Source organism: Staurois parvus, unplaced genomic scaffold (assembly GCF_062004578.1).
Source record: "Staurois parvus isolate SC_StPar_1 unplaced genomic scaffold, SC_StPar_1.0 ptg000618l, whole genome shotgun sequence".
Lineage (NCBI taxonomy): Eukaryota > Metazoa > Chordata > Amphibia > Anura > Ranidae > Staurois > Staurois parvus.
This window is the reverse complement of record NW_028318414.1, coordinates 2,416,001-2,560,179: the sequence shown is the minus strand read 5'-3', so window position 1 is coordinate 2,560,179 and position 144,179 is coordinate 2,416,001. Positions and strand designations below refer to the sequence as shown.

Here is a 144,179-nt window from a genome sequence, read left to right as displayed (position 1 = left end):
TGGGGTAATATTTGGATATGTATTTGAGATCCCATTAATACAAAAATTAAATATAGTGGTTTCTAGCTGTGAGTGCCGAATCCTTTATAGATGTCACACATTATGGCCTTAGCAGGTATAGGCTTTCACCAATGGTCAATGCCTTAACCGGTTCCCGCCCGGCCTATGGCCGAATGGCGGCCGGCAAAAACCCTCACCGTTCCGGGTGGATGCCATATGGCGTCCTTTCAGGCATGCGCAGTTTGTGCGCCTGCAGAGCTGCACAGCGGCGCGATCTGTAACTGGCTGTGTACCTCGGACATGGCCGATGACAGATCTGAGTACCGGCCCCGTTGCCTGTGACCAATCAAAGCAGGTCACATGACAGTTGTATACAATGGATGGCTTCATTCATGCCATCCATTGTATACTAGTGTGTCTAGCTGTGAATGGTCACAGCGATCAAATGCATAAGCTGGGCCAATCACAGCCCAGCTGTGTCATGTGATTAGCTGTGGCCAAATCACAGCTAAGCAAAAAAAAAAAAAACCCTGAATGAATCAATGTCATTCAAGTAAATGCTTGCTTATAGCAAAGTAAAAAAAAAAATACTGATTAATTCCGCAAAGTAGTACAATGTTACTGTGGTAACATTGTACTACTTTGGTCATAGTGAAATATGAAAAAAAAATCTTAAAAAAAAAAAAAAGTTATAAAAAATTAAAAATAATAAAAAAATTAAAAAAAAAGTATATATATTTTTTTCATACTGTCACCAGTCAGTGTCCCTGATCACCGCCATGCCAGTTATATTATGATGCTGTACTGCACTGGTGACAGTATGTAAAAAAAAATTGTGAAAATAATTTTTTTAATTTTTTCACTTTCCGAAAAATTATGACAAAAAAATACAACTTCAAAAAACTCGCCATGCCTCTTATGAAATACGTCGGACTGTCTACTTTGCAAAAAGGGGTCATTTGGGGGATATCTGTACTGTTCTGACATTCTTGGACCTCAAGAAATGAGATTGACTGTCACTACTTCAGGATTGATCAATATTCAGATATATCCCATAGTTTGTGAACTCTATAACTTTCCTACAAACTAAAAAATACATCCTAATTTGGGTTATTTTCACCAAAGACATGTAGCAGAATACATCTTGGCCTAAATTTATGAAGAACAATTATTTATTTGCAAACTTTTATAACAGAAACAAAGAAAAACATGGGGTTTTTTTTTCAAAATTTTCGGTCTTTTTTTGTTAATTTAGCAAAAAATAAAAACCCCACAGGTGATTAAATACCACCAAAAGAAAGCTCTAGTTGTGTGAATGATAACATTTTAGTTTGGGTACAATGTTGTATGACCTCGCAATTGTCATTCAAAGTGTGAGAGCGCTGAAACCTGAAAAATGTCCTGGGCAGGAAGGGGGTAAAAGTGCCCTGTATTGAAGTAGTTAAAAGTGCCCATTCTCCACAGTGACCCCCTGGAAAATTGGGCTGCATGTCAGCTCCTAGGCTGTGGTCCTTAGCACTGCCCCACCAATGACATATTAGGGGCAGATAAGCAATCATTAAATGGAACAGCCCTATTCAAATATAACCCAGAGGTTGGGATAGATGGCAGACAGGTCCAATCAATGTACTAGGAAGGTTTCCCCAGATGGCAGACAAGTGACAGAAACTAGGATCCAAGCTACATTGCAACCAGAACCAACAGTTCTGGTGTGGGTATTAGAAGACAAAGAAGAGTTGTAACCAGAGTTTCAGTACACTGGTCTAAGCGATGTGCAAACTGAAATGAATTTAATTTAAATCTGTCTAAGGAAGACATCAGCAGTATGTTGAAGTTTACTGACACTGCCATTTTGCCATTTTGGATATCACTAAGGGTGCAACTATAGGCAAAGCAGACCACATTAGGGAAGTTGTCAAGGCAAATAAACTACAGTCTAGAAGACTCACTTGAGGAGTCATGAGTATTGATAGTCACAGTTCCCCTTTGCTGAAAAAGAGTGGGGAGCTGCTAAGTACTGACCTTGTAATTTACTGGGAAATTAGGTTAAACGTGAATTTCCTGCACTATTGCTCTTCCCATACAACTTCTGCCCACAACACTGGACCCTAGTAATGTACTGACTACGCTAACAGTACTCCTGCTACCTGTCCTTGATGGCATACTTTATGTTAGTATCGGTATTTTCACAGCTAAATCTTCCGATGCCATAGAGCTATGTCACAGAGGAGCTTATAAAAAGCTTGCTATGAGGCCCCATGATCTGTAGTTGTTACAATCATGCATCCAATAATGCGATATCCACATGTTGTAGTTCGCACTACATATTTTAGCAAAATTATTTTCCCCCGTTTTTGTCCCTTTAGTTTTACATTTTCATACTTTTAGGATAGAAATAAATTATGAAAGTTCTCTGCCTAACATTAATGCTGACAGGAGAATGCTGACAGCTAAAGGTCCTCCAGTGGTGTCTCTGACTTATAATCACCAGAAAAGACTGATCTGGGACTTACCGTATATTTGTTAGAGGAGAATGATGTAATCGCTATTCCAACATTTGTATTTGATAAGGTAAGTTTCTTGGCTGTCATGCTGATTCTAATGTGTCATTGCTTTCTGAATCACTGACGCAGAAAAATACACGGATTAAACAAATTCTGGCACTTCTCTGACCCTCATTTATAGCTTGCTTGTTGGGGTATGTGACTCAAATGTATTGAAGCTAGATAGCTAAGAAGCATTTTCCGAGGAGGCCACCAATGGCTGCCCCTATACTTCTTTCATGGCTGATGTACCAAAGAAATGGAATGTGAAAAAATACTACAAAATACAGTATGTCTTTTAATATAATTTTTGTGTTCAAAAACAAACTTCCTAGCAGATTACTCTGTCCCTCACACTTCTGCTTATTCTTTCTGTAGTTCCTGAAATTCCAGTGCCATCTTTGCTTGGCATCTGCTTCCTGGACCACACAGTGGTCCACATATGATATGAACCAATTCTGCATATGTGTACGTATAAACTGTGTACTAAATGGAGTACAGAGAAAAGCAGTGCTTGATCACAAACCTGCCCCTTGCCAAGTGCAACTTTTGTGGTTGGCTTAGGGTAAAGGTTGGGTTTAGATATAGACGGTTAGGGTTAATGAGATAATTCAATATTACGTAATGTTACATTTTATATAATGCAACTTACCAGTCCTTAGATGTGGTGACTGTATTTGTTCCCTTTTTATTCAGGCTTTTTTCCCTTTGTTTTTAACTGGTGATCCTGCTAGTTACACACTACCTCTTGAAAAGGAAGAATGTATTGTTCCAAGTCCACTTACTGCTCAGCCACAACACAGGGTGCAGGTGTGATTTGTGCTGGATATACTGTCTATAACAGTGGTTCTCAACCTTCCTAATGCCGCGACCCTTTAATACAGTTCCTCATGTTGTGGTGACCCCCCAATCATAAAATTATTTTCATTGCTACTTCATAACTGTCAGTGTGGGGGGTGGAATAGTGCCCCATATTAGTGTCAGTGGGGGGGGAGAATAGTGCCCCATCATTGGTGTCAGTGGGGGAATAATGCCCCACCATTGGTGTCAGTAGGGGGAGGAATAGTGCCCCATCGTTGGTGTCAGTGAGGGGAGGAATAGTGCCCCATCATTGGTGTCAGTGGGGGAGGAATAGTGCCTCATTGTTGGTGTCAGTGGGGGGAGGAATAGTGCCCCATCGTTGGTGTCAGTGGAGGGAGGAATAGTGCCCCATTGTTGGTGTCAGTGGGGGGAGGAATAGTGCCCCGTTGTTGGTGCCAGTGGGGGGGGAATAGTGCCCCATTGTTGGTGTCAGTGGGAGGAAATAGTGCCCCATCATTGGTATTAGTGACACCAATGATGGGGCACTATTCCTCCCACTGACGCCAATGATACTTACCTTGCTGACCCCTGATCCAGCCTGGGCTCGCTCCCTCTCCCATGTACAGCCAGCATACCTGGCTGCAGCAGCACCATCTGCACGGTACAGACACTTACCAGTCAGCTGTCTTCTCTGGCCGCTCTCCTCCTCTTCACTCGCTCCGGCAGCTCCCTCATTCGATCTTCTTTGATCTTCGCACTGCCGCTCAGCTCCTCCTCTCCAAGCTCCACCTCCTCGCGGTGATTGGCCACCTGTGTGCCTCTCCTGAGCTATAGTTCGGGCGGCCAATTACCGGTGAGGAGGCGGAGCTATTGAGTGATCCCGGGGGTGTTGCCAGATGACAGGGGTGGCATGTCATCCCGCCCACACATCGCAGTCCAGGGAAATGAAGACCCTGGACCTGCTGACTGGACAACCTCTCTACCCCTCCTCCAGCAGCGTGTGTTTTCTGATGGTCTTAGGCACCCCTGTAAAAGGGTCATTCGACCCTCAAAGGGGTCGCGACCCACAGGTTGAGAACCGCTGGTCTATAACAAAGGGGAAATTGTTCTGTAGTTCACAGAGATAGCTGAGAACAATGCTAACTGATAAGAATTCAGCACATGCAAAAAACAAAGGAAGTTATCAGCTGACAAGATATCTGGCAGAATCAATGTGTATTTTTGCACTTATCAAACAGATATAGCAAAATCTTGTTAGAGTTTATGAACACTTTAAGACAGGCTCAACCTTTTGAAGAACACAAGCAACTTAAGTAATTTGCTAACTGCCCAGAGGCCACAATGAAGTGAAATAGTTCTAAATTTCTAATTTTGTATTTTGAATAGCATAATGAAGATTTTAAACAACAATTGGATCATCATTTTCTGTAGGACCAAACCCCATTCAATGTTTAACCACTCTGTAATCACAATCACAAAAATCCACTTTTTTTATTAACTAAATTACCATTACTCTCACTCTCGCACTCAGGTGTGACCAGCCAAAAAAGCTCCAAACCAGTGTTACAGCCTTCACTATATCAGGGTCTTTTGCAGCCATCCCTTAAATTGACAAAAAAAGGACTGTGGACAATATAAACAAAAAGCAATAGACCAGGGAAGTGCATGCCCTAGTAGTGCAGTAAACTTCTTTATTAACCTGTTCCCACCAGCCGTACACATACAGTATATGCGGCCTCTCGGCGGGTGGGCTTCAACCCTGAGAGGACGCATATATGCTTCCCTATATAAACATTTTCTGTGCCAAGTGTGCGCACCCTGCACACTCCCAGCACAGTTACCATCTCAACGTTCCCGTTGTATACTTGCAATCGTGAGCTTTCTGGTCATGTGACTGCTGTGACAGCCAATCACAGTGGTCACATGATCGGAATGTCCACCTCTGCCTCTCGCCATTTAGAACCTATGGCTGGGTGACAGCAGCAGGACAAATAATACAGTGAAAAGCTCCCGAAATTACACCAAGCTCATCCCACAACTGTGGGAATCCAACTTCAGAACTCCTGTATGGATGCCACTAGATGTAATCTACTCAGGATTATGGAGGACCGGCAATCATTTGGTGTGCACCTGAAGGAAGCTGTGTGGGTTGCCACAGGTTTGAGGTCACAGGCCACATCAGACAGCTCCGCTGGCCACATTTTGCTCACAGGGCACGTGCTGAGTATGCCTGCATTAAGACATCTTGTACTTTAGTGGGTATTTCATATTTGGAGAGTTACTCACACATGTAAAGGGATGACAGGGAGTACATTATTTTTTTTACAACTCTGAAACTGATAATGTGCACACAATAAGAGCAGAAATTCCCACTGAGCATTTATCTTTTACCATGCTCTGGTTTTTCTTTTCCTCAGTAACTACAGGGCTGAAACAGGTAAGGGAGTGCAATAAAATTTGCTGAATTACTTATTTTCACTGGATAAGACTGGTGAAATGTAAGCAGGGCTGTACACTAAAGCCGCCTCAGCCCCCCATGCTCTCACATGATAGCACCTCTGCCTTTTTACTGGCCAATGAGTGCTGTACCAAGCCCAGGGAAAGTGTCACTTGTTCCCCCATACCCAGAAGTACTAAATCTTTTTACTGGGCCCTGAGGGTTCATAATGGGAAACACTAGAAAGGTGAATGCAGGACAATTACTCTGTCGTCTGATATAAAGTGAAACTGTTTATCAACAATGGGTGAAATACAAATTTACTTTCATTATTATTGGATTATTACAGGTTTAACTACATGTGTACATGTAGTTACAACAGGGCTGGAACAAGCCGGTTTGATTTGGGGATGTAGTAAAAAATGTCAGAGGGGCAGAGGATAGGAGGTCAGCTGAACAGAGGACAGGGGGCAGCAAGGGAGTGTACAGAGGTCAGTATGGAAGTGTACAGGGGTCAGTATGGAAGTGTACAGGGGGTCAGCAGGGAAAATTACTATAATATGTTCCTAAAGACAAACTTAGGCTTTAAACAGTATAAGCAATATGTAAGGAATAACAGTACTCATAACAAGCAATCTGCCTGGCTTTACAATTGAAAAGTCAAGACAGCATGACAAAATGTGAGAGACTAGGATTGTGAAAGACATGGAGCACCATGGGACAGAACAGAGAAGTTTTGGGGCTAGCTAGTGGGGGGTCTTAAAGGGGGATTGAACAGAATTTGCGCCTGCTGTATACAATGCACACATATACCACAAAATACTAGTTACTGTGCCACAACTGTCTCATAGACACAAATAAACCTCAGGACAAAGGATCTTTTTTTTTAATTATACGTTTTTTAATTATTGTTGTCTTTGATGGCCAAATGTGGATCAAAATTTGCCCGGTTCAGCAGGGACCAGATGAGTTTTGATCCATGTATTGTATGGACAGACTGGCTGTACAGTAGTCAACCTACCGACCAACTTCTGTACAACCAGTCTGTAGGAAAATTTCTGCTTGATTGGTGCCAATGTCTGTGGCCGGCAGCACTGGTCAGTGTATTCTGATGGTGGGGAAGACTCATCACTGTCAGAACACAATATCCCAGCAGTAGTGATTCCCCCATCCACCTTGAAAGTATGAATGGGGGAATCAGATAATTTTTTTGGTTCAATCTGCTGGTTGAATGAAAAATATGACTAATATATGGATTGCCTTACTGAGCCGACCTTAAAGGAGAATTTATTTAAAAACAGCAACTGTTAAGTCAATGAACATCTTGGTCAGGTCTATATATAGCATAATGTAGAGCGTACAAGGGTCAGGAGTAAGTAAAAAACAAAACAACATATGCAGCACTCAGGATGAGTGCTGTGTTCATATCAGAGTCCTCCCTTACATCAAGGTCCCCAGCATTCCCCCTATACATCAGCATCCAGCAGTGTCCCCCCTTACATCAGACCCTGGCAGAATCTGGCTGAGGGCCCCTTACATCAGAGTCTGGCAAAGTGCCCCCTTACGTCAGAATCTGGCGGAGTTTCCCTTTACATCAGAATCTGGTGGAACGTCCTCTTACATCAGAATCTGGTCGAATGCCCCATTATATCAGAATCCAGTAAATTGCCCCCTTACATCAGAATCCAGCAGAGTTCCCCCTACATCAGAGTTCTGCTGTAAACTGGACATGAAACAAACTGGTTAAGTGTGTGAAGTTCCTGGAAGAAAAAGGAAGGGGAAGGAGACAGATGGGGGAAAGAAGGGAGAGAGATGGGGAAAACTCAGTAGTAGTGTAGAGATTACTCACCTCAGGTTGCTCTCTGCAGGCTCAGACCGTGGCACCAATCATACAGCCAGATGGAACTGCTGGCTGTACTACTTCAAATGTCCCGCCAGACACAGAAGAGAGGGGCGGGGGGAGAGGGCAAAAAATGATAAACCTATTAACAAGACAATTTTATGGTACAGTTCATAGAGGTCCGGACTAGGAATGATGCTCTGATGGACCTGATAATCTCAAACCATGCAGATCTTATTACTAATGTTCATATAAAAGAACATCTGGGCAGCAGTGACCATAACATGATCTCAATTAATGTTAGCTGTAAACAACAAGCACATACGGAAAATATAAATACACTCAACTTTACGAGAGCAAATTTTCCAAGGATGAGGGCTGCTCTCCAAGACTTATACTGGAAGGGAATATTGGCATTAAACACTGAACAGAAATGGGAGTTCTTCAAAAAGACTGTATGTGAACACACTGAAAAAGATATTCCTATGAGCAATAAATATAAAAGACTAAAAATAAAACCTATGTGGCTCAAGTCCAAAGTTTTAAAAGCTATAAATAATTTAAAAAATAATAAATAATAAATAAAATAAATATATAAAAATAGGAACGCTATCATCGTTTAAGTGTTACAAAGAATATAACAGAATATGTAAAATGGAAATCGGAACGCAAAAATTCAAATTGAACGAAAAAGAAAGTAGAACAATCCCCCAACATTTTTTCAAGTATAATAATAGTACAAAAGTCAGGTCTGAGCATGTGGGCCCTTTACAAAATAATCTAGAGTGGGTGACTGGGGACAAAGAGAAGGCACATTTATTCAATACCTTCTTCAGTGTATACAAAGGAGCAGGGGCGGACTGACAACTCATGGGGCCCCCGGGCAATAGGGGATCATGGGGCCCCTGTGTCCTTGCCCACACTCAAAGCACACCCAAAAAAGCCTATAAAAGGTACCAGGGGCATTTCATGGGGCCCCCTACTGACCCCGGGCCCTCGGGCAGTGCCCGAGTGCTCGAATGATCAGTCCGCCCCTGCAAAGGAGCATGGGGGAGCTCATGTCCACAATAGGGATAATATTGGCACAGCCCCAAATGATCCACAATGGCTCAAAATTTATATGGTTCAGAAATATTTAGACAGCATAAGGGTGAATAAAGCACCTGGACTGGATGGCATAAACCCACTGATCCTAAAAGAATTGAGCTCTGTCATTTCAAAGCCATTGTTTCTAATTTTTAGGGACTCTTTAATGACTGGCTTAGAACCGCTGGATTGGCGTAAGGCCAATACGGTGCCTATATTTAAAAAGGGTTCAAAATTTTTACCAAGTAATTATAGACCTGTTAGTTTAACTTCTATAGTTTGGAAGATACTGGAGAGTTTCTTAAAAAACCACATAGATGAGTTCTTGCTAGAAAAAAAAATATTTTAGCAACAGACAGCATGGATTCATGAAAGACAGAAGTTATCAAACAAATCTGATTTCTTTTTATGAGGAGGTAAGCAAAACCTTAGGCAAAGGAGTGGCTGTGGATATAATATACTTGGATTTTGCAAAAGCATTTGACACAGTTCCCCACACATGGCTAATGTGTGAGGTAAACTCTGCAGGCTTGGAAAAATCAGTTTGTAAATGGATAGAACACTGGCTAAAAGAACTATTCAGAGAGTAGTGGTTGATGATTCATACTCTGAATGGTCTAGGGCAGTTTTTCACAACCTTTTTCAAGTCAAGGCACCCTTTAGAATTCTGCACAATCTCAAGGCACCCAGTTCTAAAATGTAAAATGCTATTCCACACACATACACATATATAGTACACCCAAAGATAGAGGTGATTTATTCTTCCAAAGCAAATATACCGTTGCACACTGGTACTGACTAGTATTCCAGTGTGTCTCTGTCAGGGCAGGAGCTGTGGAACGGACAGGCAGGCCTAATGGCAGGGTCACGCACCGACTGACGACAACCACCACCCACAGACCGGAGTCCCTCAGGGCGCGGAGTCTAAGCCCCAGGCTGCCCTTCACCAGGGCCCCTGATGGTGGGGATGGACTTGACACAGCCAGGGACCAGGTCGCGGCCCCCGAGTAACGCCAGCTGTGGTAATGGCCGCTGCCAATGGCATATAGCTGGTAGGAACCAGATAAGAACGATAGCGTAGTCGGACAGGCCGGGTCGATAACAGCAGGACAGACAGTACAGAACGGTAGACAAGAATACACAGGTCACAAGCCGGGTTCAGCAACGGGAGGTCAGATAAAGGGATAAGGCTGAGAATAGTCTTAGACAAAGCCGAGTCAGTTTCCAGGAGAGCCACGAGAGTAGAACAAGAGCTTGCTGCAACACAACCATACAAGACACGAATGAAAAGAGCAAGTGCAGACAGCAGGCTTAAAGGTGATCAACCACACCCCTCTGGGGGATGGACTGCAGTGGCCTGAAAGCATAAAAGGCTCCCACCATGCTTTGCAGAAACCCAAGATGGATGCCAGCACATGGAGCAGCATAACCTCTGGGAAAAGGTAGGACCTTGACAGTCTCTCTCAATTTCTCTCCCTCACTCTGCTACATGCTGATAGAAAGGGGCCGGGGAGGGACAAACAAGGATGATGTGCATGCACCCCGACATCTTCCTTATCAACTGATGATGTCATTGGTTGTTGGGATGCCAGCAGCTAGAAGGTCATAAAAGTGCATAATGCACACTTGTGGCTTTGTGTACTAAAAGGCAGGATTGATCCACCTGCTGGCCTGTATACAATGTTTGGGCATTTTTTAGGCATTTTTCCAAGGTACCCCTGCAGGAGCCTGAAGGCACCCCAGGATGTCTGGGCACCCTGGATGAAAATAGCTGGGACATTAGTGGTGTAGCCCAAAGTTTAGTATTGGGACCGTTACTTTTTAATATATTTCTAAATTATATAGGGTCTGGGATTAAAAACCCCATTTCAGTCTTTGCAGATGACACAAAGCTGTGCAGTGGAATAATGTCCTTACAGGATGTCTCCAACTTACAAGCCGACCTCAATTCACTGTGTAATTGGGCAACTATGTGGCAAATGAGGTTTAATGTTGATAAATGTAAGGTTATGCACTTGGGGCCTAAAAATATGCATGCGTCATACATACTAAGGGGGATACAACTGGGGGAATCAATGGTGGAGAAGGATCTGGGGGTTCTAGTAGATCATAGGCTTAATAATGACATGCAATGCCAAGCTGCTGTTTTCAAAGTGAGCAAAATCCTCTCTTGTATTAAGAGAAATATAGACTCCAGAGAGAGAAATATCTTATCGTTTACCCCTGTACAAATCATTAGTAAGACCTCATCTGGAATACACAGTTCAGTTTTGGGCACCAATTCACAAAAAGGATATCGGGGAACTGGAGAAAGTACAGAGAAGGGCAACCAAACTAATAAGAGATGGAGGAGTTCAGCTATTAGAGGAACTGAGTTTATTCTCTCTTAATAAAGAGGAGCTTAAGGGGGATATAAATGTGTATAAATACATAGGTGGCCCATATAGTGAACTCGATGTAAAGCTATTCACTTTAACCACTTGCCCTCCAAAGGATATACCCCCCTTCCTGACCAGGACATTTTTTGCGATATGGCGCTGTGTTACTTTAACTGGCAATGGCGTGGTCACGCAATGCTGTAGATAAATTAAATTTATTTCATTTTTTTCAAAAAAATAGAGCTTTCTTTTGGTTGTATTTGATCATTTCGGCACTTTTTATTTTGTGCGCTATAAACAAAAAAATGACTGTCAATTTTGAAAAGAAAACAATATTTTTGACGTTTTGCTATAAAACATATCCAATAAAAAAATTGAAAAAACAAAATGAATTCATAAATTTAGGCCAAAATGTATTCTGCCACGTCTTTGCTAAAAGAATATCCCAATACATGCAAATTAATTGAAGCCCCCTTCTCCTCAGCTCGGATGTTTTCCTATACACAGACAGGAGGAGGAGGGGGAGGAGGATGGACACAGCTTTACATGTCCCACACTGATCTGAAGTCTGTACTGAATCTGAATACAACATGACACTTGCAGGGGAAGGAGACACAGAGAAGGGGACTCAGAGGGCTTGTGCTGGAGGGGGGGGAGTGGATTTTATATTTAACTCCCCCCCCAGCACAAATCCTCTCCCAAAGTGCCCCCTAGCACATACAGCATCTTCTTATCCCAGCAAATCACTGCAAATATTCTTCTTGACAACTTGCCCCTCTTCCCTTCTTCTTCAAGAGCTGCTGGCTGATACAGAGGGGACAATCATGGTGTCTGGGATCCCTGGCACCTGGGTAGAGATTCAGGGCAATTTCCCTAGGTGCCAACACTAGTGCCCCCCTCTCAGGCACGTTAGTGGAGCCGAGTGTCGGAACTTTTTTCAGCACTGGACTCAGGATCCATTCACTCCATGAATCACATAGGAACACGCTGTGCATTCCTATGTGATTCCTGTGTGATTCACATGCCTTCCAGGTGCTGTGCTCATTTGAATGGGCTGAAATTGTTCCATTGCGCATCAAGAGCTGTGCATGCTCCACTTTACAAAATGCTCAGCAACTGGAGCGCATGGTACTTCCGTACTGCGTTTGCGACCTGCATTTGGGAAGTCATTAAGTAGATTGCATTTTGAATGCAGTGTGAGAAATGCACACGAAACATGGGTTTACCTCATGGTGTTCTCATGTGAACAGGCTCTCATTCCATATGCAAGATCTCATTTGTATCTCAGGAAAGTCCCTCCAAAACCAGGACAGTTGGGAAGTATGGATTTGTATTAGAAGGGAAGAGGATTTGTGTTGTTTTTTTCTTTGTTTTGTTTTTTTGGAGGGGGGGGGTTGTACTGGGAAGGGGGATTTGGGTAGTAGGATATGTGACAGAACTGGGGAGAGTACGTATGCTGGCATGGGGGATTTGGGGGAAAGAGGATTTGTGCTGCAAAGGATGGGGGTGAGAGGATTTGACCCAGGATAGGGGGAGGGGGTTGTGCTGGAAGGTAGGACCTGGGATTGATCATCTGTACTAGAACTGGGAAGAGGATTTTTGCTGAGAGGGAGATTTGGGGGGGGGATTTGTCTTGGGGGAATTTGAAGAGAAATCCTTCATGCTACACCCCATCACAAATACAGGCGCAACGTGAAGGAGGTCCCAGCGCAGATGTAGATGGTGGGTGAAACTACCAGGGTCACAACGGTTGTACATGTGACTGGACCCTGGCATTCCACCATCGTGGGGGAACCCCAAGATGGCAGAAAGGGAGCCATTGTGGGACTGTAATAAAGGCCCCACAACAGGAGTAAAGGGCCCCCCGAACCAAAGGTAAGGGGATCCTTCAAGGTTTCTTGCACCGGGGCCCTGAAGGTTGTAGTTACGCCTTCTATACTGACTTTGTGTGACAGTGTGGGATACGATGTTGAATGTTAGTTCCTTTGGCTGTGACTGTCACCAGCGCCACCAAGCAATTCAGGCTACCTACTCTTGGGCATTCATATACAGTGTTGAATTTGTTTGTTGTCTGTCTGGTAGGTGTGTTGCCAATTAGCACCACTGATTCCTGAGACACACTTGAAAGTCCTCAGCTGTCGTTGTGCTGTGCCGAGCTTCTACTGTATGTCTGAACCATTCTCTCACTTTCTGTGGTATCTGTAGGACAGGAAATAAAGTCAAATCCCCCCAATGGGCACAACCAGCAACAAACATAACAGCGATTTTAACCACCCCCTACTCTTTCCAAAATTTAAAAAAGAGTTTTGGTATTAGATATACTGTAAGTTTCAGGGAGAAATAGGGAGTAGAGTTTGTTTATTTTTATGTTCAGCATGTGTTGTATGTTACACAGTTGTTTATATGTTGTTTTATGAATTAATCTACAAATGAGCTGTTGCACACTGCAGGTACCCTAAAATCCATTTTAGAAATATAGATGCTGTTTTTTTGGAAGTCTATTTTAGTATGTTGAAGCAGGTTTATGATGATCTTGGGAGCTATTAGATTTTATGCTGCTTGGATATCCTTAGGAAGTTATCATCTATTACAGAGAACAATTTTGTTGTATGATGGGCATACTGGGGCATTTTTCTACGCATAAAGTTGTAAAAAAATTTGGCTCAAACTTGCTAGTTTTCTAAATAACCATCAGAAGATATTTAATTGTCTGGCATGCCATACTGCATCTTTTTTCTTTCTTTTTTGCTTTCACGCATAAAGTGCTGGCCTGTTGACCCTACAATACACATGACAATTAACACTATTCATATGCTATAAATATCACATCACTTTATCACCTTCAGACCAGAATTGGGCTATGCAGCATTGCCCTGTAGGGTGATTACAGCAATACCAACCATTGGTAGTGCTTGTTACTTGATATTCCAACAATCAGGAGAGCACAAGGTTTTCCAGGTTGTGCAATAGACCTCATGTACTTTTCAGTGATCTCCTGTTAACAAGTAACATATTTGTGTCTTCCCCTCCTAAAATGTAAGGTTTAACCACTCTTTTAGTCTAGGAGTTAACAAATAGTTCTAGGGGTTAATAAATACTTACCTTGATTGTTGCTCCCCCAACAGCCATCACTCTTCTCTGCTCTCTCAAGCGGTCCCTAGAATTCCTCATGCACAGTGCATGGTCGCTGTTCCTGCACTGTATGTGATGACATCAGCAGGGGGGGGCTGCACAAGTATTATATATAGTATATTTCAGTGTTCATTTTGATGTCAAATTTCAGTTTAGTTTTAGTCATAGTCTTTTGACTAAAATACTATTTTAGTTTTAGTCGTATTTTAGTCATCTGAATCATTTTAGTTTTAGTTGTATTTTAGTCGATCTAAAATCTCCAGTACATTTTAGTCTACTAAAATCTAATGGGTTTAGTTAAATTGTAATGCATTATTTAAGCATTTCTATAGAATTTCCAAACTCATTATATACTTCTGGAGTAAAAATCTAATAACATGTCATTATTTATGGTATTAAGGTTTGAACATGCACTAAAGTTGATCTGGCAAGAATGGTTGTTCATGTGGGGCAGCACAGTGGCTAAATGGTTAGCACTTCCACCTGGCAGCACTAGGGTCATTGGTTCGAATCTCAGCCATGGCACCTCCTGTCTGGAGTTTGCATGTTCTCCCTGTGCCTGCATGGGTTTCCTCTGGGTACTCCAGTTTCCTCCCACACTCCAAAGACATGCTGGTAGGTTAATTGGATTCTGTCTAAATTGCCCTAGTATATGAATGTGAGCTAAGGACTTTAGATTGAGGGTTAGGGACTGATATGAATGTACAATATATATGTAAAGCGCTACATAAATTGACAGTGCTATATAAGTACCTGAAATTAAAAAAATTGTCTTATTTTAGTCATCTGAATTGTTTTAGTCGTATTTTAGTCGAGTAGAATAGTGTTAATTTCATAGACAAAAATATTTCAGTTGATGAAATTAACACTGGTAGCTTTGGAGGATCAGTCGACCAGCAGGGAGGAAGTCCTCAGGAGAAAGAAATAAGGTAAGTATTTCCTCCTTTCACACATTAACCCTTATAACCTATAGGGGGGGGGGGGAATCTATTTATAACACCTGCTGATCAGAGATCAGCCTAGATACTTCTTTAGTATTTATGATTATCATAAGTATGAAATGTTTACTTTTTCTTTCATATAACGAAAAAAAATCTAAACAGTAATAACATAAAAGAAGATACTCTTAAAATAGGAGTATTTAAAAGTATCAAGTCAACACATTTTGTGCAGTGAATATCTGTTGCATTAGTCCTAAAAATTGGTCCACAAGATAGAAAAGTCATAGAAGTATAAAACATATATACTGTATATATAAATAATAGTGGACCAGATTTTGAGGATGATTTCACTGTAAGGCTCAGTTCACACAATTTTGTCAGCAGGCGTCAGACAGGCGTTTGGGAAGCGTTTTTAATGCTTCTCAAATGCCTATGAAAATTCTGCACATGGCAGCACACAGTGCTGTTCACACTGAAGCATTAGCGTCACATCACGTTGCGTCACGGCAAAACTGACGCCTCTTGTCGAGTCAGGAGGAGTCGAAGCCTCCCATTTAAGTCTATGGTGCCGCTCCTCAAACGTCTGGCAGGTGTTTGCAGCGCGGTTCTGAGGCGTTTGCAAGCGTTTGCGAGGCGTTTGTGAAGCGTTAATACCATTTAACTTCATTATAGGCATTTGTGGTGTGGTTTTAACGCTTGGCAAACACCTATCAACCACCTCAAAACCGCGCATAGGGCATTTGGGGAGCGTTTGAGGAGAGTTAAAAACGTTTCCCAAATGCCTGTCAAACGCTATAGGGGCATTTGACAAGAGTTAGAAATAAAGTCAAGTGTGAATGAGCCCTAAAAGACTAACATCATACAAAAATATGTTCACCCAGAAAATCTAGGTTGGCTTTGATTTTGGAAGATTTGCATTGTCCAAGTTGAGAGCACCTACTAGCTATTTTCTCCATATAGAGAGCATTTGAACAGGGAATTTCATGACCAAAATGGCCCCCATTTCACCCACGGAAAGAGATATTGGAGAACAAAGTGTGATGACGTTTCATGGAATTCACCCAGTAACAGAACTGTAAGTTTAACATCTGTCGTAAAGAAGATACTGTGTTCTATCATAAGCAACAAACTAAGGAAACACAAGAAACTATGACAAAGGAGTGTTTGGTGATGTATTACAGTATATTTAGATTTGGACTGGATCCAATATATACATATACATACATATTTATTATTATCTGGTTACAATGCAGCAAATGCAGGTAGCAAATTTAGGGGGAGATTTACTAAAGATGGAGGATGCAAAATCTGGTGCAGATTTACATAGAAACCAATTAGCTTCTATCTTTAGCTTGGTCAGTTAGACTTTAGTAATAAAACCTGGAAGCTGATTAGTTTCTATGCAGAACTGCACCAGATTTTGCACCCTACAGTTTTAGTAAATAACTTCCATAGAACACTTATAGAACACATACAGTATTACACAGTATACACAACACTTTCAATAGTAAGATCAACAGACCAAAAGGTAGAGCTCACCTCAGTGTACATTCTGGACATGCTTAGCTAAAGGAACCTTTATACAAATGCATGGTACTTATGTCATCCTGGCCCAGCCAATCAAGATAGCTGAAGACCCCAAACCCAAAAAGATGTCAGCACTTCCAAGGGAGTTGTGCTACTGGAGGAGAGGTTAAAGCTGAACTCCAGGAATTCAGCTCCTTTGTAAAAATTGAAGGAACACTATGAGTTTCATGCATGAAACATGAGGTGCATGCAACCTTATCTCTACATATTTACATCTGACAGGTGTATAGAACTCTCGGAAGACAGCTATGTAGTTCTGGGAGTCTGACGCTGGACTTTCTGGTCTTTGCATCTTCAATAGTAGAGGCTCTGAAGCAACTATGCCCATCCATCACCTCCTCCTGCCCAATCACAGAAACCTTTGCATTTTATTAACATATTTACAAAATACACAGGCTTCTGTGAATGAGCAGAAGAGGGGAGGAACAGGCATAGCTGCTCTGTGTGCTTCTCCCCTCTCATAGCCCCACGTTTTAAAGAAACCCCATGGCCATGGCTTCCCATAAGGTTATATGTGCATTTAGCTTATTTTTTGCATACTGTAAAAGCCTGCCTTTGGAATACATTAAAAAACCGTGGTTGTAAGATAAAAAAACGCATAATCTATGGCTTAGCTAAGACTGCTGTAAAAGAGGGCAAATTTTATAACTGTAGGAGCATTTTGAAACGGATCTTCAATAATGAGATGGGAAGATGTGCATTGTCTTCCTCTGGATCACCAGTGGTTGTCTTTTTTCAACCAGACTAAACATGTAATTATGCTTTTCTCACAGTGATGCCAGTTCATGTGTACTCCTGTGCAAGCACTTTAATCTCTTGGCTGTGTCTCTTTTCATTTTTGCTGACTCTCCAGCAAGGACGCACTTTATTGTCAGATAAAAAATAATAAGCTATCAACATACAATACACAGTGCTGTTCATATTTTACTGTGAAAAATACTTAATTGGTATCTAGACTTTTTTTTTAATACTTCTGGATGGTATTTGTTTCCAAATGTTACACTGACATTTAGGCTTGTATAATAAAATAAAGCTCTTTCAATTATTGGTGCATTGCAATGATTACTCATAGCTTTGTCTTCTTCTTCTTTACCATAAAACTGATTAACATGTTTCTATTCAATATTATTTTCACTTATTTCTAAATATGGTGCAATTTACTATTTTATAATATGAGCCTGATTGATGTATGCAATGCAGCATTAAAGGTGTACACCTATCAGATCTGGAAATTAAACCTTGAAAATGCAAAACCTATCTGCTCAGCACTTCTTTATCCATGTATTGTTATATTTCACCCATCAAGCCCAGGTAATCTGCTGAACTGGGAACCCTTATGTGTGATGCAGGACAGATATTCCCAAGCAAACTAATTGCTAATGCAGTCTCTCATCCTTTGCAGTGTTAACATAGCCTAAAGGGTTATTCACACAAGTGTTTTTCATTTGCTGCAATGCAGGATGAAATTCGGCTGGTTCCTGCTGAATTAAAATCCATCTATGGGCAGGCTGGTTGTACTGAAGTTGATCTATCGATCGGCATCAGTACAGCCAGGCTGTTGGGTTTTTTTCTTAGGATCACTGCCATTGGCTATAGCCAGCAACAATGATCATTGTATTCTTACAGCGGGGAAACCTCCCATTGTCAGAATACAATAGCGCAGCGGGAGGGATTCCCCCATCAATGTAGTCAGTCAGTCAGTGTTGTAAACCCATGGTTGAAGGAAAGAAAATTGCATAATGTATGGCCAACCTTGGTTCTGTACAGAATTATGTATCCATAAGCTTAGTAATGTGCTAAAAAAAAACCTCTGGCTCTGAGCTAAGCTTCTTGAAAGCAAACAACTACTGTATATTATTTTAGGGCCAGTGCCCCAGCACTGGGAAAAGTGTGTAAAGATTGGACACATGGTACAGGTCTATGATGATAACATACGAATTAAGTGATATATAGTATACATATATGTTAAAGGTGTTAGGGAGGAGTGATATACAGTTAAATGTTGGGAGGATTAAACTTTATTTCAGGGGTTAAGTGCAAGATTAGGACAATAGTAGGGACTATGTGGTGGAAAGATATTAGAAGTTAGGTCAATAGTCTACAGTTGCTGACTTGGCGACTAAAGCTGCATGCTCTGGAGCCACTTACCTCATTAACTAGTGAGTGGCTGATTCTCTACATCAGCCTCTGTCAACTTTTTTAACATGGAGAAATCCTGAAAATAACTTTACGGTGTCGGGGATTCCCTACTAATAAATATGCTATCAAAGAATAAAGAATAAATTAAAGAAAAGGGAATGTGGTGTGCTAAGTATACTTGATTTCCAGGACTGCTCTATAAGACAAAATTATTTCCAGTAATTATAATGAATAGAACAAACAATAATGATAATAGCCAGGAAAGAAACACGGAGTGAAAATTGTAGTGTCCCCTCACATTTGAGGTCTGTGGAGAACATTTACATTGATGGTTAGTCGAAAAGTGCCCCCCACACTGGTGGACAGCCTTTAACAACCTTTTTAACATGGAGAAACCCTGGAAATAACTTTAATGTATTATTATTATTATAATACAGGATTTATATAGCACCAATAGTTTGCACAGCACTTTATAAAATGAAGGTAGACATTACAGTTACAATACAATTTGGTACAAGAGAAAACAGAGGGCCCTGCTCATTAGAGCTTACAATCTATGTATCAGGGAATCCTTACTAATAAACACTATATCAAAGAATGAAGATTAAAATATAGACATGGCAATGTGGAATACTAAGTGTACTTGACATCTAGGCTTGCTCTATAAGATAAAATGATTTCCAATCATTATAATAGAATGAAACAAATAATACCATTAATGGCAAGAAAAAAAAGACAGGGACAGTGAAAATTATGTTTGCTTACAGATGTGGTCAATGGAGAAAGTTTATATTGATGGTTAGTCAAAAGGTGCCTCTTACACTACTGGTCATTGAAGTGCCCTCTCATGGCCATTGAAGTGCGTTCTTACAATGGTGGTCATTGAAGTGCCCCCTTACAATGGTGGTTAGCAGAGATGAGTGAAGTATTCAAAAATTCGATTCGGCTGATTCGGCGAATTCGAGGAATAAATTCGATTCGATGCGAATATATTCGCTGCGATTTTAACTTATAAAAGGGTGTTTCTAGGCTTCAGAGAGCCTTAATATTAGTGCAGAACACTGTACCTTTAATTTAAATGCACTTGGAGTCTGCTGGGGAAGAGAAATAATACTGTCAGTCAGTATGACATGCAGATGAGTGCCGTCGATCTTAGAATCACCGCACACTTCACTCATTTGGGCAGTCACGGGGCCAAAACCAGAGTGTGGAGCCACAGTGCGGCGGTGGAGGTAGCAGCAATGGGAGGCCATACAGCACCCTATGACAAAAACGGAACCCACCAGCAGTGTGAGGAGACCTGAAAGTGGCACATGGCAGAGTGTGGCGATGGAGACAGCAGCAATGGGAGGCCGTACAGGGACCCATGACACACTCTGGACCTGGCAGCAGCATTAGGAGGCGGTACAGGGGCCCATGGCAGATTACGGGCCTGGCAGCAGCAATGGGAGGCCCGTAATCTGCCAGCACCCTATGACAAAAAATGGAACACACCAGCAGTGTGAGGAGACCTGAAAGTGGCACATGGCAGAGTGTGGCGATGGAGACAGCAGCAATGGGAGGCCGTACAGGGACCCATGAGAAACTCTGGACCTGGCAACAGCATGAGGAGGCGGTACAGGGGCCCATGGCAGATTACGGGCCTGGCAGCAGCAATGGGAGGCCCATAATCTACCAGCACCCTATGACAAAATGGAACCCACCAGTAGTGTGAGGAGACCTGAAAGTGGCACATGGCAGAGTGTGGCGATGGAGACAGCAGCAATGGGAGGCCGTACAGGGACCCATGAGAGACTCTGGACCTGGCAGCAGCATGAGGAGGCAGTACAGGGGCCCATGGCAGATTACGGGCCTGGCAGCAGCAATGAGAGGCCCGTAATCTGCCAGCACCCTATGACAAAAAATGTAACACACCAGCAGTGTGAGGAGACCTGAAAGTGGCACATGGAAGAGTGTGGGGATGGAGACAGCAGCAATGGGAGGCCGTACAGGGACCCATGAGAGACTCTGGACCTGGCAGCAGCATGAGGAGGCGGTACAGGGGCCCATGGCAGATTACGGGCCTGGCAGCAGCAATGGGAGGCCCGTAATCTGCCAGCACCCTATGACAAAAAATGGAACCCACCAGCAGTGTGAGGAGACCTGAAAGTGGCACATGGCAGAGTGTGGCGATGGAGACAGCAGCAATGGGAGGCCGTACAGGGACCCATGAGACACTGTGGACCTGGCAGCAGCATGAGGAGGCGGTACAGGGGCCCACGGCAGATTACGGGCCTGGCAGCAGCAATGGGAGGCCCGTAATCTGCCAGCACCCTATGACAAAAAATGGAACACACCAGCAGTGTGAGGAGACCTGAAAGTGGCACATGGCAGAGTGTGGCGATGGAGACAGCAGCAATGGGAGGCCGTACAGGGACCCATGAGAGACTCTGGACCTGGCAGCAGCATGAGGAGGCGGTACAGGGGCCCATGGCAGATTACAGGCCTGGCAGCAGCAATGAGAGGCCCGTAATCTGCCAGCACCCTATGACAAAAAATGTAACACACCAGCAGTGTGAGGAGACCTGAAAGTGGCACATGGCAGAGTGTGGCGATGGAGACAGCAGCAATGGGAGGCCGTACAGGGACCCATGAGAGACTCTGGACCTGGCAGCAGCATGAGGAGGCGGTACAGGGGCCCATGGCAGATTACAGGCCTGGCAGCAGCAATGAGAGGCCCGTAATCTGCCAGCACTCTATGACAAAAAATGGAACCCACCAGCAGTGTGAGGAGACCTGAAAGTGGCACGTGGCAGAGTGTGGCGATGGAGACAGCAGCAATGGGAGGCCGTACAGGGACCCATGAGAGACTCTGGACCTGGCAGCAGCATGAGGAGGCGGTACAGGGGCCCATGGCAGATTACGGGCCTGGCAGCAGCAATGGGAGGCCCGTAATCTGCCAGCACCCTATGACAAAAAATGGAACACACCAGCAGTGTGAGGAGACCTGAAAGTGGCACATGGCAGAGTGTGGCGATGGAGACAGCAGCAATGGGAGGCCGTACAGGGACCCATGAGAGACTCTGGACCTGGCAGCAGCATGAGGAGGCGGTACAGGGGCCCATGGCAGATTATGGGCCTGGCAGCAGCAATGGGAGGCCCGTAATCTGCCAGCACCCTATGACAAAAAATGGAACACACCAGCAGTGTGAGGAGACCTAAAAGTGGCACATGGCAGAGTGTGGCGATGGAGACAGCAGCAATGGGAGGCCGTACAGGGACCCATGAGAGACTCTGGACCTGGCAGCAGCATGAGGAGGCGGTACAGGGGCCCATGGCAGATTACAGGCCTGGCAGCAGCAATGAGAGGCCCGTAATCTGCCAGCACCCTATGACAAAAAATGTAACACACCAGCAGTGTGAGGAGACCGGAAAGTGGCACATGGCAGAGTGTGGCGATGGAGACAGCAGCAATGGGAGGCCGTACAGGGACCCATGAGAGACTCTGGACCTGGCAGCAGCATGAGGAGGCGGTACAGGGGCCCATGGCAGATTACGGGCCTGGCAGCAGCAATGGGAGGCCCGTAATCTGCCAGCACCTTATGACAAAAAATGGAACACACCAGCAGTGTGAGGAGACCTGAAAGTGGCACATGGCAGAGTGTGGCGATGGAGACAGCAGCAATGGGAGGCCGTACAGGGACCCATGAGAGACTCTGGACCTGGCAGCAGCATGAGGAGGCGGTACAGGGGCCCATGGCAGATTACAGGCCTGGCAGCAGCAATGAGAGGCCCGTAATCTGCCAGCACCCTATGACAAAAAATGTAACACACCAGCAGTGTGAGTAGACCTGAAAGTGGCACATGGCAGAGTGTGGCGATGGAGACAGCAGCAATGGGAGGCCGTACAGGGACCCATGAGAGACTCTGGACCTGGCAGCAGCATGAGGAGGCGGTACAGGGGCCCATGGCAGATTACGGGCCTGGCAGCAGCAATGGGAGGCCCGTAATCTGCCAGCACCCTATGACAAAAAATGGAACCCACCAGCAGTGTGAGGAGACCTGAAAGTGGCACATGGCAGAGTGTGGCGATGGAGACAGCAGCAATGGGAGGCCGTACAGGGACCCACCATGAGAGACTCTGGACCTGGCAGCAGCATGAGGAGGCGGTACAGGGGCCCATGGCAGATTACGGGCCTGGCAGCAGCAATGAGAGGCCCGTAATCTGCCAGCACCCTATGACAAAAAATGGAACACACCAGCAGTGTGAGTAGACCTGAAAGTGGCACATGGCAGAGTGTGGCGATGGAGACAGCAGCAATGGGAGGCCGTACAGGGACCCATGAGAGACTCTGGACCTGGCAGCAGCATGAGGAGGCGGTACAGGGGCCCATGGCAGATTACGGGCCTGGCAGCAGCAATGGGAGGCCCATAATCTGCCAGCACCCTATGACAAAAAATGTAACACACCAGCAGTGTGAGTAGACCTGAAAGTGGCACATGGCAGAGTGTGGCGATGGAGACAGCAGCAATGGGAGGCCGTACAGGGACCCATGAGAGACTCTGGACCTGGCAGCAGCATGAGAAGGCGGTACAGGGGCCTATGGCAGATTACGGGCCTGGCAGCAGCAATGGGAGGCCCGTAATCTGCCAGCACCCTATGACAAAAAATGGAACACACCAGCAGTGTGAGGAGACCTGAAAGTGGCACATGGCAGAGTGTGGCGATGGAGACAGCAGCAATGGGAGGCCGTACAGGGACCCATGAGAGACTCTGGACCTGGCAGCAGCATGAGGAGGCGGTACAGGGGCCCATGGCAGATTACGGGCCTGGCAGCAGCAATGGGAGGCCCGTAATCTGCCAGCACCCTATGACAAAAAATGGAACACACCAGCAGTGTGAGGACACCTGAAAGTGGCACATGGCAGAGTGTGGCGATGGAGACAGCAGCAATGGGAGGCCGTACAGGGACCCATGACACACTCTGGACCTGGCAGCAGCATGAGGAGGCGGTACAGGGGCCCACGGCAGATTACGGGCCTGGCAGCAGCAATGAGAGGCCCGTAATCTGCCAGCACCCTATGACAAAAAATGGAACACACCAGCAGTGTGAGGAGACCTGAAAGTGGCACATGGCAGAGTGTGGCGATGGAGACAGCAGCAATGGGAGGCCGTACAGGGACCCATGAGAGACTCTGGACCTGGCAGCAGCATGAGGAGGCGGTACAGGGGCCCATGGCAGATTACGGGCCTGGCAGCAGCAATGGGAGGCCCGTAATCTGCCAGCACCCTATGAAAAAAAATGGAACCCACCAGCAGTGTGAGGAGACCTGAAAGTGGCACATGGCAGAGTGTTGCGATGGAGACAGCAGCAATGGGAGGCCGTACAGGGACCCACCATGAGAGACTCTGGACCTGGCAGCAGCATGAGGAGGCGGTACAGGGGCCCATGGCAGATTACGGGCCTGGCAGCAGCAATGGGAGGCCCGTAATCTGCCAGCACCCTATGACAAAAAATGGAACACACCAGCAGTGTGAGGAGACCTGAAAGTGGCACATGGCAGAGTGTGGCGATGGAGACAGCAGCAATGGGAGGCCGTACAGGGACCCATGAGAGACTCTGGACCTGGCAGCAGCATGAGGAGGCGGTACAGGGGCCAATGGCAGATTACGGGCCTGGCAGCAGCAATGGGAGGCCCGTAATCTGCCAGCACCCTATGACAAAAAATGTAACACACCAGCAGTGTGAGTAGACCTGAAAGTGGCACATGGCAGAGTGTGGCGATGGAGACAGCAGCAATGGGAGGCCGTACAGGGACCCATGAGAGACTCTGGACCTGGCAGCAGCATGAGAAGGCGGTACAGGGGCCCATGGCAGATTACGGGCCTGGCAGCAGCAATGGGAGGCCCGTAATCTGCCAGCACCCTTTGACAAAAAATGGAACACACCAGCAGTGTGAGGAGACCTGAAAGTGGCACATAGCAGAGTGTGGCGATGGAGACAGCAGCAATGGGAGGCCGTACAGGGACCCATGAGAGACTCTGGACCTGGCAGCAGCATGAGGAGGCGGTACAGGGGCCCATTGCAGATTACGGGCCTGGCAGCAGCAATGGGAGACCCGTAATCTGCCAGCACCCTATGAAAAAAAATGGAACACACCAGCAGTGTGAGGAGACCTGAAAGTGGCACATGGCAGAGTGTGGCGATGGAGACAGCAGCAATGGGAGGCCGTACAGGGACCCATGACACACTCTGGACCTGGCAGCAGCATGAGGAGGCAGTACAGGGGCCCACGGCAGATTACGGGCCTGGCAGCAGCAATGGGAGGCCCGTAATCTGCCAGCACCCTATGACAAAAAATGGAACACACCAGCAGTGTGAGGAGACCTGAAAGTGGCACATGGCAGAGTGTGGCGATGGAGACAGCAGCAATGGGAGGCCGTACAGGGACCCATGAGAGACTCTGGACCTGGCAGCAGCATGAGGAGGCGGTACAGGGGCCAATGGCAGATTACGGGCCTGGCAGCAGCAATGGGAGGCCCGTAATCTGCCAGCACCCTATGACAAAAAATGTAACACACCAGCAGTGTGAGTAGACCTGAAAGTGGCACATGGCAGAGTGTGGCGATGGAGACAACAGCAATGGGAGGCCGTACAGGGACCCATGAGAGACTCTGGACCTGGCAGCAGCATGAGAAGGCGGTACAGGGGCCCATGGCAGATTACGGGCCTGGCAGCAGCAATGGGAGGCCCGTAATCTGCCAGCACCCTATGACAAAAAATGGAACACACCAGCAGTGTGAGGAGACCTGAAAGTGGCACATGGCAGAGTGTGGCGATGGAGACAGCAACAATGGGAGGCCGTACAGGGACCCATGAGAGACTCTGGACCTGGCAGCAGCATGAGGAGGCGGTACAGGGGCCCATGGCAGATTACGGGCCTGGCAGCAGCAATGGGAGGCCCGTAATCTGCCAGCACCCTATGAAAAAAAATGGAACACACCAGCAGTGTGAGTAGACCTGAAAGTGGCACATGGCAGAGTGTTGCGATGGAGACAGCAGCAATGGGAGGCCGTACAGGGACCCACCATGAGAGACTCTGGACCTGGCAGCAGCATGAGGAGGCGGTACAGGGGCCCATGGCAGATTACGGGCCTGGCAGCAGCAATGGGAGGCCCGTAATCTGCCAGCACCCTATGACAAAAAATGGAACACACCAGCAGTGTGAGGAGACCTGAAAGTGGCACATGGCAGAGTGTGGCGATGGAGACAGCAGCAATGGGAGGCCGTACAGGGACCCATGACACACTCTGGACCTGGCAGCAGCATGAGGAGGCGGTACAGGGGCCCACGGCAGATTACGGGCCTGGCAGCAGCAATGAGAGGCCCGTAATCTGCCAGCACCCTATGACAAAAAATGGAACACACCAGCAGTGTGAGGAGACCTGAAAGTGGCACATGGCAGAGTGTGGCGATGGAGACAGCAGCAATGGGAGGCCGTACAGGGACCCATGAGAGACTCTGGACCTGGCAGCAGCATGAGGAGGCGGTACAGGGGCCCATGGCAGATTACGGGCCTGGCAGCAGCAATGGGAGACCCGTAATCTGCCAGCACCCTATGAAAAAAAATGGAACACACCAGCAGTGTGAGGAAACCTGAAAGTGGCACATGTTTGGGGCATGATTCATGGCGGATTTAGCCAGTTGTGTCAGGAACTGGTGGTTTGAAATCCAGACTAATCCACGCCTGATTCATTTTCACAAACGTGAGTCTCTCCACCCTTTGGGTGGACAGTCGTGTCCTCCGCGGAGTTACAATACCTCCTGCCGCACTAAACACGCGCTCCGATGCCACGCTACTGGCCGGGCATGACAGCCTTTCAAGGGCAAATTCAGCTAGTTGGGGCCAAAGGTCAAGTTTTGTTGCCCATTAGTCAAGGGGATTGTCTACCTCGGTTGGCAGGGTGCTGTCCAAGTAGGCCCAAGCCTGTTGTTTGAGGTCCTGCTCCAGGTCCACCTGATGCTGCTGCTGCTGCTGCGGCTGGTTAGTAGTTTCCTCACTGCGCTGGTGAAGAAAGCTACTCATCATCGACTGCAGACTGAGGCAGCCGCTGCTGGTGGAGCTGCCACTGCTCATGCCACCCCACCCCTCCCCTGCTGCCATGGCAGCGGAACGCGAGCGCACAGGGCTCACAGTGTCTGAGGTGGTTTTTATAGTACGTTATTTTGGCCTCCCTCTCAGCAGGTGTGAAAAAGGCCACCATTTTTGAACGGTAGCAAGGGTCCAACAAGGTGGACAGCCAAAAGTCATCCCTCAGTCTGATGGTTATTATTCGGCTGTCGCTACGCAAGCAACCGAGCATGCTATGGGCCATTTGTGCCAAGGAATGCGAGGGACTCCCTGCCTCCATCTCCACAGCATACTGCCACGGTGCGTCTGGGTCCTCTGCCTCCTCCTCCTCCTCTACCAGATGCTCCTGCTCCTCCACTCCTGTCCGCTGAGTGGAAAAACCACCCATTTCACTCAATAATTCCTGAGCACAAATGTCCTCCTCTACCTCCTCCTCTTCTTCCTGTCCTGCCCCCACAGGGGTCATGTGGCATTGAGATCTGTGCGCCACGTCTACCGCACCCTGACCAGCCATTGTTAACAGCATTTGTTCCAGGACGTGCAACAGAGGAATGACGTTGTTCATCCCATAGTCCTGCCGACTCACGAATAGCGTGGCCTCCTCAAAGGGCCTGAGCAAGCGGCAGGTGTCACGCATGAGCTGCCAATGGCTGACATCGAAGTTACACAGGGAGTACCTTTATCCGCTTGTAACATCAGGAAATCGGTGATGGCCTTTCGCTGTTCGTAAAGGCGGTCTAACATGTGTAGGGTTGAATTCCACCTTGTTGCAACGTCGCAGATCAGGCGATGCTGTGGAATTCCGTTCTGCCGCTGCAGCTCAAGGAGGGTGTGCTTTGCGGTGTAGGAATGGCTGAAATGCATGCAAAGTTTACGTGACATTTTAAGGATGTCTTGCAGTGGGATGGTGGATTTTAGGAACCGCTTGACAACCAGATTGAACACGTGAGCCATGCATGGCGCATGGCACAACCTTCCTTGACGCAGAGCAGACACCATGTTCTTTCCGTTGTCGGTCAACATGGTTCCGATTTTCAGTTTGCGCGGAGACAGCCATCTGTCGATTTCTCTGTTCATTACACTCAGAAGTTCCTCCCCTGTGTGACTACGTTCGCCAAGGCATACCAGGTGCAGCACAGCGTGACACCGTTGCGCCCTGCACATGTGATATGCCGGTCGGGTAATGGGACTTGGCACGGGGGTGGCGGCTGAGGACACGGCGGAAGAAGAGGTGGTAGAGGTGGACATCTTTTGTGGACCAAGGACGTGCAAACGTGGAGGCAAAAGCGGCGTGACCTGTCCAAGTTGCTGGTGCGGCTGTGCCGGCACCACGTTCACCCAGTGGGCCGTAAATGACATGTACTGTCCCTGACCGTAGTTACAGCTCCACACGTCGGCACTGCCGTGCACTTTGGCAGAGACCGACATGCTCAAAGACTGGCCCACCATCTCTTCTACATGTGAATGCAGGGCTGGCACTGCCTTTTTGGCGAAGAAATGACGGCTTGGCACTCTCCACCACGGCGCGGCACAAGCCATCATTTCTCGGAAAGGTGCTGAGTCCACCACTTGGAAAGGGAGGGACTGCAGCACCAGCAACTTGGAAAGGAGGACGTTCAGCTTTTGCACCGTCGGGTGCGTGCTCGCAAACTGTTGTCTCTTGGAAACGGATTCCAAGAAAGACTGCTGACGGAATCCGTGAAGAGGAGTAGCAGGAGAAGGAGCATCAGAACGAGCGGAAGATGCCAACGAGCGACAACTCCCCTCAGCAGAGGTGTTGGAGCCTTGACTGGCTGATAGAGGGCGAGTGACGTCGGGTGACGGAGCAAGTAACGGAGCGGGTGATGGAGCGGGGGCTGGGGCTGGCAGAACCACCGTATCTTTATCACGGTTTTCCCAGGCCACCAAATGGCGACGCTGCATATGCTGCCGCAACGCTGTAGTCCCAACATGGGCCCCCTGGCCACGCTTGACTTTCTGGCCACATAGTCGACATACGGCTACGTTTACTTCCTCGGGCGGCTTGACAAAAAATTGCCAAACCGCCGAGTAGGAAACTTTGCCCCCGATACTCCTCACTGGCTGACTGCTACTTCCTCCGTGCACACCGGCACCACTACTGGCCGTGGTGGTAGGCTGCAGTGGAGCTGGTGCTCTACTCCGTGGCCGTCTGCCTCCACTGACACTGCTGCGACCCTGCTGCCTCCTGGGCAACCCACCGACTGTTTTGCTCGCTGCCAAGCTGCCACCCTCTTCTCCTGATGATGCGGAAGAAATAGCCTGATGACGACGAGGCTGCCAAGTGCGATCAGCCTCATCATCATCAATTAGGGTCTCCGCCTCACTACTAGCCCCTTCGGCTGCGTGTGGGTCAGGAGACAGACCTGTCTCTAGACCGGCCACCGAGCCACTCTCCTCGCCACTACTTCTTCGCCTGGCTGCTGAAGAGGCGGATGTCTCCCCCTGTTCCTGACCGCCCTCTGTTAGCTCTTCCTCACTGTACAGTGGGGCTGAGCCCACAGCATGCGATACTTCGCTTGGTGAGGGAACACCAAAGGACAGGGGCAGGTAGAGGACACGTGATTTCAGTGGGCTTGCTCCCGGGCCATGCCAACTAACGGTTGTGTCTGACGTACCCACCGACCGTTGGCTGTAGGTGTCAGAGGTGACCTGGGAAGAGGAAGACGACCGAGCCAACCAATCGATGACGGCAGGGTTGTCGGTGGAGACACGACCGCTGGATGACACCGGGAGCAATGGCCTCTGGCTGCGACTAGTGCTGCCTCGACCCCTTCCTCTGCTGCCACATCTGCTCGCTCCTAAAACATTGCCTCCTCTGCCACTCCTCTGCATGTTGTCTGACATACTCTTTAATTCAACGATTATGTGTCCCTGAGTAACAATTCTGTGTCCCTGAGTAACAATTCTGTGTCCCTCAGTAACACTTCTGTGTCCCTCAGTAACAATTCTGTGTCCCTCAGTAACAATTCTGTGTCCGTCAGTAACAATTCTGTGTCTGTCCCTGAGTAACAATTCTGTGTCTGTCCCTGAGTAACAATTCTGTGTCCCTCAGTAACAATTCTGTGTCCCTCAGTAACAATTCTGTGTCTGTCCCTGAGTAACAATTCTGTGTCCCTCAGTAACAATTCTGTGTCCCTCAGTAACAATTCTGTGTCCCTCAGTAACAATTCTGTGTCTGTCCCTGAGTAACAATTCTGTGTCTGTCCCTGAGTAACAATTCTGTGTCCCTCAGTAACAATTCTGTGTCCCTCAGTAACAATTCTGTGTCCCTGAGTAACAATTCTGTGTCTGTCCCTGAGTAACAATTCTGTGTCCCTGAGTAACAATTCTGTGTCCCTGAGTAACAATTCTGTGTCCCTCAGTAACAATTCTGTGTCTGTCCCTGAGTAACAATTCTGTGTCCCTGAGTAACAATTCTGTGTCCCTCAGTAACAATTCCGTGTCCCTCAGTAACAATTCTGTGTCCCTCAGTAACAATTCTGTGTCTGTCCCTGAGTAACAATTCTGTGTCCCTGAGTAACAATTCTGTGTCCCTCAGTAACAATTCTGTGTCTGTCCCTGAGTAACAATTCTGTGTCCCTCAGTAACAATTCTGTGTCCCTCAGTAACAATTCTGTGTCTGTCCCTGAGTAACAATTCTGTGTCCCTGAGTAACAATTCTGTGTCCCTGAGTAACAATTCTGTGTCCCTCAGTAACAATTCTGTGTCCCTCAGTAACAATTCTGTGTCCCTCAGTAACAATTCTGTGTCTGTCCCTGAGTAACAATTCTGTGTCTTTCCCTGAGTAACAATTCTGTGTCCCTGAGTAACAATTCTGTGTCCCTCAGTAACAATTCTGTGTCTGCCCCTGAGTAACAATTCTGTGTCTGTCCCTGAGTAACAATTCTGTGTCCCTCAGTAACAATTCTGTGTCCCTCAGTAACAATTCTGTGTCCCTGAGTAACAATTCTGTGTCTGTCCCTGAGTAACAATTCTGTGTCCCTCAGTAACAATTCTGTGTCTGTCCCTGAGTAACAATTCTGTGTCCCTCAGTAACAATTCTGTGTCCCTCAGTAACAATTCTGTGTCCCTCAGTAACAATTCTGTGTCTGTCCCTGAGTAACAATTCTGTGTCTGTCCCTGAGTAACAATTCTGTATCTGTCCCTGAGTAACAATTCAGTGTCTGTCCCTGAGTAACAATTCAGTGTCTGTCCCTGAGTAACAATTCAGTGTCTGTCCCTGAGTAACAATTCTGTGTCTGTCCCTGAGTAACAATTCTGTGTCTGTCCCTGAGTAACAATTCTGTGTCCCTCAGTAACATATCTGTGTCCCTCAGTAACAATTCTGTGTCCCTCAGTAACATTTCTGTGTCTGTCCCTGAGTAACAATTCTGTGTCTGTCCCTGAGTAACAATTCTGTGTCTGTCCCTGAGTAACAATTCTGTGTCCCTCAGTAACAATTCTGTGTCTGTCCCTGAGTAACAATTCTGTGTCTGTCCCTGAGTAACAATTCTGTGTCTGTCCCTGAGTAACAATTCAGTGTCTGTCCCTGAGTAACAATTCAGTGTCTGTCCCTGAGTAACAATTCTGTGTCTGTCCCTGAGTAACAATTCTGTGTCTGTCCCTGAGGAACAATTCAGTGTCTGTCCCTGAGTAACAATTCAGTGTCTGTCCGAGTAACAATTCTGTGTCTGTCCCTGAGTAACAATTCTGTGTCTGTCCCTGAGTAACAATTCTGTGTCTGTCCCTCAGTAACAATTCTGTGTCCCTCAGTAACAATTCTGTGTCTGTCCCTGAGTAACAATTCTGTGTCTGTCCCTGAGTAACAATTCTGTGTCTGTCCCTCAGTAACAATTCTGTGTTTGTCCCTGAGTAACAATTCTGTGTCCCTCAGTAACAATTCTGTGTCTGTCCCTGAGTAACAATTCTGTGTCTGTCCCTGAGTAACAATTCTGTGTCTGTCCCTGAGTAACAATTCTGTGTCCCTCAGTAACAATTCTGTGTCCCTCAGTAACAATTCTGTGTCTGTCCCTGAGTAACAATTCTGTGTCCCTAAGTAACGTTTCTGTGGCCCTAAGTAACGATTCTGTGGCCCTAAGTAACGTTTCTGTGGCCCTAAGTAACGTTTCTGTGGCCCTAAGTAACGTTTCTGTGGCCCTAAGTAACGATTCTGTGGCCCTAAGTAACGTTTCTGTGGCCCTAAGTAACGTTTCTGTGGCCCTAAGTAACGATTCTGTGGCCCTAAGTAACGTTTCTGTGGCCCTAAGTAACGTTTCTGTGGCCCTAAGTAACGTTTCTGTGTCCCTAAGTAACGATTCTGTGGCCCTAAGTAACGTTTCTGTGGCCCTAAGTAATGTTTCTGTGGCCCTAAGTAACGTTTCTCTGGCCCTAAGTAACATTTCTGTGTCCCTAAGTAACGTTTCTCTGGCCCTAAGTAACGTTTCTCTGGCCCTAAATAACGTTTCTGTGTCCCTAACTCTCTCGCTCAATACAGACAGCTCTGCCTCTCTTGAATGACTGGAGGCAAATGGAGAATTCTAAAATGGCTGCCATTTATAGCTCGACCATTACACAGTGCTGGCTGGCTGGCTGGCTGCTGATTGGCTAATGCGATCACATGTCATGAATGAATGCATTATGGGTCAGCGCGCCTTGTCTCCGCGCCTTCCCAGACATCCCCGCTCCGTCGCCGCACATGTCGCCGCCATTTTAGGAAAAATTTCGATTTGCGCATCCGAAGTCTGCTAATTTTCGGATTCGTCGCGAATCGAAATTTTCCTAATATTCGAAACGAATTCCACTTCGCCGAGTTCGATTCGCTCATCTCTAGTGGTTAGTATGGTGCTCTCTTCCTTACTGTAAGTGAAAGGATGGCTCCTGTAAGCTGGTGGTTAGTGGGAGAAGGGCCCCCTTAGGCTGGTTGTCAGTATAAGAAGGACTCCCATTTTACTGATGGTCATTGGAAAGAGTGCCCCCTTTTCAAGTAGTTACACAATGATTATTGGTGTGGTCTGGACGAACTCTAGGGTTTCATGGAAATATGGGTGAGAAAAGCTCTACTTGGTAGTGAAACCAGGTTTAGAATGAATGATAGATGAGTTGTTCCAGGCAGATCCAGAAGGGAGCTGATATCTGAACAAAGGGTCCTCTGTTGCTGTATCTCTGGGACTGGAGAGAGGACACTATTGTTATTAACCTGTTGCTGCTAGCAGAGACTGACCACATAGGGACTGGCCATTTAAAAATCAACATTATTTACTGCATGCAGACCTTACTGGGACTGTACTCATGTGCACCACTTTAAAAATTGGGCCCCAAGGTAAGCCACTTGAAGCACTAGGGCTAAAGACTGCTCACTTATCGAGCTGCTAAACAAGAACTTTGCCTTTTGTCCATAGTAAAAGGTATCTCATTAGGGAGTTTTAGAGAGTTTTAAATTTCATTGCTGACATTCATATATAGAGTACACTATAAATTGGCTTAATGCCATTACTTATTGCTAATTCTGTGGATTACCAGGTTTACTCTAATCTATCTGCATAGAACTTTCTATGCTGCTATAGACTAATGATCATATTGTCTAGTGAGCTGTGATTAATCTAATCCTTTTTTACTGATTTATATGCATTCTACTATTTACTCCGACCTGTGACAATAAATTGGGTTCATTTACCACTAACCAGCCTGCTGTTTGTGTTGTGATACTGAACCTTAGTTGTGTGCTGTGTATCTATATTTGTGCACCTAATAGCAGTACAGGATTCCAGCCTTTTTCAAGCAGGGTACCTAGGCACCCTGCAGTGCCTTCAGGTTTCTTCCGGGGTGCCTTGGCAAACTGCCTAAAAATTACCCAAAAATTGTATACAAGCCAGTGGGTGGATCAAGCCTGTCTTTTAGCTACATAAAGTCACAGGTTTTCATTATGCACCATTAAAACCTTTCAGCCGCTGGTGTCCTAAAGTCCAATGGTGCCATCAGTTGATAAAGAGAACTTAGGGCCCCTGCACAGCATCCTTGTTTGCCCTTCCCCTGCCCCTCTCCATCAGCACTGGGGTCACATTACCAGTCAGTACCAGTGTGCAAAGGTGTATTTCCTTTGCAAGTGTAAATCACGTTGGATGTGGAAGTGTGTGGGTGTCGCTGCGTTATGTAAAAGTATTTGTTTAGTTTTTACATTTTAGAATGGGGTGCCTAGAGATTGTGCATCATTTTAAAGGGTGCAATGACTGAAGAAAGGTTGAGAAATGCTGCAGTATCCATTTGCTTAACCTGGTGTGTCAAAGCGGCTGATGTTGTTCTTAGAGTTGAGGCAGAAGAACAGAGAATCCAATCTACTGAGTGGCTCTTGCGGGGGTAGCACTACAAGAGCTTTTCTAAACGTAAGCTATGACAGCTATAAGTAGTTGTACTAAAGTAAAACCTTAGTTCATGGCTGTGCTATACCCACGGTTATTCAAAAGAATAATCTTCAACATATGTTTTTCAAGCAGATTGCTTATATTTGAGGTGGTCTTCACACTAAATTCTGTATATCGTTATGTGAGTCGGCTTTCCTTGCTTGTGTTGTTCTTGCTGAGCTCAGGCTATTGCAGTGCAGCACAATGTCACCATTCCTTCACAGGAATTCTCGTTCAGGAGATGTGACCAGACTAGCAACTGTGCTAAGGGAACTCAAACACAGAGTCAATGAGATTATTGTGAAATTATCTATGTACAAGCGATAATGGCACAGCAAGCACAGATGACAAGGTAAGGTGAAATACCGAACTGCACAAAGAATACTCAACAATACAGGGCAATAAACATTACATACAAGGCCCGCTGGATAGAATGAATACAGGTACATAGAATACAAGGCAAGATTGTGAGATCAAAGTATACATAGGAGACTGGGCCATAGCAAAGGATTCAGGAAAAGCCTAAGGGTACTGAATAAGGGAAAGGAAAAGATACAATATAACGCATTGCAGCAGTCAAACACGGGTGATAATCAATGTGGAACCCAAGAGTGTCAGGAGACTCCTGCTTTACCTACTAATGCATATTGAACATTTGCAAGCTCCTCACAGTCAAGTACTTGAAAAAGTGTCCAAATACACATATCCTTACTACCCTATCTACCATTTTGGTATGGGAGGCATTTTTTGTGTATGAATAGCTACAGTAAATAACCTAGGATGACACAAAATCCAAATTGAAATGTTAAGCTACTTCAAAATGGTTCCCCACTGTGAGTGAGAAATAACTGGTTATCCACCTCCATAGAGCTGTTGTAAAATATTAGTTGGCCTATGAATGCCTTCTTCCTACCTCCATTTCTAAATTATGGGTCAAACCTAAGCCAAAAAGGCTGTTATAGTAGAAGAAGTATGAAAAAATGTAATTTCTAAGATTGTTGTAATGTTCTTTCTTGAAAAGATGGGAATGAGTATTTCACAGCGTGTGTGCTGCATTGACTCATTGGCCAAGCTGACGCAGCGGATCCAGGCAAATGAGAACAGTCTTAAATATCAATGTCTGCCTGTCTATGGGCGAATTTTAATAAATAAAATATACTTGCTCCTTTTCTGTTATTTCTTTATTGTTTGGCTAAAACAACATATCCTTACCAGACATTTTTTAAAAGCTTTACCAAATATTGTACATACATTAATCTACATAGCCAATGAACTCTCTACCTTTTATATAATTCAAAGTTAATGCAACATTTTATTTTCATTAACAGACCATATAGCAGTACTATGGCATCACAGTATACTACTAATAACATTATCTGAGAGTGGAGAAAACGCGTCAGTGGATTACAGAACCATATAATCACATCAGGTCACCAATCATGCCTGTTGTCAGCACGAATAATTACTCATGCATGTAATTAATTACAGGCAGCAGTACAGATGAACAGCAGAGGTCATAGCAAGGTAAGTGCTACAGTGACCTTAGTGAGCACTAACTGCTTTGTGCATATGGGCAGTGGCCTATAACCGCCAGCCAGGCAATTTGTTTTCTACCTATACTTTATGATTGCAAGGCTATACTGCCCTTTGATTACTTGTTTCTATGATCATCTATACACAGACTCTTTTTCTGCATACAGTATCTAAGTATCACATAACCCAGCATAGGCTTCTGAAATGCTTATTATTGCATGCATAGATTTTTCAACATAATTGATGCAAAAAATCTCAGCAATAAAAATAACTTTGTACAAAAATAATTGACACAATAATACATTAAATTAAAAAAAAACACTTTATGTGATTATGTGATTAAAGGAGAAGAGACTGTCCATTTAGCAAAATTAATGTTCACTTAGCTTCCTAAATAAGGTAAAGGTTAAAATGGGATTTTTTTTGCACAGCTTCACATAATTTATAAAAGTGACGCTAAAGCTTTGTTTTTTATTTAAATGATAAACATGTCTATATTTACCTGCTCTGTGCAGTGATTTTGCACAGAGCAGCCCCGATCCTCTTCTTTTCAGGTCCAAACTGGTGCTCCTGGCTCCTCCCCCTCAAGCAGTGCCCCAGGGAAACCTGCTCGCCTTGGGGGAATGGCTGCGTGCTCATCCCTGAGCTGCTCTATGCGTCCGTAGGACCCAACCAGTGAGGAGGAAGAGTCCTCAGACAGCTGCTGCACACAGGATTTTTACCTTCATGCACAGAATATGTGAAGGTAAAAAACCTTGAGCCTTTACATCCACTTTAAGTTTAGTGAGTATTTGCATGACAAAGTGAACACCCTCTTTGCTATGTGCACAACCTCTCTTCCTTCAGTAAATGAACCCCAGAATCTTCCAAATGATACACATTGCAAAGATATTGTCTTTGAGAGGATAAAATTCATAGGCATATTTACTCAAAAATGTTCAGATGGTCTTACCAGAGCTCTGTGTTTTCTGCGTCAATAATAGTAACAGTCACACTTCCAATTACAACATATACAAAAATACCCATCAGATCCAGCACTCACCAGAAACACCAGAATCACTTTTCTGGAGGCCTATAAACGCTTGGGTTGCAGCCTCTCAATCATCAGTTCTATAGGTAATCACCTGTGGCAACAGCAATATCCCAGTGCTGTTCTTCCTTCTCCTAGCTCTTTGGTCACTCTCGAGCTCCAAAGCAGCATAGCTAAATACGTGTCACAAAGTTGAAAATAATATAAAACCAGCATAGTGTTACTCCATTTTATTTTAAGCAAAGTGAAAGTAGCACTGCTACTGACATTGTGATGCACCAGGCTTTGTTTATATGAAAGAAAACAAGAAGCTTACAGTGGGGGTGGTTTGGAATATTTCTTCTGCATTACAAAATGTTATTAAAAATCTCTTTTACCTACATAACTGAGTTTTTTTTCTCAATCGCTGCATAGTTGCCAGTCATATTTGTTATATGTGACAAGTGTTAAATATCCAGTTAAAGTTGACCATGAACCTTAATAGCCAGGTCTATTTATTTAGTGTTCCTTCCTCTTCCTTTGTTTTATGGTGTAATAAACTGGCAAAAACCTGTGCGGAATAAAATATAAATAATATACTAAATTTTCCCCCAAGGTCTGCCCATGGTGCCTAGGTGAAGCTGACATCATCATCTTTTTGGCTTGATCCCGGCAAATGCTGAGCAGCCCAGATATGATATTTGGGTTATTCTGAATTTTGTGATCTTATCGGCAGGATGATGACATCACTCTGCACTACGGAAGCCAGGGCACTCCCCACTCGGACAGTTTAATGCAGTGTGTTAGCAAGAGGGGCCACACTAAATAAGTGGACCTTGCCTGGAGTGCAAAGTCCGCTATAAATTATATCTAAAGCCAAAACCTTTTTTTTCAGTTTTGGATAGAGTAGTGAGAGTGTTAAACTCTTTGTCATGGGGTTTTTTTGCTATCTCAGGTCTCATTAGGGAGATTTCCCTTCACTTCCATGTTCTGCAGACTCAACAGGAAGTGAGAGAATATCTTTCCAATGTGAGAGAAATCCTCTCTTAGACAGCTGCCACAGGAATACGTTTCCCCATTTTAAGATTTCCACTCCATTTCTGGTGGCAACTCAAAATATTGGAATTACCCTCACTTTGATTTCTGGTGACATTGATCATCAGCACAATTAGAGAGAGAGTGAATCTCCCTGATAGGAAAACAGATATACAAACCTAAAATTAGTTTGAATCCCTCACCACTCTATTCAAATCTGAAACGTTAGCCTTTAGTTATACTTTAAGTAAAGCAATTGTATTTAGCAGCTATAGGAAGGCCAGCGAATGTGCCAGCTGGAGCTCTCCATAGTGCTGAAACTGTGTTCTATGCAGTGCTGGCACATTTTTTGTATACTTTTTGAACAACGTCTTTATTTTACAATAAACAGTATGTCCTCCATCCCAAAAAGTACTAGCTGGGCACACAAAACATGTACACTAAAAATAGAATAGCAGAGGGATGCACACATGCTTTCCCATTGCCACAATACTACTAATACTAATAATAATCATAGCAATACTAGGCCCAAGCATTGCATCACGGGAGGAGGTCACAAACTCTTCCATATCTAAAATTAGAGTGGCCGCCACAAAAAAAGGAGCAGCAGGGGAGTGCTAGGAGTACAACGTAGTCAGAGAAAGAAAACTTTACACAGACACTAAATGGGCAAAATGACAGTGTCTCTTTAATGAAGTTATGTACATATTTAAAAAAATATGAAATATATTTTAAATGCAGCTTGTATACATGACTGAATTTATATTAGTATCATTTGTCTGTAACGTCTTGCACAGCAGCATTTGTATTTGGAGGGAGAGGGCCAGTCAGGTTTTTCCACAGTGCACACATATTTACACCAAGGAGGAAAAGACAAAGTAAGCAGATGGATGTCCAAATCAATGCATTGATTCTCTTTCACTGTCCAATCAACAAGATGGGGTTGTGGTTTGACCAATGTTTTTGACCACGTTGTGTTGTTGCCATGTGGGTTGAGGATCTGGTTGTGTTGTCTGGCGAGAAAACCTGCATGCTGAGAATGGCTTTACATTATTAAATACACTATATTGCCAAAAGTATTGGGACGCCTGCCGTTACACGCACATGAACGTTATTGGGATCCCAGTCTTACTCCGTAAGGTTCTATATTAGGTTGGCCCACCTTTTATAGCTATAACAGCTTCAACTCTTCTGGGAAGGCTGTCCACAAGGTTTAGAAGTGTGTCTATGGGAATGTTTGACCATTCTTCCAGAAGTGCATTTGTGAGGTCAGGCACTGATGGCAGTCGAGAAGGCCTGGCTTGTAGCCTCTGCTCTAATTCATCCCAAAGATGTTCTATTGGGTTGAGGTCAGGACTCTGTTGAGGCCAGTCAAGTTCCTCCACCCCAAAATCGCTCATCCGTGTCTTTATGGACCTTGCTTTGTGCACTAGTGCACAGTCATATTGGTACAGGAAGGGGTCATCCCCAAACTGTTGCCACAAAGTTGGGAACATGAAATTGTCCAAAATGTCTCGGTATGCTGATGCCTTAAGAGTTCCCTTCACTGGAACTAAGGGGCCAAAGCCCAACTCCTGAAAAACAATCAGCACCATAATCCCCCCCTCCACCAAACTTTACACTTGGTGCAATGTTCGGTCATGGAAAACCATTGTTGTGCTAATCTGAAGGTCACACAAAGTTTGGAGGTCTTTAGCTATTAACTCTGCAGACAGTTGGCAACTTCTCTGCACTGTCTGCTTCAGAATGCGTTGACCTGACCCCGCTCTGTCATTTTACATGGCCTAACACTTCATGGCTGAGTTGCTGTTGTTCCCAGTTGCTTCCACATTGTTATAATACAACTAACAGTTGACTGTGGAATATTTAGTAGCAAGGAAATTTCACAGATGGACTTATTGCACAGGTGGCAACCTATCACAGTACCACGCTTGAATTTACTGAGCTCCTGAGTGCAACCCATTCTTTCAAAAATATGTGTAGAAGCAGTCGGCATGCCCAGGTGCTTGATTTTATACACCTGTGGCCAAGGAGGTGATTGGAACACCTGAATCCAATGATATTGGCAAAATAGTGTATGTGGTTGCTGTACCATGTACTTGTACGAAAGTATCCTGTTCTCTTTGCATTGTTTAATTTGTGTGAAATCCCTGGTATTCCTGTCAGTCCCTCTGCTTTCCTATTAAAAACTGACCAAACTATTCATGAGAGTACAGCATGGTGGAAACTCAGCCTGCTCTCCTCCAGTGATCAAACTTGTGCTGACACCCCCCCCCCCACACTGCCATTCACTTTGAAGACCAGTGTAATGCTGTTTCTCCATCCCCACCTGTCTATGCAGCTGGAAACAGAGGGTATGTGATAACTTATTAAAAAGGGGAAAAAGGTATTTATAATGCTTTTTATATCTATACACAAATGTTTTTCATTTCAGTTTTAAACTATATTGGTTGTTTTAACCACTTGATCTCCAGGCCTTTTTCTTACACTTTTGTTTAAATCAATATTTTTTTGCTAGAAACTTTAGTTAGAATCCTCAAACCTTATTTTTTATTAAAGCAGAGGCCTTAGAGAATAAAATGGTGGGTTTTGCAACTGTTTATGTCACAGGGTATTTGCACAGTGGTGTTTGGGGAAAAAATATAATTGTTTTAATTTTAATGCAAAAAAATACAATACATAACCCAGTTTTTTTGTAAAATATAAAAGATAATGTTACACTGAGTAAATAGAAACCAAACATGTCACACTTTAAAATTGTGCATACCCGTGCAACGGTACCAAACATCGTGAATTTTACTATTCATAGTCGAGGCTTTAAAAGCCTTTACAGGTCACCACTGTAGATTTACAGAAGAGGTCTAGTGCCCATAATCTGGAGTTTGCAGTGATACCTCACATGTGTGGGACAATTGCTGTTTGCGTTTTAAATTATTAATTTGTTTTACTTTTTTATTTTTACACTGTTGCTTTACATTTTTTTTTATGTAAACATCCCTTGTGACAGCAATAGACACTTGACAGGTACTCTTTATGGAGAGATCTGGAGAAGTACTCTTTATGGAGAGATCTATAGGAGCCCAAATTCCTCTTCTGCACTTAAAAGCATTCAAAACACCAAGATTGGTGTTCTTGAATGCTTTCAATTTTTAAAAATGGCGTCATTTAGTACCAAGTAAGTAATGTCAGGTCATCGTTTCCAGGTTACTATAGCAGATAGCCATGCAAAGCCAATCCCAGCTTTGTTTGACTCTCCGGCCAGCCAGCGGATGTGCAGGGTGGTCACTCGGGTCTCCCAGGGGGACGGGAAAGCCCGAAAGAGTGGTGGAAGGCGGCGGGAGGGGGGGAGTCCCCTCCTGCTACTTGTAAAAGGTCCACAAGTGGTTAAAAGGTGAGGTTTACATATACTTTAAAGTGGAGGTCTATGTGTGACACCACATCAGTTGAGAACTTGTCAAGATAAACCGATTTATAGCAAATAAATACAAACAGAAATAACAAACTTGTATTTCATGTAATAAACAACAAATTGGATTTAAACAGAACAGCCATGCACTGGATTATAACAAACTTGAGGAGAAAGGCTTTGCACCATTCCAGCTCTAAAAGCAGTAACCAAGGAAACAATTTGCTCAGCGATATTCCATTCTCTGCTCTAAAGATGGAGCCGCACAAGTAATAATAATCTTCTGCGTCAGGACTTCTATTTGTGAGCCAGGTCAGACAGCCTTCAGCTCTCTCCCTGATGTCACATGCTAAAAACAACCACAAAAAGCAAATGCCTCACATATCAGGACAATAATAGGAAATAGTAAACAAGAATAATCACCGTGCTTGCCTACTCAAACATGTATAGGTGTCCGTTTATGAACCAGCGGTAATAGATCGCTGCTCAGTTCTCCGGAATTCTCGGAGAACACAGTTCTCCTGTGAATGCCTTTTAGGAAGCAGTTCTCCGAACAAAGGGAGAACGGTCTCCAAACGCTGGAGAATGGTCTACAAATGGTGGAAAACGGCTGATTTTACTATAATCTCACGAGATTACAGTAAAAGATCAGTTTACTAAGCAGAGGTAAATTATCGCTGCTTAGTTTGTGGTCCCTCCGATTCTCCAGCTCTGGGCTGGAGAATCTGGAGGGAGAACACAGATCTCCAGTGAAGGGCTGAACAGTTCTCCACTGATCTCCTGAGTGTCATAAACTGTGAATGACCAGAGAATAGCTGCAATCCTCTGAATCGCAGCTATTTTCTGTGTCATAAATGGACACCATAGTTTGATCAATAAAAACTATTATGTGCAGTACCCCATAGCAAGCACAACAAAATGCAATCTGCTAAAGTCAGATCAGCCCAAGGTGGATTTTGATTGGTTCCTTTGGGTTACTGCATTTAAAGGATAAGTTCACCTTTGGGAAATACATGTTCCACCTGTTTTTAGGGTGAAACATGTAACATGTTCCCAGTGCTTCAGCACTGTGATCCCCCCCCACTTCCTGTGACAGAAGTACAAATAGAAGTTCCCCGTACAAGGTGTCACTTTTTAAAAACAGCGTGGCTCCGTCCACAGGGCCGCGCCATTCATTCACAGTGTTCTGTGAATGAATGAACTACAAGTCCAGACAGCATTAACAGCTGTTGGCTTGTAGTTTTCAACGAGCTACCATGGCACTTCACAGCATTGAATCTTCCTGTTAGTACAGTTGCAAGAAAAAGTATGTGAACCCCTTGGGATTACGTGGAGTTTTGCATGAATTGGGCATAAAATGTGCTCTGAACGTCATCTAAGTCACAACAATAGAAGAACACAGTCTGCTGAACATAATACTACACAAACATTAGATGTTGCCATGGTTTAATTGCACATAACATGTAAACATTCGCAAAGCAGCCCCAAACCATGATGCTCCCTCCGCCATGTTTTATATTGGGGATGAGGTTTTGATGTTGGTGTGCTGTGCCTTTTTTTCTCCACACATAGTGTTGTGTGTTCTTCCCAAACAACTCAATCTTGGTTTCATCTGTCCACAGTATATTTTGCCAGTAGTGCTGTGGAACATCCAGGTGCTCGTTTGCAAACTTCAAACGTGCTGCAATATTCTTTTTGGACAGCAATGCATTCCTCCGTGGTGTCTTCCCATGTACTCCATTCTTGTTTAATGTTCTCCTTATTGTAGATGTGTCAACAAAAATGTTAGCATGTGCCAGAGATTTCTGTAGGTCTTTAGCTGACACTCTGGGATTCTTCTTTACCTCATGCAGCATTCTGCGCTGTGCTCTTGCAGTCATTTTTACAGGACGACCACGCCTAGGGAGAGTAGCAACAGTGCTAAACTTTCTCCATTTGTAGACTGTCTTACTGTGGACACATGAACATCAAGGCTTTTGGAGATACTTTTGTAACCCTTTCCAGCTTCATGCAAGTCAACAATTCTTGATCGTAGGTCTTCTGAGAGCTCTTTTCTGTGAGGCATGGTTCACATCAGACACTGCTTCTTAAAACCAGTAAACCCAAAACAGGCGTGTGTTTTTTAAGGGCAGGACAGCTGTCAGCAACACATCCAATATCATCACACTGATTGGAGTCAAGGTTGGCTCATTCCTGGCTCCAATTAGCTCTGGGAGAAGTCATTAAGCTAGGGCCTCACATACTTTTTCCTCCCTGCACTGTGAATGTTTACATGTTATGTCAACATCTAATGTTTGTGTAGTATTATATTCAGCAGACTGTGTTCTTCTATTGTTGTGACTTAGATGACGTTCAGAGCACATTTTATGCCCAATTCATGCAAAACTCCACCTAATCCCAAGGGGTTCACATACTTTTTCTTGCAACTGTATATCTGCTTCCTCATACATCCCGTACGGACAAACAGAGATACTGACAGGTCCCAGGAGACCAGTCTGGCACCAGCGATCTACTGATCGCTGGTGCAATGGTTTCCAGGCTCCTGCAACAAAAAACAATAAATGCACATGTTTTACCTGCAAAAAAATGTGCATTTATTATTTTTTGTAAAACGGTGAACTTATCCTTTAACCACTTCAATACCAGGCACTTTTACCCCATTTCTGCCCAGGCCAATTTTCAGCTTTCATCGTTGTCGCACTTTGAATGACAATTACGCGGTCATGCAACACTGAACCCATATGAAATTTTTATCATTTTCTTCACACACATAGAGCATTCTTTTGGTGATATTTAATCACCACTGAGTTTTTTATTTTTTGCTACATAAAACAAAAAACACCTGAAACTTTTGAAAAACAAAAATGCACTTTTCTTCGTTTCTGTTATAAAATTTTGCAAATAAATAACATTTCTTCATAAATTTAGGTCAAAATGTATTCTGCTACATTTCTTTGGTGAAAATAATAATAATAATTGAATTTGTATTTTTTTTTCAAATGTTTCTATTATTTTTTTTCTTTTTTATTAAATTTTTTCTTTGTTTTTACTATTTTATTTTTCAGCACACTGTGACCAAAGCAATACAATGTTACCATAGTAACACTGAACTAGTCTGGGCAAGTGCTCAGGATTTTTTTTTTTTAACACATGATTGCTAATACCAATGTATTTCATAGATATTTGCAATCATTGTTACTGAATGAAACTGATTCATTCAGTCTTCTGTTGTGATTAGCTGTGATTGGGCAAAGCTGATCACATGATACAGATGGGCTGTGATTGGCCCTGTCTGTATCATGTGACTGCCTTGACCAGTCACAGCTAACAGCATAATTGTATGATGGCATGACAGGAAGCCATCCATTGTATACAATTGACATGTGATATGCTGTGATTGGTCACAGCGGTCACATGACACTGGCAACGGGCCAGTGTAGTGATTTGTCATTGGCTGTGTCTCGTGGACACAGCTGGTGACAGATCGCGTCACTGCGTGGCCCCACGGCCGCGTGAGCGGCTTGTTTTGACAGGACGTCATATGATGCCCAGTGACAGCGGCGAGTGTCCCGCTGTCAATCTGCTATAGGCTGGGCGGGAAGGTGTTAAAGTGTTAGTTCAGCTGGTTAAGCTGGTGCATGATCACTGCCCCAAGTTTCTTGTTTTAAGGTGGCTCCTTTCACTTGCAACATCCTATGGGCCACCCTTCCCAGAAGGAACTAGAGTTGTGTCTGCTTACACTGTGTGCATCAATAGAAACTCACAGCCCCTTCTGCTCCTCCCTCCTCCCCCCTTCTTATCCAAGCTAACAGACTGGCTGGAGACTGCACTGTCCACTGATAACTCTTTCCTGTTTAGATTGGAAGTTCAAGGAAGCAGCACTAAGAGAGTAGCACTGAAAGCTGTAAACTGCAAGTGGTAAAGATTTTAACATATGGTTTATTGGGGAAGGTTTATACTATTGTGTTAAGCTAAAGGCTTAAGAATAACCCTGATCATTTTTTTACTGATATTTTGATTGACATGTAAACAATTGTGAAGTACAGGGCAAAGTCAAAAAATCTAATTATCATCAACAATGAAGAGGGTATTAGCCCAGAGCATATAATAGTGAAATAATTGCAAAACCTTTGAACACAAATACTTAAAGCAGTATTAAACCCAAAATTAAACATTTATTATATTGCAGCTTACCAATTCTTAGGTGTGATGACTACATCATTTTTTTTAGACTTTTTTTCGTTTTCAGGCTCACTTTCCTTTATTTTGACTTGGTGATGCAGCCAGTAAGTTGGTTATTTTTTTAACAGAAGCTCTTCTGCAAAATGTAGCAGTTTAGAGAGTTGAGACCACTAACATTTACCACATAACAGAGATGCTTAAAATGATCAGTTTTCTTTTATTTATGTAAAACCTTTATTCCAACTGGAAAAAACTGATACTGTAACTGCAGTGTGAGCTGGAATTTTGCTTTGATATGTTAATGTTTCTAAATCGGCTAGTACATCTAACACTCTTCACAGACATGATAATGCTGCTGTCCAAAGGTGCCCCTGTGCTCATTCATCCAGAGTGAAGGTACTCTAATACAGGAGGTGTGTTTCTAGACAGATCATCAGGTGAAAGTCTACAAATGTCTAAAAATGCCTTTTTTGTGAAAGTCTGGTCAACCTGGATCAAATCATGTTCCTGAAGACTAAATTCACTTTCCAGAGCGCAGCTGAGCAGTCACTGTCAGGAGTTCAGGAAGCAATCCCGCATGCTGCATCAACTTTCCATGTTTCACATCTGGTGCATGTGCAGCCTCCTCTGGCTGTTGTTTAGCCTTTAGGTGGGCAGCCGGGAGTGGTAAAATCACAGCTCAGCCACCACCCATGTGAAAGAGGTCTATTTCTTCCAGTTGACTTAGTGGAAAAAGTCAATGGGTAGGATTGGCTCCTCCCCCCAGCTGCAAATCATATCTGTATCTCACCTTCTTCTTTCTCTCCTCTCCTTTCTCTATCTCTGCTGCCTCATCTTCTTGCCCACTGCAATGGTATATTTAATTTCTCGACCTCACCAATTCATGACTTAAAGTTATATTAAAGGCAGATATTTTTTCATTTATGAAAAACAAACATGTTATATTTACCAGCTCTGTGCAATGGTTTTGCACAGAGCAGGCCCGATTCTCCTCTTCTCAGGTCCCCCGTCAGAGCTCCTAGCCCCTACTGGAGGGCAGCGGAGAGCATCTGATGTTCTCTGCTGCAGTTTCATTTTCACTTACAGGTCTCCTCCGAATCCTACCCTATGACTGTACAGTAAAAAGAAGAAGGGTGAACTCTGCTTTCAACTCCAATTGCCATGCTTCTTGTCAGTACATGAACTGATTTGTGCGCCTTCTCCATTCATGCTTGAGCCTTGCTGTGAAGATCAAATTACTCACACTGCTTGCATTTAAAACAAATTTAAGGACATATTAAAGATTAGTGAGCTGCATATTTTATATTTCCATAAAGTTCATCTTTACAGGCCTACCTTACTGCAGGCACTGTGGAATAATTTATTCTTATAATTTGCGGTGAAAGCATGTAATACATTTCTCATGGAGCGAAACAGGCTGGATGGAGGGTAGAGGATGGAAATCAGTGTTATAACAGATATCAGTGGAAAAGTGAGTTTTATCCCTGTTCAAGGACTAATAAAAGGGCAAGTGGTGGGGCCAGGGTCAATAAAAATGTGTCTATTATAAAAAAAAAATAGGGAGAGGGAGGCAGGATATAGTAAGAAGCAGACTTGTTTTAAATAAATCCCCACAAACTCAATGTTGCTGACATCTGCATTATTTCTAATTGAGATTGTTCACATCTGGATTGTTCAAGATTACTCAATCAGGAAAATATAGAGGTTTGAAGAAATGGGACAACCCTTGCAGCTGTGGGGTAGGCCTCTGGGGAGTGGAACTAGTCAAGAGCTGATATCCAGAAGCCAACTGAGCCAATTGAGATGCTTCCATGATGTAGTGTCAACCATTTTCTATATAGCAAGCAATAGGAGGAAAACCGAGAAAAGAGCTGAGATTCATAAATTGTCTATTTCAGGTGCTGAATAGCAATATTTGCAGAAAGAAATAGTACATGTAAGGCAGGGTTATATTTTAGGATGATAATCAAATTAATCAGGCAGGCTGCTGGAATATCAATATATTTCTCATGAAGTAAGAGCATTCTTGACATTTGTGAAGATTCCATGGATTTAATTGCTAGAACTGGTCTTTGGATCTGTTACTTGGAGCATTTAGAGATTTTAGGAAAAGTAAGGACTCAGAAAAGAGAATTGGTGAAGTCTGGTCAAAAGGGTGGATGTTGTAATTAGGGTTTAAATTGAAAGTAAAGATTTTGTGATTTGTAAAGGGTCATAGTATTCATATAATTTAGCTGTTTAATAAGATTGGTCCTGGCTTATTCATACAGTTTATTCCAGTTTAGATCTTTTTTGCATTTATTATTTAATACTATCTTTAACTCCACTTTAGTGGGTTCAAGTTGTTGCTTCAAAGAATGCATATGACCGGATTTCCAAGCAGATAACTGACAGAAGAGATCTTTCAATTATATTGGGGATGGCTTCTAGTTTAAAGTGTTACTAAACTCACAACAGTAAAATCAGTCTGTATATGCAGTAAAGCATGCTTGTTATACTCACTGTGGAACCTAAGGGGTTAATCCTCTGCATTGTGTAAAAAAGCTGTTTGATCATTTCTTCTCAGCCCCTCCTCTTGTTGAAATGACCACCTGACAGACTGAACCCGTGGTCACATGCACAGGCTCAGTTTGGTCTGTATTGCTAGAGAGGTTTTTTTTTTCTTGGGAGAGTGCATGTGATCAGCACAGGGCCAATCGACACTGTCCAGACAGAGGGTCAGAGGTTTCACATCCTCCTAGAGCAGAAAGAAAACTCCTCCTACAAGCTTTAACCAGTGCTCCGGTGAAGTCACAAGACTGCCCTAACTGCTGATGAAAAAAGGTATTTAGCAGTTTATATTGACTAAAATAATTGCATTTCCATACTCTGTGTACTGTGGGAGACCAGATATAGTGACTGCAGGGTCCTGGGTTTAGTAGCACTTTAATGTTGTATCACAGACTAATGTTATGGACCTCCCAAAGGGGTACAGGTGCGGAAATGGATAGATGGTTTAAGTAGGTGGTTATGTGTTTCTAAAACTGTAAAAAAAAACTGAGAGAGTTTATAACCCTTCCTTATCCAAAAAAAAAGGTTTGCCTTTAGTTTCTTTTCTACTTTAACTAGGACTGTGACTGTTCATTACCAGGTCATAGATCTGGCTGGCTGCATGACCAGTAATAACCCAAGAAGCTGCTCTCGGGTCAGCTATACTGCAATGATGCTGACCCGTCTTAACGTCACTGAGCAATTCTGGGTCTGCTAGTTGGGTTTCACATGAACCCGAAGTTGCGTAGAGACATCATGGGTCCTTTCTGCCATGTCTTCTTGTAATGATTGTGAATAGCAACTGTGATGAGCAAAAGTAGGAACTTTTGGTTGGTAAATAGACAAGGGTGGGGCAAGAGTAGTGGCCAGTAGCAGTTCACAAAGAACCAAGGCAAATTGCAGTGTTTAATAGTGGTGCAAATAGTGTGTAACAGTGACATAGTTTTAGAGTGACTGGCAGCATATAGCCATAAAAATACACAAATGCTACAACACATGGGCAACAAACTGGCAATCCAGGCATTAAACGGACAACAAATGAGCAATCCTGGCAATATGGCCTGGGGCCTATGTCACAGCTATGGTGGGCAGATGTTTAATTAGTAAGCTGTAGCAAAATGTGGGCATGACATCACGCAAATAGTAAATACCATTATTTTCTTCAAGACCCCTCCATAAGCTTAATAAATTTTAACTGTGTGATTTATAATAAATCCACATATTAACATATACTATTGGGGAAGACCATCCAGAGATGTAAATAAAGCTGTCCCATATCTTGATTTATATGGATTCTCCTGCCTGCTGCAGCTGGAGGGAGGGTGTGTGGGGGAGGGGCAGTATAAAAAGTTCTCTTCTCCTCCCTGCTTTCACGTACAGCAGACCTGTCCATTCTGCTGCCACTGCTACTATCTGAAATATCTGGTATGAATCCAGCAAATTCCATGCAGTGCTTTCTCCTCCCCCCATTAAAAATACTGCACTGTCAGGGTCCTGTCCATGGCACAAGTTCTGGAAGATCTGGCATTTCTGCCAGTACCCTGCATGGCCGCAGAGGCAAGCATCAGCCTCAGTTTGGTGCCAGACGGCCTTTATAAGGAGGCTTATCACTTCCTCAAGTTGCTGGATGATCTCTAGCTCCCAGTGCCTTGTTCCCATTTCCTGTGATTGTGACCTGTGATTTCCTGATATGACTTGGCTTGCTCCTGGACCTGTCTACTCTGCTTTACCCCTGATCTGACCTCGGCTGGGCTTACGGATACTTTCTCTCTCTCCTCTGTGTATGACCTTGGCTATCCCATCTGACTATGTCTGCTCTGATTCCCACCTGGTACCTGACCTTGGCTTGAACCGGCTACCCAGTAAACATCTAAATCCTGGAAGGGCTTGCACACCACTCACAGGCGCCTCCTGTCTGCAGACCTATCTCTGTGCACCAGATGTGCTTCTGAGTGGACCACCAACCAGCACTCCTACAGGTGACCTGTGCAACTTTGGGCCTGACTCCCACTGTCCCACTCTCAGGGGAGTCCGGAACTTAGCCGCAAGGGAAGCCCTCCCTGCACTGGCCTCCATTACCAGGTGCGTGATAGTATCATCCAGAAAGTATGTCCGAGGCCGAGAGAGGCGCTTCCGCACTAGAGGCCCTGTGCCAACAGATGATGTCACTTACCCAAGCAGTGAAGGATCTAGAGCAAGGATACTTCCAGCTAGAAGGGCGTCTTCACTCCCTCTCTACTTCCGCGGACCAGGATCCCTCCGCCAGTTCCAACCCAGTAGCCGCACCTGCTAGTCAGTCTCCTGCCACCACTCCTGCTATAGTGTTACCACCTCCGGAACCCAGAGTTCCTACTCCTGAACATTTTCTCGGGGATCAACGTAAGTTCAGAGCCTTTAAGAGAGAAAACAGGTGGCGCACACACCTAGTGCATTATCCAAGGTTTATTGTAGGAGTGAAAGAATAATAAAAACATACTCACAGAAGAAGCATGTATCTAAAAAGCATAGAAAAATGACAATGGCCACAACGGCAGGCAAGGTGTTCTCACTGTCAGTTTGTTCAAATGGCTGACGCGTTTCGGGGACAAATCCCTTTCCTCAGAGCTGATGACCAACCTCTGATGCAGATGTATGACGAATGGAAAGTAAGAGCCTTGCTGTTGATCCTTTAAGAATGCCTCAGAGCCTTTAAGAATGCCTGTGAATTATATTTTGCTCTGCAACCCAGGACCTTTTCTCTGGAAGCGGTCAAGGTCAGGTTCATCATCTCCCTCTTGTCTGAAGAACCTCAGTCTTAGGCACATAGTCTTCTGGAACAAAAGAGCCCAGCACTCAATTCAGTGAGTGAATTCTTTCATGGCTGCCCTCTACGACAATCCCCAGAGGACCTCCACTGCTGAGTCCGCCCTCCATGCTCTACTACAAGGTCGGCGGCCTGTGGAGGACTACATAGTGGAGTTCCGTAAATGGTCTGCAGACACCGGTTGGAAAGACGCAGCATTGAAGTACCAGTTCCGCCTAGGCCTGTCCGAGTCCCTCAAGGACGAGATAGCTAGGGTGGAAACTCAGTTGGATCGGCGTCCACAGGAAACATGCGCCGAGCGTACTCAGACCTTTCAGCCCACTCGGGTTCTGCCAAAAGTTCCAGGACCAACGGCTCATGCCCTTGCTCCGCAACCCATCAGCACTTCGGAGGTAGAACCTATCCAAATCAGCCTTCTCCGACCTGCCATAACTCTGGAAGAAAGGCTACGCAGACAGCAAGGCAACCTATGTCTTTACTGTGGGGCCACGGGCCACTTCCTGCGTAACTGCCCAGTACGACCAAGTAAGTCCAGCCAGCCCCATCCTTCGTACCTTCAGCTATCCGGGACTTTAACCACCCATGTCATTCTCCCCATGTCATTGCAGGTGGCTGGACGTCAAGTTGCGGGCAGTCGTTGACTCGGGAGCTTGCAGCTGTTTCTTAGACATCCAATTGGCCAAGGACTTACACATCCCTCTTCTGCCTAAGAAACAGAGACTTGACGTCTTACTTGTGGATGGCACTACTCCGAGTTCCGGACCTCTTACCCAGAAAACCATTCTTATTCTTGCAACCACCGACTCCAGCCATCAGGAGTTTATTCGTTTTGACGTGATCAGATCCCCCATGTTTCCAGCTATCCTAGGAATACCCTGGTTGCAAGCCCACAACCCACAGATCAATTGGCCCAAGAAGGAAATCATCTTCTCTTCAGAATATTGTCTACAACACTGTGGTGCCCCTGCTCTCACCAATTCTTCTGTATGTCTCTCAGTCCAACCTCCTTCAGAGGCCAGTCAATCAGTTCCCTCTACCTACCACGACTTCCTTGACATATTTGATAAGAAGAAGGCCGACACATTGCCTTCTCATCGGTCTTACGATTGCCCAGTTGAGTTACTCCCAGGGGCAGAAATACCATTTCGGTGAATATTCCCATTGTCCGAACTTGAACTGGAAACCCTCCGGCACTATCTAGATGAGAATCTCGCTAAAGGATTCATCCGCCCCTCTTCCTCTCCTGCCGGGCTGGTATTTTCTTTGTAGAAAAAAAAAGATCGGTCTCTCAGACCTTGCATTGACTACAGAGAACTTAATAAAATTACCATTAAAAACCGGTATCCTCTTCCTCTGGTGCCCGAGTTGTTTCAGAGATTTCGAACAGCCCAAGTGTTCACTAAATTGGACTTACGGGGGGCCTACAATTTAGTCCGTATAAGAGAGGGTGATGAGTGGAAGACCGCATTCAGAACATGCTTTGGACATTTTGAGTACCTAGTGATGCCGTTTGGGCTATGTAATGCCCCTATTACGTTTCAACACTTTGTGATCGACATCTTTAGAGAGTACCTTGACCTTTTTGTGATTGTCTACCTGGACGATATCCTAATTGTCTCTACCTCACTGGAACTCTATCGTGATCACGTTAGGAAAGTGCTAAACACTCTAAGGATGCATGGCTTGTACACCAAGGCGGAGAAGTGTGAGTTTGACAAGTAGTCCGTTCAGTTCCTGGGGCTCATAATTTCCACTGAGGGTATCTCCATGGACCCTCAGAAAGTATCTGCTATCCTGGATTGGCCTGCACCTTCAGACAGGAAAGGGGTCCAAAGATTCATGGGTTTCACCAACTTCTATCAAAAATGTATTAAGGGCTTTTCCACAATCATTGACCCTATTATTCAACTCACCCACCAGCATACATGTTTTTTCTGGAGCCAGGAAGCTCAAAAAGCGTTTGAGCTATTAAAAGATCAGTTCACCTCCGCTCCTGTGTTTCAGCATCCAGAGCCAACACTCCCCTTCATCTTGGAGGTGAACACATCTGAAGTCGATACAGGAGCCGTACTCTCCCAGCGCCAGGGTCCAAAGGCTCTGCTTCACCCAATAGCCTTTTGTTCTAGAAAACTGAGCCAAGCCGAAAAGAACTATGATGTTGGTGATAGGGAAATTTTAGCGATTAAGATAGCCTTCGAGGAATGGAGATATCTCTTGGAAGGACCCAGCCACCCAATTATGATTTTCACGGATCATAAAAATCTGGAGTATCTAAGGTCCGCCAAGCGCCTAAGACCTCGACAGGCTAGATGGGCTTTATATTTCTCCAGGTTTAACTTCCACATAACCTACCGCTCAGGATCCAAGAACTGGAAGGCAGATGCCCTTTCCCGCATGTTCCCGGACCCAGAGGAGCCTTCTCCCCCAAACACCATTTTGTCGGCCCAAAATGTTTTGCTGCTCCAACCCAGCCTAAAGTCCTCGATCAAGCAAGCCTCTGCACTATGTTCTGAACCCAAACAATATTCACTTAGAAGGCAGGATGGTCTTCTTTGGCACAAGGATAAAATCTTTGTACCCCAAGAAGTGAGGTCTCAAGTTTTCAGGGCTTTCCATGACCATCAACTGGCTGGACACTTTGGAGCCCATAAGACAATGGAACTAATCCAGCAATCCTTTTGGTGGCCCAACTTGAATCATGACTGTAGAGCCTATGTGAAGTTGTATACAGTGTGTCTGCGGAACAAGGGAGACAAAGCCAAGGCCTGGGGGTTGCTGAGGCCCCTGCCCATTCCTGATCGTCCCTGGGAAATGGTCGCAATGGACTTCATTGTGGATTTGCTGCCCTCGGAGGGGTTTACTACCATTCTGGTAGTAGTTGATTCGGCTATCCAAGATGGCCACTTTTTACCAATGGTGGGTACTCCATCCACGCCAGAGACTGCACTGACCTTTATCAAAGAGATTGTCAGGTTACATGGTCTGCCGAGTAATATCGTCTCAGACCGAGGGGTGCAGTTTATGTCCAGGTTCTGGAGAGCCCTCTGCAAGGCCCTGAAGGTGGAATTCTGCTTAACATCCGCCTACCATCCCCAGAGTAATGGGCAAACAGAGCAAACAAACCAGACTTTGGAGCAATATTTACGGTGCTTCTCTGCTTTTTCTCAGGATGATTGGGCATCCCTACTTCCATTGGCAGAATTTGCCTACAACAATTCAGTCCATTCTGCTACAAACCAGTCACCATTTTGGGCCAATTATGGATTCCACCCTTCCTTCATACCTGACACCATTCCTGAAGCTTCGGTACCCGCAGTACAGGACAGACTCTCCATGCTACAGAACAACTGTAAAGTCTTCCGAGAGTCTATACTGAAATCCTAGGCTGACTATAAGAAACACTATGACAGGAAACAGAGAGGAAACCCTCCGCTGAAGATTGGAGACAAAGTTTGGCTATCAACTGCCAATCTAAAACTCCCGTGCCCATCACGTAAGTTGGGTCCAAGGTACATTGGCCCTTTTCGGCTCAAGAGGAAAATCAATCCAGTGGCGTTTGAGCTGTTCGTTCCGGAATCATACAAGATCCACCCAGTTTTCCACGTCTCCCTACTCAAGCCAGCCGTTCCTGATCCTTTTCCAGGGAGAGTAGAGCCACCTCCTCCGCTGATAAGAGTTGGGGAGGCGACGGAATATGAGGTTGAAGCAATTCTGGACTTCAGAAGGCGGGGAAGACCAGTCCAGTACCTGGTCAGATGGAAGGGGTACCCACCTGAAGAAAGTACCTGGGAACCAAAGGGCAATGTACATGCCCCCAGGCTTCCCCAAGAATTTTGTTCCAGGTATCCTGAAAAGATGGCTAATGTGGCATCCGTAGGCTGCCCTTTGGGGGGGGGGGGGGGGCACTGTCAGGGTCCTGTTCACGGCACAAGTTCTGGAAGGGCTGGCATTTCTGCCAGTACCCTGCATGGCCGCTGAAGCACGCATCAGCCTCAGTTTGGTGCCAGATGGCCTTTATAAGGAGGCTCATCACTTCCTCAAGTTGCTGGATGATCTCTAGCTCCCCGTGCCTTGTTCCTGTTTCCTGTGATTGTGACTTGTGATTTCCTGATACCGACTCGGCTTGCTCCTGGACCTGGTTACTCTGCTTTACCCTTGATCTGACCTCGGCTTGGCTTACGGATACTCTCTCTCTCTCGTTCCTCTGTGTATGACCTTGGCTATCCCATTTGACTACGTCTGCTCTGATTCCCACCTGGTACCTGACCTTGGCTTGAACCAACTACCCAGTAAACATCTAAATCCCGGAAGGGCTTGCACACCAGGCGCCTCCTGTCTGCAGACCTATCTCCGTGCACCAGCTGTGCTTCTGAGTGAACCAGCACTCCTACAGGCGACCTATGCAGCTTTGGGCTGGACTCCCGCTGTCCCACTCTCAGGGGAGTCCGGAATTTAGCCGTAAGGGAAGCCCTCCATTGGCCTCCATCACCAGGTACTTGATATGCACCCAGGGCCGCTGTTTCTTCTGTTTTTTATCAAGAAAAGAATCAAGAAAAAAGGGGCAGTGAAGGTTGTTCAAGGATGACCCAATGTCTCTAAATTTATAAAAACATATATTTTATTACAAAGAGTCATCTAAACTATAACACTATACACTGTCATGTAAATTAGAGATCAAAAATGATAACACCATCTATAGATATTTTTTAGATATGGATATAGCAAATGATACTTGTCATATATCTAGAAAGTCAACGCATTTTGCAGTCATTGCCGCTTCTTCAGGACTTCACATTTTCAAATGACAGATGCGTTATTACATGTCATTTCAATCTAAGAATCAAAAATACAAACATAAGTATATTGCATAGGTTGGTGTCTAGAATTTACAACTATCCATCAGTAAGCGTACTTGAAAAACATATAAACATATAGATGCTATCCAGAAAAATAAGGGAAACACAGTTTCAAACTATGTGCAAATCAAGTTCCTTCTGTTTCTCACTCTTGTCCTGGCCCAGTATGGGGGGTGAGGGGTGGTAGGGAAGACTGGCTTGAACACTGTACATCCTTTGCAGGCAGCTTGTGAGAATGTTTAGTGTGGTGAGGCGGCAGGAAAGACACAGAATCTGGTTGAAATAAACGTAGAACTTGCATTGAAGAGAATGCCAAATTACAAACACCCCAGGTGGGAGAGCACAGCTAGGGAAACACAGTTCAGTTCAAATGCAGAGAGGCAACGAGAAGCGGTATACCAACAGCGTCTGTTTCAGAGGGCCAGTGCAGTCCCAACTCCGAGGCTTCCTCAAGGGTGGCAGAGCCCTATTCTGTCCCTTCTTGTCTTGAACCACCCCATGCTGCTATCCACTTTCCCTCACACATGTGGCCTCTCTTCTTACACTACCATTTTGCATAAGCACTTTGTAGGGCAAGGACCTATAAAGGCTCTGCTGACCCAAGATGGCCAACAAGGGTCACCTAAATGCAGTGTAGCCAACCGGAACGCTACTTCCAAGACCCAGGAAACCATAAAGAAACCCTGTTTCCCCTGACTTCTTCTCCACTAGTGTTGAACACTACTTTAAGGGATTAAGGGTGATTAAGGAGGGATATGATCAACATGTATAAATACATCAGTGGTTCATATAGTGAACTCGGTGTAGAGTTATTCACCCTGAGGTCATCACAGAGGACAAGGGGGCACTCTTTATGTCTGGAGGAAAAGAAATGTAATCTCCAAACAAAGAAAGGTTTCTTCACAGTAAGAGCTGTGAAAACGTGGAATAGACTCCCTCAAGAGTTGGTTCTGGCCAGCTCAGTAGATTGCTTTAAAAAAAGGCCTGGATTCTTCCTCGGATACACAGAATATAACTGGTTACTAAAATTTATAGTTAAAGTTGATCCAGGGAATATCCTATCACTTCTCAGGGGATCAGGAACAAATTTTTCCCCTGCAGGAGCAAATTGGATCATGCTTTGCTGGATTTTTTTTTGCTTTCCTCTGGATCAACTGTGGGTATAGGATTATAACTTTTTTTTTTTTAATGGTTGAACTGGATGGACTTTTGTCTTTTTTCAACCAGACTAACTATTTAACTATATGTACCTACAGTGGAGAACACATACCACACCTGCCTGCAAGCTCATTGTAGGAATGTATAGAAGAATGTCCTGTATTTTGATGTGTTTGGATTCCAGGCCCCTTCAGTGCCCTTGTCTTTGTCCTGGCCCTGTGACATTGTTTCATAAATAAACCCTCTTTTTTTACTAATTAAACCTAAAATGACAAGGTGCACCTCTAAAGAGTTTACCATGAGCTGACACCAACCAGCATATGTATTGCTACCCCAGATAGCCATGAATCAAGGAGCTCATTTATGGTAGCTCACTTTTAATTTTTACTGACCAGCAAAAGAAATTTTAATAACTGATCTCAGTGCTATAGATTTGATTCACATTCTCATTATGGCAGAAGTTTTCATGCAAAAAAAGCCCACATTGCAGACATTAAAGAAAAAGAAAGAAAAAACGAACACACAAAACTGTCTTTCGCTAGTTATTCCCAAAGGCTAAGCTTCGGCACCTTTGTATTTTTAGGATGTGTGTGAAACGTTCATTCTTAGCTGGTTCCTGTTCCCTGAGGACTTGGTACAAGTTTGATTTGAAGGGAACAGCATTTGAACCAGTGCTTGGAATGATGTGTCTAGACTGTATCCTGCTTTAGAATAGAGGCAGAGCTGTGCAAACTTTAACGTGACATACACTGGTGAAAATATATTGTAAAGAAGGTATACATTTGTAATGTTGTAAAGTTATAAACTTCCAAAGTATTTAGCTTACCCCTGGTGTTTCATGTGTTATTTTTCTTCTTTAAGTGAATTGTTTCCCAGGATCCTGATTTAATAATGACTTTGCACGTTATGCTCCAAAAAAATTTTTAGCAAAAAAGCCAAGTAGCAAATAATTCTGTCATTGCAAGGATGTTACTGAACTTCATTGCAAAATTCTCACTTTTCTCTACCCTGAACATGTTGACATTGGCCTTTTAGCATCCCTCAAAATGACACTTAAAGTAGTTGTAAACCTCTGAAATATGAACAAAGCATATCCCTCTAGTGTGTCTCAATCCAGAGCACTAAGAGAGGGGATTTACTAAAACTGGAGAGTGCAAAAGCTGGTGCAGCTTCCAGGTTTGGTTGCCAAAGCCTAATTGAACAAGCTGAAGTTAGAAGCTGATAGGCTACCAGGTGTACAGGCGTTCCTAATAAATTAAAGTGGTTGTAAACCTCAGACATGAAATATGAACAAAGCATAGTGGAATTTGTCTCAATCCAGAGCACTAAGTGTAGTTTTTGTCTGCTGCCTTGTTTCTCTGCTATCTGCATGAATCACTTCTGACAAGTTTTCCTGACACCAAGAGAAAAAAGGTCACAGGGGAAGTAGTTCCAGCACACAGCCTTGGATTCACAGCCTCAGCTCTGCTTCTGTGTGCTGCGTGAAAGGGGTATTTCAGCTGTCCGTCCCCTGATTTCCGGATGCTTAGACACAATATATAAATTCTGCACTTTGAAGGGATGTAGAGAATGCTACAGAAAAACAGGTACAACATACAAAAGAGGATTTGTTTAATCTTTGTGTATCACCTGAGGCTAGTCACTTCACTGGGTATACAACCATTCTTATTATAATCACCTAGCCAGTCTTTGTGTTGTTTTAAGCAAGGAGCAACCCTAACACCCCTTTACTCAGTGGCTGTTCTCCTTTATTGAAATCACTTAGTCTAATTTCACTACATGCTGTGAGATTCTCACAGCGTGCATCAGAACCTGCAGCAAGTAATTTCCTGGACAGAAGACATCAATTATCATCTAGCACTTTCCTCCCCAGCCTGACTGTCACTAGCCCACCCTTTCTAGTCATTGGGTTTCAGTCCAACAATCATGGAGGCTCAGCATCACATTATCAAGGCCAGTCTATATACAAGCACAGCTTGCCAAGGAATGCCCACTCCTCCAGACTCATCAAGACATTTTGACATTTTTCCCCTCCCATGAAGATGACTGAAAACAGTATTCAGGCACGATGTTGATGTTTTCAGGAAGCTACTGCAGGGGCTTTGAACTAAACCTGCCAACGAGCAGCTACACATCTACAGCGTGTGTGCACCCTGCTCGTGCGGGCTTTAAAAGGAGCTGCTGCTGGGACAGTAAGGCTGTTGTGCACATCTTCTGCCCCTCCCTCTCTCATAGATACTGCAAGGAGGGAGGGCTGTGCGCACCGCCGGGAGGGAGCACTGTCACCTGAACACAAAGAAGCTGGGCTTCTGTGTGTGGAAGTGACATCAGTGAGCGGCAGGTAAGGGGCTATTGCTGGAGGTAAAAGAACACCCTTCCAGCACGTTCCAGCTGAAAAAAGCCCTTCTTCAGGCTTTAGGCTTGCTTCACACTGTCGCAATTCGATTTTGATCCAATTTTTAGTGTAGTGCAACTTGTATGCAACTTGGATGTGGTAGTCCAGGAATCTTTAAAAAAATCTTGCAGTGCAAATGTTGCAAATGTGAACAGGCACCACTGAAAAAATGTGATTTCTATTGTCACAGGATTCTGTGCAACTCAATTTGCATCTGAAATCACACTAGTGTGAACAGAAGCATATACTGTTTATCCAATGCCATGCATCAGTTTACAGGTTTGGTTATTTTCAGTTTTTTGGATAAACCAATACATTGTCATTTACATCTGCATTGGATGACAGACCTTTTTTTTACACTGAGTGTGTGCTCCCTGATTGGTGAGGCTGGACAGGAATGGGTGGGGTCTTCAGGAGATTGTAGGCAGGAAGGTCCCAGGAAAGCTTAGTCGGAGGACAGTAGACATAGTGGAATCTTTCCACCCTCCTTCTACTGTATTCACCTAATTTTGTTTCCTTCCTGTCGGGGTGGTGTAATCTTGTTGGTGGAGGCATTAGTCAAGGCAGCTGGTGGGGTTCAAGGTCCTGTAAATTAGGTACAGCTCCCCCTAAATTGGTATGTTTATGATAGTACCTGTGAACCTGACAATGTCTCCAAGTCTATATGGTGCAGCTGGAGGCCTATTTTACAGGTCAGAGGTACTAAGTTTAGTTGCCTCCAAGGACCTTGAGACTCCAGTATACATTGATGTTATAGATCCTGTATATAACCCTACAGGACAGACAGTGCACAGTCCACATGTGCTTTTCTGCTTCATTGCAGCAAGGAAACAGGAAACTCTATTTAAAGAAAAGCCAGAGTTTACCATAGATGCAGCTACAAACCTATAAACACTGTAATCTACTGGTTGACGAATATATCTCTGCTGAATACTGATGTAATTGTTGCACAAAATACACAAACACTGTATTCCAACACCCCCACTCAACAACTACTTTTCACATTAGTCCCATTTCAGATCTCAGTTCTATAATCTGTTTCTTGTAAGCGGTTTGGCAATCTCTTTATCAGCAGCTCTGATCCACTTTTGTTTCTCATGGGTTGGAGGTCTTTGCATCTCATCTCATGAATATGGCTCTGGTTTTAATGCTACGTGAGCAACATAGGACAGACGTTTGGCGGGGATGTCTTTATTGCTTTTGATGAATTTCCTGATTGAAGCCTCTTGTGGCCTGTTTTTTTTTTTTACAGTATTCGGATTGTCTGCATTAATTTCTATTTCTGTGTCACTTTGTTGCTTATCTTCATGTGACACTGATGTGGAATTTGCCTCAGATTGAAGCGTTTTTGTTAGTTCATGAAATTTGGAATACAAAGTTTCATTGACAATTACACTTCTACTGATGGTTACCTAGTTTGTATCTTGGTGTAGAAGTACACCCTTCTTTGCGTGAGCATCCCATTTTGTACATTTGCTTCCAAAATATTTTAGATGGTTAAAATTTGGGGACTTTCCATTCCACAATTCATATGGGGTTTTCCCAGTTGATTTTCCTGGTAGTTGATTTTGGAGATAGCATGTGGTCATAATTGCCTCCCCCCAGTATGTAGTTGGCATATCTGCATCAACAGCATGGTTCTTTCACATAGAGTATGATTCGTTCTCTCTCTCACATAGAGTACAGTTCATTTTTTCTCTCATATAGAGTTCATTTTTTCTCTCATATAGAGTACGGTTCATTCTTTCTGCAACCCCACTTTGTTCTGGGTTGCATGGTACAGTAGTTTGATATATTATGCCATGCTTTCTGAGAATTGCCTGTGTGTTATGACCTGTATATTCAGTTCCATTGTCTATGTGCAATACACTCACCATTTTCCCAGTTTTGTTGCTTACTTGAGCCTAATATTGTTCAAGTTTCTCTGGGACTTCACTTTTGTTGTGTAACAGATATAGGGGTTGATTTACTAAATGCAATTAGACTGTGCACTTTGCAAAGTGCAGTTGCTCCAGAGCATAGTAAATTGAGCAAAAGCTCTGCTGAATTCCATCATCCAATCATGTGAAAGCAAAAATGCAGTTTTTTTTATTTTCCTTGCATGTGATTGCATATTCTTGGCAAAGGGAAGCTTTATCTCATTTATTAACCTGTGGAGCTACTGCACTTGCAGAGTGCAAATGCACTTTGCAAAGTGCACAGTCTAATTGCTTTTAGTAAAACAACCCCATAGTATAGTATACCTGGAGTGATCAACTCTAAAAGTGAGAAAATACCTCTTTGTTCCTGGATTCAATTGTTCCATTGGACTGCAAAGATCTGAATGAATTAAGTCCAGATGTTTTTTTTTTAGCTTTGCTGTTGCCTTGCTCTGGAAAGGCTTTTCTTGTAATTTTTCCTTTCACACAGCTGGTGCATGTCATTGTTTGATTACATGGACTAATTTTTATTCCACCTGCAAAGTCATTCTCAGTTAATTTCTTTATTATGTCAGGACTTCTGTGCCCAAGTCGTGAATGCAGTTTGAATGTTTTTCCTCCTTGGCAGTATTAACCGCTATATTGCAGTTCAGCTGATACAATTCATCTGTAACTTTAGCCTTTGCAAGTAAGATATCTCCTTTTGTGATGGCACAACTGTCACCTTGGAAGGTCACTGCATTGCCTTGCTTTGTGAGCTTCTTTACTGACAAAAGATTAGTTTCAAGAACAGGGACATACAGGACATTTTTCACAGGTATCTTTCTGGTGATACTTTGGGAAATAGGACAGTAAAGAAAACCGTCTCTCATTCCTTCTGATTACATTATTTGCCCATTAGCTGTGGTGATTTTTCCTGTTTTATTCCAGTCAAGGTGAATAAAGAAATGTCTATCATTTGTTATGTGACTCTTAACTCCTGAATCAACACACTATGCTTGCAAAGATTAGGTTCAACTTTTGGATTGAAAAACATGTTCATTATCTGTAGAAAATTAGGTTTCTTCCTTCACACATTTGGCCTTTTTCTTTTCACACAGCTGGTGCATGTCATTGTTTGATCACATGGACTAATTTTTATTCCACCTGCATATGCATAGTCATTCTCAGTTAATTTCTTTATTATGCTAAATCGTAGCTGTGCAACAAAAGTGCAACAAAAATGCAATAAAAAATATTTCCCCTTAAATCCTATGGAACTCTTCACATCAGTGAGCTGTGGGTGTGATGTGTTTTGAAAAGTAAAAAAATGCATCAAAAATGCATTGCGATTAGGATCAGATAATGTCAATAGTCATCTTTAGTTGTGGCCTATTGCTTTGTTTTAGCACTTTGATAATACCTTGTAGACCTTTGTGTCAGATTTTAATTTGCTTGATTTTTGTACTTCTTATTTTATTCAATAATGTATAGTTAAAATACTGATACTTTTGTAATTGTACTTTCTCCTTATTTTGCATGGAAGCTGAAAGTGACTGTCACATTTTTAAAAATTAAAAATAGCTACATAAAAAAATTAGGAATGTTTATGTGGAGATGGTGTCAGAAATAAATTCAGCTAAGTGCGAGGACTTTTTTAAACTGAAAGCTCAGGGCTTAAGAAAAATGACATTGTCAGGAAGCATGTTGATCTTAAATAATTAAGCAAAACATTTCAGCATGAGAAAAATGTCCATCCTGGGCTGGAAGCTGTCCTCCCACTCTGAGCAGGATCACAATTATGTTTATTGCTTAACGTTGCAGTTGGATTTTTGGCAGCAGCCTGCACAGTCACTTAGAGCCAAACAAACGGCATTCATCATTCCATTTGGAAAACATTATTTGAATGGACTACCATTTGGCACAATCATGTTGCCTAATATCTTCTAGATGAAAATAACTGGGAGAATATGAACTTGCAGCCACAGGAGCTACACCATTTTATGTCAGCACAGATGAATAATATGAATAGCTGTCACCCTTAGGTCTTCTATATTAAAGATACAATTGGCTGTTTAACTGAATGAACACAAGACTTATGGTACAAATTACAAACAGCAAAAGACGGAAGCAGTGACTGATTTTGAGGCTGGTAGAGTGGAGTAATATATATATTATATTATATATATATATGGATACGTATAATTGTATTTACATAATGGAGAATAATTGCCCCTACAGTGTAACACACACCACAACCGTAGCAGCAGATTTTGGCTGGTGTGAGCTTTATGACTAAGGCCTCATTCACACAGGCACTGAGACCCATAGTCCGTGAATGAGCCATGTTTTTCTTGGCAGGATGGGAAACTGCATGCCATCAAACAAAGTTTTATTTTTGCCTGTATGATGTGTGAGTTAACTCACCCTCCTGGCCATGGATCAGACCACCTCATCAGGCCTCACACCAGAAGAAAACCATCTTTCCACCTGCCAGTGACACCTGTCCTGACATTGACTACACAGTCATTTTGATGGAAATTGTGCAGGACACTGATTATCCTACACCAGTCCTAACAATTTGTTCACCTCTGCCTGAAGGTATGGAGGAAAGCCACCAAAATCTCATAAGGCTTCGCAAATTCGTCATCCAGATCCTGTTCCTGGGAAGCTCCTTTTCACAGTGAGCTCTAAGATAGGGTCTCTACCACTGAGAAGGGCAAACCAAATGGCATGAATCTACCCCTCCAACAGAACTCCGATCACCGGCCACCACAATTCCATCTCCTGAACTGGCTGCTCCTATTTTTTTTGCAGACGTTTTACTCTGTTGCTAATTTTACCAGCTGCAATGCTAATTCCTGTGGTTGGGCAATGGCTGCAGAGCTTTACTGATGCACTCTGTGTGAATATCACTGCAGTGATCCAACACGCCCCTATGATTCTGAATGAAAACTCTCCACACTCCCCAATGATTGGAGGGCACTAGCTCTGACTCAGTGGGAGCATGTCTGAAAGATGCAACAAGATAACCGCCTTATCCAATGAGCCTCTATCTTTTTTTTATTAAATACAGTCAGATCCATAAATATTAGGACATTGAAACAATTCTAACATTTTTGGCTCTATATACCACCACAATGGATTTGAAATGAAACAAACAAGATGTGCTTTAACTGCAGACTGTCAGCTTTAATTTGAGGGTATTTACATCCAAATCAGGTGAACAGTGTAGGAATTACAACAGTTTGCATATGTGCCTCCCACTTGTTAAGGGACCAAAAGTAATGGGACAGAATAATAATCATAAATCAAACTTTCACTTTTTAATACTTGGTTGCAAATCCTTTGCAATCAATTACAGCCTGAAGTCTGAAACGCATAGACATCACCAGACGCTGGGTTTCATCCCTGGTGATGCTCTGCCAGGCCTCTACTGCAACTGTCTTCAGTTCCTGCTTGTTCTTGGGGCATTTTCCCTTCAGTTTTGTCTTCAGCAAGTGAAATGCATGCTCAATCGGATTCAGGTCAGGTGATTGACTTGGCCATTGCATAACATTCCACTTCTTTCCCTTAAAAAACTCTTTGGTTGCTTTTGCAGTATGCTTTGGGTCATTGTCCATATGCACTGTGAAGCGGCGTCAAATGAGTTCTGAAGCATTTGGCTGAATATGAGCAGATAATATTGCCCGAAACACTTCAGAATTCATCCTGCTGCTTTTGTCAGCAGTCACATCATCAATAAATACAAGAGAACCAGTTCCATTGGCAGCCATACATGCCCCCGCCATGACACTACCACCACCATGCTTCACTGATGAGGTGGTATGCTTAGGATCATGAGCAGTTCCTTTCCTTCTCCATACTCTTCTCTTCCTATCACTCTGGTACAAGTTGATCTTGGTCTCATCTGTCCATAGGATGTTGTTCCAGAACTGTGAAGGCTTTTTTAGATGTCGTTTGGCAAATTCTAATCGGCCTTCCTGTTTTTGAGGCTCACCAATGGTTTACATCTTGTGGTGAACCCTCTGTATTCACTCTGGTGAAGTCTTCTCTTGATTGTTGACTTTGACACACATACACCTACCTCCTGGAGAGTGTTCTTAATCTGGCCAACTGTTGTGAAGGTGTTTTCTTCACCAGGGAAAGAATTCTTCGGTCATCCACCACAGTTGTTTTCCGTGGTCTTCCGGGTCTTTTGGTGTTGCTGAGATCACCGGTGCGTTCCTTCATTTTAAGAATGTTCCAAACAGTTGTTTTGGCCACGCCTAATGTTTTTGCTATCTCTCTGTTGGGTTTGTTTTGTTTTTTCAGCCTAATGATGGCTTGCTTCACTGATAGTGACAGCTCTTTGGATCTCATCTTAAGAGTTGACAGCAACAGATTCCAAATGCAAATAGCACACTTGAAATGAACTCTGGACCTTTTATCTGCTCATTGTAATTGGGATAATGAGGGAATAACACACACCTGGCCATGGAACAGCTGAGGAGCCAACTGTCCTATTACTTTTGGTCCCTTAACAAGTGGGAGGCACATATGCAAACTGTTGTAATTCCTACAACGTTCACCTGATTTGGATGTAAATGCCCTCAAATTAAAGCTGACAGTCTGCAGTTAAAGCACATCTTGTTCGTTTCATTTCAAATTCATTGTGGTGGTGTATAGAGCCAAAAATGTTAGAATTGTGTCAATGTCCCAATATTTATGGACCTGACTGTATATGAATTCTACTGGCTAAGAGGATTGTAGTGCAAGAAGGGCACTGATAAAGCTGAAACTCAGGCACACACGCTTTTAATAAAATATATTCCTCCATAGCCACAAAGGACATAATTCATTTCCTGTGCACCAAGTGCCTTTGCAAACCCAGATTTTACCTTGGAAAAATAGCAGTGACATTATCACATTACTGCCTGTGCAGAGAGCAGAGCTGTGGGAGGAACCAAGCAGGCTCCACCCACTACAGGCTGGCTGTAGAAAACTACAGGAGAGTGAGGAGCATCGACCAGTCTCAATACAGGAAGCTCCTGCACAGAAGGAATGTTTCATACTAGATTACTGCTCAGACCTCACAAAGCACACAAAGTAATAATACACATGACTCTTGTATTTAACACCTTCCTGCCTAGCCTATAGCAGATTGACAACCGGGTGGGACACTTGCCGTTGTGACTGGGCGTCATATGACGTCCTGTCAAAAGAGCCGCTCACGCGGCCGCGGGGCCATGCAGCGGCGCGATCTGTCACCGGCTGTGTCCACGGGACACAGCCGATGACATATCACTACACCGGCCCGTTGCCAGTGTCATGTGACCAATCACAACAGATCACATGTCAGTTATACACAATGGGTGGCTTCCTGTCATGCCATCCATTGTATACAATTATGCTGTTAGCTGTGACTGGTCAAGGCAGTCACATGATACAGACAGGGCCAATCATAGCCCATCTGTATCATGTGATCAACTTTGCCCAATCACAGCTAATCACAACAAAAGACTGAATTAATTTGTTTCATTCAGTAACAACGATTGCAAATATCAATGAAATACATTGGTATTAGCAATCATAACGTCTTAAAAAAAAAAATAATTCCTGATCACTTGCCCAGAGTAGTTCAATGTTACTATGGTAACATTGTATTGCTTTGGTCACAGTGTGCTGAAAAATAAAATAGTAAAAAAAAAGAAAATATTTAACAAAAAATAAAACAAATAATAGAAATGTTTGAGAAAAAAAATACAAATGCAATTATTATTATTATTTTCACCAATGAAATATAGCAGAATACATTTTGACCTAAATTTATCAAGAAATGTTATTTATTTGCAAAATGTTATAACAGAAACCAAGAAAAGTGCGTTTTTTCAAATGTTTCAGGTGTTTTTTGTTTTATTTAGCAAAAAATAAAAAATTCAGTGGTGATTAAACACCACAAAAAGAAAGCTCTATTTGTGTGAAAAAAATTATAAAAATTTCATATGGGTACAGTGTTGCATGACCGCGCAATTGTCATTCAAAGTGCTACAGCGCTGAAAGCTGAAAATTGGCATGGGAAGGAATGGGGTATAAGTGTCTGGTATTGAAGTGGTTAAAGGATATTTCCTTCGGGAACTTCAGTTCAGCTTTAAATTACATTAAATTACTATAAAGTACATTATAAAATGTAGAGAGCATGCTAGTGTGTATTGCACTTATTACTGTTGATCAGCCCGATACCTGTATTCTCAACCCTCCACAATATATTTCGGTCTTATTGTACATTCTACAAAGTTTTGTGTAAGATGTTTTCCTTTTTTGAGCTGTTCAACTTAAACTTAGTAGACTGTTCTATCTGATTGCAATGTCTGGCCAGACTTTCTGCATAAGAATTGTACAAAAAATTGTAAACAAGATAAGATTTTATCACAAATCTGTGTAAAGTGTGGGGAACTCAATGGTCTAGAGCAGTTGTCTTTAAACTGTGGTCCTATGCTTGCTTTTATCTGTCCCTTGGGGCACTATTTTCATCAACTGATACCAACAATGGGGCATACTGTAATTCTCCCCATTGACACCAATGAAGGGGCAGAATGCCTCTCAAAGACACCAATGATGAGGCAAAATTCCTCCCTATGACACCAAAGGTGGGACAAAATTCTTCCCAAAGACACCAACAATGGGGCCCAATGACACCAATGATGGGTTACAATTCTTCCCAGTGACACCAACAATGGGGCACAATTCCTCCCACTGGCACCAACAATGGAGACCTATTCCTCCCACTGACACCAAAGATGGGGCATTGTTTATTCCCACTGACGTTGGAATCATTTACTCCCAATGGCCACAGTCCAGCCCCTCTTAAATCTGAAGAGCTGTGAACTGGCCCTTTGATAAGAAAGTTTGGAGACCTCTGGTCTAGAACAGCATTTCTTAAGTTTTTCAGTCAAGGCACCCTTTAAAATTATGCACAATTGCAAGGCACCCCTCTTTAAAATGTAACAACAAAACTAAAAGTTTTACATAATGCAGCGGAATTTACACACATAGGACAACCTGCATTAGAGATGTATTTTCCCTTATAAAGCAACTAAACTTTTTCACACAGGTACTGACTAGTATTTAGAAATTCTCTTCTTTCTCAGTTTCCCTTCCTCACTACCATGACCCCAGTGCTGATAGAGAGGGGCAAAAAAGGATGTCCTCAGGCACCCAATGTCATCTATATAAACCTGTGTTGTCATTGGTTATTAGGATGCCGGCAGCTGGCCTGCATGGTTCCCTAGATTATAACAATAAAAACCCATGACTTTGTGTAACAAAAAAGTCAAGCTTGATCCGACTTGTTGAAAATTTTTGGGCAATTTGTGGCAAATTTTAGACATTTTGCCAAGGCATCCCTGAAGAACCCAGAAGGCATTCCAGGGTGAACCACAGCACCCTGGTTGAAAAAGGCTGGTCTAGAGCCTGGTACCCAACCTGGGACTCAAGGGCCATATGCAGCCCTTTAGTCTTTGAAGTGCGACCCTTGGGCCCCAGCAGTCTGCAGAGGGAACATTTGAGATTTGAAAAGGGTCTCTTAATAGTAAAGTCTAGTGGTTTCATGCAGCATGGCCCTAGTCTATGACGGTCTCCTATATCATGACTTCAGTCTCCAACCACTCCAGTAGAACAATCCTTGACCATTTCCTCTAGTAAGCCTTCAGTCTGTGACAGTTTTCTAGAGCATTACATGCAATAAATATTATATGCAGACCTTGGGAGCCATTAGGGGCTGCATTTGATGTTGCTTTACCTTGCAAGTTGAAAATCACTGAAAAACACAGTGGCGCAGGGAGTTGCAGCCATAGCAACATGTACGATACCAGGCAGGGGTACCAAACCCCCAGCAAGTTATTTTTATCAGCAAGCCTTCACAATATTACCAGGGTAAACTTCTCCTTGGGCTGACATCTCTGACACACATCACAAACAGCTATGAAAAGATTACAGAGGTTCTTACCCTTCATCACTATATCCAAAATTAAAAAAATATATATTTTGCCTGGAGTTGGGCATTAAAGGACATGTATATTTAAATATTAAGAAATAATTAGCAGTACTATATTAGGGACACATTGTTATATAATAAATATTTTAAAACGGACATTTTTCGTAAAGCCCAAAAGAAAAGGAGGCCTTCCTACAGGCAATAGATGGCTGTAAGATTGTACGGGGGCTGGTATCTCCCGCTCCTGGTACATGAGGACACCCAAAAATCCTATGTATTAAATTAACAAGGTATTATCCTATAACAAGGATCCTAATCCTTAGACAAACTTTGGTAAAAAAATATATATATATAAATAACAATGTTGAACCAAACTATGTTCAATTCTACTTATAGCCTATTTTCTTTTACAAAGTTTCACAAGGCTGTAATATACTATGTCCCTACCCCTCAAAAAGAAGCTTTTTTTGAGAGTTTGTATCTTTTATACATGTGGCAGGTTTTTAGAGGGGACAGAGGCAGATCAGTGAGACGATCACATGACTGGACTGAAAATAGGTAAATATATACAAGGAGATATTTCTTAGAGCTCATGTACACGGGGCATTTGGAAAACATTTCTGAAAGATGGAAACTGACTGCTGGAATACGTAGGTTAAAAAAAGTCAGTTTAGCCACATTTCATACAGCGTTTATGCATGTTTAGAAGCATTTGTAAAAGATAACCTCTGGATACCTTCCCAGAAGCCCAGAATGCACTGAAAGATAGTAAAAAATGAACAATTTCAGATATTTTGAGAGGAATAGAGAGAGCAGAAGCAGAGAGAGCAGTATGTGTTGAGATGACCTGTCTTTTCTGGCTGTATTCACTATACCCCATCATGAGCATAATTCAGCACGTTCTACCATCTTTTCCTTCACGTGAAACCTGGAACTGACTGCACTGGGGTACTAGGTCCATTTGAATACCTGGAAAATGCTTTGCATGCATTTCTGATGATGAAAAAAGGCTCTGGACAGCATCTGGACATAGAACAGTTAAAAAATGCTTCTAAACGCAAACGCTTATAAACGCTGTTAACCGCATTTACATGCATTTACAAGAGTCGGACGTTTGAAACGCTGGTAAAATCTACTCCTGAACGCAAGTTTGGTGCGTTCAAAAATACGACTGTGAACTCAACTGCCTGTAAGCGACTATGTGTACATGGACACACAGGAAAACATTAGAGAGAGTTCAGGGGCTGCTGAAAAAAATGCTGAACGGCTCCTGAACGTTAGTTTAGGAGCTGAAGTGTACATGAGCCGTTACACAGGTTAGTCAGAATAGATGTTAAGAGGGTGGAGGGATCATTTTTAAGAGTAGTTAGGTGGTAGTCTGGAATTCTACTACTTCTGGTGTGGTGGCTGCTAGAGATGAGCGAATCGAACTAGGCGAAGTGGAATTCGTTTCGAATATTAGGAAAATTTCGATTTGCGTCGAATCCGAAAAAAAGCAGACTTCGGATGCGCGAATCAAAATTTTTCCTAAAATGGCGGCGACATGTGCGGCGACGGAGCGGGGATGTCTGGGAAGGCGCGCAGACAAGGCGCGCTGACCCATAATGCATTCATTCATGACATGTGATCGCATTAGCCAATCAGCAGCCAGCCAGCCAGCACAGTGTAATGGTCGAGCTATAAATGGCGGCCATTTTAGAATTCTCCATTTGCCTCCAGTCATTCAACAGAGGCAGACCTGGCTGTATGCAGGGAGAGAGTTAGGGACACAGAAACGTTACTTAGGGACACAGAAACGTTAGTTAGGGCCACAGAATCGTTACTTAGGGCCATAGAAACGTTACATAGGGCCACAGAAACGTTACTTAGGGCCACAGAATCGTTAGTTAGGGCCACAGAAACGTTACTTAGGGACACAGAATTGTTACTCAGGGACAGACAGAATTGTTACTGAGGGATACAGAATTGTTACTGAGGGCCACAGAATCGTTACTTAGGGCCACAGAAACGTTACTTAGGGCCACAGAATTGTTACTTAGGGACAGACACAGAATTGTTACTGAGGGACACAGATTTGTTACTGAGGGCCACAGAATCGTTACTTAGGGCCACAGAATTGTTACTTAGGGACAGACACAGAATTGTTAGTGAGGGACACAGATTTGTTACTGAGGGCCACAGAATAGTTACTTAGGGCCACAGAAACGTTACTTAGGGCCACAGAATTGTTACTTAGGGACAGACACAGAATTGTTATTGAGGGACACAGAATTGTTACAAAGGGCCACAGAAACGTTACTTAGGGCCACAGAATCGTTACTTAGGGCCACAGAAACGTTACTTAGGGACACAGAATTGTTACTCAGGGACAGACAGAATTGTTACTGAGGGATACAGAATTGTTACTGAGGGCCACAGAATCGTTACTTAGGGCCACAGAAAAGTTACTTAGGGCCACAGAATTGTTACTTAGGGACAGACACAGAATTGTTACTGAGGGACACAGATTTGTTACTGAGGGCCACAGAATCGTTACTTAGGGCCACAGAAACGTTACTTAGGGCCACAGAATTGTTACTTAGGGACAGACACAGAATTGTTATTGAGGGACACAGAATTGTTACTGAGGGCCACAGAAACGTTACTTAGGGCCACAGAAACGTTACTTAGGGCCACAGAATCGTTACTTAGGGCCACAGAAACGTTACTTAGGGCCACAGAAACGTTACTTAGGGACACAGAATTGTTACTCAGGGACAGACAGAATTGTTACTGAGGGATACAGAATTGTTACTGAGGGCCACAGAATCGTTACTTAGGGCCACAGAATTGTTACTTAGGGACAGACAGAATTGTTACTGAGGGACACAGATTTGTTACTGAGGGCCACAGAATCGTTACTTAGGGCCACAGAATTGTTACTTAGGGACAGACACAGAATTGTTACTGAGGGACACAGATTTGTTACTGAGGGCAACAGAATCGTTACTTAGGGCCACAGAAACGTTACTTAGGGCCACAGAATTGTTACTTAGGGACAGACACAGAATTGTTATTGAGGGACACAGAATTGTTACTGAGGGCCACAGAACCGTTACTTAGGGCCACAGAAATGTTACTTAGGGCCACAGAATTGTTACTTAGGGACAGACACAGAATTGTTACTGAGGGACACAGATTTGTTACTGAGGGCCACAGAAACGTTACTTAGGGCCACAGAAACGTTACTTAGGGCCACAGAATCGTTAGTTAGGGCCACAGAAACGTTACTTAGGGACACAGAATTGTTACTCAGGGACAGACACAGAATTGTTACTGAGGGATACAGAATTGTTACTGAGGGCCACAGAATCGTTACTTAGGGCCACAGAAACGTTACTTAGGGCCACAGAATTGTTACTTAGGGACAGACACAGAATTGTTATTGAGGGACACAGAATTGTTACTGAGGGCCACAGAACCATTACTTAGGGCCACAGAAACGTTACTTAGGGCCACAGAATTGTTACTTAGGGACAGACACAGAATTGTTACTGAGGGACACAGATTTGTTACTGAGGGCCACAGAAACGTTACTTAGGGCCACAGAAACGTTACTTAGGGCCACAGAATCGTTACTTAGGGCCACAGAACCGTTACGTAGGGCCACAGAAACGTTACTTAGGGCCACAGAATTGTTACTTAGGGACAGACACAGAATTGTTACTGAGGGACATAGATTTGTTACTGAGGGCCACAGAAACGTTACTTAGGGCCACAGAATCGTTACTTAGGGCCACAGAAACGTTACTTAGGGCCACAGAAACGTTACTTAGGGCCACAGAATTGTTACTCAGGGACAGACACAGAATTGTTACTGAGGGATACAGAATTGTTACTGAGGGACACAGAACCGTTACTTAGGGCCACAGAAACGTTACTTAGGGCCACAGAATTGTTACTTAGGGACAGACACAGAATTGTTACTGAGGGACACAGATTTGTTACTGAGGGCCACAGAAACGTTACTTAGGGCCACAGAAACGTTACTTAGGGCCACAGAAACGTTACTTAGGGCCACAGAAACTTTACTTAGGGCCACAGAATTGTTACTCAGGGACACAGAATTGTTACTCAGGGACAGACACAGAATTGTTACTGAGGGATACAGAATTGTTACTGAGGGCCACAGAATCGTTACTTAGGGCCACAGAAACGTTACTTAGGGCCACAGAATTGTTACTTAGGGACAGACACAGAATTGTTATTGAGGGACACAGAATTGTTACTGAGGGCCACAGAACCGTTACTTAGGGCCACAGAAACGTTACTTAGGGACACAGAATTGTTACTCAGGGACAGACACAGAATTGTTACTGAGGGACACAGAATTGTTACTGAGGGCCACAGAACTGTTACTGAGGGCCACAGAACTGTTACTTAGGACCACAGAAACGTTACTTAGGGCCACAGAAACGTTACTTAGGGCTACAGAAACGTTACTTAGGGCCACAGATTTGTTACTGAGGGCCACAGAACCGTTACTTAGGGCCACAGAAACGTTACTTAGGGACACAGAATTGTTACTCAGGGACAGACACAGAATTGTTACTCAGGGACACAGAATTGTTACTGAGGGACACAGAATTGTTACTCAGGGACACAGAATTGTTACTGAGGGACACAGAATTGTTACTCAGGGACACAGAATTGTTACTCAGGGACACAGAATTGTTACTGAGGGACACAGAATTGTTACTCAGGGACACAGAATTGTTTCTCAGGGGCACAGAATTGTTACTGAGGGACACAGAATTGTTACTGAGGGACACAGATTTGTTACTGAGGGACACAGAACCGTTACTTAGGGCCACAGAAACGTTACTTAGGGACACAGAATTGTTACTCAGGGACAGACACAGAATTGTTACTCAGGGACACAGAATTGTTACTGAGGGACACAGAATTGTTACTGAGGGACACAGAGTTGTTACTCAGGGACACAGAATTGTTACTCAGGGACACAGAATTGTTACTCAGGGACAGACACAGAATTGTTACTGAGGGACACAAAATTGTTACTGAGGGACACAGAATTGTTACTGAGGGACACAGAATTGTTACTCAGGGACAGACACAGAATTGTTACTCAGGGACACAGAATCGTTTAATTAAAGAGTATGTCAGACAACACGCAGAGGAGTGGCAGAGGAGGCAATGTTTTAGGAGCGAGCAGACGTGGCAGCAGAGGAAGGGGTCGAGGCAGCACTATTCGCAGCCAGAGGCCAGTGCTCCCGGTGTCATCCAGCGGTCGTGTCTCCACCGACAATCCTGCCGTCATCGATTGGTTGGCTCGGTCATCTTCCTCTTCCCAGGTCACCTCTGACACCTACAGCCAACGGTCGGTGGGTACGTCAGACACAACCGTTAGTTGGCATGGCCCGGGACCAAGCCCACTGAAATCACGTGTCCTCTACCTGCCCCTGTCCTTTGGTGTTCCCTCACCAAGCGAAGTATCGCATGCTGTGGGCTCAGCCCCACTGTACAGTGAGGAAGAGCAAACAGAGGGCGGTCAGGAACGGGGGGAGACAGAAACGTAGGGCCACAGAAACGTTACTTAGGGCCACAGAATTGTTACTTAGGGACAGACACAGAATTGTTACTGAGGGACATAGATTTGTTACTGAGGGCCACAGAAACGTTACTTAGGGCCACAGAATCGTTACTTAGGGAGACAGAAACGTTACTTAGGGCCACAGAAACGTTACTTAGGGCCACAGAATTGTTACTCAGGGACAGACACAGAATTGTTACTGAGGGATACAGAATTGTTACTGAGGGACACAGTGTCTCATGCCATGTGCCACTTTCAGGTCTCCTCACACTGCTGGTGTGTTGAATTTTTTGACATAGGGTGCTGGCAGATTACGGGCCTCCCATAGCTGCTGCCAGGCCCCTAATCTGCCATGGGCCCCTATACCGCCTCCTCATGCTGCTGCCAAGTCCAGAGTCTGTCATGGGTCCCTGTACGGCCTCCCATTGCTGCTGTCTCCATCGCCACACTCTGCCATGTGCCACTTTCAGGTCTCCTCACACACTGCTGGTGTGTTCAATTTTTTGACATAGGGTGCTGGCAGATTACGGGCCTCCCATAGCTGCTGCCAGGCCCCTAATCTGCCATGGGCCCCTGTACCGCCTCCTCATGCTGCTGCCAGGTCCACAGTGTCTCATGCCATGTGCCACTTTCAGGTCTCCTCACACTGCTGGTGTGTTGAATTTTTTGACATAGGGTGCTGGCAGATTACGGGCCTCCCATAGCTGCTGCCAGGCCCCTAATCTGCCATGGGCCCCTATACCGCCTCCTCATGCTGCTGCCAGGTCCAGAGTCTCTCATGGGTCCCTGTACGGCCTCCCATTGCTGCTGTCTCCATCGCCACACTCTGCCATGTGCCACTTTCAGGTCTCCTCACACTGCTGGTGTGTTCCATTTTTTGTCATAGGGTGCTGGCAGATTACGGGCCTCCTATAGCTGCTGCCAGGCCCCTAATCTGCCATGGGCCCCTGTACCGCCTCCTCATGCTGCTGCCAGGTCCAGAGTCTCTCATGGGTCCCTGTACGGCCTCCCATTGCTGCTGTCTCCATCGCCACACTCTGCCATGTGCCACTTTCAGGTCTCCTCACACACTGCTGGTGTGTTCAATTTTTTGACATAGGGTGCTGGCAGATTACGGGCCTCCCATAGCTGCTGCCAGGCCCCTAATCTGCCATGGACCCCTGTACCGCCTCCTCATGCTGCTGCCAGGTCCACAGTGTCTCATGCCATGTGCCACTTTCAGGTCTCCTCACACTGCTGGTGTGTTGAATTTTTTGACATAGGGTGCTGGCAGATTACGGGCCTCCCATAGCTGCTGCCAGGCCCCTAATCTGCCATGGGCCCCTATACCACCTCCTCATGCTGCTGCCAAGTCCAGAGTCTGTCATGGGTCCCTATACGGCCTCCCATTGCTGCTGTCTCCATCGCCACACTCTGCCATGTGCCACTTTCAGGTCTCCTCACACTGCTGGTGTGTTGAATTTTTTGACATAGGGTGCTGGCAGATTACGGGCCTCCCATAGCTGCTGCCAGGCCCCTAATCTGCCATGGGCCCCTGTACCGCCTCCTCATGCTGCTGCCAGGTCCACAGTGTCTCATGCCATGTGCCACTTTCAGGTCTCCTCACACTGCTGGTGTGTTCAATTTTTTGACATAGGGTGCTGGCAGATTACAGGCCTCCTATAGCTGCTGCCAGGCCCCTAATCTGCCATGGGCCCCTATACCGCCTCCTCATGCTGCTGCCAGGTCCAGAGTCTCTCATGGGTCCCTGTACGGCCTCCCATTGCTGCTGTCTCCATCGCCACACTCTGCCATGTGCCACTTTCAGGTCTCCTCACACACTGCTGGTGTGTTCAATTTTTTGACATAGGGTGCTGGCAGATTACGGGCCTCCCATTGCTGCTGCCAGGCCCGTAATCTGCCATGGGCCCCCGTACCGACTCCTCTTGCTGTGACGTTGCAACAAGGTGGAATTCAACCCTACATATGTTAGACCGCCTTTACGAACAGCAAAAGGCCATCACAGATTTCCTGATGTTAAAAGCGGATAAAGGTACTCCCTGTGTAACTTAGATGTCAGCCATTGGCAGCTCATGCGTGACACCTGCGCTTGCTCAGGCCCTTTGAGGAGGCCACGCTATTCGTGAGTCGGCAGGACTATGGGATGAACGACGTCATTCCTCTGTTGCACGTCCTGGAACAAATGCTGTTAACAATGGCTGGTCAGGGTGCGGTAGACGTGGCGCACAGATCTCAACGCCACATGACCCCTGTGGGGGCAGGACAGGAAGAAGAGGAGGAGGTAGAGGAGGACATTGGTGCTCAGGAATTATTGAGTGAAATGGGTGGTTTTTCCACTCAGCGGACAGGAGTGGAGGAGCAGGAGCATCTGGTAGAGGAGGAGGAAGAGGAGACAGAGGACCCAGACGCACCGTGGCAGTATGCTGTGGAGATGGAGGCAGGGAGTCCCTCGCATTCCTTGGCACAAATGGCCCATAGCATGCTCGCTTGCTTGCGTACCGACAGCCGAATAATAACCATCAGACAGAAGGATGACTTTTGGCTGTCCACCTTGTTGGACCCTCGCTACCGTTCAAAAATGGTGGCCTTTTTCACACCTGCTGAGAGGGAGGCCAAAATAACGTACTATAAAAACCACCTATGTAGTCAGCTGGTCTCTGCCTGTCTGAGCCAACGTCCATCCTCAGACACTGTGGGCCCTGTGCGCTCGCGTTCCGCTGCCATGGCAGCAGGGGAGGGGTGGGGTGGTAGGATGGTAGGAGCAGTGGCAGCTCCACCAGCAGCAGCTGCCTCAGTCTGCAGTCGATGATGAGTAGCTTTCTTCACCAGCGCAGTGAGGAAACTAATAACCAGCCGCAGCAGCAGCAGCAGCAGCATCAGGTGGACCTGGAGCAGGACCTCAAACAACAGGCTCAGGCCTACTTGGACAGCACCCTGCCAACCGAGGTAGACAATCCCCTTGACTACTGGGCAACGAAACTTGACCTTTGGCCCCAACTAGCTGAATTTGCCCTTGAAAGGCTGTCATGCCCGGCCAGTAGCGTGGCATCGGAGCGCGTGTTTAGTGCGGCAGGAGGTATTGCAACTCCGCGGAGGACACGACTGTCCACCCAAAGTGTGGAGAGACTCACGTTTGTGAAAATGAATCAGGCGTGGATTAGTCTGGATTTCAAACCACCAGTTCCTGACACAACTGACTAAATCCGCCATGAATCATGCCCCAAACATGTGCCACTTTCAGGTCTCCTCACACTGCTGGTGTGTTCCATTTTTTGTCATAGGGTGCTGGCAGATTACGGGCCTCCCATAGCTGCTGCCAGGCCCCTAATCTGCCATGGGCCCCTATACTGCCTCCTCATGCTGCTGCCAAGTCCAGAGTCTCTCATGGGTCCCTGTACGGCCTCCCATTGCTGCTGTCTCCATCGCCACACTCTGCCATGTGCCACTTTCAGGTCTCCTCACACTGCTGGTGTGTTCCATTTTTTGTCATAGGGTGCTGGCAGATTACGGGCCTCCCATAGCTGCTGCCAGGCCCCTAATCTGCCATGGGCCCCTATACCACCTCCTCATGCTGCTGCCAAGTCCAGAGTCTCTCATGGGTCCCTGTACGGCCTCCCATTGCTGCTGTCTCCATCGCCACACTCTGCCATGTGCCACTTTCAGGTCTCCTCACACTGCTGGTGTGTTCCATTTTTTGTCATAGGGTGCTGGCAGATTACGGGCCTCCCATAGCTGCTGCCAGGCCCCTAATCTGCCATGGGCCCCTATACCGCCTCCTCATGCTGCTGCCAGGTCCAGAGCCTGTCATGGGTCCCTGTACGGCCTCTTATTGCTGCTGTCTCCATCGCCACACTCTGCCATGTGCCACTTTCAGGTCTCCTCACACTGCTGGTGTGTTCCATTTTTTGTCATAGGGTGCTGGCAGATTACGGGCCTCCCATAGCTGCTGCCAGGCCCCTAATCTGCCATGGGCCCCCGTACCCACTCCTCATGCTGCTGCCAGGCCCGTAATCTGTCATGGGCCCCTGTTGTCGCTTGTTGGCATATTCCGCTCGTTCAGATGCTCCTTCTCCTGCTACTCCTCTTCATGGATTCCGTCAGCAGTCTTTCTTGGAATCCGTTTCCAAGAGACAACAGTTTGCGAGCACGCACCCGACGGTGCAGAAGCTGAACGTCCTCCTGTCCAAGTTGCTGCTGCCAGGCTCGTAATCTGTCATGCGCCCCTGTACCGCCTCCTCATGCTGCTGCCAGGTCCAGAGTGTGTCATGGGCCCCCGTACCGACTCCTCATGCTGCTGCCAGGCCCGTAATCTGTCATGGGCCCCTGTACCGCCTCCCCATGCTGCTGCCAGGTCCAGAGTGTGTCATGGGTCCCTGTACGGCCTCCCATTGCTGCTGCCAGGCCCGTAATCTGCCATGGGCCCCCGTACCGACTCCTCATGCTGCTGCCAGGCCCGTAATCTGTCATGGGCCCCTGTACCGCCTCCTCATGCTGCTGCCAGGTCCAGAGTGTGTCATGGGTCCCTGTACGGCCTCCCATTGCTGCTGTCTCCATCGCCACACTCTGCCATGTGCCACTTTCAGGTCTCCTCACACTGCTGGTGGTTTCCATTTTTGTCATAGGGTGCTGTATGGCCTCCCATTGCTGCTGCCTCCACCGCCACACTGTGGCTCCACACTCTGGTTTTGGCCCCGTGACTGCCCAAATGAGTGAAGTGTGCGGTGATTCTAAGATCGACGGCACTCATCTGCATGTCATACTGACTGTCAGTATTATTTCTCTTCCCCAGCAGACTCCAAGGGCATTTAAATTAAAGGTACAGTGTTCTGCACTAATATAAAGGCTCTCTGAAGCCTAGAAACACCCTTTTATAAGTTAAATTCGCAGCGAATATATTCGACTCGAAACGAAATTTTCCCACGAATTCGCCGAATCAGTCGAATCGAATTTTTGAATACTTCGCTCATCTCTAGTGGCTGCATTAGGTTTCTCTTTTGTCTCTTTATTTTTACTTGGTGGACTGACCAGTAATGCCTGCACTCTGGATGGAGGAGCACCACCCTTGGACAGCAGCCTTTTCAATCTCAGGGGAGGGTAATGTTAGATACACTAGCATCTACAACTCCATCTAACACTTTATAAACAGTTGCAGCAATTATTATTTTTTCCTTTTGGGATAAAGGTTGTACATAAATAAATAAAAGCTGATCATTGTAGGCACCCCTGTCAGTGTGCAATGGTTTGTCTTATCCCACTAACTGCCACTTTTGCTGGACAGCTTGTCCTGTTAAAAAAAAAACAGACCAGGTGAAAATAGAAAAAAGACCAAAAAATAAAGCTAATGCAGCTGGCACATCTAAGGATCAGTAAGCTGCAAAGTATTACATTTTTGCTTTTGGGCTTAATACTGCTTTAAGGACCCACCAGATGTGCTGTGGCCGCATTGGACAGAAATGTATGTGTACATAATTGTAAAGATACCACTTTTGCTGGACAGCTTGGTCTGTTGAAAAAAAAAAACAGACCAGGTGAAAATAGAAAAAAAGACAAAAAAAAGAAAACTAATACAGCTGCCACATCTAAGGATCACTAAGCTGCAAAGTATTACATTTTTGCTTTTGGGTTTAATACTACTTTAAGGACCCACCAGGTGTGTTGTGGCCGCATTGGACAGAAATTTATGTATACAGAATTGTAAAGATACTTAGAGGTCCACTTTAAATAAATGTGCATGGGAACTATTTTACATGTCAAAGGATTTCTAATTTGTGTTGCTACATTTGTGATCCAAGCCCCCCTGCCAAATTGTGCAGCCAGATCCTTAAACTCAACTGCATCCTTAAACTCCACTGAAACTTCACTGCATGATTGGTGAAGAACACATCCCTGTCTGCCGATTGGACAATGATGGAGCATTAGCTGGTGTTTTTGTGTCTGGAGTTTAGCTTTAAAGCATAACTGAAGGAAAAACTTTTCTTTCGGTTTTGGATAGAGTGAAGAGAGGTTAGAACAGCTGTCAGGTTTTTATCCGTGCCCCATTGGGGAGATTCACCCCTTCCATTTATTTTATTCTCATTAAGAACCAAAAGTAAAAGAAAATTCTTAAATTCTGGTTCGTCACCAGAACAGGAAGAGAGAAGAAATCTTCCACTGGGAACACCAGCTCCAGTAACTCTGTAGAAAACCAGGGATTCCTTCATTTTGGAGGGATTGCTGTTCACATCCTTTGTTTGCTATGAGACAGGAAGTGAAGAGAAATCTCCCAAATGGGACACGGGTGGCAAAAAAATGGCAGGAGTTATTCCATATCCTCCCATATCCTATCCAAAATTTTAAAAAGTTTTGCCTTTAGTTCTACTTTAGCAGACCAAGCTTGCATGCCATTTTACATGATTGTACAGACAAAACTGCTGTTTCTTCCATATAAATGCAATCACTTGTAATCCTGTCTTTCTTTACAAGCCATTGATCAATTTTATATATTTCAACAAGACATAGGTTTAAAGTCACTGGGGTTCAATATCTCAAAGAGCTGCCACCAAATAAACTGCCCAGCAACATTGTTCTCCTTTATAATAGAGAAATCTAGCTGCAGCTAGTGTACCGGGCACACTCTGTAGATAAAGGCAACAACATGTAATGTACTGCTAGAGATCAGGATATGCAGACTAATGTTCCCATCATTACAGGCTCTGCTTCTGTTACTGCACCCAGTCAGCTTTATTCAGAAATGAGGTTATAGTAGATTTCTACTGGGATAAAGAGACTAGAACACGACCGCAACAACAAAGCAAGGAAACCAGGGGCCAGCTGAGATCCTATCGGCTGAAGTCTCACTCCCACAAGGGTGGGGACCCTAGGGGGGAACTGTAGGTGAAGACTAAACAAAACATACAATTGTAGAGTCAAGTCACATGGGCTTGGTACCACGCACTGTACAGTTATTTACCATATTGTTCTAGGTATACAGACATTTTAAATATATTTTTATAATATATTGCCTACTTAGCCTGTATTTCAATAGGAAAAAAATATAAGTATTATGACACATGTTAAAGTAGATATAAATCACCAAAAATATGATTTTAGTTTGCTAAAGCATTGTGTGTCATAAACTTTTGCCCATTAAAAAAAAATACTTGTTTTCATTTTTTATCATCTTTTGTTGCATACTAATGCTGCTGATCTCATGAAGCTTCTTTGCAGCCAATTCCTGTCTACATGCATGCATTCCAGCTTTTCTCAGTTTGGGTTCCCTGATGGTGACAATAGTGGATGAAGCTTGTGTAACCTATGTTGAAACAGCTACTTGTAGTCTGCATTGAAAGCCTGTGTGACAGGGTGACAACATAGACATGTAGAGAGATGTTGTGGCCCCTGTAGGAAATCCCTTGCCTCTGTAACTCCTGACCACAGGGAGCCCAACCATACTCTGTGAACTCAGCAGGAAAGCAGGAAGACGCCCACCAATGATGTCAGGTCACATCCAACTTTTTTTAACCTGGACAGAGAAAACTGCATCCCTGCCCCTTTTAAATGATCTACCCAATACGAGACCTGACCTGATGTCATCAGTGTGCAACTCCCTGCTTTCCTATTGAGTTCATAGAAAGTGACAACGTACGAGCAGAATTTGTATAGAAAAAGAAACAAAACCTAATGGGACTTTACTGGTACATTAAGGAAACAACCTCATGTTGAACATTAAACATATTTATTGAAATGCATCTTCCAAACACATTATGTAAAAACAATACTTGGCTAATGAGCCCAAGAAATAACAGGATTATGTTCTATGGTATCAATGTCCTCCAGAGGTCGAAGTGTTTCACTTGTTAGCTTCTTCAGGACCCCAAAGCTGGAGACGAAGAAATTAAATGCCTAAGCTGGATGATGTGTATATATATATATATATATATATATATAAATATAAATATAAACCACTAATCATACAAATACACCCAAGACCATGTTTTGACCCTCTGTGTGGGTGCTGTTGCCTCGCATCTTCATTTATGTTGGCATGTGAGACTGTATAGAATGATTTTTGTAAGCTTTATGATGTTTTTGCGACACTGTATTTGTATTATTAGTGGTTTATATATACTGTATATACACATCTTCCAGCTTAGGCAATTGATTTCCTCGCCTTCAGTTTTGGGGTCCTGAAGAAGCTAACAAGCAAAACTTGTCAACCTCTGGAGGACATTGATGTCATAGAACATGATGCTGTGATTTCTTGGGCTCATTAGCCAAGTATTGTTTTTATATAATGTGTTTGGAGGATGCATTTCAATAAATATGTTTAATGTACAACATGAGGTTGTCCGCTTAACGTACCAGTAAAGTCCCATTAAGTTTTGTTTCTTTTTGTATTGCATATTAGGGATGAGGTACACTTGCAGTCCAATATAATATATTTACACAATTAGGATACAGGGTCAGAGTGCTGTCACCCTATAACAGGAAATGCCTTGCATAAGGATCTTCACAGCAGAATCACTAGCTATAATTTTAGATTTTAATAATACTGAAAATGATTTTGAAATTACATTATAATGTTAAAGCCTAATTTACACAAAGGGTTTAGAAAAACCCTTCTGAATGCTAGAACTGCTGGCAGGAAAAGGCAGCAGAAAAAAAACACGCTTTTAGCTGCACTTTGCATGAGCATTAATGCACGTTTATGCATGTTAGTGTTTACAAGCTTTTTTTTTTTTCTAAAACACTCCACTATGTTAGTGTAACCCATTGAAATGTTATTACTTACAATACAATAAAATGGACATTAGAAGGCAATGGTCTGCCATTCAGGGTCACTCACAAGGACAGAACAGGCCTCTGGAACTTGTATGCTGGACAGCTGGTTAGCAGGGCAGTCAGGGACTACATTTCCCAATAGGGGTAGTGTGTGGGCTGGGGCATATAAATATCAAAGCCTGGGAGACTGGCCAGGAGAGTGTGAGGAGAGACTGAAATAGAAGGAGCTGTGCTGTGGCCGTGGAGTCAGGGTTGGAGAGAGAGGAAGAGCAGAAAGAGCGTACGAACTACGCGCATGCCCAGTAGGCCAATCTGACAGCAGGAGACCAGACGGGACACCTCTGACTCTGAGCCGGAGAGTCCATGTACTGACTCCGTTTGCAGATAAAGACAGACCACTTTGATCTGCCGGATTACTTTGATCAGGTGAGAGAGACCCATGCACCCACTAACCACATGAATACTGACAGTTTGCCACCTCAGCTATCTACCTACATATAGTTGTGAACATTACATATAGTTGCCTCAGTTTGTCAGTTTTCACAGCCGCTATTGTTGAGCTACATTTACATTGTAGTTTATTGTTCAAACTGACCACAGGACACATAGTTTTAGGCCAGGATAAAGAAGTGCCAACTAAAACAACAAGTTTCCATTCTTCAAGCAGGATTCCCATTACAGTTAACTTGTACCTTTGATGTACAAAAGGAGCTGTCTTTGCCTATAGAAATTCATGCCAATTGTTGCTATTCATTACTTTAAATCTGCCCATGTTGAGTGCTTTAAAGGGGACCCCATCCTAATTTGCTTCCACCAAGAGGAAAAGTGTTAAACCTCCTTTATTTCATTACTATGTTTGTGTTACCATCTCAAGGAACTATATTACACACCTCAACCTAACTTCATACCAACTGGGCCCCAACGAGCACACAGAAGACACTGTAGTGTTCTTAAGGGGACAGTGCCTAATTTCAAATTAGAATTCTCTTTGCTTCACATCTAATCCTTGTCATCTAGTTCTGAGGACCCACAGTGAGCTTAACTTTACTTGACCTTTAGTTGTTTCTGCTCACTGAGGATTCAGCAGTCCCCTCAAATTGGAGGCAGTGGATTATTTCTGAAAGCAGGTCTGCTAACTAGTATTGTTACTTTACTGTGAATGTTGTTACTTTTGCTCACAACTGCCACGAGTGATTATATTTACTGCATATATCAGTGTCATTTTGTTCTTTTTGACCAAGTTGCCTTTCATTTTATTATAAACTTCATATTGGTTTATCTTAACGGTGGTGTGAGCAGAGGTTGAGCTTTCAACAAAAGGTCCAGATTGACAGAGAACACAGAAATTACTAAGCAACCCTTAAGGGGGTAGTGCTACATTCATTTTTTTCTCCCAAATGCCCACAATGTATTGGAAAACTGGTAATTATGAATTTGTGGGTGGCATTTTACTGAGAGTATAGTTAAAACTGTGATAGTGGGGAGCTAGCTGTCTTCCCTGGCTGCATTCATGGATCTTGTCATGAATAAGACTGATGAAGCAATACTGCTTTTTCTGTTGTGGAGGGAAAGGAGACGGAGGGAATTGGATGAGAAGAGCAGTTGTCACCGCTACTGGCTACAGGATATTTTGCCAACATGTATGCAGTGATGTATTTAGGTTTTGTGCTGCCCTAGGCAACACAAAAAATCTGCAAGCTCACTGAACCCCCCCCCACCCACGCCAGCCCCCATCTGCCCCCACTACCATAAACCACCCTCCACCCCCCTGCCACCAAACTTACCTGCCACCGACCCACACCCAGGTAAGAAGGAGAGATTCACTTTCACAGTTCTCCGGCATCCAGGCTCCCTTCCAAGTGTCTCATGGCTGCTCCTCCAGCTCCCCTCACTCCAGCCTTCCACCTGCCGCCCAGCCTCAGTGCCCCTCGGAGCCTCCTCACTCCTCATAGGTGACACCGGAACCAGCACAGGAAAACCAGCCTCCCTCCTACCGGGGGGGGGGGGGCGGTGCCACCCCCCTGAAAAATGCCACCCAAGGCAAACGCCCTGTTTGCTTCCTGGCAATTACGCCCCTGAATGTATGTTGAGCTGCAGAATTAGCCAGGAGAAAAATCTTCAACTTCATTAGTATGTCAGTTGGCACCATTGATGAGTCTCAGACCCCAACTAACTCACATGGACACTGAGATGAGGATGAGTGTGTCACCTAAGGAACATCTCCTAGTGACACTAAGATATGTTATAAAGCCTAATACATTAAGCTTTTTTAAATGTATTTGTGTATATATATATATATATATATATATATATATATATATGTACAGTTGTGTTCAAAATAATAGCAGTCAGACATCACTAACCTGATCAATCACTGTTTTTGGTAGAAATGATATTTCTACATGGCAAATAATTTACTAGCAGGTGTAGTAGAGTAATAGAAATCCAAAAGACCCAACAGTCATGACATGCATGCTGCTGATTCTGTGTAATTGAATCACTAATTGAAAGGGGCATGTTCAAAATAATAGCAGTGTGGAGTTCTATTAGTGAGGTCATTCATTCTTTGAAAAACAGGTGGCAATTATTGCCCTTATTTAAGGAAGGAAGGCAGCAAATGTTGTACATGCTGGTTACAGTGCATTTCTCTCTGAAATTCTGAGGAAAATGGGTCATTACAGACATTGTTCAGAAGAACAGCATACCTTGATTAAAAAGTTGATTGGAGAGGGGAAAACATATAAAGAATTGCAGAAAATGATAGGCTGCTCAGCTAAAATGATCGCAAATGCTTTAAAATGGCAACCAAAACCTGAAAGACGTGGAAGAAAGCGAAAAACTACCATTCAAATGAATAGAAGAATAGCCAAAATGGCAAGGACTCTGCCAACAATCAGCTCCAGGAAGATCAAAGAAGGTCTAAAGTTACCTGTGAGTACTGTTACAATTAGAAGACGCCTATGTGAAGCCAAGCTATCTGCAAGAAGCCCCCGCAAAGTCCCACTGTTGAAAAAAAGACGTGCTGAAGAGGTTACAATTTGCCAAAGAGCACATTGACTGGCCTAAAGAGAAATGGTGCAACATTTTGTGGACTGATGAAAGTAAGATTGTTCTTTTTGGGTCTAGTGGCCGGAGACAGTTTGTCAGACGACCCCCAAACACTGAATTCAAGCCACAGTACACTGTGAAGACAGTGAAGCATGGTTGCGCAAGCATCATGATATGGGGATGTTTCTCATACTACGGTGTTGGGCCTATTTATTGCATACCAGGGATCATGGATCAGTTTGAATACATCAGAATACTTGAAGAGGTCATGCTGCCTTATTCTGAAGAGGAAATGCCCTTAAAATGGGTGTTCCAACAAGACAACGACCCCAAACACACCAGTAAACGTGCAACATCTTGGTTCCAGACCAACAAGATTGACGTTATGGAGTGGCCAGCCCAATCCCCGGATCTTAATCCAATAGAAAGCTTGTGGGGTGACATCAAAAATGCAGTTTCTGAGGCAAAACCAAGAAATAGAGAAGAACTGTGGAATGTAGTCCAATCATCCTGGGCTGGAATACCTGTTCACAGGTGCCAGAAGTTGGTTGACTCCATGCAACACAGATGTACAGCAGTTCTCAGAAACAGTGCTTATACAACTAAATATTAATTAAGTGATTCAAAGGAAAGCAAAATCTTCAAACATTTTTCAGTTTATATAGTGAATGTTTGACTTTGTAAAGAAGAATACAAACACTGCTATTTTTTTGAACAGTCTAATATTCACTTTTTTTCAATTTTTTTAGAGGAACAACACACATTTGATATATTTTTCTTCATGTTTTGATTTGGAATAGAATGTGTAGTGTTCCCAATGCATTTGTGTGTATGGAAATAAAAGCTATTAGAAGGATTTTGAGCTTTATTCACTTTTTTCAACACACTGCTATTATTTTGAACACAACTGTATATTTTGTTGTTTTTTTCTCTTTTTTCTCTTAGCATAGTTTTGTCTTTTTCTTCTGTGGAAGGTAAAGTATACATTTGGTTGGGGGTTGTATGCATTTACCCCACACACAAGAAAAAAGTGTGACATGTAATTTTCTTCAGTGGAAGGTAAAGCATACATTTTGCTAGGGGATGTACACATTTACCCCTCACACACAAAAGCTACTTTTCTTCTGTGGGAGTTAAAGCATACATTCCACTGGGGGATACACAAGCATAATTATCCCAATTTGTGCTGCTGTACAGCTGATCAATTAAAAGAAAAAAAAAGAAGTATATGTTAGAACATAATTTCTCACATAATTTTTTTAGTAAACAAATTGCCCAAATAAAAGGGCAAAAAAATGTACATTGATGTAAACAATAAAAATTTACCTCTGCTGGTACACCAGGAAGGATGAAGAATTATGCCCTTGGGTTTGGGGGCAGTCCCTGTGACAGGAGAGAGTTGGTTGGTTCCATATAGGAAGTGTGTAGGTTGGGGCAGGTGTTCTGGACCTTAAGAAGCAGTGCCCGAACAGTTGGAAGGTGGAGCACCACTTCTTTTTTGTTGCCCTGTATTGCATAGCAGCAGCTTAAATGCTATCCATGCACTGCTTCTCAAGGTTGCTACCTATGTCCCCAAGCTTGTGCTACAGGCTGAGCAGAAGGTGGTGCGTGGATACTTAGAATTCAAAAAGAAATCCAAAGGACGCCTCTCCTGCAGCACCTCCTGCAACAATGCCATTATCCTATCTTCATTTTTTGTGGTAATCATCCTCCCCCCCTCCCTTAACGAAGCTCACACCCATGACCACAAATTAATTTTTAAAAAATGATTTTAAAGTTGGGAAAAAACAGAAAAGGAAAAAAAATTAAAAAGAGGAAAACATTTTAAAACTGTATTTTTTAAAAAAAAATGGGAAACATGTAAAAAAAATACATTATCATACCAAAAAACATAAACAATTAAAAAAATATTCAGCCTTATATTCGACCCTCACCCACAAAAAAATCTAATATTCAAAAAAATAGTTACTCTCTACTGTTGGACAACACTGACCTCCGAAAAAGCCAGCTGGGCACTGTATGTGTTCTCCTGCTGGGGCCCCTTTCAAGATGATATCTCCTCAGCTGTCAGGTCATGATGTACGCAGTCCCACAGTAGCTTCCATCAAGTTTGCAATGTTTTTTCTGTAAAAAAGAAAAACATGGTTAATATTTTATTCTGTAAAAAAGATTGCATACAAATGTTTACATTACAGCAAAATGCCTTTACCCCTATCCTTCTTCTGAGTCTTCCAAAGTCGAACCCAGCTTTCAGTGAAGTTGGCAGTTGGCAGCCCAACACCTTGGCCTTGTACATCCTGTAATCCACTGTTGCAATCAAGTCCATCTGCGCAATGTCTCAGGCCATGTTGCTTGCAGAGAGAGAAAGGAAAATCCAGTATAGACTAATGCAGGCCATAGACGGGTCAAAAACCGTCCGTTTTAAAAAAAAAAAAAAAACACAAAAAATCGGTCATTCAATAGGCCAACAGTAAAATAAAATCCGCCGATTTTCAGCCCATCTACGGTCGGCATTTAATTACTTCTGTCCCTTGCAGAGAGCTCCGCTATTATATTTGACATGAAAAAGTATTGCAGTTGCAACAATGTATCCATTTGTATCCATTTCAGATACAGCTGTTTTTATTCGGATACAAATAGATACATTGTTGCAACCGCATTACTTTTCATTTAAAGTATAATAGCGGACTGGAATTCTTCTTTTTCTTTTTCTTCTTTTCTTCTTCTTTTCTTCCTCTTCTTCTTTTTCTTCTTCTTATTCTTCTTTTTCTTCTTCTTCTTGCAGGTCACGGCTCATGCGCAGATTTTTTATCGGTAAAACGATCGGCTGATTTGCCCATCTTTGCCGGGAAAATCGGCCGATCAGTTTTCGACCTATCTATGGCCTGCATTAGGCCTAAGAATAATCGGCCGATTTTCGCTCTGTTAGTGGGGCAATGGCACCAGCCAATTTTTGTGGTTCCTCCCCATTTAGTTTATCGGACATGCTGGAAAATATGTGAAAAATGACCGATTTTCAAAATCATTGGTGGCACCATCGGATTACAGAACAAACAATGTTTTCAATCAAAAAATCGTTTGGAATTCGACCCATGTATGGCCTGCTTAAAACTCAATATCATTATTTTTGCATTGTCCTGTAAAATCCATTAACGCTTGTAAACACTGGACTTGCCTTAACACTGCTAGCGTTTACACATGTTTACAAGCATTTACACATATTTAGATGCATCAAGCATTTTTTTTTACCTTGAATACTCCTCTTCTGAACGCGCTCGCTCTGAGTTCTTTTTACTGCCTCTATACGCCCCCTGCCTCTAAACACCTATAAATGCCTATATGTGTGTGGACACATAGGCTAACATGGAGGGGTGTGTAGAAGCAGGAAAAAACCGCTAACTGCCTCTAAAAGCAACATTTTTTAAACACCCTGTGTGCATGAGGCCTGAAGCTTATACTGCACAAGGTATTATTGATTGGGTTTACTTCTACTTTAATAAAATATGGAAAATCAGCAAGATAAATCTAGTATCATCAAGCAAAAAGGCTTTAGCTTTGTGTGCACCTATTGGAATTAGGATTTTATTTCAGCAAAAATTAGAATGTGAGATTTCCTGTTAGCTAGATTTCAATCTTTTAGTAGTATTTTCACATCTACAGAATTTACCACCCAGTACTTTGCATATTCTCTAATCCTTGCAAATGTTTGAAATTGACTACACATTCACATAGCTTCCAGGTGTGTTCCTGTTGATAATAATATTAATAATAATAATATAATAATAATGCCGTCCCCAAAAAGTCAAATCACTGTGTGGTATATGCTAAGGGAGGAAACACACTGAAACACAGTTGTGGTGCAATGCGGTAATGCCTACATTACCATAATACATTAACGCATATTGTGGTGCAATTTATTATGAACGATACTCCAACGCACTATGGGGGCAGATTTACTAAAACTGAAGAGTGAGTAGGGCTGGCCATACACTATACAATTTTTGTACAATTTTCTGTCCAATTTCTGCCCAATTTCCTTTAGATTTACCTTCAACTATGTAGTGCAAGAGCCTGCCTAATTGGATACAACTGAAAGTGTTGTTTAGGTTTGACCTCATATTATATGCTTTTTTGGTAAATCTAATTGAAAATGTATGGCCAGGCTAAGTCATCCCCTATGTGTTAGAATATCATTCATCGTGTCGGAAACAATGATGCATATTTGTTCATTCTTGTACATTGGCAGTCATTAAAAATGAATGGGTTGTCTTAACACAATGCACATTAACACATGACACAACACACAAGAACAGACAGGTGTAAAAGTAAAAAACAGTTTTGTAAAAGGCTATGGCTGATGAAACCCATAAGCCTGAATACAGGTTAGTGTGTTCTAGCCTTTTCATATGTCAAAAAATTGGGCCTCCCAGACATAATTAACCACTTCCGTGCTGCCCTATAGCAGAAATACTGCTACAGGGCGGCATGGGTGCGCACAATCACGTATATATACACGTGATTTTGCAGTTCCAGGTAGGGGGCGCGCTCGTGCTGCCATTCGCAGCCTCAGCTTTCAATCACCAGGTCCCGGCTAGTGATTTCTGATTTCTTACCGGTACCCGGTGATCGCCGAGTATCTCCAACGGGGGAGAGACCTGTGTATAAACAACGCAGATCTCTCCCCTGTCAGCTCCTGCATACTGCTTTGTATGGCTTTGCATAGCAGAGCCATACAAAGCAGAGTGCTTACAGTGGAAAGCAAACACACAGCACATAGTGAAACAGCACACAGTTAACCCTTTGATCGCCCCAAATGTTAACCCCTTCCTGCCCAGTATCATTAGTACAGTGTCAGTGCTTTTTATTAGCACTGATCACTGTGTTGGTGTCACTGGGGATGTCAGTGACACCAAGTCAGTTCCCCACAGTGTCAGAATGCCCGCTGCAGTCCCGCTATAAGTCGCTGATCACTGCCATTACTAGTAAAAAAAAAAAAATCCAGTATATATAATGCCATTGGTAAATGCCATAACTTTCTCGTAAACCAAATAATTTACATGTATTGGGATTTTTTTTAGCAAAAAAAAATGTAGCAGAAAACATTTTGGGCTAAATTTATGAGGAAATGTGATTTTTAAAAATTTTTTTGCTGGACATGTTTAACCACTTCCCGTCCGGCCCATGTATATAAACGGCCAGATGGGAGCAATGCAGGGACGGGTGGCCATTTATAAACAAACTGCTGCTTCCCTGCCTGTGCACGCTCCGGACACAGCAGAACACCAATTGCTGTACGGGACCTCTGTGTGAGGTTCCGATCATGTGATCACTGATTGGCCAATCAGTGATCACATGAACGGTAGTAAACCTTTATGGGTGTAAAAGCAATAAGTGTAAAAGAAAAAAAAAAATCTTCATCACCCCCCACAAGTAGTAGTGTCACTATGGTGACACTGTACTGCTAGGGTGACAGTTTGTTAAAAAAAAACAAATAATAATATAAAAAAATAAACTAATAATGTAAAAAAAAATTTTAAATTATAATTTTTTGTTATAAACTAATTTGGGTTTTTCTTTTTTCCTAAAAAGATAGCTGAATACATTTTGGCCAAGATTTATGAAGAAAGATTATTTATTTGCAAAAATGTCATAAGAAAAACACTTGTTTTTCAAAATGTTTGTACTTTTTCAGATATAGCAAAACAATAAAAATCCCAGTGGTGAATAAATATCACCAAAATAAAGTTTTATTTGTCTCAAAAAAAATACTAAAAGATTCATATGGGTACAGTGTTGTATGACCGCGCAATTGTCATTCAAAGTGTGATAGCAAGCTGAAAATTGGCCTGGACAGGAAGGGGGTGAAAGTGTCCGGAATTGAAGTAGTAAATAGCAAAAAGTCAAAAAATATAGTTTTTTTTTCTCAAAAATGTCGGTCTTTTTTTGTTATAGCGCAAAAAATAAAAAAACACACAGGCGATCAAATCCCACCGAAAGAAAGCTCAATTTGTGGACGTAAATTTCATTTGGGTGCAGCATTGCATGACCGTGCAATTGTCAGTTAAAGTAATCCAGCAAAAAATGGCCTGGTCTGGAAGTGGGATAAATCCTCAGGAGGGCAAGTGGTTAACACCCCCCCCCCCCAAAAAAAAAGGATTTAAAAATGTGTGTGCCTAATCTGAGCACAAAACTATTTAATCTTCCTCCTAGCAATATTGTTTGTGTGTACACAATATACACTCCCAGCCAGGTTCTAAAATTTTGTAACTTCAGCGTGCATACTGCTAATGCTGGAGGAGGCCAAACCCAGGGGTAATTCTTCCGTAATGAGCAAGTATGCATGTATAGCGGCTGACCTGTGGCCACTTTAATGGACAGCTCTGCTTTAAGACAGTTAATAAATATATATATTATAGTCCTACTGAGACTAAGTAAACCTAGCAGCAAGATCTCATAATCCTAATCTTTTCTGTCTACCTGGTAGTCTTGTGTGTTCGAACAGCAACTCTTGTTACATTTTCTTTAATAGAAAATAAAAGTCTAGTAGGGTGAGTGGGACCCTCTCATAATGGCCCCACCAGATGCAGATACTGGAACTCAAGCATATCTAACTAATAAAAGCATTTCTAACCAATACATTCTCAGATATACAAGACATTGTAAGGTGGTTTATTTCTCCAGCATCACTAAGATGTTTTCTATGAACTAAACTTTTAAAGTGGGGAATGTGTTCCATATTTTTGGAGACAAGAAAGAGAAGCATGTGCATCACAAGAGGTCATGTGGATTTTGGGGCCAGCCAGGTTCTTCCAACCAAGGACTTCTTTTGGGATATCGGTCTAACATTCCCTCAGTCATGTGGAGTCTAGGTTATTCAATGCCTATTTTTATTGTACTAGCTTTTGCTATTTTTGTGTTCACGTGCTTCTTACAAGCAAAATGAGAGAGCAGGAGGTGTTGGCGCTTGAAAGAAGAGGTGGTACAGAAATATGGCATAATTCTTTACCTGATTGGGCTAATGTTTATGGGTATTTTGTTATATTTTTTTTTAAGGACAAAATATATACAAAAGATACCGTAGTATGCCTTTAAATTTGCACTAAACCCTTCTATCCTTTACAGTCAATGGCGTTGCCATCTTAGATCTGCAGTTGCCATGGTGCCATATGATCAGCTAGGACATCAGCCATTTGAGGATGTGAAAATTCAATAGAGCGCCAAAATAAGAACACTAGCAACTGTGACAGTTATCACCAGAGGTATGACTTGAATGTAAGTGGTTTGGGCACAGTTAAATCTGTGAGTTTAATTTGTATGAAAAATGACCTTGTGGATGATCATTGAGATGTTGTGGATACTTTTAGGTGTAATTATATATATATATAGTTTAAAATGTAAATACGTTCTGCAGTATAATGCTAGCTTGTTAATATTAATGAGAACGTACAGGCTCATCTTCTTACACAAACGGAAGAGGCTTCAAAGGCTGGCATCATTTTAATAGTAGAGGATTTTAACTATTCTGAAACTGACAGGTGTAATGGTACTACTTCTACTTATAAAAAAACTGGTTTAGTTTTGCAGGACAGTTTTATGTGAGTTTGAAAAGCCCTATATACAAATAATGCCCTGTTAGATCTGTTAAAGGATAAGTTCACCTTTGGGGACACGTTGTACAACATGTAACATATTTCCCCCACTACAGCCGCTGCCTGATTCCCCCCCCCCCCCATGACAGAAGTATGGGGAGAACCTCCCCGTAGATGCTGTCACTTTTCAAAAACAGCATGGCTATGCGGGGCTTACAGCAGCATCATTCATTTACAGAGTTCTGTGAATGAATGAACTACAAGAACCAACATCCTTTGTGGATATCAGCTTGTAGTTCTCAATGAAGTACCACAGTGCTGTGGAGCGTTGTGGTAGGTAATTGATACTTCCCGTCAGTGTATTTACGGGCAAATGGATATACTGACAGGTCTATGTCTGACAAAATCAATTAGCGTAATCACTGTAATAAATAATATATTATTCCTTAGTGCCAAAAAATGTTGCCTGCTGGCACTAATTAAGTGACTTCACCATACTCAGTAATATCATAATTAGCTCAAAACAGTGTGAGGAGAGGAGGGTGTGATGACATATATCTTTTTTCTTAGGTGTGGTGTCAGTAACTCAGTGGGGTATTGCCTTTTGCATTCAGTGTATTTCTTTTAGTATTCTCCCATGAGATTTATATATTTATTGTTTAAGGTAGAGGGAGTCTTCAGCCCAGAAGCTTACCAAACTTTTTATCATCCACCATACTTACCACACTCCTCAGTGGTTGTATGATTGGAGTAGGAGAGACTCTCCTCTCTGTCCTAGGTGTGAAATTAATAATGGCACGCTTATTCATATGTTATGGAAATGTCCCACATTGGTAAGATTTTGGTCTCATATTATAACAATGATTAACAGGATCTGGAGTCTTAATTTACCATTAGATCCCAAGATCTGCCTATTCGGAGCTATAGATGAGGAGTTATACACTCCACATGTCTATATAGCCATCCTTCGTGTGCTGTTTTTTGCTCGGAAGCTCAGAGCTCAGAAATGGTTGTCTCCCATCCCTTCTTCCTATATCCAGTGGATTAATGCTGTTAATGATACCATAATTAGAGAGAAACTAGTTTATCAACATAGAGGATGTGCCCAGAAATTTACAACCATTTGGGATGCCTGGTTAGATACACCGGGATTAGCCCCAACCCAATTAGTTAAGGATAGACTGTTAAGTGGCGGAGTTTCTTCAGGTGTGCTTTAATATAATTAGTGCCCCATCAGCTCCTGGATAGGTATTAGGGACATATATACAGTTGTGTTCAAAATAATAGCAGTCAGACATCACTAACCTGATCAATCACTGTTTTTGGTAGAAATGATATTTCTACATGGCAAATAATTTACTAGCAGGTGTAGTAAAGTAATAGAAATCCAACAGACTGAACAGTCATGACATGCATGCTGCTGATTCTGTGTAATTGAATTACTAATTGAAAGGGGCATGTTCAAAATAATAGCAGTGTGGAGTTCTATTAGTGAGGTCATTCATTCTTTGAAAAACAGGTGGCAATTATTGCCCTTATTTAAGGAAGGAAGGCAGCAAATGTTTTACATGCTGGTTACAGTGCATTTCTCTGAAATTCTGAGGAAAATGGGTCGTTCCAGACATTGTTCAGAAGAACAGCGTACCTTGATTAAAAAGTTGATTGGAGAGGGGAAAACATATAAAGAAGTGCAGAAAATGATAGGCTGCTCAGCTAAAATGATCGCAAATGCTTTAAAATGGTAACCAAAACCTGAAAGACGTGGAAGAAAGCGAAAAACTACCATTCGAATGGATAGAAGAATAGCCTAAATGGCAAGGACTCAGCCAACAATCAGCTCCAGGAAGATCAAAGAAGGTGTAAAGTTACCTGTGAGTGCTGTTACAATTAGAGGACGCCTATGTGAAGCCAAGCTATCTGCAAGAAGCCCCCGCAAAGTCCCACTGTTGAAAAAAAGACGTGCTGAAGAGGTTACAATTTGCCAAAGAGCACATTGACTGGCCTAAAGAGAAATGGTGCAACATTTTGTGGACTGATGAAAGTAAGATTGTTCTTTTTGGGTCTAGTGGCCGTGGACAGTTTGTCAGACGACCCCCAAACACTGAATTCAAGCCACAGTACACTGTGAAGACAGTGAAGCATGGTTGCGCAAGCATCATGATATGGGGATGTTTCTCATACTACGGTGTTGGGCCTATTTATCGCATACCAGGGATCATGGATCAGTTTGAATACATCAGAATACTTGAAGAGGTCATGCTGCCTTATGCTGAAGAGGAAATGCCCTTGAAATGGGAGTTCCAACAAGACAACGACCCCAAACGCACCAGTAAACATGCAACATCTTGGTTCCAGACCAACAAGATTGATGGTATGGAGTGGCCAGCCCAATCCCCGGATCTTAATCCAATAGAAAATGTGTGGGGTGACATCAAAAATGCCATTTCTGAGGCAAAACCAAGAAATAGAGAAGAACTGTGGAATGTAGTCCAATCATCCTGGGCTGGAATACCTGTTCACAGGTGCCAGAAGTTGGTTGACTCCATGCAACACAGATGTACAGCAGTTCTCAGAAACAGTGCTTATACAACTAAATATTAATTAAGTGATTCAAAGGAAAGCAAAATCTTCAAACATTTTTCAGTTCATATAGTGAATGTTTGAGTTTGTAAAGAAGAATACAAACACTGCTGTTTTTTTTGAACAGTCTAATATTCACTTTTCTTAAATTTTTTTAGAGGAACAACACAAATTTGATATATTTTTCTTCATGTTTTGATTTGGAATAGAATGTGTAGTGTTCCCAATGCATTTGTGTGTATGGAAATAAAAGCTATTTGAAGGATTTTGAGCTTTATTCACTTTTTTCAACACACTGCTATTATTTCGAACACAACTGTATATGTGCTAAAAATTAGCTTCTGGCAGGCGTTGAACTTCTATCTACTACATTGCACATGGATAGGCTGAGGCAGCTTGATTTTCAGAGTTTAGTTCGGTGGAAGAATAGTTTGTTTGTTTAGATTATTTTGGTTTTCTATTTTGTGCTTATACTTTTTGCCATCTTTTTGTTTGTTGTGAAGTTTTATAAAAAAAAAAGGGAAGAAGCATTGTATGGAAAATGTTGTGGTTTGGGATCTGTACTTATATCTTTTGTATACATGGCTATGTACTCCTTTTTGTATTGTAACGCTGTAAACTATTGTTACCAATACTGCACCCTGTCGAAGATTGGGGTTATATGATTGTGTGTGTACATGGATCCAAACTTCAATTAAAAAAAAAAATCTGATTAAAAAAAAAGGTAGAGGGAGGGGTTTTTATTGAGATTTTTGATTGTGATCTTTTATTTAGGATTTTATTTATATTTTATACCAATAAAATATATATGGTTTATATTAGTACAGCGGGTACATTTTTCTCAGTAAATATATTTCTAAAGGTGCTATTGATATGAAATCTTCACCACTTGTCAGTAACGACCCATGCAATCCATACATACAAATAAACCAAAACAAATAAGTTTAGAAATTCAGAAGTTCAGAAATGGCTCCCTTCCATATATTTGGCGTGCTTGAGTCTTTCAGGGACTGGTGGATAAGGAGTAAGGATCTGTCAAGTGGCGGTCAGTGCTTTTGTCCCTGAGGGGAATACTTGCCTTGACCTTACTGATAATGCAGGGGTCATGGAGCTGAGGTGAGTTGTTCATATACAGTATATGGGTGGTGGAGAATACTGGGCACGTTATCATTTGGAATACAGTAGCACGGTGGTGATTCTATCACAGATTGCACTTTCTATAGTTTTATGTTTTTGGACTACACAGGTCATATATTTTTATTATACACATTGATACATTGATCACGTCCAACAATGCCACTATCAGGCCCGCCCCGCAGGCCAGAGTACTTGGTGTCATTCTGGACCCCAACCTATCCTTCCAGCCCCAAATCCAATCACTAACAAACTCATGCAGACTCCACCTCCGCAGCATTGCCAAAATCCGCACGTTCCTAACCCCAGAAACCACTAAACAGCTCATCCACTCCCTCATCATATCACGACTGGACTACTGCAACTCCCTCCTCACTGGCCTGCCTCACCACAGGCTATCCCCGCTTCAGTCGATCCTGAATATGGCAGCCAGACTCATTCACCTTACCAACTGCTCCGTTTCCGCTACCCCCCTCTGCCAATGCCACTGGCTTCCGATTGCACAATGGATCGAATTCAAAATCCTAACACTGACGTATAAATCTGTCCATCATACTGCCCCAAATTACATCACCGACCTAATATCCAAGTACCACCCAACACACACACTCCGCTCCTCACAAGACCTCCTTTTCTCTAGTTCCCTGGTCTCCTCCTCCCATGCACGCCTGCAGGATTTCTCCAGGGTGTCACCCATCCTCTGGAACTCCCTACCCCAATCCATCAGACTATCACCTACTCTCCTCTCCTTTAGGCGCACCCTGAAAACCCACCTCTTTAGGGAAGCCTACCCCACCCCCTGCTAATTGCCAACCTCTTCCACTCCTCCTACCATCCCATCCCCCACAGCTATCTCCTCCTGTACCACTATCCCCTCCCTCCTATATTGTAAGCTCGAAGGAGCAGGCCCCTTTGAACCCCTCGTGTATCACATTGTATTGTTATTGTTCTGTCACATGATCTGTCTCCCTTTGTAATGTACAGCACTGAGCAAACTGTTGGTGCTTTATAAATACTGTATAATAATAATAATAATATTTGGCAAACATTAAAATGGTTCTAAAGGCCCAAGGTTTCTTTTACTTTCATGATTTCTATGCATGAAGGTAAAAAACCTTCTCTGTGCAACATCCCCCCCAGCCCCCCTAATACTCATCTAAGTCCCTTCTCGATCCACTGATGTTCACTGGAGTCTCGGCTATCCCAGGAATCCCTCTTCTCATTGGCTGAGACAGAAGCGGGAGCCATTGGCTCCCACTGCTGTCACTCACAGCCAATGAGAAGAGAGAGGGGATGGGGCTGAACCACAGCTCCATGTGTGAATAGACACACGGAGTAGCAGGTGCCCCCAAAGCAAGCTGCTTGCTGTGTGTGCACCTAACAGGAGGGAAGGGCCAGGAGCACCAGTGGGGGACCCAAGAAGAGGAGAATGCGGGCTGCTCTGTCAGAAACATCTGGAAATAGTGGCCATAAAATGATTTTATTTAATATAAGCTGTAAAAGGAAGGGCCATTTGAAGGCTGCAATTTAGCAGATAGGCCACGAGGGAATGCTGTCCAAAAACAAAAGATGCAAACAATAAGCAGGCATTTTTCAATTTCTTTTCTTTTGTAAATACAATAGACAGTTTATTCTTATAGACAACTATAAATGATTAGCTTTCTTGACGTATTAAAAAACAATACAAGAAAGGGGCATTTAAAAACACAAATCTGAAGGCATAATTTTATCATTCAAGAGTTACGAAGCACGTAGTAAGTCAGGTTGGCAAAATACAAAACAATGTGCGTTTGCTAAAAGAAACAACAGTCTTCAAATACATTAATATCAACACAATGAACATGTAGGAACTATAATTACAAATCCAACTTTGTCCTTGGGAACAAGAAGAAGGCAAGCTTATTAAAGGCTTAGTTCTTTTCCAAAAATAGCCTATGCAGTCAAGGGGCACCAGTAGATGTTAAAAAACTGCAGTCTTGTAAAAATGTCCATTCATTTTATTGTCATACCTGTAGGCCATTTGGGACCCCAAGAAACCTAGCCAAAAAAGACACAAGCTTACTGAGTTCAATATGTCTTCCACAGCTACTAATTCTGGCAAACATTTAGTAATAAAGGGAGGAAGAAGAAGAGCCACACCAAAAGTTGTCCAACTAGGTATTTATTCCATGAAAATGACTCAAACAAATTCTGCATGTACAGTACATCCAACACTTTTCAGGAGCTCAAAACTGCCCCCTTCATCAGGGCTTGAGATGTAGATGAAAAAGCTAAAGGGCAATTTAGAGTCTTGGAGCAATTCTGAAAGTGATGTGTTCAGTCAGCAGGCACACACATCAGCAGCCATCTAGCTTTTTTTTTTCTAATGAAGGGGCATTTTCTATAAAATATAAAAGCTTGCATGACTTTTAAAGCATATAGTAGAATGTTAAGGTCTTTGTCCAACTGACATTAGAGAACTAAAGAAACATTTACCCTGATAAGCAAATTGGGCCATGCTTTATCCACTTGTATGCTTTTATTTGGATTGACTAAAGTTTCTGTGGATGCAAAGCGCTATTTAATTTAATTGAATTCAATTCTAACTATGCAGCTAAGTATGTAACATTATATCTACATTTATACCAAATATTTTGACTGTGGTCATGTCGGAGTTCCTAATTTTATATGTAACCTTATGTAGCTAACTAAATGAAGTGAATTCAGCAATATATAGCATATAACGTGTTACACTCATGCATTCATTTACCATAAAAATGTATTTTTAGGTAAAACCTTTGTTTTAGTTTTGGATAAAATGGGGAAGGGTCAAGCCCTTTTTTTTATTTCCTCTAATGTCTTGTGTCTGTGGGGCAGGAGGAGTACGGAAATTTCCCCATTGTACACTGACAGCAAAAAAAAACTAACGGGTTTGAACCCTTCGCTATGTGATCAAAAATTAAAGATAAACTTTTGACTATACAAAAGTAATTTCTGACACACATGAATGTGGGGGTATTATTTTGTAGTATGTCATTATTTATGTAATCGTGCTTTATGATGGGTCAAGCATATTTTTATGATTTCTATTTATATTAATTGCACATGCACTTCATTAACATGGACAATGTTCCCTTTCATGAGATAGAACTAATCCCTATGCTATATACAATATACAGTTGTGGCCAAAATTATTCAACCCCCACTGAAATTGAGTGTTTTGGCCAGTTTGACATTGCTTTTGATCATTCAGTCATCTTGCTTACATTTACATTAAAGAGGCACTTGTAGGTCAGACAAATATAACATAACAGTTATAATGAAATAACCACAAATGTCTTTTCTGTGCTCACAGCATTATCAGTTTTATTCAACCCCCAAGTGACATTCAATCTTAGTACTTAGTACAGCATCCTTTTACAGTTATAACAGCTTTTAAACGTGAAGCATAGCTTGACACAAGTGTCTTGCAGCGATCTACGGGTATCTTCGCCCATTCTTCATGGGCAAAGGCCTCCAGTTCAGTCACATTCTTAGGCTTGCGCACTGCAACTGCTTTCTTTAAGTCCCACCAGAGGTTCTCAATCGGATTTAAGTCTGGTGACTGCGATGGCCACTCCAAAATGTTCCAGCCTTTCCTCTGCAACCATGCTCTAGTGGACTTGGAGGTATGCTTGGGATCATTGTCCTGTTGAAAGGTCCAACGTCTCCCAAGCCTCAGGTGTGTGACGGACTGCATCACGTTTCCATCCAATATCTCCTGGTACTGAAGAGAATTCATGGTACCTTGCACACGCTGAAGCTTCCCTGTACCTGCAGAAGCAAAACAGCCCCAAAGCATGATTGACCCTCCACCATGCTTCACAGTAGGCAAGGTGTTCTTTTCATCATAGGCCTTGTTCTTCCTCCTCCAAACATAGCGTTGATCCATGGGCCCAAACAGTTCTAATTTTGTTTCATCAGTCCACAGAACACTATCCCACAACTTTTGTGGTTTGTCCACATGGCTTTTGGCATACTGCAGTCGACTCTTCTTATTCTTTGGAGACAGCAAGGGGGTACGCCTGGGAGTTCTGGCACGGAGGCCTTCATTACGCAGTGTGCGTCTTATTGTCTGGGCTGAAACTTCTGTACCCACATCTGACAAATCTTTTCTCAGTTCCTCAGCAGTCACACGGGGACTTCTCTCCACTCTACGCTTCAGGTAGCGCACAGCAGTCGAAGTCAGCATCTTCTTTCTGCCACGACCAGGTAGCGTTTCAACAGTGCCCTTTGCCTTGAATTTGCGAATGATGCTTCCTAAGGTGTCTCTTGGTATGTTTAACATCTTTGCAATCTTCTTATAGCCATTGCCCTTCCTGTGAAGAGAAATCACCTCTTCTCTTGTCTTCCTGGACCATTCTCTTGCCTTCACCATGTTTGTAACCACACCAGTAAATGTCTAGAAGGAGCTGAGTATCACAGTCATTTTAAAGCTGCCTAATTGGTGCTTATTATGCTTGATTGCTGCTCGGTGACATCCACAGGTGTTTTCAATACCTGATGGAAAGCACCTGTATGAACCTCTGTTCTTCAGAGTGGTAGTCTTTAAGGGGTTGAATAATTGTGGCAATGAAGAAACCACATAAGAACCATTTACTACTGTATTACATAAACAATTGATGTCATTTTAGTTGCATTTGGGTAGTTACAACGTCCTTGTAGGATTTGATTCTGAATACAATTCCAAATGTACACTATAGTCCCTAAACCCCTTTACAGCATTGGGGGTTGAATAATTTTGGCCACAACTGTATATATATATCTATATGTATACAAGCACAATATATACAATCATGGCCAAAAATATTGGCACCCCTGCATTTCTGTCAGATAATGCACCACTTTGCCCTGAAAATTGTTGCAATTACAAATGTTTAAGCATTCTCGTGTTTATTTCTGTTGTTGGTATTGGTATGACATGACACAAAAAAGTGGAGAAACAAAAAGCTAAATCTGACACTCTCCACACAAAACCCCAAAAATGGACTGGACAAAACTATTTTCAACCTCAATTTGATATATGTTAGCACACCCCTTGGAAAAAATAACTGAAATCAATCATGTCTTGTAACCATAAATAAGTTTCTTACACCTCTCTACTGGAATTTTGAACCACTCTTCTTTCTCCAAGTACCTCAGATTGGAAAGGTACCTTTTTCCAACTGCTGTTTTGAGATCTCTCCACAGGTGCTCTATAGGATTGAGATCTGGACTAGTTCAGTACTCTGCAACGCTTTGTCTGAAACAATTTCTGGGTGCTTTTTGACATGTGCTTTGGGTCATTGTCCTGCTGTAAGACCCATAACCTCTGAAGGAGAGCCAACTTTCTGAAACTGGGCCCTACATTGCGCCCGATAATTCTTTGGTAGTCTGCAGCAAAGAAACCGAAAACATCAGTAAACCTCCACCATGTTTGACTGTAGGGACTGTATTGTTTTCTTTGAAGGCCTCATTTCTTTTTCTTTTCTGAAAAAAAATAAAATGATGGGCTTTACCAAAAAGCTGTAATTTTGTTTCATCTGTCCACAGCACATTCTCCCAAAAGTATTTTGGCTTCCTCAGGTAAGTTTTCCTCAGGAAAGTTTTGGAAAACTCCAATCTGGCTTTTTTATGTTTCTGTGTCAGCAGTGGGGTCCTCCTGGGTCTCCTACCATAGCATCCCTTTTCATTCAGATTGCAATTTATAGTGCTAGCCGACACAGTTGTACCCTGTGTCTGAAGGTCAACTTGAATTTTAATGCACATTGATCGAGGTTCTTTATCCACCATTCAAACAATCCTTCATTATAGTTGTAAGGGACCGCCCGGCGACACCACTAGCACTCCACTAATCAGGCATCCCCAGTGCACGGAGTCTAAGTCCCAGAGTATTTGTTCACCAGGGCCCCTGATGGTGGGGATGGACTTGGAGTACCCCGGGACCAGGTCGTGCCTACTGAGGACACCCGTCAGTGGTAGGGGTGTTCGCCAGGGGCTCCCACGGGAGAGAGCCTGATATGAGGAGGTCTGGAGACCCCGTTGAGAGGGATGGATGGATGGCTGAGCAAGTGCAGAGTCAGGCAAGCCAGGTCGGTAACGGGGAGGACAATACGGTACAAGGCAGCCGGCATAGAATAGTCGGGTCACACGCCAGGTCAGCAACAGCAGGTCAGATCCAATAGGGGGCATTCAGGAGAGAGGTCAGGCAAAGCAAGGGTCTGGGCAGGAGAATACAGCAGTGGTCAGGTTCAATCCGGGTCAGCAACTTACTTGGAAACAGGTTCAGATTCAGGATACAGGGTGCAGGACAAGGAAAGACCAGAAGGCACCAAATGACAGCTCAGGGCCGATTAAATATCGCGCCCTGCGCTGCCATTGGTGCCCAGCGGGCGGCCGCGGCTTCTACTGCGCATGCCCGGACCTAGAGCTCGCGTCCCTGCACAGGGCGGCATACTGCGCCTGTGCCGGGACCATCGCGGCGGGGATCGAGGGGATCCCTGACATTACCCCCCCTACGGGCAACCTCCGGATGCCCACCCGATCTCTCCACCATGGGTGGTCACGAAGAAACCTCCGGACAAGTCTGGGTGCATGGACATTATGGGCAGGTTCCCAAGAATTGTCCTCGGGGCCATAGCCCTTCCATTTGATAAGAAATTGGGTCTGGCCCCCCCTTTTTCGGCACTTCAGGATCGTTTCCACCTCAAATTCTTCTTGTCCCTCCACCGTTATGGCCTCCGGAGGTCTGGATTCTCGTTCCGGGAAGGCATCCGGGATCACAGGTTTAAGTAAGGACACGTGGAAAACAGGATGAATTTTGAATGTTTCAGGAAGGATAAGTTCATATGTTGATCATTCGCTTCACGCAAAAAGTCCCCACGAATTTAGGTCCCAATTTCTTTGAGGGACAAAGCATTCTCAAGTTGGTTGTTGCCAACCATACCTTATCTCCAGGCTTCAGCACCAGATCCCCCCTTTGTTTCTTCTTAAACGCATTCTTGTTGTCCTCCTGGGCCCGAGCGATGGCTTCCTGTAGTACTTTGTTGTTCGAGGAGAAGAAGGTTAATGCGTCTTGTGTTGCCGGAACTGGGCATTCAGAGACCAAATCAGGGAGGAAGACAGGGTGAAATCCGTAGTTAGAGAAGAACGGAGATTGCCCTGTTGCTGAATGGCTTGCGTTGTTATAAGCAAATTCCGCTAATGGTAAAAGTGGTAACCAGTTATCCTGAAGGAAGGACGTGTAGCAACGCAAGTATTGTTCTAGGGTCTGGTTGGTCCTCTCGGTCTGTCTGTTGGTCTGAGGGTGGAAAGCAGAGGAGAGGGATAACCTGATATCCAGGGCCTTGCACAGGGCCCTCCAAAATCTAGATGTGAATTGGACCCCTCGATCAGAGACGATGTCCTCTGGGACTCCATGTAGTCTTACGATTTCCAGGATGAATATTCGCGCAGTCTCGGACGCAGACGGAGTCTTTCTTAATGGTACGAAGTGAGCCATCTTCGATAATCGATCGATTGACCACAAAGATCGCGGTGTGTTCTTGGGACGGTGGGAGCTCGACTATAAAGTCCATCGCGATCCTTTGCCAAGGTCGTTCAGGAATCGGCAAAGGCCGCAGCAGTCCCCAAGCCTTGTTCCTTGATGGCTTGTTTTTCTGGCAGATGGTACAGGATCTTACATAGAGTTTACAATCCTTGGCCATACTTGGCCACCAAAAAGAGCGTTGGAGAAGCTCCAGGGTCTTGGCTGGGCCAAAGTGTCCCGCCATCGGGTGGTCATGGCAATGTCCCAGGACAAGGGTTCGGACCTCTTCAGGGACCATGACCAACCCATCCTTCCATAGGAGTCCCCCCTTGTTCTGGAGGGACACACCAACTGGGATTGACGCGGCCGTGGATGCCTCCAACAGCTTGGACCGAAGGTCCGTCTGGAGCGCCAAGAAATTTCCTGAAGACAGAATAGTATCAGGTACCGGTTCTTCTTTGGAGTCTTCAAACATGCGAGATAGTGCATCGGGTTTCGTATTTTTAGATCCGGGCTTATACGTGATGTGAAAAGTGAACCTGGAGAAGAACAGTGCCCATCTCGCCTGCCGTGGGTGTAAACGTTTGGCGGTCCTCAGGTACTCGAGATTTTTGTGATCTGTGAAGATCAAGATGGGGTGCGAGGCACCTTCTAGCAGGTACCTCCATTCTTCGAGTGCTGTTTTGATGGCCAACAATTCCCGATCGCCGATATCGTAATTCTTCTCGGCTGGGGTTGGTTTCCTCGAGAAGAACACTACGGGATGGAGCAATTCTTTGGTGCCCTTTCGCTGGGACAGGATGGACCCCACCGCATTCTCCGATGCGTCTACTTCCAAGATGTATGGCAGGGCAGCGTCCGGGTGGCCCAGAATGGGTGCCAAGGTAAAGAGCTTCTTCAAGGCCTCAAAGGCTTCCTGAGCCTCCGGCGTCCATCTGAACCGGGTTCCAAGCTTGGTTAACTGAGTTATGGGGGAGACCAGACCCGAGAAGTTCTTAATGAACTTCCGGTAAAAATTTGCAAAACCGATAAACCGTTGGACGCCTTTTTTGTCCGCGGGTACCGGCCACTCCAAAATCGCAGAGACTTTCTGAGGGTCCATTGCGACCCCCGCGGTGGAGATAATCAACCCCAGGAACGTAATGCTAGGTTGCTCAAAGCAACACTTATCTGCCTTGGCGTATAACCCATGCTGACGCAACCGCCCCAACACCCTTGCCATGTGTATCCTGTGATCCTTCAGGGAGGATGAAAAAATCAGTATATCGTCTAGGTAGACGATAACAAAAATGTCCAGGTAATCCCTGAAAATATCATTTACAAAATGTTGAAATGTGGCTGGTGCATTGCACAGCCCAAATGGCATGACCAGGTATTCAAAGTGCTGAAACCGGGTACGGAACGCCGTTTTCCACTCATCCCCCTCCCTTATGCGAACTAGGTTGTAAGCCCCCCTTAGATCAAGTTTAGTAAAAATGACCGCAGCCTTCAGGCTCTGAAACAACTCTGGCACCAACGGTAATGGGTAACGATTTTTAATCGTGACCCTGTTCAGCTCCCGGTAGTCAATACATGGTCTTAGAGACTTGTCTTTTTTTTCCACGAAGAAGATCCCCGCCCCTGCTGGTGAAGTGGAGGGACGGATGAACCCCTTCTGGAGACTGTCCTCTATATATTCCTTCAGGGCCCCCAATTCAAGTTCAGATAGGGGAAAAATTCGCCCAAAAGGAATCTCAGAGCCGGGTAACAGGTTGATGGGACAGTCATACGGGCGGTGGGGGGGCAGGGTATCTGCTCCCCGTTTACTGAACACGTCCAGGAATTCATGATATGCTGTGGGAATAACCTGTTTCAGATCAGAGTCCCCCTCAGAGCATAGGAGGACCTGGGGGCCTGCCGGGCCTGAAGTGCGACAATGTTCCTGACAGTATGGGGAAGGGAACAAGATTGACCCAGTTTCCCAGTCAATTTGGGGGTTATGGGCCCGTAACCAAGGGAGCCCCAAAATGACTGGGAAAAGAGGTGACGCAATGGCGTCCAGGTGGAGGAACTCCCGGTGTTGGTTGGCAATGGTAGTGGCAATGGGGGGAGTTTCCTGATTAACCACTCCTGATTTTATCTGGGAGCCATCGGCCAAAAATATGTTTAAACCCCTCTTTCTGGGTTAGAGGGGAATTTTCTGCTGGCGAGCAAAGTCTAAATCCAGAAAACAACTGCATGCCCCCGAATCAATTATGGCTGTCACTTCCACGGTCCTTTCTGGAAGCTGAAAGGAGAGGGGCACATCTAAGTATTGGGAAGGACTGACGTTGCCAATAGACAAAGAAGAAAAAGAGGTACACTTACTCATTTTCTGAGGGCAGGATCGTACCATATGACCGGCTTCCCCACAGTAGAGGCAGAGGTTCTGAGAGCGTCTCTTTCCTGGTGTTCCTCTGGCGATAATTTGGGCCGAGCCAGGCCTAGTTGCATGGGTTCTGGAACATCTCCTGGAAGTGGATTCTGGATACTTGGTCTGGGTGGTTGGCTGGGGCCTAGGAATGGACCCCAGTTGTTTCCACGACCCTGGCCGGACCTCTCAAACCTGCGTTCCCGCAGTCGTCGGTCAATTTTTATCGTCAGGGCAATTAGATCCTCTAATGACTCGGGAACCTCTACCCGGGCCAGCTCATCCTTTAGGGGTTCTGATAGCTCCATGCGGAACTGGTGCAGCAAGGCAAACTCGTTCCAGCGAGTGTCCCCCATCCAACGCCTAAATTCTGAGGCGTATTCCTCTGCCGCCGGGCGGCCCTGTCGGAGTGTGTATAAGATTGCTTTGGCAGAGGCTGCCCGCTGCGGGTCATCATATAGGATGGCCATCGCTTCAAAGAAATCCTTGACTGTTCCTAGGTGTGGGTCATTGTTTCCCCTTAGCCGATGGGCCCAATCTTGGGGTTCGCCCTGCAACAGTGAGATTATAAATCCCACCTTCACTGATTCAGTCAAAAAGGTACGGGGTTGAAGTTCAAAAAATAGGAGGCAGGATTCACGGAATGACCTGAAGCGTTTGCGGTCCCCGTGGAAACGCTCCGGTAAGGGTACTCGGGGTTCCGCCATAGGTAACGGGGCGGAGGCCCCTGACGATGGCTCAAGAGCAGCCGGGGGTGCAGAAACCGGGGCCTGTGGGGCTGGGTCAGATATGGAGCAGGTCTGGAAGCGGTTCTCCAGCTGCATACATTTATCCTGCAAGGCTGCTACGGCCTGCGTCAGGTTAGATAGATGCCTGCAAATTTCTTCCAGCGGGGAGGGCCCTCCTCTAGGCTCAGTCATGGCCTTCTGGTACTGTAAGGGACCGCCCGGCGACACCACTAACACTCCACTAATCAGGCATCCCCAGCGCACGGAGTCTAAGTCCCAGAGTACTTGTTCACCAGGGCCCCTGATGGTGGGGATGGACATGGAGTACACCGGGACCAGGTCGTGCCTACTGAGGACACCCATCAGTGGTAGGGGTGTTCGCCAGGGGCTCCCACGGGAGAGATCCTGATATGAGGAGGTCTGGAGACCCCGTTGAGAGGGATGGATGGATGGATGGCTGAGCAAGTGCAGAGTCAGGCAAGCCGGGTCGGTAACGGGGAGGATGGTACGGTACAAGGCAGCGGGCATAGAATAGTCAGGTCACACGCCAGGTCAGCAACAGCAGGTCAGATCCAATAGCGGGCATTCAGGAGAGAAGTCAGGCAAAGCAAGGGTCTGGGCAGGAGAATACAGCAGTGGTCAGGTTCAATCCGGGTCAGCAACTTACTTGGAAACAGGTTCAGATTCAGGATACAGGGTGCAGGACAAGGAAAGACCAGAAGGCACCAAATGACAGCTCAGGGCTGTTTAAATATTGCGCCCTGCGCTGCCATTGGTGCCCAGCGGCCGGCACGGACCTAGAGCTCGCGTCCCTGCACAGGGCGGCATACTGCGCCTGCGCGGGGACCATCGCAGCGGGGATCGAGGGGATCCCTGACAGTAGTCTTTGATCAATTTTTATCTTTCGTCCACATCCAGGAAGATTAGCTACGCTACAATGGGCTGTAAGCTTCCTAACAATGTTATGCACAGTGGACACAGAAACATTAAGAACTGTTAAATGAGACAGGTGAGTTTAATTACAAATAACAGGAGCATCGCAAACTTGGAATGCAATTATTTCCTACCATTTAGAGAAGGTGCCAATAATTTTTGTCCAGTCCATTTTTGGGGTTATGCGTAGAATGTGTCAGATTTGGCTTTTTGTTTCTCAACTTTTTGTGTCATACCAATACAAACAAAAGAAATAAACATGAGATGCCTAAACATTTGTAGTTGCAACAATTTTCTTGGTGAAGTGGTGCATTATCTGACAGAAATGCAGGAGTGCCTTTATTTTTGGCCATGACTGTATATACTATGACTGGGAAATAGTTTGTAGTTTTTTACCAAGCAGTTGTAAAATGTATTTATATTTTGTATATAATTTTAATATATTTTATAAAATTCTAATATATACTCAAATAAAAATGTTTCCTGGTCATATTTGCTTTTGTTTGCACATATAGGTTGTTTTTTTTGTGATTTTATTTTCTTAAATCATAAAAGTGTTAGCATTATTTTTCAAAGTCATGGTTTTGCCTAGAAATTGCAATACTATAGGTGTTTTTCTTTCCAGTCTCAGAAAGCTGGGATGTATGCTTTACTTACAAGGTACTGCAACATAGGATCTGGTCACATTGAATCAAATAGTTCAGTTCTTAGACAATAGTCCCTTCATACAGCATGCACACCCACGTTTCTGTATGTCTGGCAATCACCCAATTACTGCCTCAGATAGCCCATCTCACTTTATAAGCAACTATTAACAGAACATTGGACTGAATTTAACAGTCTGTCATTTCTCTCGTCATCTGAGTCCTCAATGGTTTCCCAGTTGCCATGGTTTGTGATCTAAATGAGCCAGAATTATTTTTTATTGGATAACAATATTTTGACCTTTGTACAGCCCTCTTTAAAATCTATTGTAAATGGGGTACCCACATGCACCAATGGCCAAACCTCCTCAAATAAATAGGAATTGAGCATGTTGGTATACCTTGTCTGATTGCTGTTGTATTCTCACAGATAAGCCAATGCCAGAGGTGTCTGCAGCATGCCTCCATCCATAGGGCTAAACATGAGTGGTTACTGGATGAGATGTTAGCATTCCTGACGAGATGTTAATGTTTAGAAAACAGCTCCTAAAGCATGGTCGCACTGGACCTGTATGTCCAAATCAATTTAATGTCTATGCTTTCCATTCCCAGCATGCCTCATTTTTTCTAGTGTCATAGACTATAGTGTAGATGTCTTTTTACTACAAAGAAAGTTTAATTGTCTTCACTAGCCATTTTTCTTTTTGTGTTTCTTCTGTAAAGTGTCTGGATCATTGTGAATGGGTTCTACACCCAGAAGTATTCCAGAACCTGTGTCACAGATGCTGGATGAGGACCTCCTGGCCTCCATATTCAACAACTAAATGGATAGGTTTGTCTCCAGGTGCAGAGATCCTCTGGAGGAAGCAGTGGATGCCCTGGTGGCTTCATGGGATCAGTACAACCCGGCTTCCTCTGCAAAGTATTCCTTATCTTCTGCGCAGGATTGGGGGATCCTTTCCTGACCCCATTCTTTGTCCATGTAGGATGAATAAAAGTGGTTACGTGATCTCCCCCTCCTGAGCAGAATGTACTAAACTTTCCATATTGTTTCTTTGAGACACGAGGATTGGGGAGTATTTATACGCACCAGCACTTGTGAGTATTGGTGAGCAAATGACCCACTTCACTTCTCTTTCATGAAAGTACTACATGGCTTGTGATTAGCCCAGTGCTGTCACGTGGCACCAGGGAAGGAGTTCAAAGACTTGTATAAGCAGTGAGAAGTCAATGTGGTGATTGCACAGCACATTCCTTCCCCAGTCACAGAGGCCAAATAGATTGTGCCAGAGAGAGGAATGGCCAGTACATGTTGATGTGGAAGTGGGGGGGGGGGAGATAACTGACTATTTTCATTGCATTAGCAATGATAAGGTCCAGTTTAAACATGCACTTATTATCTAAAAAAAATCTGTTCTGAAAACCTATTTATTACAATATAATAAATGTTATTGAATTAAGTGATTATAAACCTCAGACATGAAATATGAACAAAGCATATCCCTCTATAGTGTGTACTAGTCCAAATTAAGAGCACTAAGGGGGAGGTTTACTAAAGCTGACTCACTAACAAATCTCGAGCACTTCTGCATGGAAACCAATCAGCTTACAGGTTTTATTGCTAAAGCTTAATTGAACAAGCTGAAGTAAGAAGCTGATTGGCTACCATGCACAGCTTTACCAGATTCTGAGTCAACCAACTTTATTAAATCTCCCATGTGTCATTTCTGTCTGATGCATCGATTCTCTGCTATCAGCATGAATCACTTCTGATAAGTTCTCCTGACATCAAGAGAAAAATGGTGACAAGGGAGGGATCTCCAGCAGATTGACGTGTGTTTGTGTGTGTGTGTGTGTGTTTTCAGCTCTCTGCCCCTTTTTTCTGAACTCTCAGACAAGCTTTATAAATTCAGCACTTTAAACAGACGTAGAGACGAGAAGGCTGCAGACAGGCAGCTAAAAATTATGTAGAAGGATTTGTTTTATTTCTGTGTATCACCCAAGGTCAGTCACTTCACTGCATGTGAGATTTACAATGACATTAAGCTAAAATCACTTTACCCAGTTCCCAACTGTTCTGCTTTTCCAGGCAGGGGTCACAGCCGTGCTGTCATTGGCTCCCTTATATGCCAATCCCCAGGTCCCCACCAGCGATTTCTGTCGACTGGCGGAGTGAGGGACAGGAGAGAGATCAACAACATAGATCTCTCTCCTGTCAGCAGGGATGTGTTGGTTTTATCTCCCTGTAAAACAGCACACAGTACCCCTAGTTAAAGAGCACACAGTTAACCCTTTGATTGCTCGAAATGTTAACCACTTCCTGCCCATTATCATTAGTACAGTGAGAGTGCTTTTTATTAGCACTGATCACTGTATTAGTGCCACTGTAGATGTCAGTGGCAGTTAGTCAGTTCCGACCCAGTATCAGTTAGTGTCAGATTGCCACTGCACTTTCACAGTCCTTCTATAAGAAGCTGATCGTCGCCGTTACTAGTACATAAAAAAAAGGCCAATATCTATACCATTGTTTGTGGACACTATAAATTTTCATGCCAACCAATTCATTTACTTACTGGTATTTTTTTTTTTACCAAAGACATGTAGCACATTTTGGCCTACATTTATGAAGATTTTTAAAAAATGTTTTTATTGGATATGTTTTATAGCAAAAACTAAAAAAAAAAAAAAATGTATGTGTGTATATATATATATACACACACACACACACACACACAGATACACACACATATTTGGTCTTTTTTCATTTACAGCGCAAAAAAAAAACCCAGTGGTGATCAAATACCACCAAAAGAAAGCTCTATTTGTGTGAAAAAATTATATAAATTTAATTTGTGTACAATTGTCAGTTAAAGTAGCGCAGTGCAGTATAGCAAAAAATGGCCATGAAGGGGGGGAAATCTTCTGAAGGGAAAGTGGTTATTAAGAACATATATTGTTTGCAATTTATTTCACGTAACACATTACCTGACAATGCAGGGGTTAAGCTGCATATCTCAGCAAGAAGTGGGGGAGGATCTAGGGCATGGTATTCTATGGTATGTTTGTAGACAGGATGGGTGTGGAGGCTTCTTGCAAAATGCCCCCTCCCCAAGGCATGTAAGATAGGCATATATCTGGGGAGAGGGTCTACAGAGCTTGTATTTATAAAGTATCCTCTTTCCAAGCAGAGGCACAGACAGTAGCTTATTTCCTGTCCGTTCTTAACTCTTTTCAGACGGTAAATGTAACAATCTCTGAGTGTACATGGTCACATTCAATGACAAGGTACTAATCATGCACAGGCCAGTATAAGAATTTAGTAGCATATACTTATACAGTTGGGAAATGTGATAAAAAATGACATTGCTCTCTCAATTAAAATGTAATTAAATTGTGATTACAATTAACTATATCTTAAATAGAATCTATCACAGGCAAAAGAACTCTGGAACATGCAGCAGTTCACTAATTGGATACATATTTCCACAGAGTCTGTTCATGTCAGGATTAATATTAGAACATAAAATTCACTTTCCTTGGCCATATTGATCAATTATTCCCAGTGCCCAGACACAAAGAAATATTGAGAATTTCAGCCTCCTTACAGCTTCTATGCAGTTTTTTTTTGGCAAAGGTGTACTAGATTTAACTAACAGGCTGCAAAATGCCAAATCTTCCATTAAGCCAGGGGTCTCCAAACTGTCTAAACAAAGGGCCAGTTTACTGTGCATCAGACTTTAGAGGGGCCGGGCCATCAGTGGGAGAAAACAATGTCCCAACTTTGGTATTAGAGGATATATTAGTGCCCCATCGTTGGTGTCAGTGGGAGGAATAGTGCCCCATTTTTGGTATCAGTGGGAGGAACAGTGCCCCATCATTGATGTCTGTGGGAGTAATAGTGCCCCACTGTACTCCACTGTTGATGTCAGTGGAGGAATTATCGTCCCATTGTTGGTGTCAGTGGGAGGAATGGTGCCCCAAGGGCTGGATGAGGGTATGCAAAGGGCAGCAGTTTGGAGACCGTTGCACTAAGCAGTAGAAGCATGAATTTTAGGACCACTTCACACTTTTCTGTTCTTGTATGTTGCATTAATATATATGCATTAATGTATGTTATACCAGGGCAGCCTATTAATTTGCATGGACAGCCAATAACTAGAAAAGAAAAAAAAACTACCTCCTGTATCATATCCTACTAGTATACCTGCCACTTTATCCAAAGCACCTTCAAAACTATATATATGTATAGTATATAAAATTAGTGTCTATTTCTAATATAGGTATAATCCTAACCAACCTCTTCGGTCTTCCATTAAAGCGGAACTTTAAAAAACTGCAAGCAGGCAGGCTTTTATTGCAGAAGAAACATGCACTGTCTCTTCTGCAATAATATGCCCCTACCTGCTTTCTTGCTGTCTCCTCCGGCACTGTGCAGCTTAGTTTACAGTGCCAGGCCAGTCTCCGAGTGCCCAGATGACGGCCTCCTGCGCAAGCACAGGAGTGATATCATCTCCTGCCAGCCAATGAAGAGGCCTGAGGACCTGCACTTGGATGAAGATGCCAGTCCAGGACCATTGGACAGGTAAGCATGGAGACTTTAGTTCCACTTTACGTAAAATACAATGCATGAATGTTTTATATATAACATCAGTTATTTTCACTGTGTTGTCCTGAATTTAAATTGTATGTAACCACTTCAATATTGGGCACTTTCACCCCTTCCTGCCCAGGCCAGTATTCAGCTTTCAGTACTGTCTCACTTTGAATGACAATTGCGCGGTCATGCAACACTGTACCCAAATTACATTTGTATCATTTTTCTGAGACTTTGCTAAACAAAATGACAAAAAGACTAAAAATTGTGAAAAAAAATATTTTTCTTCAATTCTGTTATAAAATTTTGCATATAAGTACATTTTCTTCTTCACTGATGTGGGCTGATGAGTCTGCACTGATGGGCCTTGATAGGCTGCACTGAAGGGCACTGATGAGGCAGCACTGATGGGCACTGATAAAGAGGCACTGATTTTATTTTTTGCTAAACAAATGAAAAAAGACTGGAAATTTTGAAAAAAAAATATTTTTCTTTGTTTCGGTTTTAAAATTTTGCAAATAAGTAATTTTTCTTCTTCACTGATGGGAGCTGATAAGACTGCACTGATGGGCATTGATAGACTGCACTGATGAGGCTGCACTGATGGGTACTGATTCGCTGCACTGATCATTAGGGTGATCAGTGATGATCTGATTCGCTGCACTGATCATTAGGGTGATGAGTGAATCAGTGCCTGATTAGCACTGTAAATGTCCCCTGTCACAAGAAAGCCAGTTATCGGCTTTCCTTTTCTCAGACAGTGACAGTGTTGAGGAAAGGAAATGCCGATAACCAGCATTTGTTTACATGTGATCAGTTGTGATTGGACACAGCCCCCTATACACACACAAATGTAAACTTATGCATAAGGTGAGCACATGTATGTAAGGTTATCAAACTCAACAGACTTTGAATCCAGTCAGATACAGCCACTATTTGGGTATCCTGACAATGACAGGTGTCAGCAGCTATCAAAACACACTAGTCAGCAGGAGAGATTTCCCCATCCATACTACTTAGCATGGATGGAAGAATCTATTGATTTCTCTCGTTTAGCCCAAGGTATGTGTTCCTGCTAGTACACTGACACAACAGACATAATAGGCCTATCTGCAAGGACATTTTCAATTAAAATAATTTCCTCTTTACCTAGATTTGACTTAGTCACAAGTTCCATGACCTGGTATGTCACCATGTGTCAGTGTACCAGCAATGTGTCATACTAATTTAACAGGCCCTGAAGCTCTGGAACTTCTAGGAGAACAACTTTCAGGCACTTAAGCCAGCTAGGTTTTCTGAGGCCATACATCCAGTTATGACTGCAGCAAAATCTTATATGTATCCTCTGACACAGGAAAAGAGCAATATATCCTAACATTTGTTTTTTCAGTTACACTGAAACCTCTACGAAATTACAGAAAGTAACCAGGGTGAAGAAGTACTACCTCTAGAGGCACGAAGAAAAAGAAGCTGCATGATGAGATGGCACCAGAGGGGGATTGTAGCCAGGAAGTACTGTTGGATGGAAGTCCAGCAGTCTCAGAATCCAGTGGGACAACAGCCATTGCAGAGGAAAGACTGGAGGAGACACTAGGACAATCAATTAAAGTGATTGTAAACCCTTATTTAACAAACATGTTATACTTACCTGCTGTGTGCAGTGGTTTTGCACAGTGCAGCCCCAATGCTCCTCTTCTCAGGTCCCCCGCTGGCATTCCAGCTCCACCCCCACCATAGCAAGTTTTAAATATTAATTAATCCCCACACTATTAATGTGTTTCACAATCTATAGGTGCTCAATAAATAAAGCAAACAAGAAATAAACAAAAAAATTAAGTAAAGATAGGTAGAATTATTTGTAGAGCTGCTGCCACTTGACAGTGCAATCACCACACATGTATGGGCATCACAGTGGCTAAGTGGTTAGCACTTCTGCTAAGCAGCCTCAGAGTCATCAGTTTAAACCCCAACCATGGCACTACCTGCCTGGAGTTGGCACTTTTTCCCTGTGCCTGCGTGGGTTTCCTCCCACACTCCAAAGACATGCTGATAAGTTATTTGGTCCTAACTAAATTGTCCCTAGTACACTATATTGCCAAAAATATTGGGACACCCTTCCGAATCATTGGATTCAGGTGTTCCAATCACCTCCATGGCCACAGTTGTAAAAAATCAAGCACCTAGGCATGCAGACTGCTTCTACAAACATTTGTGAAAGAATGGGTCGCTCTCAGGTGCTCAGTAAATTTAAGCATGGTACCATGATAGGTTGCCACTTGTGCAATAAGTCCATTTGTGAGATTTCCTTGCTACTATATACTCCATGGTCAGCTATTAGTGGTATTATAACAAAGTGGAAGCAACTGGGAACAACAGCAACTCAGCCAGGAAGTGGTAGGCCATGTAAAATGACAGAGCAGGGTCAGTGCATACTGAAGAGCACAGTGCGCAGAAGTCGCCAACTGTCTGCATAATCAATAGCGAAAGACCTCCAAACTTCGTGCATAGAAAGCTTCTTGGAATGGGTTTACATGACTGAGCAGCTGCATCCTAGCCTTACAGCACCATGTGCAATGCAAAGTGTCAGATGCAGTGGTGTAAAGCACACCACCACTGGACCCTAGAGCAATGCAGAAGTGCTCTCTGAAGTTAGACTCATGCTTTTCTGTCTGGCAATCTGATGGATATGTCTGGGTTTGGTGGCTGCCAGGAGAACGGTACTTGCCTGACTGCACTGAGCCAAGTGTAAAGTTTGGTGGAGGGGGGATTATGGTGTGGGGATGTTTTTCAGGGGTTGGCTTGGCCCCTTAGTTCCAGTGAAGGGAACTCTTAAGGCATCAGCATGCCAAGACATTTTGGACAATTTCATGCTCCCAACTTCCTGTTCCAACATGAGTATGCAGCAGTGCACAAAGCAAGGTCCATAAAGACATGGATGAGCAAGTTTCGGGTGGTGGAACTTGTCCTGACCTCAACCCGATAGAAAACCTCTGGGATGAATTAGAGCGGTCAGAGCAAGTCAGGCCTTCTCATCCAACATCAGTGCCTGACCTCACAAATGAGCTTCTGGAAGAAGGATCAAACATTCCCATAGACACACTCCTAAACTTTGTGAACAGCCTTCCCAGAAGAGTTGAAGCTGTTATAGCTGCAAAGGGTGGGCCAACTCAATACTGAATCCTACAGACTGACTGGGATGCCATTAGAGTTTATGTGCATGTAAAGGCAGGTGTACCAATACTTTGGGCAATATAGTGTATATGTATGTAAGAATTTGAGTTAGGGACCTTAGAAGGTAAGCTCCTTCAGGGCAGGGACTGGTGTGAATGTGTAATAAATATGTAAAGTGCTGTGTAAATTGACAGCACTATATAAGTATCTATAACAATAATAATAAATAATAATCAATTAAAAAGGGAAGTGCTCTACTAAACAAGTGAAACATTACCAAAACACTCTTATCACAACCACTATTTCAGTTAGTGACGTGCATCAAAATCCAATCATGCATAAGTCACATTCACGGTCCAATAAAATCATGACCAATTTCTGGAAAAAGTCCACAATGATATAAGTGTTTGAAATAGACTTAATCTTCACCATGACCTTCCAAAGCTCTCCCACCACCATGCCCAATTAGGTTTGACCTCACTGCTACTAAGGGAGGTCAAATAGCACTTTGGTAGAGACAGAGAAGATAAACAGCAATATGGTCCTCTCTCCAGCATTCCATTCCTCCTTCTGCAGCATTCATAGATCAGGAGCACAAAAGAGATCTCATGGCGCAAACTGCTTTGGTATTGATTAAAAAAGAATAAAAGTACACTTGCAGGATTTTTTTTTCTTATGACTTTTATGTGTCAGACGTTTCAATGTGAAAATACAACACAGAGCCTTGGGGCATCCCCCAACTCAAATATACAGTTTATAACACTTAACATAGAAAACCAATACCCATGCTCAAGGCTACTCAATAGACTGAAAAATGCTGTAGTACAATACAGTAATGATCAACAATACCCAGCCATTTGCACTATAAAGGCCAAAAATAAAGAATTCCAATAAAAGAGGTAGACCATTCTCCAAAGAGGGCTATAGGGATATAAAGCCCTATGGGCAATACTACAAATGCACTCCCAAAACACAAAGAACTTCATCAAGAAATTAGGCGAGGAGAACTGAATACCCGATCGATGTGTGACTCAGGAGTTGAGCCAAATATCCCATACCTTGTCAAATTTTTTGGGGGAAACCACGAGAAAGCCTGATTGCTATAGAAAGTCACCCACACACCATTGAGAAGAAGTGTCCGGGTAAATCTTATGCAGTCTTTGTGGTGTGAAATAAGCTTTATAGAGAATCTTGAATTGAAATGATCTCCAGGTCCAGTTCCTCCACCCACTACAAAGAACACAGAACATCCAGGCCAACGTGTATGGAGGGCAACAAAGCCCTACAAATTGTAGATAACGGTTTGCGCAGTGAGTCAAATTGAGCCAAATGAATCCCAGTGGTGCCAAACTGAGCCTTGTTACAGTTAGTCTGGCTGAAAAAAGACAAAAATCCATCCAGTTCAAGCGAAAAAAAAAATAATACCCACCATTGATGCAGAGGAAGGCAAAAAAACCCCCATCAAAGCATGATCCAATTTGCTCCTGCAGAGGAAAAAATTCCTTCCTGATCCCCGAGAGGCAATCGGATGTTGCCTGGATCAACTTTACCTATAAATGTTAGTATCCAGTTATATTGTGTGTATCTTGGAAAGAATCCAGGCCTTTTTAAAGCAATCCACTGAGCTGGTAAGAACCAACTCTGGAGGGAGTCTATTCCATATTCTCACAGCTCTTACTGTGAAGAAACCTTTCCATATTTGGAGATTAAATCTCTTTTCCTTCAGACATAAAGAGTGCCCCCTTGTCCTCTGTGATGACTTAAGGGTGAATAACTCTACATCTAGTTCACTATAACCACTGATGTATTTATACATGTTAAACATACCCCCCCTTTTTCAAGAGATAATAAAATCAGTTCCTTTAATCCTTCCTCATAGCTGTGCTCCTCCATGCGTCTTATCACTTTGGTTGCCCTTCTCTGCACTTTCTCTAGTTCCCCAATGTTTTTGTGTATTGGTGCCAAAAACTGAACTGCATATTTCAGATGAGGTCTTACTAATGATTTGTACAGGGGTAATATGATATCTCACTTTCTCTGGAGTCTATACCTCTTTTAATACAAGAGAGGATTTTGCTCGCTTTAGAAACAGCAGTTTGGCATTGCATGTCATTATTAAGCTTGTGATCTACCAGAACTCCCAGATCCTTCTCCACCATTGATTCCCCCAGTTGTACCCCCCCTAGTATGTATGATGCATGCATATTCTTAGCCCCCAAGTGCATAACCTTACATTTATCAACATTAACCACCTCCAGCCCGCCATATAAGGAAATGATGGGCGCAAGGCGGTTCTCTCGTTCTGGGAGGACGTCATACGGATCAACGATCATAGCGGATCACCGATCAACGGAAAGAGCCAAAGACGTTGGCTCGGTCATGTGATCAGCTGTGTCCAATCACAGCTGATCACATGTAAATAAGGAAATGCTGGTTATCTGCATTTCTCTCCTCATGAGCTGTTACGCTGACAGCTCTTGAGGAGAGGAGAGCCGGTAATTGGCATTCCTCAGAGGGGACATGTACACTGATCATCAGGGCCCTGATGATCAGTGTAGCCCCATCAGTGCCACCTGTCAGTGCTCATCAATGCCACCTGCCAGTGCCCATCAGTGCCACATATCAGTGCCTACCAGTGCACATCAATGCCACATATCAGTGCCCATTTGAGCTGCCTTTCAGTGCCACCTATCAGTGCCACCTATCAATTCCAATTAGTGCCACATATCAGTGCTGCCAATCAGTGCCGCCTATCCGTGCCAGTCAGTGCCGACTATCAGTGCCGCCTAATAGTTCCAGTCAGTGCCACCTAACAGTGCCAGTCAATGCCCATCAGTGATGTCTGTCAGTGCCCATCAGTGCCACCTACCAGTGCCTCCTCATCAGTGCCCATCAGTGCAGCCTATCAGCACACGTCAGTGAAGGAAAAAAATCACTTATTTACAAAATTGTATAACAGAAACTAAGAAAAAACTTTTTTTTTCAAACTTTTCTGTTGTTTTTTGTTTGTTTAGCAAATATGAGTACAATGTTGCATGACAGCGCATTTGTCATTCACAGTGCGACAGCGCTGAAAGCTATAAATTGGCCTGGGCAGGAAGGGGGTATAAGTGCCCAGTAGGCAAGTGGTTAAACCTCACTTGCCACATAGTTGCCCAATTAAACAGTGCATTGAGGTCGGCTTGTAAATTGAAGACATCCTGTAAGAACGTTATTACACTGCACAGCTTGGTGTCATCTACAGACTGAAATGGGATTTTTAATCCCAGACCCTATATTGTTTATAAATATATTAAAGTAAGGGTCCCAACACTGAACCATGGGGTACATCACTGACAACCCTAGACCATTCAGAGTATAAGTCATTAACCACTAATCTCTGAATATGATCTTTTAGCCAGTTTTCTATCCATATACATACACAATTTTCTAAGCCCATAGACTTTACCTTACACATTAGCCGTGTGAAGGGAACTGTGTCAAACACTTTTGCAAAATCCAAGTATACCACGTCCACCGCCACTCCTCTGTCCAAAGTTTTGCTCACCTCCTCATAAAAAGAAATCAGATTTGTTTGACAACTTCTGTCTTTCATGAATCCATGCTGTCTATTGCTTAAAATATTTTTTTCCAGAAAGAACTCATCTATGTGGTCTTTTATTAAACTCTCCAGTATCTTCCCAACTATAGAAGTTAAACTAACAGATATATAATTACTTGATAAAGATTTTGGTCCCTTTTTAAATATTGGCACCACATTTGTCTTATGCCAATCCAGTGGTACTACTCCAGTCATTAAAAGTCCCAAAAAATTAGAAACAATGGATTTGAAATGACAGAGGTCAATTCTTTAAGGACCATGCATGTATGCCATCCAGTCCAGGTGCTTTATTCACCTTTATTCTGTCTAAATATTTCTGGATCATATCAATTGTGAGCCAATGTGGACCATCTTGGGCCGTGTCAATACCATGCCCATTATGGACAAGAGCTCCCCTATGCTCCTTTGTATATACAGAGCTGAAGGTATTCAATAAATTTGCCTTCTCTTTGTCCCCAGTCACCCGCTCCAGATTATTTTGTAAAGGGCCTACATGCTCGGACCAGACCTTTTTACTATTAAAATAACTGAAGAATTTTTTGGGGGGTTGTTCTTTTGCAATCTTTCATTCGTTTTTAATTTTTGATTTCCTTTTTACATATTCTGTTATATTCTTTGTAATGTTTAAATGATCATAGCGTATTTTTATATTTAATAAAAGCTCTTTTCTTATTATTTATAGTTTTTTTAACTTTGGCTGTAAGCCACATAGGTTTGATTTCTAGCCTTTTAAATTTGTTGCCTATGGGAATATATTTTGCAGTGTGTTTACATACAGTCTTTTTGAAGAACTCCCATTTCTGTGTTGTGTTCATCGATGCCAATATTCCCTCCCAGTCTAAGTCTTGGAGAGCAGCTCTCATCCTTGGAAAATTAGCTCTCTTAAAGTTGAGTGTTTTTATTTTTCCTGTGTGTGCTTGTTGTTTACAGCGAACAATGAATGAAATCATGTTATGGTCACTGCTACTCAGGTGTTCTTTTATATGTATATTTAAGCATGGTGGAGCTGTAAGAACATGAAAAAGAAAAAATTGGGTAACTCAAATTTGTTTTTCAGGGTGTCAAACATTTCAAGTGTCCCCCCATCACACAAATGTTTCAGAGTTTTAATACCTTTAGAGGCCCATAATGAAGGATCTGGTATGGACCTGAATTCCGGAAGGGACTCACAGGATTTTTCATCCAATCATAAGTAGCAATCACAGGGATCCTCTACTGAACATTGGTGTCTATGCAAGCAAGATGGTGCCTGGTCCTCATCCAGCATGATGATGTCACGACCTACCAACTGCCTGACACGGTGCTCCCCTTCTGGGCTTTCACAAAGGCTCCTAAGAAGTGAGAGAGCTGCTGCTTTCGGGCACAGCTCTGGATTGAAATTAGGCTCAGGTAAATATAAGGGGGCTGGGGGAGTGGAGCTGCACTCAGAAGGTTTTTTACCATAATGCAGAGAAAACTTCTTTAACCTCCGTGGAGGTATTCCCGAGTGTAGCTCGGGATAAAGTTTCAGCACCACAAGCAGTAACCCCGAGCTACACTCGGTAATACCTTGCAGCGTTGAGAAATGTCCATGGTGTCCAAAAAGCATCCCTTTAGGTCAAAAGGGGTTTTAGACCAGCTAGAGAACAGCGATAGTAAATTAGAACTACTTGCAGAATTGAGTGATAATGATTCATGGGGAAATTCGTCATCAGACACTGAAAACGATTTTGCGACTTTGCTCAGTGATGTGCAAACTTGGCGCTATATTTCAAATTTTTTTTTAATTTACTTAAAGCAGTGGATCCTGCAAGTATATACACTCCATGTTATTGCATTATAACAACAAACAATTAAAGGAAAATTATCACAATTTTTTTATAGTATTTAATTCTTGACAGGACAAAGTATATTTAATAATTTGTCCCATGATCCTAAATGCCCTAAAACACTAGCTGCATAGTCAGACGGGGATTTCCCCCTTTGGGCATGGCCACCGAACACCCCAGTGAGCATGGAGATGGTTGCTTTGCTTCGTAATGGTTGTCTTTGGCTCCCAGCACTTGCCTAAGGCAAGTATTGGTTCAAGGAATGCAGAGGGAAGGTTGGGGCAAGGCTGACACACATCAAAAATGCAAAATGAGTGAAGTCACCTCTCTCTGTATTCTTCTTGCTGGTTCCTGCCTCAGGAAAGTGCTGGGAGCAGGAGACAGGCATTCACTATGAAAGTAGCCATTTTCTTGCTTGCTGTAGTGTTGGGTGGCTATGTGCCAAGGAGGGGATCGCCCTGTCCGACATTACAGCTAGTATTTTAGAGCACCTAGAAAGATGGGACAGAGTACTACATGAACTTTGTCCGATCTGGAGCTAAATAATGTTAAAAAAATAGTAATAATTCTTCTTTATTGTAATGAAAATGTAATTTGCATGAAAAAAAGAATACATCTGCAGAAACCACATCTAGAATGAGTTGCAATCTTGTTAGATATATGGCTTTATTAGCGCACAAAACATTTTTAAAACTAGTACTTGTATTTTATACTCATTTATTCAACTGTCTATATGGCCAAACTGTGGTGTGTTGAAGAAAATTTCTCCCTGTGATCAGCTGCTAAATGGTCACCTCTGAAACGTCCTGTGTTCCACACACCTTACCCTCACCAGCTACACTACAAGACACAGTAGTAACCTGTGTATAGGATACAGCTGTGTCTGTTATCAATTTAAAATAGGTCCAATAGAATGAGGCATTCCATGGGTAAATTTGACTTTTTATTTATCTCATGAAGTTGAATATTAGGGCATGTTGTGTCCAGAAGTGTGTCAAAGCTATATAAAGAATGTCACTGTCACTTTAGCAATCACTTAAATAATTAGAATACACTTTTTAAACTTATGTTTTGATGTACATTATACTGCTGTTGAAGAACTTATCTAGGTGTCCTCAAATGTGCTCATACAAGGTCATCCAAGATCCTCAACTGGCCTTTGCTCTTCTTTGTGTATGCAAAGGATGCACCTGATTCTGACACCCCATGTAATTATGCACAAGTGTAACCATTATCCATGTTAGCGCAGACATTCTGAACAGCCAAACCTCCAAGCAGTTGGAAGGCACTTGCTACACCATGCTCAGCTCTGCTTCAGGGAGGGGGAGATCATGCTGTTCATGTGTAGGTTTTGAAGGAGGAGGAGCTCTCACTCCTGCGATGAAGAAGGTGAATACTTAACGGGGCGAGGACAACAGCTGGGCCAAAGGAGCCTATGATTGATGCTATGGCTCCTAGAGTTCTCAGCTGTTGCGGAGTGCTACCTCTATTCTGCTGCAGATCACATGACGATGGGAGCAGAATAATAATAGGTAAGTACACAGATCTTTTTAACACAGGTTAGGCAGCATAGGTTGTGGGATTAATTTTAGGATTAGTTAGTGTGAGGCTGGAATTCTACTTTAAGGGTCCCTTCACACCTTTGAGGTGCCAGGCAGTACATTTCCACATGCACGTTAACACATGTTATGCCATGTTGTGTTAAGGTAGCCCATTCAATTTGTACCCCAGCACACTGTAAACAAGATTTCTCCTCTGTTTCCAAACCCAGAGCACCACAATGCACAGTTTGTGAGATTTTAGTCTCACTAATCAAAAAATGTTTGAGATATAAATAATTCACTTAGCAATAAATGTCCCATAAAAAAAGGTGAATGACAGAAGATCTGTTTGAAAATTAGCAGAAGATCTAACCATGGATCAATCTTTTTTTCCCCAGACGTGGCCATAGACACATATCTTTACATGGGATTTCCTTCAAAAGTAGTTCAATCAGTCTTAAAATTCATACAGGATACTGATCCTATTACCTAAGGTTTTTACTTTTCATTCTGAGAAGGTATGAGTAGGATAGGTAGTCTCAGCTTAAGGCCCCTTTCACAAGGGGCAGACTCCGCCTACGTTCTGCTTGCTCAGCAGGGAATCTGTCTGCTGATCCCTGCTGCGCAAGTGGATGACAGGACTGTATCTGCTTTGCTTATGCAGAGCGTTTACAGATACAGTCTGTAAACAGACTATCTGTCCATTTATACCCTACTAACATCCGATCCAGTGGACAGAAGGGGAATGGATCAGATCAGATTGAATGTAGGCAGGTGTAAATGGATATGTGTCCATTTACACCCACCACTCTATAGAGAAGAATGGAGGTTCTGATTGAGTCAGCCAGAAAAATGTCAGAACGTTAGTGTGAAAGGGGCCTTAATCATCAGGTTACTGATAACCCATAGTTCTCAAAACACTTGTGTCTGATTTTCCATGCCTAAAATTCTTAGCAACACCCATCAACGTCTGCCAACAGTTTGGTTGAACACAAGCTCCAATCATTCACAAAAAGAAGTAATTATGTTTGCACCCTTCTTACAGCACTGTATGAGTAAAGGTATATTTCTTAGGGGGAGAGAAAAATGAAGAGTGACTGGCAAGTGGGAAATACCCTAACCAAAGGCCTTCTGCTCAATCTGGAAAACTAATATAAAACTCAAAGTAAACTGCGTGGACTTTACTGATTTTAGCCAAAGGCAACATTTTCTTGACTGCATTAGCACTTCACTGAATGATTTTACTTGTTGCCTGAAATGGCTTTTTAACAGTGCTTTAGCATTCTAAACACAATGAGCAATGCTTACCAAAAGTGGTTTTCAAGAAAAAGGGTGCTGTAATATATCGCAATTAAATCTATTCTAGCTATCCTTTTTCTAGTGTTAATAAAATAAAGCAACAAGTGATGTAGAGGTTGTACTTAAAATTGTCCTCATCAGCGCTCTTTTTTTATAGAATATTTATAGTGGATTATAAATAAACTGTATTAAAGTCAGTATTGAGCTGCCACTGAGCAAAACAATTCCTGAGCACAAAATGCAGATAATAACTAGCTGCATATTGCAGCAAAACTAACTATTTGCTGCTAGGTTTAAGATTCCCGTAGATGTCAAATTATGGTGATCTGTTGAAAAGGACCTGAAATATCCTTTGTCCATACAATCTATCTTGTGTTCTATATTCTTCATATATATGGGCAATAGATACTCCAAGACTCTGCAAAAGCAATTAGAAAAGTAAAACCAATTCTCCAATAAGGCTGGCAAGCTTTAAGCTGGATGTAGACATGGGATGATCACCTAATCAGCCCAAATTTGGCTAGATCAAAAAACTAGTAAAAGAGAATTGTAAAGAAAGAGGTACTTTAGGAGCTGAAAAAGACAACTATTACTCTAAAAACTTCACGGACCTACATAAAATACTTAATAAAATGCCATGCCATTATCACATATAAACCTCAACATTCAGCATTCTTTAACACAAGAACCCAACACATCTTGTATGGTCAGATGTGCAATGGCAAAATCTTTTAGACTTTCAGAAGCAAATGATGTAACTGAAAAAGTACCAATACAAAACAGAGGGTTTTCTCCTCGGTGAATATCATTTGCAGTAACACAGACAGGGGCTAATGCATCTTAGGAGCAGAACAGCTGGGGGAATCAATGGTGGAGAAAGATCTGGGTGTTCTGGTAGATCATAGGCATAATAATAATATGCAATGCCAAGCTGTGGTTCTAAAGCTAGCAAAATACATTGTTAAAAGTGGTATAGACTCCAGAGAGATAGAGACATCATTTTTTCCCCTGTAAAAACCATTGGTAAGACCTCACCTGGAATATGCAGTTCAGTTCTGGGTACCAGTTCACTAAAGGAATATTGGAGAACTGGAGAACGTGCAGAGCAACCAAACTGATAAGAGGCATGCAGGAGCTCAGCTTTGAGGAAAAATTGACTGAACTGAATGTATTCTCTCTTGAGAAGAGGAGATTAAGGGGGGATATGATCACCATGTATACATTTGTAAGCAGATGATGTTGTGAACTTGTTGTTGAGTTATTCACTTTAAGGTTATTACAGAGGACAAGGGGGGCATGCTTTATGTCTGTATTATAAGATGTAATCCCTCATATGGAAAGGCTTCTTTACAGTAAGAGCAGTAAAAATGTGAAATAGCCTTCCTCAAAAACTAGTTCTGACCAGCTCAGTATATTGTTTTAAAAAGAGCTAGATGCATTGATGAATGCACAAAATATAACTGGATACTAACATCTATAGGCAATAATACCAGAGATTATTGATCCAAAGAATTCCATCAGGGAGATTAGGAAGGAAATTATTTTACCCCCACTGAAGCTAACTGGACCATGCCTTATAGGTGATTTTGTTTTGCCTTCCTCTGGATCAACTGTGGGTATAGAATTCTGGAGGTTTTCTATTTATTTATTCTATTTAGTTACTGTATTTTTCACTCCATAAGATGCATCCCCCCCAAAAAAAATGGGGGGAAATGTCTGTGCATCTTATGGAAGAAATATGGAGAGGCTGGCCCGGTATTCCCCCCGTTTCCGCCGCCGTGTTTGAATACCGGGATGGCCGCTCGGCTCTTCTGTGCAGCAGAACCTGCTCCTCGATCCTACTTGTTCCTCAGTCCAGCAGTGTCCTCACCAGCCATCTTCTCTCCCTGGTGCCGGCATCTTTAGTGTGGTAACCGGCTGTGACAGCTTGCGGCTTCACAGTCGGGTGCCCACTGCGCAAGTGCGAGAAGCGATGCGCTTTGTGAATGGCCCCGTAGTCTTCTGGGGCCTGTCACGTGTCCCAGAAGACTACGGGGAGAGAGGCAATCGCAGTAGAAGTGGGAGCGGGTACCTGTCAAATTCGGGTACCCACGCCCCAAAGGTCTATAGTCTCTGGTCATCTCCTGTAGTATGTCCACAGTCTCTGGTCATCTCCAGTACTATGTCCGCAGTCTCTGGTCATCTCCTGTAGTATGTCCGCTGTCTCTGGTCATCTCCAGTACGATGTCAGCAGTCTCTGGTCATCTGTACTATGTCTGCAGTCTCTGGTCATCTCCTGTAGTATGTCCGCAGTCTCTGGTCATCTCCTGTAGTATGTCCGTAGTCTCTGGTCATCTCCAGTACTATGTCCGCAGTCTCTGGTCATGTCCTGTAGTATGTCCGCTGTCTCTGGTCATCTCCAGTATGATGTCCGCAGTCTCTGGTCATCTGTACTATGTCTGCAGTCTCTGGTCATCTCCTGTAGTATGTCCGCAGTCTCTGGTCATCTCCTGTAGTATGTCCGTAGTCTCTGGTCATCTCCAGTACTATGTCCGCAGTCTCTGGTCATCTCCAGTACTATGTCCGCAGTCTCTGGTCATCTCCAGCACTATGCCTGCAGTCTCTGGTCATCTCCAGCACTATGCCCGCAGTCTCTGGTCATCTCCAGTACTATGTCCGCAGTCTCTGGTCATCTCCTGTAGTACATCCGCAGTCTCTGGTCATTTGCTGTACTATTTCTGCAGTATCTGGTCATCTCCTGTAGTACATCTGCATGTCTGCAGTCTCTGGTCATCTCCTGTACTATGTCTGCAGTCTCTGGTCATCTCCTGTACTATGTCTGTAGTCTCTGGTCATCTCCTGTACTATGTCTGTAGTCTCTGGTCATCTCCTGTACTATGTCTGTAGTCTCTGGTCATCTCCTGTACTATGTCTGTAGTCTCTGGTCATCTCCTGTACTATGTCTGTAGTCTCTGGTCATCTCCTGTACTATGCCTGCAGTCCATTGGTTCAGAATATTATTTTTCTTGTTTTCCTACTCTAAAACCTAGGTGCGTTTTATGGTCAGGTGCGTCTTATGCAGTGAAAAATACGGTATTTTTTTCCTGTGGGTTGAACTAAATGGACTTGTGTCTTTTTTTTTCTCAACCTGACCAACTATGCAACAGTAAAACAGAGAATGCTTGCTGAGTGGCATAATCTAAAACAAAATATTTAGTATACCATGTATAATACAAAAGATAAAACACAGCCAGACTTTATACAAATGCATTAATTGTTTGGCAAACAACCAGTACTATATTTACAGTTCATCAACTATTAGACTATTATTGTGAGCCAAAAGCCAAAATGTCTGACCTCCACAATAAAATGCAAAAGTTGTAATACTTTACAGTTGCATAATGTGCCAAGAAAAGAGAACTGGCATTATATGGCATCAAGTAATATGTCCAACATGGCTGTGGTTGACAAGATTCCACAATCAACCCCCACATATCACTTTCTGTAACTGAAGGTCTTGTAAGTATTTTATTTATCCTGTGGTCTTCACATTAAAGAATATCTGTCATTATCATTTTTGTTTTACAGTTCGGTCCCCTATGAGATAAAGTATATGTAGTACTTTGTCCCATGTTCTAGGTGCTTTCTAACCCTAGTTATGAGGTCCGACCTCCCCTCTTGCTGCAGCCAATCCAACAAAAGCTATGAAGGAGAAGGCTGGTTCTTAGCCTGAACTCGTCTCCACTTCAAGCACTTTCCTCAGAAAGCAATGGCAAGAGAAATGAAGGAAGGGGGAGGGGGAAATGTGTCAGCCTCTGAACTCTTCTTGCCGTTGCTTTATACATAATGACATAGCTACTTTTACCAACATTTCAGATGTTTCCTCTTATTCCTTTAGGATCCTATAAGCGAACCCTCCAGGTTTAGCAGTTGTTGAATGATTTACCAGATATCCTTAGCGCATACTAGTTTTGTAGTCTTCTTCCAATGATGGCTGGTGTTTTTTGTACCCATACTCCCTGGCATCTGACAAATACTGGACAACTAACAAAATCGCACCTCTTCAAGATCCAGGAAAATTGGATAAGGGAGTTAAAAAAAACTCTGTAGCCCAGTGACTCAGATTACTTTAACCTTGTTCTCAACTACGTGAACCTCTTGGAAAATCTCTGTCTGCAATAAACATTTGCAGAATTACAAAATTCGTTTTGTTTCGGATTGATTTGTTAAGTTACAGATTTCAGTTAGTTGCATTTGTAACAAAATTTATTTTGTTTAGTTTCTTTTAATAGTTTTAAACAGGATTCAAATTTTTCTAATGGATTCAAAGTATTTGAATTGAAAATATCAAATCAATCAAAATTCATTGTGAAGAATAGCTGGTTCTATTTTATTCGAATTTCAGAAGACAGTTATATTCTCTCTCTTCTATTTTATTCTATTCTTTTATTTTCTAACAGCTGTTGGGATTTGAGCACAGGTATCTCTTGTTTGTTGTATTGCTGGGTCAGTAGCCAGACGTGAACCTTGTAGCTCTCCCCATTGTGTCTTTTCCCCTATGCTAGCATTGCGTCCACAGTAGCATTTGCGTAGGCAGAGCAGAGAAGGACTGGCCATAGAGGGATTACTTTGACGCAGTTGGCCAGCTTAAGCATGTATTGCAATATATGTGAACTAAATATCCCTATTTATTGCATAGTCTGCTTGAAAGGGTATATACCAGTGTGCAGAGGGTCCTTCAAAATTTCTAGCATTCCTATTCAAATCACATGCAATTCTTTGCAGTGTGATTTGAGCCCACTCATTTTATATGAGCTTAAAGCGCACCACAAAGGCATCGGTTTCAGGTATTGGAGCATTTGCACGAGTACTATTGCAAATGTTTAGTACTGGTACAGCCCTATCTAGGACCCTATAGCAGCATTCCATACAGCAACCTCTGGCACTTAATGCTCTTCTGGCACTTGCACAACTAATAGTCCCAATCAAGGTCTTTACTCACAGTGTCCCAGTAGCTGTCTGCCAACCAGCATCCACGGTTAGATCCTCAGTGAGGGAGAAAAAAAAGATTCTTCTCCAGACCAGAGCTTAAAGTAGAACTAAATGGAAAATGCTTAAAAAAAATGTATACAGTAAAGGATGGTTATAATGCATCAGTTTTTTTTTTTTTTTGCCATCTGTGTCCCGTTGGGGAGATTTACCTTCACTTCCTGTCTCATCCCCAAAACAGGAAGTGAGAGGAAATCCCTGCAAAATAGAATCCATAAGTAATTCCTATGTCACCAGAACTAGTGTCTCCTTTGGAAGATTTGCCCACTATTACTTTTCTGGGGACAACCCGAAATTTGGGGCTTTCACTTTCAATGATAATGGCAAACAGGACAAATAGATAAGATGAAACTCCCTAATGTGGGCACAAACAGCAATAAACACCTAGTAGGTGTTCTAATCCAGGGCTTAAAATTTCAAGTCCTGAGCTACTAGCCAGGCCTTAGAGTTACTCGCCACCAACAAACACACACAAAACAGAGACAGCTGTACACACACACACACAGACATGTACATACACACACACTGAAACATGTACACACATGCACAGAGACACATGTATACACACACAGACACATGTATACACACACAGGCATGTGCAGACATGCATACACACAGATACATGTACATACACAGAAATACACACGCACAGACACACGTACATACACACAGACACATGTACATACAGTTGCAAGAAAAAGTATGTGAACCCCTTTGGATTACGTGGAGTTTTGCATGAATTGGGCATAAAATGTGCTCTGAACGTCATCTAAGTCACAACAATAGAAGAACACAGTCTGCTGAACATAATACTACACAAACATTAGATGTTGCCATGGTTTAATTGCACATAACATGTAAACATTCACAGTGCAGGGAGGAAAAAGTATGTGAACCTTTGGACTTAATAACTGGTTGACCCTCCTTTGGCAGCAATAACCTCAACCAAATGTTTCCTGTAGTTGCAGATCAGACCTGCACAACGATCTGGAGTCATTTTGGACCACTCCTCTTCACAAAACTGTTTCAGTGTAGCAATATTCTTGGGATGTTTGGTGTGAATCGCTCTCTTTAGGTCATGCCACAGCATTTCAATCGGGTTGAGGTCAGGACTCTGACTGGGCCACTCCAGAAGGCGTATTCTGTGCTGTTGCAGCCATTGTTTTGTTGAATTACTTGTATGCTTTGGGTCATTGTCCTGTTGCATCACCCATCCTCTGCAGAGCTTCAGTTGGCGGACAGATGGTCGTACGTTTTCCTGCAAAATGTCTTGATACACTCTGGAATTCATTTTCCCATCAATGACAACAATCCATCCAGGCCCTGAGGCAGCAAAGCAGCCCCAAACCATGATGCTCCCTCCGCCATGTTTTACAGTGGGGATGAGGTTTTGATGTTGGTGTGCTGTGCCTTTTTTTCTCCACACATAGTGTTGTGTGTTCTTCCCAAACAACTCAATCTTGGTTTCGTCTGTCCACAGTATATTTTGCCAGTAGTGCTGTGGAACATCCAGGTGCTCTTTTGCAAACTTCAAACGTGCTGCAATATTCTTTTTGGACAGCAATGGCTTCCTCCGTGGTGTCCTCCCATGTACTCCATTCTTGTTTAATGTTTTCCTTATTGTAGATGTGTCAACAAAAATGTTAGCATGTGCCAGAGATTTCTGTAGGTCTTTAGCTGACACTCTGGGATTCTTCTTTACCTCATGCAGCATTCTGCGCTGTGCTCTTGCAGTCATTTTTACAGGACGACCATGCCTAGGGAGAGTAGCAACAGTGCTAAACGTTCTCCATTGGTAGACAGTCTGTCTTACCGTGGACACATGAACATCAAGGCTTTTGGAGATACTTTTGTAACCCTTTCCAGCCTCATGCAAGTCAACAATTCTTGATCGTAGGTCTTCTGATAGCTCTTTTCTGCGAGGCATGGTCCACATCAGACAGTGCTTCTTGAAACCAGTAAACCCAAAACAGGTGTGTGTTTTTTAAGGGCAGGACAGCTGTCAGCAACACATCCAATATCATCACACTGATTGGAGTCAAGGTTGGCTCACTCCTGGCTCCAATTAGCTCTGGGAGAAGTCATTAAGCTAGGGCTTCACATACTTTTTCCTCCCTGCACTGTGAATGTTTACATGTTATGTGCAATTAAACCATGGCAACATCTAATGTTTGTGTAGTATTATGTTCAGCAGACTGTGTTCTTCTATTGTTGTGACTTAGATGACATTCAGAGCACATTTTATGCCCAATTCATGCTAAACTCCATGTAATCCCAAGGGGTTCACATACTTTTTCTTGCAACTGTACATACACAGACACATGTACGTACATACACATGTATATATATGTACACACACATACATGTACATACGCACAGACACATGTACAATTGTACATGCATATACAGACACACACACATGTACACGTACATACACGCACCTCATAAAAAGTTGCAGTACTTCGTTGTTCACTCACAGATCCGGGTACTGCACTCTAGGGGAAGGCAGAGAGCACTGCAGGCACTCCTTGCTTTGCTTTCACTGCGCTCAGCTATTGAGCAGTCTGACGGCTCGCAGTGCCAATGACAGATCCGGCCTGAGCTCCGAGCCTGCTCACAAGATGGCCCTGGGGGACACACTTGCCCCCACCATAATTTCTACTCGAATTGGCGAGCAGGCGAGTGGAAATTTCAAGCCCTGTTCTAAGCCATCTCCACTCTATCCAAAACTTAAAAAAAAGCTTTGCCTTTAGTTATACTTTAAAGTCAGTGCCCTCCAAAAAGTCTCCTTTGGTAAACTTCTCCAGGCCCTCAGCTCAGCAGTTACAGAGGCCCAGACCACAATTTCTTGTTTCTCTGGCGTTCTTCAGGGGAAACAGCTACAACCAGGAGACTGGAAGTCTCTCTGAAGAGGAAAGAACATTCTTTCCATGGCCGCTACTTGAGCAGCAACATAATTATGTTGCCACTTAGGCTGGCCATACACTATACAATTTCCTGTTCAATTTCTGCCCAATTTCCTTTAGACTAATCTTCAACTATGTAGTGCAAGGGCCTGCCTAATTGGATACAATTGAAAGTGTTGTTAAGGTTTGACCTCCTATTATATGGTTTTTGGTAAATCTAAACCAAAAATCTCAAGAAAATGGTGTAATGTATGGCCAGCCTTACTGTAGTGTGTGGACCTGGGAATTTCACACACTCAGTAAATAGCCCGGCATTCACCTTTAAGTTGTGCTCTTGACTTTCAGAAGCTGACTTTCTAGTGTTGTTTGAGGCCTATGCATTATCAGATTGCTGTATAATAAGTTACACTTTAGCTTTTATGATCCTCATCAACCTGATCTTATTTCATCCGTGTTCCTACGTGTCAAAAAAAAATATATGGACTAGTGAATTAATTGGCTTTCACACATTACTGGCTTCAGTAGGGACCAGCTCCATTGAGGGAAATCATTTATACAAATGTTAAAGTGTCCAAGAGACTACTGTTTTCAGATCTAATAAGCTATATTCTTAGTATCCAACTTGGGGCCACATGTGGCCCTTAGGCACTTATGTTGTGGCATGTGGGGAAAACAAATGTGGAAACATTGCATTGTAAAGGGGCTGTACTAACATTTCTAGGGGTCTCATGTGCCATGTCCATTCCATGACTGTCTTTTGAAGCATGTCCCCAGTCCTCAACAACCGTAGCATGTTTGCAGTCTTTGACCATCTCTTGCAGTATGCCCATAGTCTCCCTATCTGTTGTAACATGCCCATAGTCACACTAACTTCTTTAGCATACGCATAGTCCCACAATCTCTTGTAGCATGCCTATAGCCTCTGGCAACTAGTAATATATTCACTGAAAATGATGTGTGGCTGTTTGATGATGCTTCACTTGATGCCCTCTAAGAGGAATTTTCACCAACATTTTTTTTTAAGTAGCTTCTGTTCCCCATGCAACAAAGTGCAAGTAACACTTTGTCCTCATCTTTGTAAGTGGTGTTGTTCCTGAAACAGCATAGTCGACAGCGCCCCCTCCCCCCCCCCCCCCCAACACTGCTGTCTGACTGCACCTAGCAAGATGAATATTTATTGGGTGGTGAGACAACTCTTGTCTTGGCATCAGACACTTCCTCAAGACAGGTGCTGTCACTAGGTACGCAGGAAGAAGGGTTGAGTCAGCTAGATGGCTTCCACCCAGTTCCCCCCACTGTCTTTTTGAGCAGTGCTAGACTCGACTGGATCTGCCACCCAGGGAACTATCTTCACTAGTTGCTAGGACACAGGTGGCAGGGCCACACAGCATCATTCGTTACAAGGATGCAAGCAGCTGAGCTGCAATCTGTCATTGTTTGCTAGGACATAGGTGGCTGTGTGTTTCTATAGTGTGGGCAGCCTGGCTGCCTATTCCACAATAACCGATGACAGTGTGCAGTCTAGCCCCTGCATTCTAGCAACCAAAGAAGTTGAATTGCTGGGTGCAAGACCCAGCTGAGCATGTTTGAAAAGACATGCTTATGAGAGTTCTTCTTTGAAATATAGACCAGCATTTAGCTGTATCTTCCCATAGATCCCCCCTGGCTGACCTCATAAGGGTGAGAATTGATACCCTTGTAGGGACAGTATTGATAGACCTGTCCTGACTGTGGACCTTTATCAGGATGAGAATTGATGAACCCCCTGGCTCACCCTTCTCATGATGAGAATTGAAACCCTTATCAGCATGAACATTGATGGACTCCCTTGGCTGACTTATACTGAGGTGGCTGATCTTTATCAGGATGAAAACTAATGCAACTCTTGGCTGACCCTTCTCAGAGTGAGAACTGATGGATGCCCTCCATCCCCTGGCTGAACCTTATCAAGATGAGAATTGATGAACCCCTGGATGGCTGACCTAAAGGGTGAGAATTGATGGACCTCTCCCCGACTGACCCTTATCAGTGTGAGAATTAATGGACCCCCAAGCTAGCTAATCCTTATCAAGGTTAGAATTGATGTCCCCCCCACTGGCCTTTATTTGGATGAGAATTGATGGTCCCCCCTTGTTGACCCATAGATTAAAAATTGATGGACACCCCCCCCCTTCCGGCTGACCCTTATCATGGCAATAACCGATGGATGCCCCCCTAGCTAACCCTTATCAGGATGAGAAGTGATGTAACCCCCCTCTCCCTTCCCAGCTGCCCTCATCAGGCCAAGAATTTAGAGACATTCACCTAAACACCCTTACCAGGGTGAGAATTGATGACCACCTTGGCTGGTTGACCCTTATCAGGATGAGACATTATGTAAACCCTCCCACACAGGTTGATCCTTTTCAGAGTGAGAATTGATGGACTCTACGACTGACCCTAATAAGGGTGAGAATGAATGGATCCCCTTTCCTGGCTGACCCTTATCAGGGCAAGATTTGATTGAACCACCCCCCGGGCGACCCTTATTAGGATGAGAATTGATGGACCCCTGGTTGGCTGACCTTTAGGATGAGAACTGATGTACCCCCTCCTCCCTTTCCCCGCTGATCCTTAGAATGAGAATTGGGGGACCCCCTGATTAAGAATTGATGGACCCCCACTCCCCCTGCATATCATTTTCATCCAATCATGATTGATTTTTGTTAGCACACTGTAACCTTGTTTTTTTCTGTTTAGGTGTTAATGATTATTTTTGTTTGGCTTTTCTGTATGTAAATTTCCTTTAGGTGATGTCTTACAGTTCGGCCACATACATTGACTCGTTTCTGCCCATTTGTTTGGTTGTGCATTTTCTGTTTTCAAGGCATATTGCTTTAACTTTTCTATCTTGATGCTTTGATGTCTTCCTTGGTCTAGCAGTACAGTTCCCTTTTACAACCTTCCCATTTGATTTGTACTTGGTCCAGATTTTAGATACAGCTGATTGGGAACAACCAACATCTTTTGCAACATTCCATGATGATTTACCTTCTTAAAGAAGTTTTATAATCCTCTTCTTTGTTTCAACTGACATCTCTTGTGTTGGAGCCATGATTCATGTCAATCAGCTTGGTCAACAGCTCACCAAAGTGTGCAAGCACTCTTTAACTGCATTCTAATTAGCTGGTGTAATCTGATGCAGATGTTTGTTTTAGAACTGCAAAGTACATGGTGATTCTATAACATTTTCCTCAGAATTGAGTGATTCCAAATTTTTTTTCCTCTGCAAAAATAGTTGCAATTGACTACAGTTTTCTTTTTAAGTGTTTCTTAATGTCAGAAGGTTGGAATGTTAAATGAAAATAGTTTTTGAGGCATGTCTGTGATTTTTTTTTTCTACACAAACAATTAAATGAACATTAACCAAGAGTGGTGATTCCATACTTTTTGCCAGGGGTTGCATAAATAGGTATGGCAGGTGGGTGCTGTGTGCTCATTATATAAACAGGTATTTCAGGATGGTGATGTGGGCTCAGTATATAAATAGGTACGTCAGCCAATCTGCAAATGACGACTACTGATGTTGAGGCATGCCTAATCTAGCTGAACCTATCAAATGTGAGCCCAGAAAGTTCAAGCCAAGCAGCCTCATCAGAAGAAGCCACCTTACAGGCACCTGTAGCCATGACTGGGCTGGAATTCATAGCGGGTTGTCAACAGAATAACCCAACATACACTTTAATGGCATTGCAGTCTTAATCCGTAGGGTTTAATATTGAGTTGGCCCACCCTTTGCAGCTGTACAAGCTTCAACTCTTCTGGGGAAGCTGGCCACAAGATTTAGGAGTGTGTCTATGGAAACGTTTGACCATTCTTCGAGAAGTGTATTATTGAAGTCAGGCACTGATGTCGGACAAGCAGACTTGGCTCGCAGTCTCTGCTCTAATTCATCCCAAAGGTGTTCTATCGGGTTGAGGTCAGTACTCCACCCCAAATTCGCTCATCCATGTCTTTATGGACCTTGCTTTGTGCACTGATGCGCAGTCATGTTGGAACAGGAAGAGACCATCCCAAAACTGTTCCCACAAAGTCGGGAGCATAAAGTTGTCAAAAATATCTTGATATGCTGACACCTTAAGAGTTCCCTTCTCTGGAACTAAGGGGCCAAGCCCAACCCCTGAAAAACAACCCCACATCATAATCCCCCCTGCACCATACATTACATTTGGCACAATGCAGTCAGGCAAGTACTGTTCTCCTGACAATCACCAAACCCAGACACTGCCATCAGATTGCCAGACAGAGAAGTGTGATTCGTTACTCCAGAGCACACATTTCCCCTGCTCTAGAGTCCAGTGGCGGCTTGCTTTACACCACTGCATCCGACGCTTTGCATTGCACTTGGGGATGTAAGGGTTGGTTGCAGCTGCTCTGCCATTGATACCCATTCCATGAAGCTCTCTAAGCACTCTTGTGCTTATCTGAAGGCCACACGACGTTTGGAGGTCTTTAGCCATTTACTCTGCAGACAGTTGGCGACTTCTGCGCACTGTGCACTTCAGCATGCGCTGACCCCGCTCTGTCATTTTATGTGGCCTACCACTTTGTGGCTGAGTTGCTGTTGTTCCCAGTTGCTTCCACTTTTGTTATGATACCACTATCAGATGACCAGGGAATATTTAGTAGCAAGGAATGTAGGCACCTAGACAAGATAATGCACCAGGTACTACTCAAAAAAGGCCTGGATCACAAGTCAGTAGATAAGGTCTGGGCACAACCCTAGACCCTATCACAATTCAGCTAAAAACTTGGAGAGACAGTAGAATCTTAATTCAGACTGAGCAAGAAGTGGAGGCCATGTTGGAAAGCAAAAAGAAGAGCCAAAGATCAGAGCCTGTTGCTGCGGTTAGAGTGGCTGGTGGCACACAGAGGTAGGGCTTTTCAAAACTCAAGTGTCACATTTGATGGAGATTATGGCTTTGCTGATAGCCAGGATCACTGTCTCACCTGGTGAGGAAGTCTGAGTCCAAGCAGTCCTAACCCCTATAGCTGCCCAAGTCGAGAAGCCAATGAATCAAGAGGCGTGGTTCAACTGTGGAGGAGTGGGGCATTACCAACATGTTTTTCCAAGCCCATCAAACTCTGAAACCCAGCAAACAAAGCCAGCAGGAAATTTCAGAGGGCCCCAGCAAAGGAGCCAACCAGGTACTCATCTTCAGCAGCTAGAAAAGAGAAATGGGCGTGATACAAAACATACCATCATCCCTATAAGGATACAATGGAAAAACCTCTTAACAATGGGACTTTTAAAGCGCAGATTAAACCAAAAATGTTTTAAATGAATAATAGTTTTAAAAAATGTTTTATTTATACAGTATTGTAAAAGGCATAAGGTTACAAAATAGGGTGGTATCACCGAATGTGGTTTTACAGTAGATGAAGGGAAATGAGTCATGCATGTATTTGTACTTGACACATTTTGAGACCAATCATAATCTCTTCAGAAGTGCTCCAAAAGCATGACATCTATGATAAACATATCATTATGTATCAAATCTTTACATAGGTCTAGCAAAAAAGCAGTGTAATTACAGTGTCATAAAGCATAATTTTACACTTACAGTGGGGATCGAAAGTTTGGGCACCCCAGCTAAAAATTTGTATTAATGTGCATAAAGAAGCCAAGGAAAGATGGAAAAATCTCCAAAAGGCATCAAATTACAGATTAGACATTCCTATAATAATATGTCAACAAAAGTTAGATTTTATTTCCATCATTTACACTTTCAAAATAACAGAAAAAAAAATGGCATCTGCAAAAGTTTGGGCACCCTGCAGAGTTAATATCTTGTACTGCCCCCTTTGGCAAGTATCACAGCTTGTAAACGCTTTTTGTAGCCAGCCAAGAGTCTTTCAATTCTTGTTTGAGGTATCTTTGCCCATTCTTCCTTACAAAAGTCTTCCAGTTCTTTGAGATTTCTGAGCTGTCTGTCACGCACTGCTCTTTTAAGGTCTATCCATAGATTTTCAATTATGTTGAGGTCAGGAGATTGTGAAGGCCATGGCAAAACCTTCAGTTTACGCCTCTTGATGTAATCCCCCGTGGATTTCGAGGTGTGTTTAGGATCATTATCCATTTGTAGAAGCCATCCTCTTTAACTTCAGCTTTTTCACAGATGGCATCAAGTTACTATCCAAAATTTGCTGAAATTTTATTGAATCCATTTTTCCTTCTACTCGTGAGATGTTCCCTGTGCCACTGGCTGCAACACAACCCCAAAGCATGATTGATCCAACCCCATGCTTAACAGTTGGACAGAGGTTTTTTCATTAAATTCTGTGCCCCTTCTTCTCCAAACGTACCTTTGCTCATTCCGGCCAAAAAGTTCAATTTTAACCTCATCGGTCCACAGAACTTGTTTCCAAAATGCATCAGGCTTGTCTATATGTTCATTTGCAAAGTTCAAACGATGATTTTTGTGGTGAGGTAGTAGAAGAGGTTTTCTTCTGATGACTCTTCCATGAAGACCATATTTGTACAAGTATCTCTTTATAGTGGAAAAGTGTACCACAACTCCAGTGTCTGCCCGATGTTTCTGGAGGGATCGTGCAGTTAAAACGTGGGTTTTGAATTGTTTTTCTCACAATCCTGCGAGCTGTTCTGCCTGAAATTTTTCTTGGTCTTCCAGATCTTGCTTTAACTTCCACTGTTCCTGATGACTTCCATTTCTTAATTACATTCCGAACAGAGGATATTGACATCTGAAAACGCTTTGCTATCTTCTTATAGCCTTCTCCAGCTTTGTGAGAGTCAACTATTTTAAGTTTCAGTTTTCTAGACAACTGCTTAGAAGAACCCATGATGCTGATTGTTGGGGCAAGGTCAGATGAGTCTGGGCATTTAAAACCTTTGAGATTGACATAACCTGGTCTTCCCAGACGATGATTGAGAACAATCCATGACACTGGCAGGTCTCAGCTTGGCAAAGGGGGCAGTGCATGCTATAAATTCTGCAGGGTGCCCAAACTTTTGCAGACGCCATTTTTTTGTTTTCTGTTATTTTGAAAGTGTAAATGATGGAAATAAAATCTAACTTTTGTTGACATATTATAAGAATGTCTAATCTGTAATTTGATGCCTTTTGGAGATTTTTCCATCTTTCCTTGGCTTCTTTATGCACATTTTTAGCTGGGGTGCCCAAACTTTTGATCCCCACTGTACATAGTTCCAGGTGGGGGCAGACTATGTGAGAAAACCGCCAAGATTTAAATCATTAGTCAGGTGAGTGTAGCCAAAGACACCACAATCCTCTCATACCAGAAGTGAAGAAAGAAAAGGACAAAGGAAAACAACCATCGCTCTATTTGTCTCCTGGAGGGGCCCCTCCAAAGCCACCAAGGGGCGCCAGGTGGGATACCTGATCCCCAATATTAGTCTAGGTAGTACTGTGTAAATAAAAAATAAAATGTAAATATTTTGTAATGCTACACATAGACCAAACAATCAGTGAAGGTAGGAAGGATAGGAGCACTTACTAGGGGTACATATGTGGCGGGAGACACTTAATATGGGTGACTTGGCATCCAAATCCCAAAAGCAGAAAACGTTTTGGTGTTATAAGCCTATAACAGACACAGATGGTATTGTCCAGGAAGAGGCATATAAGGCTATTTATATAGCAACAAGTTTAAAAAAATTATTCAAAAAGATATATAAAACTTAACAGGTCTGATTAAACAAAAAAATGTCGCCGCACAGAAGACAGAACAAGGAAGGGCGTGGCCACGGAGAGTACAAACCAAGCCTCTCCCTGGTGGAAAGGCAGCGCCACCCCTGATCCTAAAGGCCGCCAACCCCAAAGTAACGGGAGCCGCGACCCCCTTGCACCGGGAAGACGGAAAAAATGACAAGCTGCAAAAAAAAAAAAAAAAATGGACAAAGTAAAAGATACAGGAAGAATGAAAACAGGGAAAGAGTATAAAAAAGAAGGAAAAGGAGGGGAAATGTGGGTACAGCAACCCCACTCACACAACAATGACCATTAGAAAAAAAAAAAAAAAAAAAAAACCCACAATATTCACAAATCCTTTTCGCATCCTCCTGATGCAAATCCTTCCAAGAAGGGTTTGAAAGAGATTCATTTAGTCCTGGGAAAGTAGTAGCATTTAATCTGTGAATCCATCTGAGCTCACTTTGAAGCAGACTTTTGTTCCAGGCACCTCCTCGTGGGGTTGCATGGATTCTATCCAGAATCAAGAATTGGGAAAAACACCTACATGAAGGCCCGCTGTATGGTGTCCCAATGGTACCTTAACATTGTTGGATTTCATGCTAGAAATGTGACGATAAACCAACGCTAAAACTCCAATTTGGTTTTACAAACATAGAAGCAGTTGCAATCACACATTAGTAGGTAAACTACACCTTTAGTTTTACAGTTACCATGTTTTGGAATAAACTCCTCCCCGTTGGGTAATAAAACCAATTTCTTGGTGTTCATGAATTGGCAGTAGTTGCACCCCCCACATGTAAAAGTGCCTAAATATTTGCAAGGATTTATTATTCACTGTGTACTAGATGGTCTCTTACTGAGTTGGCTTGTTTGAAGGTAAAATTGGGGGTATTGGATACAAACTCATTAATGGTGGGATCAATTGTCAAAAGGTGCCAATATTTTTGCACAATCTTCTTGAATTGCAGCTGTTGATTAGAGAATTTAGTTATTATTCAAACAATATTATTCTCTTTTTTGTTTTGAGTTTGACAGAGTAAGGAGTGTCTAGATTTATTGTAGGCTTTTTTTAAGACGTGGAGGAATCACCTCTTAGCAGTAGCCTTTGTCTTAATTTATCTGCTTCCTTTTTAAAAGATATATCATCAGAGCAGTTATTTCTAATACGCAAGTGTTGGCTGTATGTAATGGAATTTACCAATGAGCTAGGATAAAAACTGTAGGCATGTAGAATAGTATTACCTGCAGTAGACTTACGGTAAAGGTCGCTACTTAAGAGTACCATCTTCATTTTTAAAAATTTGAACGTCCAAAAAGGAAATTGTTTTACTGTCAAAAGACATGGTAAACTTTAAATTGAGATCATTAGTGCAAATTTTGTCCAAAATAGTTCAATCGGTAGAACCCTCCCATATCATAAATACATCGTCGATGTACCTATACCATAGTGAAATTGATTCCACAAAAGGAGCCAACTCAGTGGTATCCATTAGAGCCCATTCCCACTCCCCCAAGTACAGATTGGCGTAAGATGGGGCACAACAAGTGCCCATCGCTACTCCCTGTACCTGGAGGAAGTGAGAACAGTCAAAAGAAAAAACATTATGGTGCAAAATAAATTCAAGTGATTTCACAATGAATTCATTAAAGCACCAGTTGTCAAGGGCTTTTTGGATAAGAATATGTCAAATGCAAGCCAAACCTTTGGAATGTGGTATGGAGCTGTACAGTGCTTCTATGTCAGTCGCCACAAAAAGGGCAGAAGAGGAGATCTGAAGTCCAATCGATTTTGAAATGGTGTCTTTCACATAGGCAGGTAGGCTTGTAACATACGGTCTTAAAATGATCGTCAATCAATTTACTACGATTTTCAGTTAGTGAACCATTTCCTGAAATTATAGGTCTATCAGGAGGTATTTTTGGATCTTTAGGTACTTTGGGTATAGAATGTGGGGATACGGGGAAAGCTTACTCTCATAAATTCCCACTGAGTTTTCATAATAACCCCATGAAAATAGGCTAAATCAATGAATTGATAAAAATCGTTATGAAATTTGATAATTGTAATGGAAATGGGACGGTACCTCTCCTTATTTGGAAGAATGTTATAGTACATAGGTAGATATTGTTTATTATGCATGACTACTATATTACCTTCTTTGTCAGAGGGTTTTATAGTAATGTCATGGTTAGCTGCCAAATCCTGTAGTGCTCGTTTTTCTTGAGGGGACATATTACATGGTGAAGGGTGTATTTTCAATCGATTTATGTCCTGGCTTGTTAGTTTGGCAAAGGCTGCAACATTGGGATTTAAACTCAGAGGGAAATTTGTCAGATTTTTTCTTGTTTTTATTTATGCCGGTACTAATTGGGGAAGACCTGGTTTCTTTCTGATCTGAGGGATCAAATTCCTTTAGTATC

The 144,179-nt window shown here is 43.4% G+C and overlaps 1 long non-coding RNA gene across 2 annotated transcripts; it reads left to right on the top strand.

Moving 5' to 3' along the window:
* Window positions 1–34,618: 34,618 nt before the first annotated feature.
* On the top strand, window positions 34,619–123,237 carry LOC149449461 (uncharacterized). Of its 2 annotated transcripts, none has more exons than XR_016315398.1 (4): window positions 34,619–34,745; window positions 35,882–35,917; window positions 93,696–93,832; window positions 122,519–123,237. It is a non-coding gene; the product is annotated as an uncharacterized LOC149449461 (long non-coding RNA). The 2 variants fall into 2 exon arrangements; XR_016315397.1 differs by having other exon boundaries at window positions 34,674–34,745; window positions 35,722–35,917.
* The last annotated feature ends 20,942 nt before the right edge of the window (window positions 123,238–144,179 follow it).